A 126,138-nucleotide genomic window follows, 5' to 3' on the forward strand; every position below is an offset into this window, starting at 1 on the left:
CCCCTTTTTCCTTTCCTTTCCTTTATTTTCTTCCCCTTTTTCCTTTCCTTTCCTTTCTCCTTTCCTTTTCCCTTTCCTTTCTTTTCCTTTTCCCTTTCCTTTGCTTTTCCCTTTCTTTTCTCCTTTCATTTCTCCTTTCCTTTTCCCTTTTCTTTCTTTTCCTTCCCTTTTTCCTTTCCTTTCTTTTCCTTCCCCCTTTCTTTTTCCCTTTGCTTTCTCCTTTCCTTTTTCCTTCCCTTTTTCCTTTCCTTTCCCATTTCTTTTTTCCTTCCCTTTTTCCTTTCCCCTTTCCTTTCTTTTCCTTTCCCCTTTCCTTTTCCCTTTCCTTTCTTTTCCTTTCCTTTTCTCTTTCCTTTCTCCTTTCCTTTTTCCTTTCATGGCAAAAGTGCATCCAAACCCCCTTTTTATCAGCTAAAGTGCCAAATGTGTGGAGAGGAAAAAAACGTTCCTGGCGCAGGCTTACCCTGGACAGTCTGCACGAACTCCTCATGGCTTTCTCTGCCCTCTTACCCGCGTTCAGACAAGCGAGCAGACCCCGAGAACGTGGAGCTGCACAGACTGGTTGTGGTGGCAAACCATGCTCAGTGTATTTTTTCATTCAAGAACAAATTCAGAGCGTGTCCAGGGGGCTCATTCACCTCACTCAATCTACGCTTCCTTGCCATGAAGGGTTTGTTTCGTTGTAAGCAGGAGGTAAAAGGAACTAACAGAGTCCCTGTTTTCCTGCTACCTGGCCCCATACCTTTCCTAGGTGGCTGAGCAGGTGATAGGAGTGCAGCCTTTCCTTAAGCGAAAGTTATTGGGAGCTGTCACCAACACAAGAAAGGCTGCATATAGCAGGGGATGAACACACTGCAGCCATCGGAGCAGCACTTTGGAGAAGGCAGTTAGTCCCCAGGTGATTTCAGAAGAGGGACCAGGGATAGAGCAGAGCAAAGCAAGCAGGTTCCACGGTAGCAAAACGCTTTTGCTGCCATCAGGGCAGAGTGCAGGACTGTTTGGCACAGACGATGCTGCAGAGCATCTTGCGGACGAGCCTTGAAGCAGTGAGGATGCGGTGCAGCAGCATCGATACCTCGGATCGGCAAGCGTGCTGGGGGTGCTGTGGAGTGGCGTGGGTACGCTGGAGGCGCCTGGGACACTCTCACTCCCGCGGTGGGCATCGTCCAAGGGCAGGCCACGCCTGGCGTGACTGGGTCTGGAGGGGGATGGCCGCGGGAAGACGAACGAGGACGCCCGAGCAGTAGAGTAATCGCTCCCACGAGCGACAGGGGCGACCCCCCGCAGCAGGGTTCCGCCGGCGGGCAGCACGGCCCGGCGCGGATGCTGCCGCGACCCCGCCGTGAGGGGCTGGCCGCGGGCCACGCCGCCGCGGGGCTGAGGCGGCGGCAGGGGGACAGCGCGGCAAGGAGCATGCGTGCGCGGGGGGCGGGAGGAGGAGGAGGGGGAGGAGGGATGGCGCGGGGAGGCGGCCGCTGTTTATGTGCAGCCGGGCGGGCTGCGCCTCAGCAGAGCGCCAGGGGCCGGCGGCCGTCCTGCTGCCCGCCCCGCACCATGCGGGCGCCGCCGCCTCCCCGCGCCGCCGCGGCGGAGGAGCCGGGGCAGCCGGCGCGGCGCCCCGCGCCATGGTGACGGGCTCTGCGCTGGGCTCCCGCAGCCGGGACCGAGCCGCGCCGCCCCCCCACCAGTCGGCGGGCGGGCGGCGCGGCGGGGCGGCGGTGGCGTTGCTGGCGGTGCTGTGCGCCCTCTGCTATGGCAACTCCCTGTGGGGCGAGTTCGTGCACGACGACGTCTGGGCCATCGTAAACAACCCCGACGTGCGGGCGGCCACCCCAGTGGCCGCCGCCTTCGCTAACGACTTCTGGGGCAAGCGGATGGCCGAGAACACCAGCCACAAGTCCTACCGGCCCCTCTGCGTCCTCACCTTCAAGTAAGTGCCGCCGCGGGCCGTGTGGCGCCGCTCCCCGTGCGCTGCGCGCCGTTCCCCCGGCGCCGTTGCTCGGGCCGGCCGGGCTGAGGGAGGCGGCCGGGCTGAGGGAGGCGGCCGGGCTGAGGGAGGCGGCCGGGCTGAGGGAGGCGGCCGGCGCCGAGTCGGGGGTCAGGGGCAGTCCCCCCGGCACGACGCCTGCGGTCCCGCGTTTTCGTGATTCAGCGGTTCTGCCCGCGGCTGTGTGGGACAAGGTGTGCCTGTTGCCGCCGGGGTGGCTTCGCGGCTCAGTGGAGATGGAGACGAGGGATAAGAAGCCGCTGCGGGGGTGCATGCCGCTCTCCCGGCAAGTACCTGCTCCTTCCGCGGTGTGGGAACAGGTGGCGTCGCTTCTTCGGGCTGGCGGGGGGATAGAAGGAAGCGTTTCGGGAAGCTCTTTTGACTGAGAAGGGTGCTCAGACTGAGTTCTCTTTGGGTGCCTCCTTTTTGCCGCCAGTGGTTTTTCTCTGCGATTGAGGGATCATGCCAGCAACTTCCTCGGTGCTGTTTCGAAGCAGCCCCGTAACCATCCCTGCCGTTCTTTTTGCCGCTAAGCAAAAGGGTCTCCGTCAAGGGTACCGCACCGCTGCTTGCAGCCAGCCTGGCAGCTGCAAGCCTCTGATGTCAGTCACGGAGTTCCCTGTCGCTTTCGCCGCGCTTTAGATGTTCCCTGTGTAGCGGAGAGAGTTGGCGAGGAGGAGTTGCGGCTTTGCAGGGATCAAGAGAAGTTGAGCGGTAGCGAAGTAACTGACAGTTAACCATCGCTGCGTTCTAGACGGAAAACCCAGACACCTCTCTGATGCTTCGAGGAGAATAAGGTGTAGCAGACCGTCTGAGTTACAAGTGGTACAGCTTGCCGTGCGTTCCCTTAGCTCGTTCTCGTTTTCGTTCCGTCTGGTGAAACGTAATTTAGTGCTCACAAATGATACGGCTGTTTGCAGGGAGCTCCGGCGAAGGGCTTGTGGAGCTGGGCGATGTTCAGTGCTGGTTTCCCAGTTCAGTTTGTAGGGGATCAGTAGATGCTTATTGCAAAGTTATGACAGGCATAAGGAGCAAACTATATATAGACCGTGGTAAGTATGCCAGGAGGAGGTGTTGCTGGAGCCTGGTTGACTCTGCTGGCTAATTATTTGTTAAAACACCTGATTTATGAATAACACTTAACAAAGTCTGTGACTGTTACATGTTTCTGTGAGGCCAGAGCAGTTTGGGGGGAGTGCAGCAGCACTTTGGCACTGTCGTGGAGCACTTGGCTAGCCTTAGGTTGTAAGGGTGGGCTATGAGCCAAAAGCAGTCGGGATCAGCTAGCTGGAGAAGTAGGGCTGGATGAGCACAGGGTGGCGTGTCCCTGGTAAAGCAAAACCAAACAGCACAAAACCCTGGTCAAGTGAACCATTTTGGGCAGCAGCCTCCCTCCCCTTGAAGGGTCTCTTGGCAGGTTTCTGTAGAGCGAAGGGGGATATAGGCAGCCATGGGTTGAGCTGGGTTTGTGTGCTCAGAGTGCTTTCTCTGTCAGATGTCCAGCCAAACTCTTGCAGTTTGGGGAGCCATCTGAGGAGTTCATTCCTCCAGCAGTACATCTGAGGGCAATTTGAGAGGTAAGCAGACCTGCCTGTGTCACCCCTGACCGCTCTGCCTGTGGTTCTGGACATGACCTCCTAGATCAAGTTGTAGGTCTGAGGTTGCATTGTGCTAATGAGCAAAAGAAGGTTAAACTTTAATGATGGAAAGGAAACCAGATGTGTTTATTTGTCTTGACTCTGAGCTGCTTTTGCCTTTGTTTAAAGGATGTGTGTGTTTAAAATAGATAAATAAATGAAGCCTTAATCTAGGTTTTTCTGGAAATCATAGAATCAAGCAGGTTGGAAGAGACCTCCAAGCTCAGCCAGTCCAACCTAGCACCCAGCCCTGTGTAATCAACTAGACCATGGCACTAAGTGCCTCATCCAGGCTTTGCTTCAACACCTCCAGTGAGTATCATTTCATTCTGGAGTGCTTGTAATAACCATACAGCTAAATCATAGGGTCAGGGTTCACTGCTTGGCATTACACTTTTAACAGGGAAGGAGTCATTTATCTTCCCTGTTTTAAGATGAGGATTATTTTCCACCACATTCCAGATGCCTCCAGTTTCCACATTCTCCCCATTTTGTTCCTGCCAGGAGGGTGTCAGAGGAAGACATTAAGATCTGGGAGGAATGGATCCTTCAGTCTCTGCACTTCCTAAGAGGCTGTGGGGAGCTTCTGCCAGGTGACACTGAGCCTATGGTTGAGCCATGCTCTGCCTGCCTGAGCCCTCTGCCCATACCTTGCTCAGAGGGGATGGTTGTGCTCTGTCCTCCTGCAGAAGGATAAAGGTTTTACCCTGATGCTTAGAAAATGTTCTTCAGAAAGGCACTTTTAAGAGAATGGAAATTAATGTTGTTTGTTAATATTTCCATTAGAATTTATTCTGTCAAACTAGGATGTGTTTTAAAACTGGATGTGCCTTGCAGGATGTTGCTGAGGAAGGGAGGACCAAAGTATTCTGGTACCTTTAACTTTTTAAAGTTGCTTATTGTATTACTTGTTGTGTAAATCAGATCAAATCTTGAGGTTAAATATCCAAGAGATCTCCAAAGTCCATGAACAGCACAGATGTGGGCTGAAATTTATGTCTACAGAACCATCAATCTACAGAAACTTTCTCTCAAGCCTCTTTTCTGTCCTTCATGGCTGTGAAAGTGAGAGGAAGGACTCCTGATCCCACAGCTGAACATATCCTTCATATATGCTACCTATTCTTGACATTATCTCAGTTTAAAAAAGCCATGATCCATCTCAGAAAAATCTTCAGCAGGCAGTGCTGGAATTTTGTAACAGTAGTTCAGTGTCCTTGACAAGTTGGAAATCCTAACTTACAGTCCTTGTTCCTCTAGACTAATCATGGAATCAGGCAGGGTTGAAAGGTACCACAAGGATCAGCCAGTTCCAACCCCCCTGCCATGGGCACAAACATCCTACCCTAGATCAGCCTGGCCTTGAACACCTCCAGCCATGGGGCCTCAACCACCTCCCTGGGCAACCCAGTCCAGCCTCTCACCACTCTCATGCTCAACAACTTCCTCCTCACAGCCACTCTGACTCTCCCCACCTCCAGCTTCGCTCCATTTCCTCCCACTCCTGTCACTATCTGATATCCTGAAAAGTCCTCCCCAGCTTTTTTGTAGCCCCCTTCAGATACTGAAAGGCCACAAGAAGGTCACCTGGGAGCCTCCTCTGCTCCAACCTGCACAACCCCAACTCTCTCAGTCTGCTCACAGCAGAGCTGCTGCAGCCTCTGAGCATCCTCCTGGCCCTGCTCTGGACACTCTCCAGCATCTCCACATCCTTCTTGTAATAGGGGCTCCAGAACTGGACACAGTACTCCAGGTAGGGTCTCAGCAGAGTAGAGAGGGAAATGCTCTGGAGCCAAACAGTGAAAAGAGGTCAAGAATTTGGCATTATTCACACTGGGTCTATCAGTATGAATGATCAGAGGAAAATAGGAGCTGCCTGTGTTACTGGAACCGTGAAGCAAACCTGAAACCAAAGAACTGCTGCATTGTTTTGTCAGTCAACACCAGAAGGAGGAAAAGAAAAGCCTGTGCATGGATTTACTTTTCAGTCAGAGTGTTAAAACTAGTTGGTTCAGAGGCATTCCTTTTACATGTGGGTAACTGTTAGATGGCAGATGTAGCACAACTTCTTGTCTGCCCAGGAGCTGAGATGGTAGGCAGTGACTTGAGACTGGGTCCCCTTCTTCTGTTGCTGCTTGCCTAGGAGAAGAGCCCAACCCCACCCTGGCTACAGCTTCCCTTATGGCAGTTGTAGCCAGCAATGAGCTCTGCCCTGAGCCTCCTCTTCTGCAGGCTGCACACCCTCAGCTCCCTCAGCCTCTCCTCACAGGGCTGTGCTCCAGGCCCCTCACCAGCTTCGTTGCCCTTCTCTGGACACCTTCCAGTACCTCAACATCTCTCTTGAATTGAGGAGCCCAGAACTGGACACAGCACTCAAGGTGTGGCCTGAGCAGTGCTGAGCACAGGGGCAGAAGAACCTCCCTTGTCCTGCTGCCCACACTGCTCCTGAGCCAGCCCAGGATGCCGTTGGCTCTGCTGCCCACCTGGGCACTGCTGCCTCATCTTCAGCTACTCTCTACCAGCTCCCTCTCTGCCTGGCTGCTCTCAGCCACTCTGTCCCCAGCCTGTAGTGCTGCTTGGGGTTGTTGTGGCCAAAGTGCAGAACCCTGCACTTGGCCTTGTTCAGTCTCATCCCATTGGCCTCTGCCCACCCATCCAGCCTGTTCAGGTCCCTCTGCAGGGCTCTCCTACCCTCCAACAGCTCCGCAGCTGCTCCTAGCTTGGTGTCATCTGCAAATTTAGTGATGCTAGACTCAATCCCCTGGTCCATATCATACACATACACATACACAGAATCATAAGATGTTGCACATACATATATGTATTTCTTGGCATCTTCCTTGTTAAATGTTAGGATGTAGGTCACTGGGAATTTCATGTTTAAACTGGCAGCTCTCTGTGTTACACCTTGCCTCCACTAACATGTTCAGTGAACCATCCCCTCAGTAGCACTTTGTCATTCCTTGGTTCCAGTGGTTTTGCAAAAAATACATCTTAGCTGTTGAAGCAGAAGGTGCAATCTTCAGTGTTGCCTCCCTCTCCCTTTCTCCTGTTATCTGCCACATTCTTATCTGGTTAATGTTTTTTTTCCACCCTGGAAGCAAATAGGTGATGGAGATTTGTGCAGACATAGCCTGAAGGTGTTCAGTGGTAGGAAATGGGGAGAGTGAAGCCCTTTAAAAAGCCCTGCTGCCTAAATCCAGAGACTGTTAGTTAGGAATCAGGCTGCTGGTTTTGTGGGTGCTCATAGAACTGGGAGCCCTGTCTGCTCAGTTGCTCTGGTAATGGGGTGCAGGGCACTGCCAAAGCAGATGCTTGTGAGGGACATGTCTCAAGTGACAGCTCCCCAGAAACAAAAGACTGGGTGAAACTGTGACATGTTTGGGCCATGTAGCCCGGAGAGAGACTCAGGAGCATGGTGCTGGACAGAGAAGCACAGGAGATACTTGGTCTTCCTTAAAGGAGGTGGAAGTGACTGTTCACTGGGAATGTGCTTGGCTCTGTGGATAGGGTCTAAGAGAGTCCACTCCAGCTGCTCCTGGGTGGCAAATGTGGCCCAGGAGGAGAGGAGCTGAGGCAGGCAAGCTGTAACAGGGAGCACAGTTCTCCCATGGAAGGAGATCTAAAGACTTTGTGTGCTGAACCATCCTGCTGGTGAGCTGGCTGGGAAGAGAGAGACAGAGATAGGTTTAACAGCCCAGTCCTTCGCTGCGTTCTGCACCGCAGATGACCCTCCAGGTCTGCTGGCTGAGGCTTCTAACCAGTGATGCTTGCTGCAGATGTGGCTAGGAAGTAAATAGGACCCTTCAGCAGTGGTTAAGTATTCTGTGTGAGCACTGAGAGCCTAATGTAAGACTAGTACTGGGGACGGAATGCCTGAGAGCAGCCAGGCAGAAAGGGACTTGGGGGTGCTGGTAGAGAGGAGCTGAACTTGAGCCAGTAGTGTGCCACAGGAGGGTGACAGAGCTGGTGAGGGGCCTGGAGCACAGCCCTGTGAGGAGAGGCTGAGGGAGCTGGGGGTGTGCAGCCTGCAGAATAGGAGGCTCAGGGCAGAGCTCATTGCTGTCTGCAGCTCCCTGCAGGGAGGCTGTAGCCAGGTGGGGTTGGGCTCTTCTGCCAGGCAAGCAGCAACAGATCAAGGGGACACAGTCTCAAGCTGTGGCAGAGGAGGTCTAGGGTGGATGTTCTGAGGAAGTTGTTGACAGAGAGAGTGATTGGCATTGGAATGGGCTGCCCAGGGAGGTGGTGGAGTCCCCATCCCTGTAAGTGTTGAAGCCAAGCCTGGCTGGGGCACTTAGTGCCATGGTCTGGTTGCTTGGCCAGGGCTGGGTGGTAGGTTGGACTGGCTGAGCTTGGAGGTCTCTTCCAACTTGATTGATTCTATTCTACTTATGACTTCAGATTAAAGCCTTAAGCGACTGTGGGCTTGGGTTACCTACTCTGAGTGAATTAATTCACTAGTGCATTGCCAGCTTTCTGATCTCTCTAGTTGCTCAAAGCTGATCTTTCTGTTTTTTCAGCTGTAGCTGTGGCATGAATTTCAGGGAGCTTAAAACCAAAACAACCTTGGGAAGAAAACCAGCCCATAGATTTTCTTTGTTCTTGATTTAACACTGTATTATGATTTGACATCCCAAGGTAATAAAGTGGGGCTATAATGTGTCAAGTTAAACATGCAGTGCACAAGTATTTTCTTCACTCTGTGCATCTGTGCTGGGGCAATGTCACAGTGGTTTTGATGGTGTTTGTATTTCTCTTGTACAATGAAGTCTGTTTTACCCTGGCTGTAGCAGTCAGTCTCCAAATGGTATTGTGATACTTGCCATAAAATTGATGTTGTTTTGGTGTAGCCATATTGAGCAAGTGGAGCTTGTGAAGAGAAGCAGTTGCTTTTACTAGACCAGTCAGAGTATATGGATGTGTTGCTTACAGGAGCAGAGTGCCCTGCTGCCCGCTCAGCTCTAGGAGAATCATAGAGTCAGCCAGGTTGGAAGAGAGCTCCAAGCTCAGCCAGTCCAACCTAGCACCCAGCCCAGTCAACCAGACCATTGCACTAAGTGCCCCAGCCAGGATTTGACTGAACACCTCCCTGGGCAGCCCATTCCAATGCCAATCACTCTCTCTGACAACAACTTCCCCCTAACATCCAGCCTAGACCTGCCCTGGCACAACCTGGGACTGTGTCCCCTTCTTCTCTTGCTGCTTGCCTGGCAGAAGAGACCAACTCCCACCTGGCTACAACCTCCTTTCAAGTAGTTCAGGAGGTACATGTGTCTCCAAAGCTTATTCCAGGTGTGCAGGAGTCCTCTCCCCTCCTTGTCTGGAACATGGTTTATTAGCAAGTATCTGATGGTTCTGGCTGTAGGTTTCAGCTGTGGTTCTCTAGGGAGACTGTCAGGGTTGCTTGCAGTCCCTGGAAGGAGGACAGGACTCCTAGGGAGGGTTAAAGAAAGCTTCTTGCCTGGAGGAGGAGGGCACAGACCTGGCTGGGGTCAGTGCTGACACACAGCCAAGCCCAGTGGTGAGGATCTTGCCCTGGTGGAGAGGTGTGTACAAAACATGTAGGACTTCTGGCTAATCACAGCAGTTTCTTTGAACTCAATAAAATTGGTATCTTGAATTAAAAGCCTTTTGTTATGAGCTGTCTGAAGCTTGTAGGCAGAGTGCCCTTAAAGATTTCCCTGAGATAAATCCAGCTGCACCTTGCTGTGGTTGTGTTTGGTCTCTTTTTAACACCTACCGATTCCAATGGATTTTCTCTCATCCTGTCTCCTATTCCTCTTGTACCAGTGTCAGCCTTAATTTTCTTTAGTCATATTTTACCTAAAAGGCACAGCTTCCAACCAGCCTTCTTCCCCACAGGAGCATCTCTGGCCATGAAAATAAAATGCTCTGGCTGCTGCTGGTTTGCCAAAGGCATTTCTCTGCACTTACTTGCTCTCTTTCTGACTGCTTTGCTGGGCTTTCCCATTTGTTGTCTCTCAGACTTAAAGACAGACAGAGGGTAGGGGGAAATAAAAAAGCTGTTCTCTTTAAGAATAGAAGAGAATCACTTTTAGAAGATAAGAGAATCATCCAGGTTGGAAGAGACCTCCAAGCTCAGCCAGTCCAACCTAGCACCCAGCCCTGGCCAATCAACCAGACCATGGCACTAAGTGCCCCAGCCAGGCTTGGCTTCAACACCTCCAGGCACAGCAACTCCACCACCTCCCTGGGCAGCGCATTCCAATGCCAATCACTCTCTCTGCCAACAACTTCCTCCTAACATTCAGCCTAGACCTGGGCTTCTCAATTCAAGAGAGAAGTTGCAGTACTGGAAGGTGTCCACAGGAGGGCGACAAAGCTGTTGAGGGGCCTGGAGCACAGCCCTGTGAGGAGAGGCTGAGGGAGCTGGGGGTGTGCAGCCTGCAGAAGAGGAGGCTCAGGGCAGAGCTCATTGCTGCCTGCAGCTACCTGAAGGGAGGCTGTAGCCAGGTGGGGTTGGTCTCTGCTGCCAGGCAAGCAGCAACAGAACAAGGGGACCCAGTGTGAAGTTGTGGCAGGGGAGGTCTAGGCTGGATGTTCTGAGGAAGTTGTTAGCAGAGAGAGTGGCATTGGAATGGGCTGCCCAGGGAGGTGGTGGAGTCACCATCCCTGTAAGTGTTGAAGCCAAGCCTGGCTGGGGCACTTAGTTCCATGGTCTGGTTGCTTGGCCAGGGCTGGGTGGTAGGTTGGACTGGCTGAGCTTGGAGGTCTCTTCCAACCTGCTTGATTCTACGATTGTTACTGAAAGAGACAAAGTAATGCTCCGTCTGCTGTGGAGCTGTTCTTCAGACCAAGAGCACTGAAACAGTAAGCATGTAGACTTCTCCTTTCAGTCCACAAGGGGTACTTGTCAGGAGGCAGCAACTGCCATGCACTGAGTTTGACATGTTGTATCACAGTATTATCAGGGTTGGAAGAGACCTCACAGATCATCAAGTCCAACCCTTTACCACAGAGCTCAAGGCCAGACCATGGCACCAAGTGCCACGTCCAGTCCTGCCTTGAACAGCTCCAGGGACGGCGACTCCACCACCTCCCCGGGCAGCCCATTCCAGTGCCCAATGACTCTCTCAGTGAAGAACTTTCTCCTCACCTCCAGCCTAAATCTCCCCTGGCGCAGCCTGAGGCTGTGTCCTCTTGTTCTGGTGCTGGCCACCTGAGAGAAGAGAGCAACCTCCTCCTGGCCACAACCACCCCTCAGGTAGTTGTAGACAGCAATAAGGTCTGCCCTGAGCCTCCTCTTCTCCAGGCTAACCAATCCCAGCTCCCTCAGCCTCTCCTTGTAGGGCTTGTGCTCAAAGTCTCTCACCAGCCTCGTCGCCCTTGTCTATTGATGGAAATCCTGACCAGCTGTAAGGAAAGTAACCAGCCAACCAGGTTGATTCTGTGACTCTGTGATCCCTGTTACAGCAGGAGTAACAAGCCCCTTAAGCCTTGTTGTCCCTTGAATCCGGAGGCATTGTGCTGTGCTGTGAAAAGATTTATCAGTGCAAACCAGCACCAAGTGCTGATGCACTGCGGTAGAAACTCTGCCTGCTTCTGCTGGCCGTTGCATGAGCACTGCTGCAAAAGGGACTCTCTTTTGGGGTACTGCTACAGCTTTTTCATGAATCTTTGAGCTGTTTCCACACAGCTTTAACCATCATTGCTGCTGGTGAAGCTGCACTGCTTTAGCAGTGCAGATGCTCCTTTTCTTGGCACGCTGTAGGTGCATCTGTGGAGCTCATAAGGAGATTTCACTGAGCACTGAAATCAGGCACTAGTTTGCATGAAGTGTGCTCTCTCTATATATAGCACAATTCCAAAGGGAAGGGAAGATCACAGGGAACTGAACCCATCCTTGTGTGGTAGATGAAGTTCTCTAAGTCTGCAGGTGAGCCTTGTTGTATAAGAACCGTGGGGGGCTTATGAGATGTGGGATGCTCTGAGACTTGCCATTAAGTGTTGCCTGTTCTAACAAATTGCCATGATTGTCCTCTGTGTTTTTCTGTTTCATCACACATCTGGGGGGGGGGTTTGTTAGTCTTTTGGAAATAATAAACCAGATTAAACTAAACACGAGCAGCCCAGGGATAATAACCCGAGTCTATAAAAAGAGAAACTCCAATTAGGATTTACAATATTATTAAATCATAAAGAGGCTTGGGGAGGAAGAAAAAATGAAGCTTGAATGAGTCTTTGTGCATACAAGTGGTAAAAGGCCTGGGGGTGTTAGTGATTATGTGCTGTAACTGGAGATGTGTGGGATTTGTCTGGGAGCTCACACTTCAGTGGTGTACACCTTCATCCTCTGGGCCTGCGGGGATGAAGTCACCAAATACCACTTGATGTCTGGACCCTCTGATGGGGAATTTCTTACCCAGGGAGATGTGTTCTGCATGATTGCTTATCTAGAGGAGGAGTTAAGTGCCTGTGGCTTCAGGATAGCACAGTGCACAGGCACTGGAATGAGCTGCCCAGGGAGGTGGTGGAGTCACCCACCCTGGATGTGTTTAAGGGTCCTTTGGCTGTGGTGCTTGGGGATGTGGTTTAAGGTGAATCTTGTAGAGTAGGGTTCTAGGTTGGACTTGGTGATCCTGGGGGGCTTTGTCAGCCTGGATGTTTCTGTGATTCTCTGATGACTGCTTGTGGGCAGTTACCAGCTGATTTTGCAGTGCATATCAGTAGGCTGTAAGAGGAAAGGGTTGGTATGTGCTTGAGCAGAAATAGACAACAAGCCAATAGCTGCCAGATTACCAGAGATAACAACAGGGTCTGGGAGCTTTCTGGTTCTGTGAAATGCCATTCTTCAAACCAGGTGGCTGATCTTCCCAGAGAGAGTGGTTGGCATTGGAATGGGCTGCCCAGGGAGGTGGTGGGGTCACCATCCCTAGAAGTGTTCCAGCAAAGCCTGGCTGAGGCACTTAGAGCCGTGGTCTGGTTGATGGGACAGGGCTGGGTGTTAGGTTGGACTGAATAACCTTGGAGGTCTCTTCCACCCTGCTTGATTTTATATGATCTAAGTGATCAGCTGAGGGCACTGACAAGTGTTGCTTATTCTTTTAAGAGTAGAAGTGATTCATTTTCTTCTGGAGAGCTCTTGTACAAGCTCTGCTCAATGAATCTTCAGCAGCTGGTGCCTGTAAAAGGTTTTTTTTTCCCAAAGAGAGTAGCTATGTAATTGCTTTCCCTGGAATGGACAGTTGGAAATGGAAATGCTGCTGTAGGTGGCAAGGAAAACTACACTGCTGTGCCTGGAAAACATCCAACTGCCTTAACAGAATCTAGGAATTTCTGTGTGGGGCATATGCTTCTGATTTTGGTGTCTCCTGCTGGGGCCTGTAGTTCTGGCAGTGCTCTGCCTTGTGTGTGCCAGGCTGAACCGAATGCATGCTGCAGGGTTTGCTCTTGGCTCAAGAGGCTGGAGATGTTTCACTGCAACCTTCTCTGCCCTAATGAGGCAAATGATCAATGGCCAGGCTGGATGAGGCACTAGACACAGCCTCATCTAGTGTGAGGTGTCCCTGCCTGTGGCACAGGGTTGGAACTAGCTGATCCTTGTTGTCCCTTCCAACCCTGACTGATGCTATGATTTCCAGCAGAGGTGTTGAAGTAAGGCAAAACTCTTCTCTCCAGTCTTTTGCAGAGGATTCCCCTGAGGAAAGACCTTGTCTGAGATGGAGTCTCCTCTTTCAAGTGCCTCCATTCCTAGGACTGTTGTCACTTCCTTTATCCAGCATTGTAGGAAAGTATTTGCAAGCTTCTCTGCAGCCCAGGCACTGGTTGGCTTTCTGGGTGCATGAGGAGAAGTGTGACCAGCAGGGCCAGGGAGGTGATTCTCCCCCTCTGCTCTGCTCTGCTGAGACCCCACCTGGAGTACTGCATCCAGCTCTGGAGTCCCTATGACAAGAGGGCTGTGGAGATGCTGGAGAGTGTCCAGAGCAGGGCCAGGAGGATGCTCAGAGGCTGCAGCAGCTCTGCTGTGAGCACAGCCTGAAAGAGTTGGGGCTGTGCAGGTTGGAGCAGAGGAGGCTCCCAGGTGACCTTCTTGTGGCCTTCCAGCATCTGAAGGGAGCTACAAAAAAGCTGGGGAGGGACTTTTGAGGCTGTGAGGGAGTGCCAGGAGTGGGGGGAATGGAGCAAAGCTGGAGGTGGGGAGAGTCAGAGTGGAGGTGAGGAGGAAGTTGTTGAGCATGAGAGTGGTGAGAGGCTGGCATGGGTTGCCCAGGGAGGTGGTTGAGGCCCCATGGCTGGAGGTGTTTGAGGCCAGGCTGGCTGAGGCTGTGTGCAGCCTGCTCTAGGGTAGGGTGTCCCTGGGCATGGCAGGGGGATTGGCACTGGCTGCTCCTTGTGGTCCCTTCCAACCTGACTGATTCTGTGATTCTATGATCCTGTCATTACAAGAACTTGTCACTAGTCCCTCCCCAGCCTTCCTGTAGCCCCTTTCAGATGCTGAAAGGTCACTCCAAGATGTCTTCAAAGTGATTTTTTTTTATTACACATCCCTTGCTGCTTTCTTGCTGAGGAGTTGCTCTGCAGTAGAGTGTATTTGGCTCTTCCTGGCAGGATGAATTACTTCTTTCCCCCCACGGGTGTGTGAGGGTGGTGGGGAGCATTGCAAAGGTCTTGTGACTTGGATTAGAGCTCTTTGGAGCCCCAGAATGGCTCACCTGTGTGATGTGCAATAAATGAAGCCCCTGCTAGGGTTTCAAAATCATTCTGTTGGGATTGTTTTCAGGACAAATTAATGTTTCCTTCATTGCCCTGTGGCCTCATTTCTTATCATAAAGAGCTTTAGCAGCAAGAAACACTGGTGCAAGTGTAGCACCTGCACACGTTCACATGGAGTTTTCATGGGCCACCAAAGATGGTATTTAAAGCACACAGTGAGGGCTGCCTGCTGCCAGATTTTGCTATTCAATGCAAAGCTTGGTTGGGTTTTTCCTAGCTCTGTGGGATTTGGCTGGTTTGGAGATTTGTTTGGTGTTGTTTGTGTTTGGTTTTGTTTTTCTTGTCACAGAATGGCAGAATGCCAGGGGCTAGAAGGGACCTCAAAGGCTCAGCCAGTGCAATCTGCCCTGCCAGAGCAGGAGCACCTAAGGTAGATCACACAGGAAGGCATCCAGGCAGGTTTTGAATATCTCCAGAGAGGGAGACTCCACAACCCCCTGGGCAGCCTGTGCCAGGGCTCTGTCACTTCAGTGAGATTTCACAGGGTGATAGCCAAGCTGTGAGGCTGATGGTTGTGCATAGCTCTGATGCTCAAGTCCTGGAATCAAGCAGCTTGGAAGAGACCTCCAAGCTCATCCAGTCCAACCTAGCACCCAGCCCTGGCCAGTCAACCAGACCATGGCACTAAGTGCCCCAGCCAGGCTTGGCTTCAACACCTCCAGGCACGGTGACTCCACCACCTCCCTGGGCAGCCCATTCCAATGCCAATCACTCTCTCTGCCAACAACTTCCTCCTAACATCCAGCCTAGACCTGCCCTGGCACAGCTTTGAGGCTGTCCCCCCTTGTTCTGTTGCTGCTTGCCTGGCAGAAGAGACCAATCCTACCTGGCTGCAGCCTCCCTTCAGGGAGTTGTAGACAGCAATGAGGTCTATCCTGAGCCTCCTCCTCTCCAGGCTGCACACCCCCAGCTCCCTCAGCCTCTCCTCACAGGGCTGTGCTCCAGGCCCCTCACCAGCTTTGCTGCCCTTCTCTGGACACATTCCAGTCCCTCATCTTTCTAGAATTGAGGAGCCCAGAACTGGACACACTTTGAATCAGCCAGGTTTGGAAGGGACCACAAGGATCATCTAGTGCCATGGGCAGGGACACCTCACACTACATCAGGCTGTCCAGAGCCTCATCCAACCTGTCCTTAAACACCTCCAGGGATGGGACTTCAGCCAGCTCCCTGGGCAACCCGTCCTAGAGCCTCACCACCCTCATGGTGAAGAACTTTTTCCTAGCACCCAGTCTGAATCTACCTCCAGTCTAGTAACTGTTCCATGTGTTTCCTTGCAGGTTAAACATATTGCTGGCTGGTATGAACCCCTTCTACTTCCATGCAGTGAATGTGACTTTGCACTGGCTGGTGACTCTTGTGCTGATGTACACTTGTGACAGAGCTGTCTTCAAGGACTGTCGCCTCGCTTTTGTCACGGCCCTCTTCTTTGCTGTGCATCCCATTCACACTGAGGCTGTAAGTATGTCACACCAAAGGGGGCAATGTTAAAAAGGGGGTGACAGAAAAGCTAAACATAAATGCAGCCTTAAAAATATTCCTTTAGTATTAGGAGAAGAAGAAATCTGAGTCTTGCAGAGGGCAATGAGCATGGTTAGGGGACTGGAGCACTGCCTGAGGAGGAGAGGCTGAGGGACCTGGGGCTGTTTAGGCTGGAGAAAAGAAGGCTGAGAGGGGATTTAAGCAGTGTTTATAAACATCTGAGGGCTGGGGGTCAGGAGGGGGAGGAGAGGCTCTGCTCACTGCTCCCTGGGATGAAACAAGGAGCAATGCATGGAAGCTGCAGCACAAGATGGGGAAATTCTTTCACTTCATTTCAACACAACGGGGAACTTCTTGACTGTAAGGGTCCCAGAGCACTGGAACAGGCTGCCTAGAGAGGTTGTGGAGCCTTTCCAGGCCTGTCTGGATGTGTCCCTGTGTGACCTGAGTGAGATTGTATGGTCCTGCTGTGGCAGGAGGGTTGGACTCTATAATCTCCTTGGGTCTCTTCCAACCCCTGACATCCTGTGATGCCTGTGATCCTGTGATGCAGAATATAGCACTTGTGGTCTTTGCTGTGGAGGAGCAAAAATGGGAATGTACTGTGTTTCAAATGATGTGCAGGAGTCATTAAGGACAAAATGAATTCAGTGCTTGCCATCCTTCTGCTCTGACGTTAAACTTTAATTGGTGGTGCTAATCGGTGATGCTGGAACAAGAAGGCAGCCTGATGGAAATGTTGAGTCTTCTGAAGCCAAAGAGCTCAGTGAAGCTCTCTCTCATGCTGGGACATTGTTGCATATCTTCAGTCACCTTCTGTAGTCATGAATTTAAGGGGGAGAAAGCGAAGGGAGTGTTCCCATTCTGGAGGAGAGCACTTAGAGGTGATGTGACCTGTGGATGAATTTAATGTTGATTTCAATCAAAAGGTAAGAGGATCGTCTTCAGGGAAAAAAACATTGTTGGCTTAATAAATCATAGAATCAAGCAGGTTGGAAGAGACCTCCAAGCTCAGCCAGTCCAACCTAGCACCCAGCCCTGGCCAATCAATCAGACCATGGCACTAAGTGCCCCAGCCAGGCTTGGCTTCAACACCTTCAGGGACGGCGACTCCACCACCTCCCTGGGCAGCCCATTCCAATGCCAATCACTCTCTCTGACAACAACTTCCTCAGAACATCCAGCCTAGACCACCCCTGGCACAACTTGAGACTGTGTCCCCTTGTTCTGTTGCTGCTTGCCTGGGAGAAGAGCCTATCTGAGGGATGTTCAGACCTAATGTTTCAGACCAGCTCCTGGGAGAAACATGTTCCTGCTGTAACGTTTGAATCTTTGTCTTCCAATCACTTCCCACAGTCTGGATCCCTTTTCTGACAATAATAGAGATCCAGCAAAGGGACACTGGAAGAGAAGCCTCATTGGCTTTTCTTTGGCCACCTCACTGCCAAATGGAATCATGGAATCAACCAAGTTGGAAGAGACCTCCAAGCTCATCCAGTCCAACCTGGCACCCAGCCCTGGCCAATCAATCAGACCATGGCACTAATTGCCTCATCCAGCACCCAGGACTGCAGGTGGGGTCTGAGGAGAGCAGAGCCAAGGGGCAGAATCTCCTCCCTTGCCCTGCTGCCCACACTGCACTTGCTGCAGCCCAGCACAGGGTTGCTGTCTGGGCTGCACTCACACTGCAGGCTCATGTTAAGCTTTTCATTCACCCCAGACCACCAGGTCCTTTTCCTCAGGGCTGCTCTCAGCCATTTGCCACCCAGCCTGGAGTTGTGCTTGGGCTATGAAATGCTGAAGTGCTGGATACAGCTTAATTATGAAATCTCTCCTCTTTGGAGATTACAGAAGTCCTTTTATTTGCTTTTTGGACGTATTTCAGGTCTTTATGAAGAAATGATTTGTAACAAAGAGTGTTTGTGCATTCTTTGCCATAAAAAGATTTGATTAATGAATATGTAGGAAAAAATCCTCCCTTAAACTGAGATTATTCAGGAAGAATAATTTCCATACTGCTCTACCCCTTTTTGGTAATCAAGTAGTAATTATTAACTCATCCATATATGATACATCTGCTCCAAAGGATCTCTTTGGCTAAGAAATGTGTTCTGGGGAGTTGGACACAGTGTTGCTTTGAGCCTTATTACATGGAATTAAAACAGGTCCCCCAAACTGGCATTTCCCTATGCAAAGTTACTTAATAGGAAAGCAAAGAATGACTTCACTGTTGGCTTCCTCCTTTGTTTTGGCAAGTAAGAAAGCTGAGACTAAACAGAGCATATCTGTCTACAGATATGGAGAGTTGCTCTCTACAGCTACCTGAAGGGAGGCTGTAGCCAGGTGGGGTTGGGCTCTTCTGCCAGGCAAGCAGCAGCAGAACAAGGGGACAGTCTCAAGTTGTGGCAGGGGAGGTCTAGGCTGGATGATCTTCAAGGTCTCGTCCAACCTGGTTGATTCTATGGATGTTAGGAGGAAGTTGTTGGCAGAGAGAGTGACTGGCATTGGAATGGGCTGCCCAGGGAGGTGGTGGAGTTGCCATCCCTTGAAGTGTTTAAAGCCTGGCTGGGGCACTTAGTGCCATGGTCTGGTTGATTGGCCAGGGCTGGGTGCTAGGTTGGACTGGATGAGCTTGGAGGGCTCTTCCAACATGCTTGGTTCTATGATTCTGTGCTTCCAGAGTAGAGAAGTTCTGCCTGTTTTAGTAGTGCTTCCTCTTGATATCCTATACCCACCCAGTATCACTTCACTGTGTTGAGGGAGGATAACACTGCCAGGTAAAAAGCTTAAAATAGCAGCACTTAGCATGGGTTGTTGGGACAGTCACTGAACAAGCATGCCTTATATGTGCTTTTACACCTCCTTGTCTCTTTTTCCTTTCAGGTAACAGGTATAGTAGGCAGAGCAGATGTCCTTGCCTGTCTACTCTTTCTGTTGGCTTTTCTCTCCTATAATAGGTATGGATCTTTGCTTTACTGCTTGTGTCATGAAATGCTCAGTCTGGGGAGGAGACAAAGGGGAAACCTGTCAGTTTTTGCATGAGTACTTCCCCAGCACTGCTGTGTGGAAGTGCATTGACCTCAGCCACAGTGCCAAATAAGAGCAAGTAACCAGAAGAGGAGCCAGCATTTAAGATGCCCTCTGTTGCTGCTACAGGTGACCATACACCAGAACAGGTCCTGCAGAGCTGAAAATGACAAAGAAATGTTTAAAGCTCAAGTCAGATTGTCTGTACATAGAGTGGAGAATGGACAGATGTGCTGCCTCTCTGGGACTCTGAAATGCCTACCCTGGGGCAGTTAAGGACTGTGTCTAGACCATTAAGTAGTCTTTGGCCTATGAAAACTTGGCCATATCTGCTGATCTGTGCCCTAAAAATGGAACTAAGCAAATACAGATAAAGAAGTAGCTTTACTCAGAGGGGCTTCTGCCCCTGTTTCTTTTAGGAGTGGCATCATGTTGGCATGGTCACAAGGAAGAGCTGCACAAGGGCAAACTGCTTCCATCCCTCCTGGGCCCTTTGGCAGAAATCTGTGCTGAAGGACCAACAATCCTTTGTCAGAAGGATGACAAGGCATGAAACTGACAGCGACCCTGCAGGAATCCCCTGGTTCCTGCTTGCCTCCTTCCCTCTCAGGGGGGCTTGCTGCTCAGTCTGTTAGTCATTAGGACACGTTTTTGACTCAGGGTGGGGATGCATGGAGGAGTTTTTGCTTGCCTTGTGTCACAGCAGGAGAATTCAGCACACGTCTGCAGAGGAGGGAAAGCAGCTGCTGCTTTGCTGCTCTTGCTGTGTTTTTCTTGTCATGTTTTTGGTCCACTTTATGCATCTACTTGTCTTATTTTTTCCCCCCTCCTTATCTCAAATCTTTGGTGAACTCCTAAGTGTTTGTGTTTTCCCTTCCTGGCCTGTGTCTAGATCTGTCCTCATTAATCAGTGAACAGTGCAGATTGTTCATGTCACTCAATACCAGCATCTTAAGACAGCATCTCAGTGCTTGTGTGAATGTGTTAAAGGTGCAAATAACAGAGCAGCTGAAATATGTCTATCAACTCTAATTTTCAGGAGTGTGGATCAGCTTTATGTTGGGGAACATTTCCCTCCCACTGCCTCCCCATTCTTCTTGCTGCTGAGTTTATTCCTTGGGACATGTGCAATGCTGGTCAAAGAGACTGGAGTCACCGTGTTCGGTGTTTGCTTGCTTTATGACTTCTTTTCCCTCTCCTGCAGTGGAATCAAACTGTGAGTACTTTGCTGTGCTTTCCAGTTGGTGCAGCCTGTATTACATAGAGCACTTGGGGAGCTGGCCTTGACCTGTACACCTCTGGTGAATTTGGAGGACACCAAGGTGTTCTCCTGGGTTGTTTGTGTGTGTTTGAGTGTTGGGTTAACTTATTTTCTTCTTTATCTGTTCAAGTTGGGTGGGTTTTTTTTGTTGCTTTTTCACTCTGCTGCCTCATTGATGACTTTTGCTTAGTAGCTGGTCCAGATGTGAAGAACTGATCTCTAAACTGCTCAGTTGACTCTGGCAAGACCAACATTGATTTTATTTTCATGGAATCATAGAATCAAGCAGGTTGGAAGACACCTCCAAGCTCATCCAGTCCAACCTGGCACCCAGCCCTATATTTCTAGCAACAAAACCCTAGCAACAGAATGAGGGGACACAGGCTCAAGTTGTGCCAGGGCAGGTCCAGGCTGGATGTTCTGAGGAAGTTGTTGGCAGAGAGAGTGATTGGCATTGGAATGGGCTGCCCAGGGAGGTGGTGGAGTTGCTGTGCCTTGAGGTGTTGAAGCCAAGCCTGGCTGGGGCACTTAGTGCCATGGTCTGGTTGCTTGGCCAGGGCTGTGTGCTAGGTTGGACTGGCTGAGCTTGGAGGTCTCTTCTGACCAGGTTGATTCTGTGGTTCATTATTTCTGTGGCTGGGATGTCAGATGAAGTACAGTGTTGTGAGTTCCATACCAGGTTGTGCTGTTTTCACAGCCTTCGACCTTTTAACAATTAAATGTGATAATGAAAATTCCCTTTCTTTCTCTTTTTCCCTGTGCTTTCCCCCTCTTACCTCTCTGTCTGTAAGCAGGAGAAATGGAGGCACCCACCAGACAGCTGCCTGGCAGCCTGTGGCTCCCTCCTCTGGCTCGCTGCAGGTCTCTCTGGCTGGCCGGGAGAACGGGAAGCATCGCTTTGCCCACCGGGGCGCCTGGAGCTCCTGCCACCCTCCACCACCCGAGGAGCAGCAGACTGCTGGCCTTTCTGTGCCTGGCAAAGCCATGTGGGCCATTTGGAGGTACTTCCACTCCCCTGGGGTTTAATTTGTAGCTGATCTTACCTTACAGTGTGAAGCCATTGGCTTTGGTGTAGCCATTTTTATCCTGAAATGTGCTCTTATTTTTTATGGTGCTGCTAGAGAGGGAAGGGAGAAGGAGGGAGGAAAATTGAGGGAAGAAAGAAAAGGGAAACAAAAAGTTCACTTCTCCAACTGCAAGACTGTATCTGAATTATAGAGCCAGGTGCAGGACCTTACCCTTGGACTTGTTGCCTGTCATGAGGTTAGCCTGAGCACACCTCTGCAGCCTGTCCAGGTCCCTCTGGATGGATCCCTGCCTTCTAGCAAGTCGACTGTGCCAATTTCTCTGTACAGACAACCAAATGCTGCTATTGCCCTGTACTTTGTTTCTTCAGTCCATAATCTGTAGAGTACTTCTGGCAGAGTTTCTGGCTGTGTAATTTCCTTGCTTTTTCAGAACAGTAAAGTGAATAGCCAGAAATCCTGCACTGGAGAGCCACATGGGTGTAAACAGTTGGATAGAAACCACCTCATCAACATCTGCTGCTTAAGCAAGCAGGTTAGCTGGTGGCAGCAGTAGATTGTGCTCTGTAGGAGTCACCATTAAGAGACAGAGGACTTTTCCTGTCACATACTTGCTGACAGAGACACAAAGACGTGATGTTCCCTTCCAGACTTGGAGGGGAATGAAGTTTGGCATGAACAGCTGCTTCAGGCAGCCCTTTCCTTCCCTTCCCCCTCTCTAGTTTGTTGTCTGCTCCAGCCTGCTCTCCTCCCTTCCCTTGCTTGCTTCTCCTTAGTAACTTAATTGCTTCCAAACCTTGCTCCTCAGACTTTGTCACTGACTCACAGGATGTCAGGGGTTGGAAAGGACCCAAGGAGATTATAGAGTCCAGCCCCCCTCTCAGAGCAGAACCATCCAATCTAGCTCAGGTCACACAGGAACACATCCAGACAGGCCTGGAAAAGTTCCAGAGAAGGAGACTCCACAACTTCTCTGGGCAGCCTGGGACCCTTAGTCAAGAAGTTCACTTTGTGCTGAGCTGGAACCTCCTGTGCTGCAGCTTCCATCCATTGCTCCTTGTCCTATCCCAGGGAGGAGTGACCAGAGCCTGTCCCCCCTCTGTGACCCCCAGCCCTCAGATATTTATAAACATTGATTAAATCCCCTTTCAGTCTTCTCTTTTCTAGACTAAATAGCCCCAGGTCCTGTGGATCTTGCTGCTGTCCTCAAAAGCTACTCCGTTAAACTCTCTCTCTCAGGGTCCCTGCTATACTTGCAGCTACAAAACCCTGGCACAGACAAGTCCAAGGGCCCTGACCCATGTCTGTGTACTGGTTACTGCATGCTCCATGTGCTCCCCACTCCTGCTGCTCAGGTTCCATTTCCTGCTGTGGGAGCTTTGCCCAGCTGGGTAGCAAAGTTTTCCAGCTAGCAGCAGATGCTGCATCCTCTCCTCCTCTCTGCATGACTTTATGCTCTGTGGGCTGTGGAGCCCAGTTGCTTTTTGACCTCTTTCCTCCAGTTTTGAGGGTTCAAAACCCTGCCTTGTACCTGAGTTAAGGAAAACAGCCTGGTGTGATCTTTGATCACATTGGGTGCTTCTGTGCTCCCCAGCCTCCCTGGGCAACCTGGGCCAGTGTCTCACCACCCTCACTGCAAAGAACCCTTTCCTAACATCCAATTTCAATCCGCCCTCTGCCAGTTCAAACCCATTCCTCCTCCTCCTGTCATTACAAGACCTTTTCAGTAGTCCCTCCCCAGCCTTCCTATAGATGACCAGATCCTTCCCTAACAAGATACTTTAATCTTCAACTTAATCTTCAGAAGAACAGCACTAAATCCCCTTTCTAATTCACCTACCCCCATATTCCTTTCCAAGCAGTGCACTGGAAACCTTAATCCTCTGCTCATCTTGGCACTACTGGAGTGCATTTTTCTCTTCAGATCTTTGAAATGCAGACTTTTCTTTTCATTGCTGTTGTTCACAATCTCCAGAATGTGACTATTCAGGGCAGCAGGGACTTGTCAGTGCATTCCACATTCCCAAATATCCATGCTGAGACTGGCCAAAGTGAGCCCTGCAAAAACAAGGTCTGTTTGCTCTCCGAGCCTTGGTAGGTCTCGCAGCATCTGGCGACGCTTTGCTTTGCCTGATGAGTTCTCATTACCTGCCACAAAACTGCTCAAGGAGAGGCTTAAGTTAACAACCACAAAACATTCCAGTGGAGTATTTTGTTATTTGTTGATTTTTAAACCTCTTAGAGTTAGATTTGTCTGAATTACCATTCTTGTGCTGCGTGGATAATGCAGTGTCCCTCTGTGTAAAGCTTTGGTTGGCAGAGTGTTTGCTGTAGATCCTCTGTTCAGGCCAGGGGCTAAAAATCTGCTCAAATCTCTCCTTTTGTGAGCTCTGAATTCCTTGTTTTTCCAAGTCAGCTGTGGAGTAAGCAACTACTAAGCATAAAATACTTGGAAGCTAATTGTGGTTGTAGTAGTAGGGAAAAAAAACCCAAAAAGAATAGAATTTAGTTCCCTTTAATCTCAAAATATGTCAACAAATCTGAGATCATTCTGATATGGGTCAAGAACTGCCCAGAGAGTGGTGGTGAATGGTGCCACATCCAGTTGGCAGCTGTCACTGAGGGTGTGCCCCAAGAATCAGTGCTGCGCCCAGTCCTGGTCAATGCCTTTGTTGATGATCTGGATCAGGAGATTGAGTCCAGCATCAGTAAGCTTGCAGAGGACACCAAGCTAGGAGCAGCTGTGAATTTGTTGGAGGGTAGGAGAGCCCTGCAGAGGGACCTTGCCAGGCTGGATGGGTGGGCAGAGGCCAATGGGATGAGACTGAACAAGGCCAAGTGCAGGATTCTGCGCTTTGGCCACGACAACCGCAAGCAGCACTACAGGCTGGGGCCAGAGTGGCTGAGAGCAGCCAGGCAGAGAGGGAGCTGGGGGTGCTGGTAGAGAGTAGCTGAAGATGAGGCAGCAGTGCCCAGGTGGGCAGCAGTGCCCAGGTGGGCAGCAGAGCCAATGGCATCCTGGGCTGGCTCAGGAGCAGTGTGGGCAGCAGGACAAGGGAGGTTCTTGTGCCCCTGTGCTCAGCACTGCTCAGGCCACACCTTGAGTGCTGTGTCCAGTTCTGGGCCCCTCAATTCAAGAGAGATATTGAGGTACTGAAACATGTCCAGGAGAGACCTCCAAGCTCGTCCAGTCCAACCTAGCACCCAGCCCTGGCCAATCAACCAGACCGTGGCACTGCCTGTGGTGGGGGGCTGGAACTGGCTGAACTTTGTGGTCCCTTCCAACCTAAACCACTTTGTGATTCTATGAATTAATTCTTTGAGTTGCCTTTAAAAGAGAAGTGCTCTTAGGTGACACTGGTGAAGGAGAGAGATGTTTTTCCTCTCTGCACTATGATTTATTGTAGACCAAAAGCTTTCTTTGCCCTCTGCATTTTGAGGGTCTGGCGTTTTGATGGGCTGAAAATGCTCTCTCCTGAGACTTTGGAAATGCCAGAGCTCAGGACCCCTTCAGTGGCACCACAGCCCAAATGAGCAGCTTTCTAATAATGAAGATTAACACTGCAGACTCCTGGCTCTGCAGAGCACTCAGTTAATTATGAGGTGTGAATAAGGAATGTGTTTCACAGTGCCTTGGCAGTTTTCTGAGTTCACTGATCCACAAACAAGATTATTCTCTAATAGTCCTTCATCTCTGCCATGGTTACATGAGGATGTTCAACTTGAAATTAAATCTAAAATTATAATCTTTCAAGTTGCTTGAGCCACAGCTAAGCTTTTGAGAGTGTTTTCAGGATTAAATATTTCAAAACTTCTTGGGAAGAGAAAATTTATTTTGTCATTCCTCTGGTGCCATTTTTGTAAAGCCTGCACTGTGACAATCCTCTGCTGGAAAGTGTGAATTAGTTCTGGTTTTTGCAATCTTAGAATCAAGCAGGTTGGAAGAGACTTCCAAGCTCAGCCAGTCCAACCTAGCACTCAGCCCTGGCCAAGCAACCAGACCATGGCACTAAGTGCCCCAGCCAGGCTTGGCTTCAACACCTCCAGGGATGGCGACTCCACCACCTCCCTGGGCAGCCCATTCCAATGCCAATCACTGTCTCTGACAACAACTTCCTCCTAACATCCAGCCTAGACCTCCCTTGGCACAACTTCACACTGTGTGCCCTTGTTCACAGTGTATCACAGTATTGTTCTATTGCTGCTTGCCTGGCAGAAGAGACCAACCCCACCTGGCTACAGCCTCCCTTCAGGGAGCTGTAGACAGCAATGAGGTCGGCCCTGAGCCTCCTCTTCTGCAGGCTGCACACCCCCAGCTCCCTCAGCCTCTCCTCACAGGGCTGTGCTCCAGGACCCTCACCAGCCTTGCTGCCCTTCTCTCGACACCTTCCAGCACCTCAGCATCTCTCTTGAATTGAGGACCCCAGAACTGGACACAGCACTCAAGGTGTGGCCTGAGCAGTGCTGAGCACAAGGGAAAAAAAGAAGAACCTCCCTTGTCCTGCTGCCCACACTGCTCCTGAGCCAGCCCAGGATGCCATTGGCTCTGCTGCCTACCTGGGCACACTGCTGCCTCAGCTTCAGCTCCTCTCTACCAGCACCCCCAGCTCCCTCTCTGCCTGGCTGCTCTCAGCCACTCTGGCCCCAGCCTGTAGTGCTGCTTGGGGTTGTTGTGGCCAAAAGGTAGAACCCTGCACTTGGCCTTGTTCAATCTCATCCCATTGGCCTCTGTCCACCCATCCAGCCTGTCCATTTCCCTCTGCAGGGCTCTCCTACCCTCCAGCAGATCCTCTCCTGCTCCTAGCTTGGTGTCCTCTGCAAACTTACTGATGCTGGACTCAATCCCCTCATCCAGATCATCAACAAAGGCATTGAACAGGACTGGGCGCAGCACTGATCTATGGAGCACACCACTAGTGCCAGCTGGATGTGGCACCATTCACCACCACTCTGAGCCCAGCTCTCCAGGCTGTTCTTGACCCCTATCAGGGTGAATCTGTCTAAGCCAGGAGCTGCCAGCTTTGCCAGGAGCTTGTTGTGGCAGATGGTGTCAAAGGCTTTGCTGAGGTCCTGGTAGACTACACCCACAGCCTGCCCCACATTCACCAGGCAGGACCCTAACCATAAAAGGAGTTCAGGTTGGTCAGGCAGGACTATGGCACTGGGTCCCCCATCCTGCCTGTGCTAGAACACCTCCAGAGATGGTGTCTCCACCACCTCCCTGGGCAGCCCATTCCAGTGCCAGTCACTCTCTCTTTCTTTCTTTTTGAAGTCCCTGATATTGTCAGGCAGCCTATAGGGAAGCTGTTTTGGGGGGAAGCTGTTTCTTCAAGGTACATGCATGGCAGTTTTCCGCAGTTCATTCAGCTGCTGCCAGCCTGGGAGTGAGGAACTGAACTGGGGTCCCAAATGCCAGCTGTCCAGCCCTGCTGCATCCCTGGCCCTCAGGCAGTTTGTATGGGATGGAGAAGACAGGGGCTGCTGGCTGGAAACTGTCATACAGTTTGTGATCTCTTGGGAGGTGCAGAGCTATGACTCCTTGAAGACATTTTTACCATTAGTAGGGGTGTCACTGTAGGTGTTTGTGATCTGAGCTGGAGCAGGGTGCCAGAGGAAGAGCTTTGTCTAAGAATTACAGCGTGGAGCCTGCGTTCCTCCAGGCTGTGTGGTACATCTGTCAGCAGCTCTGACTTCAAAGCCTTGCTGTGATGCAGTAGGTGAAATATCCTTAGGTGGATGGTAGCTGTGGCATGCTATTCTTGCTGGTAGAAATGTGAGCCTAGTCTGATTTATCTCAGCTCCCAAGCACTGCATTTTATGATGTCTTTTTCCATTAGATTAAACGGGGCTCTCCTAGGTGAAAGTGCAGTAGTCTGTGGTGAGTTCAGGCTCACAGGATGTCAGGGGTTGGAAGGGACCCAAAGAGATCATTGAGTCCAACCCCTCTGCTAGAGCAGGACCATACAAACTAGCTTAGGTCACCCAGGAACACATCCAGGTGGGCTTTGAAAGCCTCTCAATTGGTTCTGGCAGTGAATGAGGCAGGAATTATAAATTATGTAGTTATTTTATGTCCAAAAAGCCCTGCCCACAAACTGTATGCTAATTAGCTAACTTTGGGCTCTAATTGGGTCAGGAAAATCTTCACAAGGGTGCTTAGGGGCAATTCAGTGATTTAGGAAAGTTCAGAAATTTGGGAAATTCAGGAAATTGGAAAGATTTAGCCACAAAATGGCTCTGCCCCACCTGTAAATAGGCAGCCTGGAGCCCCAGGGAAGGTCTGTTCTACTCATGGGGGTGGACTACAACTCAGTGATAGTCCCTGGCTCCTTTGTGGCAGTGCTGGAACTGCTCAGTGTCTTGGTTGCTGTTGAGAGGCTTCTAGGTCTTCCCAGGCTCTAACAGGGTGCTGGGAAAGAGGCAGACAATCTCTGGCCTGATCCTGGTTCCTCTTGGCAGGGAGGTTTGCAGAGGTGCAGGCAGCATCTCCTGCAGATGTGCAGAGAGCACCATGGTGGTGCCACTTCTCACCACAGCATGAGGCCTTCTCCTGGGAATCTTGAGGCAGTTGAATTTCCAGGTTCTTCAGCCCCAAAACATCAGGGCTAGGCTGGTCTGAAGCATGAGGCAGAGCAGAACATGTTGTGCAAGCTGAGAGTCCCAGGTCCCTCAGCCTCTCCTCCTCAGGCAGTGCTCCAGTCCCCTGATCATCCTTGTAGCCCTCCACTGGACTCTCTCAAGCAGATCCCTGTCCCTCTGGGGAGCCCAGAACTGAAGGCAGTACTCAGGATGGGGTCTCAGCAGTTGTTTTATCATTCTTCCAGACAGAGGGAAAGGCTGACCTTCCAAGGCTCAGGAAACTGGGATTGTTTAGCCTGGAGGAGAGGAGGCTCAAGGCAGAGCTCATTGCTGTCTACAACTATCTGAAGGGAGGCTGTAGCCAGGTGGGGTTGGGCTCTTGTCCCACATAGCAAGGGACAGAGCAAGAGGACACAGCCTCAAGCTGTGCTAGGGCAGTTCTAGGCTGGATGTTCTGAGGAAGTTGTTGGCAGAGAGAGTGATCTGCATTGGAATGGGCTGCCCAGGGAGGTGGTGGAGTTGCCATCCCTGGAGGTGTTGAAGCCAAGCCTGGCTGGGGCACTTAGTGCCATGGTCTGGTTGCTTGGCCAGGGCTGGATGCTAGGTTGGACTGGCTGAGCTTGGAGGTCTCTTCCAACCTGCTTGATTCTATGATTCAGAGGGCCAGCAGCACACCAACCCAAACGTCACCGCTGCACACAGAGGCACTGTTGACTTCACCTTCTCCCATGACTAATTTCCCAATTAAGCCTGAAACTCTGTTGTGCCAGAAACACAACAAACATGGGGGAAGATCTTCTTCTTGCTCTATGGGGATTTATTAGCAAAGATACACTCATTTCACTCTCATCTCCTTGTTTTGACTCGGCGAAGTCCTGACATTTACAGCATGCAAATTTTCTGCTGCAAGAAAAATGAACTGCCTCTTGCTGCCTTGAAACAGTTTGTAGCATGGCCTCTACAGGAAAAAAAAGCACTCAACAACAGAAGGCAGGCAAACACTTTGCAAGCTTCTTTCACCTACTTGGATCTCCATGCTGTTGCAAACATACTCGTGGCAGGACCCAAGATAGTTAACCTGAGACTTGTTCAGATCTGCCTACATCAACTACATGCAACAGGGACTGCTGGGTAGGTAGGCACCAAGGAAGTTCAACCTTTCCCTCTGTCTAGAAGAATGGTAGAACAACTGGTGAGAGCCCATCTTGAGTACTGCCTTCAGTTTTGGGCTCCCCAGAGAATCATAGAGTCAAGCAGGCTGAAAGAGACCTCCAAGCTCATCCAGCCCAACCTAGCACCCAGCCCTGTCCAATCAACCAGACTATGGCACTAAGTGCCCCAGCCAGCCTTGGCTTCAACACCTCCTACTGGGCAGCACCAGTGTACTGTGGGATGTATGTGTAAGTATTTGGTAACCTTTTTGAGAGGAGATCATAGAACCAACTAGGCCTCTGAGGAGAAATCCAGCAGCACAGCTTGTGCTTGGTTTAGCAGTGATTGTGGGGAGATGGTTGGTGAGATGCAGTGGCTGTGGGGCAGCCAAGTACTCCATTCACAACCTGGAGCTGTGTGGCCCCAGAAAGCCTGTCCAAGTTCTGTGTCTCAGGAGCTGTTTGGTGTCTTCCCTCTCAGCTTAGAGCTGTGAGGTCCCAAAGAAGCTGTCCAAGTCCTGCAGGTCAGAAACTGGTCTCTGGGTCCCGGCTGAAGCCAGTGACTGAGGCATGATTGCCCTGACACAAGCAATCTGCAAGCCATAAAGCAAATATCCCTACCTTATTTTTCCAGAGCTGCCTCTGCCAAAGTGCTGTAAGACTGGTTGGCACCCATGGCTCTGGATAAGCTCTCCTCTCGTTGATTTCAGACATGTGTTACCATATCAATGTCATTTGTAGTCTTCTTTGCCTCCTGTCAAGAGGCAGCCTGTCTGTGTACAGCTATTGTGAGATGACAGAAACTTTTCCACTTACAAATCTATCTCTGACTGACAAAGCAGCAGAGGAGAAGCCAGCCTCATGCTTTTTCAAGCTCAGCAATGAGTCATTCTATCAAAGCTGGCATCAGTTGCTTGCAATTCAAAGGCAAAGTTGCCAGCAGGGTGAAAGTATCCTGCACTCTTTTGCTCAAGAAATGCCAGCCCCAAAAGGGAGTAGGAGCTGCCAAGATCAGCCTCACCCTCTGCCTGCAAGAACCAGTGTGGCCTGCTGAACTTAGGGAGCTCACATCTGTTCCCTCCTTCTTCCAACAGCTACTCTTGACTCCCAGCAGGATGAAAATTGATTAATTGGGTTGATCCTAATGAAAGAACCAACCAACTGGACATCCTAAGAAGCTTTTAAGTTAAAAAGCTTAAACTAAACTGTATTTTTTATTACTAACTGTAACCACCTGGAGAAAGAAAGTAGACCCCAAGTGAAGTACACCCAAAAGGACAGACAAAAGAATTTCTCTTCTGGTTCTATTTTGGATGTTTCCTAAATATGAAGTGTAGAAAAGGAGTCACAGTTGTACTTTTCCTGGGGGTGGGATAGAAAGAGGAGGCTATTAAGGTGCTGCTCCTTGTCCCTACCAGCCTGGAACACTGAAGATTGGTCAGTTCAATGCCATTTACTTTCCCCGTGGAGCTAGCAAAAATGGGGCTGGCGAAGTTGCACATCTGAGTTGAAAGAACTGGAAAGTTTCAGCCTAAACTTTCCTCTCAAATCATGGAATCAACCAGGTTGGAAGAGGCCTCCAAGCTCAGCCAGTCCAATCTAGCACTCAGCCCTGTCCAGTCAACCAGACCATGGCACTAAGTGCCCCAGCCAGGCTTGGCTTCAACACCTCCAGGGATGGTGACTCCACCACCTCCCTGGGCAGCCCTTGCTGAGGATGCCACACTCTGCATTGCTTCCTAGCAGTCAAACCAAGAGTGCTGAATCAGTGCATTTCTTTCTTGCTTGCTTTTCCCAGAATAGCCTTCCTTCAGGGCCCGAGGGCAAGAGTTTAACATAGTTAATTCAGGAATGTTTTTTTCTTCCCATCCATTTCACCACTTAAAACTTTGCAAAGTAAACCAGGAAGCATATAAAAGGAAGTGTTCTGGACTAAGCAAAGCATTACTGTTTCACAAGATCTTTTCCTACTGAGATGTGTTTTGGAAGAAGCCCTTTTCCCTTCTAAATAGCAGAGAGACAAGTAAGCTGTTACAGTGGCTGACCAGCAGCAGCCTCTCGTGACATGTCTGTGAACTGTGTTTTAAAAGCCTTGCCTTTGGTTCAGTTCTGCAGTTCAGGTTTACCTAGGTGCTTTACCTAGAATCATAGAGTCACAGAATCAGTCAGGGTTGGAAGGGACCACAAGGATCAGCCAGTTCCAACCCCCCTGCCATGCCCAGGGACACCCTACCCTAGAGCAGGCTGCCCATAGCCTCATCCAGCCTGGCCTTAAACACCTCCAGCCATGGGGCCTCAACCACCTCCCTGAGCAACCCATTCCAGGCTCTCACCACTGTCACGCTGAACAACTTCCTCCTCACATCCTGCTCAACTGCATTTTAACCCCAGCAGTGTGTGTGATGGGCACTTTTAGCAACTCTTTATTTCGCTGGCATTGTTTGTGCCACAGCTATTCTGATTGCTGCTTCACAGGTGTTACATTAATCAATGGCTCAGATCCAGAAATAATGGCAGTTGTCTGTCTTCAGTCTTCCCTGGAAAGATTAACCATGCTTTGGTACTTTAGCTCTTAATTATTCAGCAAGAGGCTGCTTATTGTGTCTGGTAATAGAATCAAACATAAGCACTTAGTGCCATGGTCTGGTTGATTACACTGGGCTGGGTGCTAGGTTGGACTGGGTGAGTTTGGAGGTCTTTTCCAACCTGGCTGATTCTATGATTCAGTGCAAGCATTAAAGAAGGGCAAATGAAGGGAAAGCAGCACTTAGATTAATGAACCTAGAGTCATAAAATGGTTTAGGTTGAAAGAGACCTGAAAACTCATCCAGTTCCAACCTCCTGCCCAAGGCAGAGACACCTCCTCCTAGAACAGGTTGACATCCTACCCTAGATCAGGCTGGCCAGAGCCTCATCCAGCCTGGCCATGAACACCTCCAGGGAGATTGTGGAGGACAGAATCACCCAATGTGATCTTTGATTTTGTGCTCCACAACCTCCCTGGGCAACCTGTGCCAGTGTCTCACCTCCCTTGCTGTACAGAACCCTTCCCTAACATCCAATTTCAATCTCCCCTCTGGCAGTTCAAACCCTTTCTTTCTCCTCCTGTCATTACAAGACCTTGTCAATAGTCCCTCCACAGCCTTCCTGGAGCCCCCTTCAGACACTGGAAGGCCACTCCAAGGTCTCCTCAAAGCCTTCTCTTCTCCAGGCTGCAGAGCCCCAACTCTCTCAGCCTGTCCTCACAGCAGAGCTGCTGCAGCCCTCTCAGCATCTTGGTGGCCTCCTCTGGACTGGCTCCAACATTTCCATGTCCTTGTGCTGGGGGCTCCAGAACTGCACAGAGTACTGCAGGTGGGGTCTGAGGAGAGCACCCATCCCCAGGACAAAAGCTGCTTTGGTTTTTAGCCAAGTGCAGCATCCTGTAAGCTTTACTGGGAGCAGCTAGGCAGGAACTTTTCATGCTTGCCAAGCTTTTAAATATCAGAATTTAAATTCACTTGTGTGGAGATGGAGACTACAAAACCATGTAGTTATTTGCTGCTGCTTATTTCTGGAAGTTGCCAACACAATTGAAAGCAAAGATCTTAGTGACTTAGACTGCAATATTTGTGGTCCTCTTTTTTTTTTTGCAATAGATGATACTGAATTGTGGTCAAAATAGGATAAAATGTAATTATGTTCTTCTGTCAAGTGTTAGGATTATTCTCTTACTGATGTGCTTTTGGCTTTTGCCATTTGCTCTCTGCTGGGATGAGATCTAAAGAAGAACTTTCCAGAGGAAATCCCTTTAAAGAAAGCCATTAATTTTTACTGGCTAGCTTGGGGTTTTCATTTTTGTTGTTCCCAGATGAGCCCTGTCATAACCAAATCATGATTGCCCTCTGATTACAGGCTCACAGGATGTCAGGGCTTGGAAGGGACCCAAAGAGATCATCCAGTCCAGCCCCCCCATTCCAGAGCAGGACCATACAGTCTAGCTCAGGTCACACAGGAACGCATCCATACAGGGCTGGAAAGGCTCCAGAGAAGGAGGCTCCACAGAAGGAGACTCCACAACCTCTCTGGGCAGCCTGTGCCAGTGCTCTGGGACCTTTACAGTAAAGAAGCTCTCCTTTGTGTTGAGCTGGAACCTCCTGTGCTGCAGCTTCCATCCACTGCTCCTTGTCCTATCCCAGGGAGCAGTGAGCAGAGCCTGTCCCCCCACTCCTGACCCCCAGCCCTCAGATAGTTCCAAACATTGCTTAAATCCCCTCTCAGTCTTCTCTTCTCCAGACTAAACAGCTCCAGGTCTCTCTTCCTCAGGCAGTGCTCCAGTCCCCTCATCATCCTTGTAGCTCTCCACTAGACCCTTTCCAGCAGATCCCTGTCCCTCTTAAACTGGGGAGCCCAAAACTGAAGGCAGTACTCAAGATGAGGTCTTACCAGGCCAGAGCAGAGGGGCAGGAGAACCTCTTTTGATCTGCTGCACACACTCTTCCCAATACACCCCAGGACCCCATTGGCCTTCTTGGCCACAAGGGCACTTTGCTGTGCCATGGATTTTCTCCCCCAGCACTCCCAGGTGCCTCTCCTTGGGGCTGCTCTCCAGCAGTCACCTCCCAGCCTGTACTGCTGCAGTTTACTATTACTCTCCAGGTGCAGGGCTCTGCACTTGTGCTCATTGAAGCTCATTTGGTTCCTTTGTGCCCAGCCCTCCAGTCTGTGCAGGTCTCCCTGATGAATGAGGAGGTCTGGTTTTAATTTGAAGAGTGTAAGGCTTTGTGTGTCGATGGTTGTGTGGCAAAGCAGCAGAGGCTACAGCTGCTGGAAGCATAGCATCTAGTGGGTCATGTCAGCAGTAACTGCACAGGCAGAGTGTGCTTGCAGGGCTGCTGACAAAAGCAGTCATTGGCTGCCAGCTTTGGAATTGTTTTCTGTCAGTTTCTTTCTGTTCTGCTCCGTGACTTTGGCACTGAGTCACATCTGCTTGCAAACATCAAGAAGTTTCTCTGTAAGGATCCCAGCTCTGAAGGATGTGGTTTTGCTTATGCAGGCACCTGTCACTCCTGTTTCATAGGAAAAAACATTGCTGGGGATGTCAAAAATAACAGACAAGGAAACAGTGGAGAAGGGGTTTGCTTTTTGTTCTTTCAGTTGGTTGGTTTGAGTTGGTTGGGGGTTTTGTGTTGGCCTTGAGTTGGTTGGGGGTTTTGTGTTGGCCTTGAGTTGGTTGGGGGTTTTTGTTCTGGGTTTGGTGTGTTGCAGGTTGCCTGGGAGAAGAGCCCAACCCCACCTGGCTTCAGCCTCCCTTCAGTTAGTTGTAGACAGCAATGAGGTCTCCCTGTGTGTGTGTAACGTTTCAGACCCCTTGCAGAGCCCCAACACTCTGTGTGTAACGTTTCAGACCCCTTGCAGAGCCTCAACACTCTGTGTGTAACGTTTCAGACCCCTTGCAGAGCCTCAACACTCTGTGTGTAACGTTTCAGACCCCTTGCAGAGCCTCAACACTCTGTGTGTAACGTTTCAGACCCCTTGCAGAGCCTCAACACTCTGTGTGTAACGTTTCAGACCCCTTGCAGAGCCTCAACACTCTGTGTGTAACGTTTCAGACCCCTTGCAGAGCCTCAACACTCTGTGTGTAACGTTTCAGACCCCTTGCAGAGCCTCAACACTCTGTGTGTAACGTTTCAGACCCCTTGCAGAGCCTCAACACTCTGTGTGTAACGTTTCAGACCCCTTGCAGAGCCCCAACACTCTGTGTGTAACGTTTCAGACCCCTTGCAGAGCCCCAACACTCTGTGTGTAACGTTTCAGACCCCTTGCAGAGCCCCAACACTCTGTGTGTAACGTTTCAGACCCCTTGCAGAGCCCCAACACTGTGTGTAACGTTTCAGACCCCTTGCAGAGCCCCAACACTCTGTGTGTAACGTTTCAGACCCCTTGCAGAGCCCCAACACTCTGTGTGTAACGTTGCAGACCCCTTGCAGAGCCCCAACACTCTGTGTGTAACGTTGCAGACCCCTTGCAGAGCCCCAACACTCTGTGTGTAACGTTGCAGACCCCTTGCAGAGCCCCAACACTCTGTGTGTAACGTTTCAGACCCCTTGCAGAGCCCCAACACTCTGTGTGTAACGTTTCAGACCCCTTGCAGAGCCCTAACACTCTGTGTGTAACGTTTCAGACCCCTTGCAGAGCCCTAACACTCTGTGTGTAACGTTGCAGACCCCTTGCAGAGCCCCAACAGTGTGCCTGTGTGTAGTGGGTCTGCAAGTGGCTCCCCTGTGGATGTTGTGCTGTGTTCTGGGGCAGGCTGTATTTGAGAGCAGCCAGCTCTGGTCTGTGTGAACACACAAGGGCAGCAGTCAGCCTGTAGGAGTCCTGGCTGACTCAGTGTTTTCAAGCCCATCTGCTCACGCTAGATGGGTTCATGGAGAGCACAGCTGCTTTGCTAAGTGGAGCTGCCCTGGGGAAGGCAGGCTCTTTCCTGCCTGTGGTGCTGCAGTCCAGCTCTGGAGTGCTCGCTTGGGGTGGAACTGAAGGGAGCTCCAGAGGTGCCAGATTTCTTGGATACTGCCCCTGGAACTCTGACAGGAGCAGAGATGTAAATGCTTCCATGTATCTCCACCATTCTCTTCCTTTCTCTGCTTCCTGATCTGGAGGATCACATTGTGTGACTCTGTGCTCCACAACCTCCCTGGAGGTGTTCATGGCCAGGCTGGATGAGGCCTTGAGTGACCTGTTCTAGTGGGAAGTGTCCCTGCCTATGGCAGAGGATTGGAACTGAATGGTCCTTGAGGTCCTTTCCAACCTAAACCATTCTGTGATTCTGTCAGGGTCTTGAAAGTGCCAATTCCTACCCCTGGTGGTTGCTGGGAGTTGGATCTGCTTCCTGAGAAGAACATAAATGGAAGCAATGATCTCATGATGGAAGGACCTGATCAAAATTCTTGTAGGCAAACTGGCTACTCAGGGCTTGGCTGAGCACACTGTCTGCTGGATAAAGCACTGCTGGACAGGAGGGCCCAGAGAGTGGTGGCCAATGGAGTTCAATCCAGCTGGCAGCCAAGCATTGGTGGTGTTCCTCTGGGATCTGTGTTGGGACCACTTCTTTTTGACATCTTTGTTGATGACCTTGATTTGGGCATGGAGAGTGTCAGCAGTGAGTTTGCAGCTGACACCAAATTAGGTGGCAGTGTTGATTTGAATGAGGGTAGAGAGGCTCTTCAGAGGGACTTGGATAGGCTTAGATCAATGAGCCAGCATCAATGGGGTGAGTTTCAACAAGGCCAAATGCCAGGTCCTGCACTTGGGTTACAACAACCCCAAGCAATGCTACACACCTGGGGCAGTGTGGCTGGAGAGCTGCTGGCAGAAAGGATCTGGGGATTGTAACAGACAGGAGCTGAACATGAGCCAGCAGTGTGCTCAGGTGGCCAAGAAGGCCAATGGCATCCTGGCTAGGATTAGAAATGCTGTGGCCAGCAGGAGCAGGGAGGTGATTCTGCCCTTGGACATGGTTCTGGAGGGGCCACATCTCGAGTATTGTGTTCAGTTTGGGCACTGCAATACAAGAGAGATGTGGAGGTGCTGGAGCAGGTCCAGAGAAGGGCAACAAAGCTGGGGAAGGGCCTGGAGAATATATCTGCTGAGGAGCAACTAAGGGAGCTGGGGATGGGCAGTGTGAAACAGAGGAGGCTGAGGGCAGACCTCATTGCTGTCTACAACTACTTGAAGGGACATTGTGGAGATGTCCCCAGGCTGCTGGTGGGCTCTGTAGCTGCAGACAGAACAAGGGGGAATGGCCTCAAGCTGAGGCTGGGGAGGTTTAGATTGGACATGAGGAAAAAGTTTTTGATGGAGAGAGTGGGCAGGGACTGGAATGAGCTGCCCAGGGAGGTGGTGGAATCACCCACTCTGGGTGTGTTTAAGGGTGGTTTGGATGTGGTGCTTAGGGCTATGGTTTTAGGCAAATCTTGTGGAGTAGGGTTCTGGGTTGGACTTGATGCTTCTGAGAGGCTTTGCCAACCTGCATGTTTCTGTGACTCTGTAAAACAAGCTCTTGAAATACCAAGGTTTGTTCTGCAGCTCATTTACCTCTGCCTTTTAGATGTCCCTGGTGGTGAGCATCCATCATACATATTAATTGTTTGTTTGCTTCCCTTGAGAAAGCTTCCAAAGAGAACAGAAGAGCAAGTTCATGTTACACACTGAAGCTGAGTCAGCTGCAGCGTGGGATCAGTGCGTGGCTGATCCTGCTCTGCAGTAGCTGGAGCAGTGGTGGCAAGGAACAGCAGCTGAGCAGCTGCCCTGCTCTGCTCTGTGAGCTGGAGATGCCTCCAGTGGTACAGGCAAATGAAAAAAAGCTGCCTGCTTCTTAGGTCTGTTTTGATTAACACAGAGTCCATCTGGTACCAGCAAAGTTTATGTTCCTGCAAAGTGCACAGTGCTGGGTTTTACTGGGCCACCTATGCTGCTGGCTTCAATTATAAACTCTCTGAGGGCCATGATGATGTAACTGATTTCAGGATGAACTGTGCTTTTCAGGAAGCTGGAGCTGCCAAATATCTGTCTTGGCCTCCCTTTGAACTGTGCAAGAGAAGTTCCTGCATTATTAAGCATTTCTTGGGTTTGCTGTTTGTGGGGAATCAGGTTGCTTCAGAAAGTGTTTCTGAAAGGCTTTTGAAAGAGAGCAAGCAGGCAGTTTGTGGGAAAGACAGGACAAAGCAGAGCTGGAACCTCTTTTCAGGCTCCTTTAGCAAACCTGGTGATTTGAATTTCCTCCCCTTCCTTTTGCCATTTCAGAGAATCATAGAATCAGTCAGGTTGGAAGAGAGCTCCAAGCTCATCCAGTCCAACCTAGCACCCAGCCCTGGCCAATCAACCAGACCATGGCACTAATCATAGAATCAAGCAGGTTGGAAGAGACCTCCAAGCTCATCTAGTCCAACCTAGCACCCAGCCCTGTCCAGTCAACCAGACCATGGCACTAAGTGCCTCACCCAGGCTTGGCTTCAACATTTCCAGGGACAGCAACTCCTCCACCTCCCTGGGCAGCCCATTCCAATGCCAATCACTCTCTCTGCCAACAACTTCCTTCTAGCATCCAGCCTAGACCTGCCCTGGCAGAGCTTGAGACTGTGTCCCCTTCTTCTGCTGCTGCTTGCCTGGCAGAAGAGACCAACCCCACCTGCTACAGCCTCCCTTCAGGTAGTGGTAGACAGCAATGTGCAATTTCATGATGAGTGTCTGGGAGACCCACACCGTGCAGTGTTTGCCTGCTCTGGAGGTACCGTTTTGCTGTGCTACCGTTGGCACAGTTTTTCTCCATACATCCCACACCTGCTCTCCTGTGGGAATGAATATGTGTGTGTGTGTGTGTTTTGGCATGAGCAGCCATGTTACTCTGGTCAAGGTGGGGCAGGTGACAGGGTGTGGTTGCCACAAACACTGATGTGTTTGGCAGCCTGGTGTAGTTGGCAAATGCATGGAAATCTGACCTGTGATACACTTTATTCAAGGCAGCTGTTTAAGACACATAGAAAGCAGCTGAGATGTTGTAATAACAGTTTCTTTGGTTGTCCTAGCTTGAAAACAAATGAAGAGCTTTGGGCAATCTTAAGGTTGTCTGAGCAAAGTTCAGTGTAACTTTAGATGCATTTGCAAGCTGCAATTTAACTTGTGAAACACTACTGCATTTTATACTCTGTGTGTCACTGATAGTCAGACAACTTCCTTGCCCAGGTTCCATTTGCAGTACATTTTAATGCATAAACTGTGGGTTGTTTTTCACCTGCACCAGATAGGAGGTCTTTTACTGGTTGCCATCCCTGAAGCAAGCAGCAGCCTAAGTTATACTGAAAACCATGTATGTGGTCCTTGGAAAGCTTTGATGCATGCAGGATGACCCACACAGCTATGCCTCTGCCACAGGTGGATCTGATGGGTAGGGAGCTGGGTTGCCAGTTGAGGAATTGTGTTAGCAGGACAGCAGCTTCCTCAAAATGGAAAGGGGAGTTGCATTTTAATTGGGTCTTTCCATGACAATGTAGGCTGAAGATGAGGCAGCAGTGCCCAGGTGGGCAGCAGAGCCAATGGCATCCTGGGCTGGCTCAGGAGCAGTGTGGGCAGCAGGACAAGGGAGGTTCTTGTGCCCCTGTGCTCAGCACTGCTCAGGCCACACCTTGAGTGCTGTGTCCAGTTCTGGGCTCCTCCATTGCAGAGAGATGTTGAGGTGCTGGAAGGTGTCGAGAGAAGGGCATCAAGGCTGGGGAGGGGCCTGGAGCACAGCCCTGTGAGGAGAGGCTGAGGGAGCTGGGAGTGTGCATCCTGCAGAAGAGGAGGCTCAGGGCAGAGCTCATTGCTGCCTGCAGCTACCTAAAGGGAGACTGCAGCCAGGTGGGGTTGGTCTCTTCTCCTAGGCAAGCAGCAACAGAAGAAGGGGACACAGTGTGAAGTTGTGCCAGGGGAAGTCTAGGCTGGATGTTCTGAGGAAGTTGTTGTCAGAGAGAGTGATTGGCATTGGAATGGGCTGCCCAGGGAGGTGGTGGAGTCTCTGTGCCTGGAGGTGTTGAAGCCAAGCCTGGCTGGGGCACTTAGTGCCATGGTCTGGTTGATTGAACAGGGCTGGGTGCTAGATTGGCCTGGCTGAGCTTGGAGATCTCTTCCAACCTGCTTGATTCTATGATTCTGTGAAGCTGCAAAGTAGCAGAAGCATTTGAGGGAAGGATTGGCATGCTGAGGCTCTCTGAACTCTTGGCTTCACCATTTCCAGTTACTCCTTGCCTTCATTGCAGTTTGCTGCCCATATGCTCTCTAGCACAGAGAGGTGGTTTGCAGTCATTGTGGGTCTGGTTGGTTTGGGGGGCTTGTGTTTGCTTTGGTTTGGTTGTTTCCTTGTTGTAGTTTCTGTTTGGTTGTGGGGTTGGTTTCTTTGGGGTGGTGTGAGGGTGTGTTTGTTTTCCTGGAGATAATTCTCAGGAATTAGGTTGGATGTTAGGAAGAAGTTCTTCAGAGAAAGAAGAGTGATTGGCATTGGAATGAGCTGCCATTAGAGGTGATGGAGTCCCCATCCCTGGAGGTGTTTAAAAGGTGGCTGGATGAGGCACTTGGTTTAGTTAATTGGAAGGTGTTAGGTGTTAGCTTGGACTCGATGATCTTGAAGGTCTTTTTCAACCTGGTTAATTCTGATCCTGAAATGCTTTTGTAAGGCCGACCCTGCAGTGGCCACAGCTAACCTGCAGTTCAGTGCAGCACTCCCAATTAGCTTTGACTTGCAGATAAGCTTTAGAACAGAGTAGCTCTCGTGTGGTGTTAGGCTTGCTGCAAGGAAGGTGCAAGATGTGGGCAGCATTTTAATGACTCATAGGCAAACAAAAAGAAGTCGAACTCAAGATGTTTAAAGAGTAATTGTTCCTGCCCTGTATCACCTGGGAGGAAGGAGCAACTGCTGCCTTCCATTTACATTCATTTTCTGGCTTTTCTCCTCAGGCCAGGCCTGAGAAACCAGAGGGGTGGTAATAATGAGGGTGCTTCTACATGCTCTGATGGTGTTCAGACTAAGATCAGTGTTTGCAAGGCCCCAAAACACAGGTGATGTTTTCTGACTCCAGGCAGCCTTCTTGCTGAAGGGCGGCCTTTACAAACAGCACATTAGCCCTAGCAGCTGTTCCAGATGGAGCAACTTTCAACTCTTTTGGTTCAGAGGCAGATTCCTGCTGAGCCTGGCAAAACAGTGGGGACTGCCTGTCCTCACCTCCCCACAGGCACTGCCTCCTCATCTCGTAGCTTGCCTGACTGTGGGTGACAGTTCTGGAGGGTAGCAAACAAGACAGTATGGAGATGACAGGAAGGGTTAGGTGATAGGTTGGACTGGAACATCCTGGTCTCTTCTCTCAATAGAACAAGGGGACTCAGTCTCAAGTTGTGCCAAGGGAGGTCTAGGCTGGATGTGAGGAGGAAGTTGTTGCCAGAGAGAATGATTGGCATTGGAATGGGCTGCCCAGGGAGGTGGTGGAGTTGCTGTCCCTGGAGGTGTTGAAGCCAAGCCTGGCTGGGGCACTTAGTGCCATGGTCTGGTTGATTGGCCAGGGCTGGGTGCTAGGTTGGCCTGGATGATCTTGGAGGTCTCTTCCAACCTGCTTGATTCTGTGATCCAGTCCAACCTTCAAAGTATTTCAACAAATATTTCTTTGCTTTGCTTTTGTTTTCAGCTGCCTGAGCACAAATAACAACCAGAATTTCTTATATATTGCAAGGCCTTTTTTGAAGAGAGCTGCTTTGGTGATCAGCTACGTAAGTACCAATGGGCTTGGTCCTGTATGTCTGTGTGCATGATGAGAATGAGCACCAAAAGACTTGAAAGGCTTAGGTGGAAGATCTTAATGCAAAATAGTCTTGGGAAGTAGTCTAGGACACTTAGGCTGAGCAGAGATAAGAACAATGCTGTGTTTTCACTTCCAACTTTGGTTTAGAGCAGTTGCCCATACGACCATGTAATTTCCTGCCCTAAACACAAGGGGATTGGCAGGTGCTGGGCTGACTTTTCAGTGGCATGCTGTTAGTTTCACTGCAGGGCTTAGCAAGAGTCATTAAAAGAAAGCTCTGTGTGCAAATGCTTCCTGCTTGGTGTGCTTCAGGTGGGACTGGGCACGTTGCAGGGGGGGGGACAAGCATGTCCGCAGAGGTGTGCTGCGTCTGCAGCCTGCTATACGGCTCTAGGAGCCAGATCTTCTTGCTTGTTCCTTGAGAAATGGTCCCCACAAGGGTGGAGGAGTGCCAGCCTGCACAAGTCCTTCCAGGGATTAAGGTTACACAGCATGAGAAGCAGTGATGGAGCTTGTCCTGGCACCTGTGCCAGCATGAGTGAGCAATAACAGCTTTTGAGTTAGCAGCCGTGCTCTTTGCCCTCTGGGTTTAGGTAGGTGCCAGCAGCAAAGCGTGGCAGTCTGAGCCGCCGCAGGATGATGGACTTGGCCTTCAAACTGCTGCCTGTGTTGTGCCTAGCCAAGGAGTGCCAGGCGCTGTCACTAATGCCCATATGAATGGGGAGGGCACACCATTGGTCACCCTGTGTAGGGTGGCAAAACCCACTGAGCCAGCTCGCTTCTAGGCACAGAGCGGAGCGTGGAGAGCTGCCACAGTGAGAGCACTTGCTGGAGGCCTTACTGCTGCTTAGTGGTGCCCTGCTAACTGAGCTGCTCTCCTTTGAAGGTGACTCTTGTGCTGTATTTCCGCCTCTGGATAATGGGAGGATCCATGCCGATGTTTTCAGAGCAGGACAACCCAGCCTCGTTCTCACCCTACTTCCTGACGAGGTACAGTGCTGCCAATACACCCAACCCTGACATCAGTGTTGCTTTCCATGCCACTTTTTCTTTCACCCTGCATTGAAATCTTTCACAGATGGCAAATGGGAAGACTTGGTGGAGTGTCTTAACTTGCTGCTTCTCCGTATCGCTCTGCCTAGAATAAGAAGCTGTCAGCATTGCCTGAGCCCCAAAGCATCCTCTGAGTTCTGTTACAGATGCTTCTTAGTGAAAAATGTGGCCTGGGTTCTGCAAAGCTTAACTGCCTGAGCACAGGACTGGAAAGCACAGGGACTGCAGCCTAATCCTGACCCTTCAGACTGGCTGCTCTGAAGGTGTGGGATGTAAGCATTCATAGAATCGAGCAGGTTGGAAGAGACCTTCAAGCTCAGCCAGTCCAATCTATTACCCAGCCCTAGCCAGTCAACCAGGTCATGACACTGAGTGCCCCATCCAGGCTTTGCTTCAACACCTCCAGGGACAGCAGCTCCACCACCTCCCTGGGCAGCCCATTCCAATGCCAATCACTCTCTCTGACAACAACTTCCTCCTAACATCCAGCCTAGACCTGCCCTGGCACAACTTAAGGCTGTGTCCCCTTCTTCTGTTGCTGGGTGCCTGGCAGAAGAGCCCAACCCCACCTGGCTACAACCTCCCTTCAGGTAGTGGTAGCCAGCAATGAGGTCAGGTTGGCATCTTTGTTGGCAGAGGCCTATGCTACTGATTCTGTGTGCAGATTTTGTTCCTTCCTCTCCCCATGCAGCATGTGCTGATTGCCAAAGGGCTGTGTTGGCAATCACTCCATGGGTTATGTTGCCTGTGTTCTTCTTGCAGGTTTCTAACTTACTCCTACCTTCTGGCCTTCAACGCCTGGCTTCTGCTGGCACCGATCACTCTCTGCTATGACTGGCAGGTTGGCAGCATCCCTTTGATCGAGTCCATCTGGGATGTGAGGAACTTAGCCACAGTGTCCCTCGTGCTGGTGATGGCTTTACTCAGCCTGCACTGCCTAGCTGCATTCAAGGTAACAGCAAAAGACATGCAAGGTGTTTCCAGTCTTTGGTTTCCTCATCTTGAGATGCAGTGGTCAGGAAGCAGAAGGTCTCAAGTGCACTGCACTGAGCTGAAAACCACCATGCCACACTTAACTGATACAGGCAAGATCAGGTTGGAAGAGACCTTTGAGATCATTGAGTCCAACCTATTACCCAACACTACCTAATCAACTAAACTACAGCACAAGTGTCACATCCAATCTCTTTTTAAACACCTCCAGGAATCGTGACTCCACCACCTCCCTGGGCAGCCCATTCCAATGCCAATCACTCTCTCTGACAACAACTTCCTCCTAACATCCAGCCTAGACCTGCCCTGCCACAACTTAAGGCTGTGTCCCCTTCTTCTGTTGCTGCTTGCCTGGCAGAAGAGCCCAACCCCACCTGGCTACAGCCTCCCTTCAGGGAGCTGTAGACAGCAATGAGCTCTGCCCTGAGCCTCCTCTTCTGCAGGCTGCACACCCCCAGCTCCCTCAGCCTCTCCTCACAGGGCTGTGCTCCAGGCCCCTCACCAGCTTTGTCACCCTTCTCTGTCCACCTTCCAGCACCTCAGCATCTCTTTTGAATTGAGGAGCCCAGAACTGGACACAGCACTCCAGGTGAGAGGTTGTGGAGTCTCCTTCTCTGGAGGCTTTCGTGGCCTGTCTGGATGTGTTCCTGTGTGCCCTGAGCTAGATTATATGGTCCTGCTCTGACAGAGGGGCTAGACTGGATGATCTCTTTGGGTCCCTTCCAACCCCTGACATTCTGTGACCCTGTGAAGAATGTCTTCCTACAGCAAGCAGAGGGAAGTTCAGGACATGTGAACTGCAGGCAGAGTATTAGGCTCATAAAGTTTCTTTCCAGATGCAGCAGCGTGGCCTTTGATGTGACATTGCTGCCTCCAACAAGGACCTGCTTTCAGTCAAGCCCCAGACAGGTTGCTTGTGGCTTGCAGACAGCATGAGCTGATTTCTCACATCCAATGAAGTGTAAGATGTTCTGCTTTGCAGTAGACACAAAACTGTCCTAGCAGCCATTTCTCTCTCCTATTACATTGCAGAGTCTAAGCAGGAAGCAGTAGCTTGCAGCTGCCGAAGGAATGACTTCAGTGATGAAGCCTGCAGGTTTATGTGCCTCCTCTTTGAGCAGAGAGGTGTGCATGCTTAGGAGAGGACAAAACCTGGCACTGAGCCTTCTCCCTGCCACAGAAACACTAGAAATTGTTTGGAGAGAAGTGAAGACATTTGTGCACTGAACACTGAAATGATGTTCAGTGGCAAGAGGTGAGGTGTGTGTGCCTCCACAGAACAAGCTCACAAGAGGCTCACAGAGCATTACAGAATATCACAGATCTATGTCTTGCAGCCCAGGGAGCCAACCAGAGCCTGGGCTGCAGCAAGAGGAGTGTGGGCAGCAGGGCAAGGAAAGACATCCTCCCCCTCTACTCTGTACTGGTGAGACCCCACCTGGAGTACTGCATCCAGTTCTGGAGCCCCTATTACAAAAGGGCTATGATGTGCTGGAAGGTTGCATGTCATGAAGAATACCTCAAAATCATCACAATTTCCTGTACCATCAGCAGGGCAAAACTGGTAAAATGGTCACCAGCTTCTCTGTGGATGATCAGAGGGCTGGAGCAGCTTTGCTGTGAGGTGAGACTGAGGAATTTGGGGCTGTCCAGTCTGGAGAGGAGAAGGCTCCAAGGTGACCTTAATGTGGCCTTCCAGTATCTGAAGGGGGCCTACAGGACAGCTGGGAAGGGACTTTTCAGGCTGTCAGGTAGTGATAGGACTGGGGGGAATGGAACAAAGCTGGAAATGGGTAGATTCAGACTGAATGTTAGGAAGAAGTTCTTCAGCGTGAGGGTGTTGAGACCCTGGCACAGGTTACCCAGGGAGGTGGTGGAAGCCTCATGCCTGGAAGTGTTTAAGGCCAGGCTGGATGAGGCTCTGGGCAGCCTGATGTAGTGTGAGGTGTCCCTGCCCGTGGCAGGGGGTTTGGGACTATGTGATCCTTGCAGTCTCTTCCAACTCTGACTGATTCTGCTTCTATGATTCTGTAATACATGGCAGGGACTCTAATTAGAGAATGCATGACTTGGGTTTCTGCCTTTGTTGTCACTGAATTGTAAGAAAGGCTAATTTGTTGTTGACATTTGTGATTAGGGTAATCACCCTCTTGGCATGTATGTGCAGTGCTGATAAAGAACATCTAAGACACGAAGCGTTCTTGTTCCATTTCATTTTGTGAACAGTATTGTCTCAGAAGGAAAAGAGTCTGTGCTTTGCTTGGAGCATCTCTTTAATTAGATGGGGTGTTGTATGCCGAGGGCTACAGAAACAGAGAAGGCATCCAGTCCAACCTAGCACCCAGCCCTGGCCAGTCAACCTGACCATGGCACTAAGTGCCCCAGCCAGGCTTGGCTTCAACACCTCCAAGCACGGTGACTCCACCACCTCCCTGGGCAGCCCATTCCAATGCCAATCACTCTCTCTGACAACAACTTCCTCACAACATCCAGCCTAGACTTCCCCTGGCACAACTTCACACTGTGTGCCCTTCTTCTGTTGCTGCTTGCCTGGAAGAGGAGATCAACCCCACCTGGCTACAACCTCCCTTCAGGTAGCTGTAGCCAGCAATGAGGTCTGCCCTGAGCCTCCTCTTCTGCAGGCTGCACACCCCCAGCTCCCTCAGCCTCTCCTCACAGGGCTGTGCTCCAGGCCCCTCACCAGCTTCGTTGCCCTTCTCTGGACACCTTCCAGCACCTCAACATCTCTCTTGAATTGAAGAGTCCAGACCTGGACACAGCACTCAAGGTGTGGCCTGAGCAGTGCTGAGTCCAGGGGCAGAAGAACCTCCCTTGTCCTGCTGGCCACACTGTTCCTGAGCCAGGCCAGGATGCCATTGGCTCTCCTGGCTACCTGGGCACACATGCCAGTGACAAGGCCAGAGAAATAATCTGTGTGATGCTTCAGATGTCAAATACCCTACCCAAGAAGTGCCTGTAGTGCTGCCTTCTTGTGCTGGAAGAGGCACCTGCTGAATTAGAGAGAGAGGACAGCAATTCTTGGCATGTCATCAGGATGACAGTTATTTCTTTGACATACCATAATAATTCAGTGAGCATGAAAGGAAAACCCTTTGGATGTTTGAAGTGCCTCTCTGCCTGGCGTTTTTAGGTCGCTGCTTAATTAGCAGCCTGATTAAAATGCAGCTTGTGCTGTACCTGCAAACCTATGTACAGAGCACACAGCTCTTTCTCTGTGCAACCTGATACAAGGAGGACTGATAGTGGGAAAACTCCTCTGTGTGTGATGTGCCCATTCAGACCAAGCTGGTTGTGCTGGTTAGAGGCTAATTGGAGTATTTTAACGAGTTCTGGGCCCTTCAGTTCAAGACAGATGTTGAGACACTGGAACATGCCCAGAGAAGGGTGACAAAACTGGTGAGGGGCCTGGAGCACAGCCCTGTGAGGAGAGGCTGAGGGAGCTGGGGGTGTGCAGCCTGCAGAAGAGGAGGCTCAGGGCAGAGCTCATTGCTGTCTACAGCTCCCTGAAGGGAGGTTGTAGCCAGGTGGGGTTGGTCTCTTCTCCCAGGCAAGCAGCAACAGAACAAGGGGACACAATCTCAAGTTGTGCCAGGGGAGGTCTAGGCTGGATGTTGTGAGGAAGTTGTTGTCAGAGAGAGTGATTGGCATTGGAATGGGCTGCCCAGGGAAGTGGTGGAGCATAGAAGCACCCAATGTGGTCTTTATCCCAGTCTTTGATCACATTGGGTGTTTCTGTGCTCCACAGCCTCCCTGGAAGTGTTCAAATCCAGGTTGGATGAGGCCTTGAGCAACCTGTTCTAGTGGGAGGTGTCCCTGCCTATGTCAGGGAGTTGGAACTGGCTGATCTTTGAGGTCCCTTCCAGCCTAACTCCTTCAGTGAAAATGAGTTTGTCTTTAGGGAATTTTAGAAACTTGGTTAAGAGCATAAACACACAGCTGGATGGATGGATGAGTAACTGAGGTTACTGCAGGGAAAAAGGAAGTAGTAGGTATCAAACTCTTACTTTAGGATACTAAAATAGAAAGTGAAATACCAGTGGAGTATACTTCTGAGCCCTGCTGTGTGTTACAGGATTGGGAACAGGCTGCTTTCTCTTCTGTTCCATGACTGGAAGCCAGAGACCCTGAGCTGTTGCTATGAGCACAGACTGAATGAGTTGGGGCTGTTCAGTCTGCAGAAGAGGAGGCTCCCAGGTGACCTTCCTGTGGCCTTTCAGGATCTGAAGGGGGCTACAAAAAAGATGGGGAGGGACTTTTCAGGCTCTCAGGGAGTGAGATGACTGGGGGGGAATGGAGCAAAGCTGGAGGTGGGGAGAGTCAGGCTGGCTGTGAGGAGGAAGTTGTTGAGCATGAGAGTGGTGAGAGCCTTGAATGAGTTGACCAGAGAGATGGTTGAGGCCCCATGGCTGGAGGTATCTAAGACCAGACTGGGTGAGGCTCTGACCAGTCTGCTCTAGGGTAGGGTGTTTGTGCCCATGGCAGAGGGGTTGGAAATGGCTGATCCTTGTGGTCCCTTCCAAGCCTGACTGATTCTATGATTTGTTGATGTCAATAAAGTCTGGAGGCACTTAATAGCATTTCTGATAAGCAATCTGCTTTGCCTGGCTCCTTGCTTGGACGTGGCAAGTGAATGCTCTCATCAGCATGCTCAGAGATACGTGCCAAGGATGTCTCTTCAGATAATCCAGGGTTAGGAAGCCACTGATACTTTGAAGGGGGTTGGTTCAGTTCCTGACTTGTGTCTGTTTGGCTGTACACCAGCTCCTGAGTAGGTGCTGCTGCTGGTGAACTGGAAAGTAGTTTCTGCTGCTATCAAATGCTGGCAATTGGTACAACGTGTCAAGTAGTTAAGAAGCAGTCAGAAGTGACAGTCAAAATAGTGTTGGAAGTCTTCATAGCTTTGGACTATCTGTGAAGTATAAAATCTGCTTCATTCCAGTCAGGGACTGTGGGTAATTTTATCAGGACTAGCTGATCACCAGGGAGAAGAGAGACAGGGAGTTGCTAAGGCTGACATTCAAGCAGCTGGTGCTATTGAAGGAGCTGGGCTCTTAGTTGGGCTGTGTTTGCTTTGGGTTTTGGGGGCTTTATGAGGTGAAAGGATAAAACTCTTGATAAATTGTAGTGGTTATGGAATTTGTGGCTCTTTTGGTAGGAGCAAGATGATTAAGTTGGGTGTTTGAGTCAGATTTGAAGCTAGGCTGATACCTTTCTGTACCAAGTGTTTGAGTTTGTCAGACCTTCTGTTGACACCTGACTTCTGGCACTGTTTGCTCAAAGGTGGTGGTGCAGGCAGCAGAGCTCCACAGTGCTGTCCTGTTTGGCCACAGGTGGCAAAGATGCACATAGAACCATGGAATCAACTAGCTTGGAAGAGACCTCCAAGCTCATCCAGCCCAACCTAGCACCCAGCCCTAGACAATTAACCAGACCATGGCACTGAGTGCCCCAGACAGGCTTGGCTTCAACACCTCCAGGCACAGCGACTCCACCACCTCCCTGGGCAGCCCATTCCAATGCCAATCACTCTCTCTGCCAACAACTTCCTCCTAACATCCAGCCTAGACCTGCCCTGGCACAACTTCACACTGTGTCCCCTTCTGCTGCTGCTGCTGCTTGCCTGGCAGAAGAGTCCAACCCTACCTGGCTACAGCCTCCACAGTACTCTCCTGTTTGGCCACAGAGGACAAAGATGTGCATGTCCCATCCTGGTTTCTGATGATGTAGAGCAGACTGTGCTGAATGTACATGGAGCATGGTACAGCTCTGCCACGACATGGCTGCTTGCTCCAGTGAGACTGGAACTTGGAGCACTCAGTGCTTGCTTGCTTCTGAGAGAGTGATTGGCTTTGGAATGGGCTGCCCAGGGAGATGGTGGAGTCTCTGTGCCTGGAGGTGTTGAAGCCAAGCCTGGCTGGGGCACTTAGTGCCATGGTCTGGTTGATTGTCTGGGGCTGGGTGCTAGGTTGGACTATGTGAGCTTGGGGGTCGCTTCCAAGCTGGTTGCTTCTCTGATTCAACAGGGATGAAATGACTGCACCCATGTGCCATTTGGGGCCAGTTTTCTTTACACAAAGTGTGACTGAACAGCTTTCCCTCACTTCTAAACCTTTCAGACTGAAGAGAGCAGAGAAGCATTTGCTTGTTGACATGCAGGCAGTCTGTGGCAGACATGCTCATGTCTAAGTTCACTCTGCTACCGGTAACACCATTTGAGCACTACCTGTACCACCTCAAGAGAGCTGTGTGCAGTAGAGCTGAGCTTGGAAGCAGTAATACACACTGGGGCTCATGTTTGTATCTCAGTAGCACAAACTGTGTAAATAGTGAAGAACAGGGCCTTAGAATCATTTCTTTTAGTTGCATGGCTTATCAAACATCAGTTAAGCTGCTGCTTTTGTGAATGGGAGTCTTGAAAGGGGCAAGTTAGTAGTGTCTGAAGTTGGATTTTTTTTCTTAGTTGATATTTTTTTCCATCTTGTGTTATTGCAGAAACTGGAACACAAAGAAGTTTTGGTTGGCTTGTTGTTCCTGGTTTTCCCATTCATCCCAGCCAGCAACCTCTTCTTCAGGGTGGGATTTGTGGTGGCAGAGCGAGTCCTTTACATGCCGAGGTAACTATCACAGTTCCAAACCCCTGCAATTGAATTCCTTTCTGATGAGACCACCACCCCCTTGTCTACAAGCAAGCATGATTGTGTCTTCCCTTTTACAATGCTTCAAACATTGTTTTGCTGGGCAGTGCCTTGGAGTTTTGGTGTGATAGCATGAGACCTTGTATAGTTGGTTGAGAACAGATGGCTTGGAAGAAGCAAAGCTGAGAGTTGGAGCTAGATGATCCTTGTGGTCCCTTCCAATCCTGACTGATTCTGTGGTTCTACCTAAAATCCTGGGTTTTTACACAGCATTGTTTTTTTTGTGTGTGCTTGAAACAGCTGAATTCAGAGATCACAGAATCAGTCAGGTTTGGAAGAGACCACAGAGACCATCGAGTTCCAAACACCCTGCCATGGGCAGGGACACCCTAGATCAGACTAGACAGAACCTCATCCAGCCTGGCCTTAAACACCTCCAGGGATGAAGCCTCAACCACCTCCCTGGGCAACCCATTCCAGCCTCTCACCACTCTCATGCTGAAGAACCTCCTCCTCACATCCAGTCTGAATGTCCCCACCTCCAGCTTTGCTCCATCATCCAGAGATGAGCTGTTATTTCTTGAGCAGTGTTCTCAAAGACTCTCTTTCTTAGTAGCATTGTCAGCTTAAATTCTCTTATGTCTTTATCTTAAGGACAGCAGATGAGGAGTTAACCTGCTGTATTCCTGTTGTGGTACTGCTCAGCTTTGCTTCCACATTAGGTGGTCAGTAAAAGCAGAGGTGACTGCTGCTGTCTTTAAAAGCTGCTGGATTCAGTTGTGAAATAAGTGCATGTCCTGTAAGCTGCCTGCCTGCATGCACACCCAAGAGGAGAGGATTTGACTTTGACACTGTCCCACACCACATCCTGGTCTCCAAGCTGCTGACACATGGCTTTGATGGGTGGGCCACTGGATGGATAAAGAACTGGCTTGATGGCTGCACCCAAAGGGTGGCTGTCAGTGGCTCCATGGCCAAGTGGAGGCCAGGGACAAGCAGAGTCCCTCAGGGATCAGTCCTGGCACCAGTCTTGTTCAACATCTTTGTGGGTGCCATGGACAGAGGCATTGAGTGCAGCTTCAGCAAGTTAGCTGCCCACACCAAGCTGTGTGGTGCAGCAGCCAGGCTGGAGGGCAGGGATCCATTCAGAGGGACCTGGACAGGCTGCAGAGGTGGGCACAAGCCAAGCTCAGGAGGTTCAACAAGACCAAGTGCAAGGTCCTGCAGCTGGGTCGGGGCAATGCCAAGCACAAATGCAGGCTGGGCAGTGAGTGGCTGGAGAGCAGCCCTGAGGAGAGGAGTTCAACATGAGTCAGCAGTGTGCACTTGCAGCCCAGAAAGCCAAGCAGAGCCTGGGCTGCATCAAGAGAAGTGTGGCCAGCAGGGCCAGGGAGGGGATTCTCCCCCTGTGCTCTGCTGAGACCCCACCTGGAGTACTGCATCCAGTTCTGGAGCCCCTGGGACAAGAGGGCTGTGGAGATGCTGGAGAGTGTCCAGAGCAGGGCCAGGAGCATGCTGAGAGGGCTGCAGCAGCTCTGCTGTGAGCACAGACTGAAAGAGTTGGGGATGTGCAGTCTGCAGGAGTCTTGAACTAGATGAACTTGGAGGTCTCTTCCAACCTGCTTGATTCTGTGATTCTCATGTCTGGAGCTCCATGCCTGAGAGTGCATTTTGGGGGTAGAAAGAGCCAGTCTGGCTGTGCTTGTTTTTTCCAGTGCCCTGTTCAGTATCTGACTGCTGTGTAGCGAGGCAGGAGCAGCCTACACGGCCTGCCAAGAATGCTTTTTGCGATCAATTACTCCCCATTAGAGAAGTGTGTGTGCAGCCAATGAGTGTGTGGAGTGCCTTTTGTCCCCTGCAGCAACAGCCCTGCCTGCAAGCTGCATTTCAGCTGACTTTGACTTTTCCTCTTAGTGTGTTTGCTCAGCACAGGCTGCAGAGCTGCAGTGGCTTGGTCAGGAAACACCCACGGGCTTATCATGCTCTGGGTAACAGATGCAGGCAATTGGAGCTAGCAAGGTAGTGGGGAACTAAAACTGAGAGAATCAAATGTCTGTTCAGCATTAGGATCTGCCTAAAGCTCATCTCCTCACAGCCTCAAAGGCAGAAGCAGAGTATGCACTTAAAGTCGTGCAGGCATGGGTTAAACTTGCTTGGGAGCAGCCTGAAAGTGAGGGTTAGATTTTACAGAGGGAAAGGGAGTCATCTGAAATAAGTGCTGGAAGCCAAGGAGGTTTGCAGCCCAGAAAAAGGCTCTGGGGTGAAATGTCAAAGCCAAGCACGTTTTCTGGTCTCAGTATAGGTTTGAGGTAATCTCTTCTGTTGCATTAGCAGCCCTTGAACAGGGCACTATTTCATCCATACTTAGTAGGCTGCTCATGGGCAACTCTGTTCCTAACTGACATGTAAATGTTTATGCATCTGGATTCTTGTCCTGGCTGAGATCTGCAGTTACTGCTATGATGAAGTCTGTGGAAGTCAGGAGAAGGGTGATGGTGAGGGGCCTGGAGCACAGCCCTGTGAGGAGAGGCTGAGGGAGCTGGGGGTGTGCAGCCTGCAGCAGAGGAGGCTCAGGGCAGACCTCTTTGCTGTCTGCAGCTCCCTGAAGGGAGGCTGTAGCCAGGTGGGGTTGGTCTCTTCTGCCAGGCAAGCAGCAAGAGAACAATGGGACACAGTGTGAAGTTGTGCCAGGGGAGGTCTAGGCTGGATGTTCTGAGGAAGTTGTTGTCAGAGAGAGTGATTGGCATTGGAATGGGCTGCCCAGGGAGTTGGTGGAGTTGCCATGCCTGGAGGTGTTGAAGCCAAGCCTGTCTGGGGCACTCAGTGCCATGGTCTGGTTGATTGGCCAGGGCTGGGTGCTAGGTTGAACTGTTGAGCTTGGAGCTCTCTTCCAACCTGCTTGATTCTTTGATTCTAACAGCAGCCACCACTGAGGCTGTTCAGAGATTTCCCTCTTTACCATGGTTTTCACACCCAGGCTGCTGCAGTCAGGCTCAGTATTACTGTTATTATGTAGTGCTTTCTTAGCTTGCTGTGCAGCAAAGCAGCTGCCTTCTGCAGGCTGGTGTAAGCTACCATTATGCTGGGTGGTATTGTGTACACTGCTGTACTGCTGGCATCTGGCTCTGTCATTTAGATTAATTTGTAAATTATGGAGTGACTTGAGGAAAACTGCTGTGGAATTGGTGTTTGCTAGCCTGGAAAATACAATTAATCCCCCCCAAAACCCCTGTAATTGTGCAGTAGATGAAATACTGAATGGCCTTGTATGTAAACCAGAGTGCTGCAGTGTAACTTTTGGTGCCTTTTCTTTTCTGTGTGTCTTTGTTTTTCCTCCAGTATGGGATACTGCATTCTTTTTGTCCACGGTCTCAGAAAGCTGTCTACGTGGTTAAATAAGTGGAGGATTCCTGTTCTCACCCTCTTTGCTTTGCTGCTGCTGCTCTTTTCATGGAAGACTGTGAAGCAGAATGAAATCTGGCTGTCACGAGAGTCCCTGTTCAGGTATGAGCCACCACAGGAGAATCTTTGCATGTTTGTGCCCTGTGGCAGGGTTCCATGACGTAGTTTCCTTCAGCAGAAGGCTTTCCACTGCTGCCCTGCTGTGATTTCACATTCTGACTCTTACAAAGGATCACCTACTTTCTGCTTCCTGGCAAGAGTGCCAAAGCTGCTGTCAGCACTTTATCTGCTTTTGTGTGAACTTTGGTTCAGGCAGTTGTGTTTTTAAGACATGCTGGGTTTAAATAACCTCTCTTCTGTGCATCTCCCAATGCTGCAACCCTGCCCTTCTGCAAGGCACAGCAAACCTTCTTCTGCAACCCTCCAGAACACCATAGCAGTGCTGATGAGTAGATTAAAATCAGAATCAACCAGGTTGGAAGAGACCTCCAAGCTCATCCAGTCCAACCTAGCACCCAGCCCTGGCCAAGCAACCAGACCATGGCACTAAGTGCCCCAGCCAGGCTTGGCTTCAACACCTCCAGGGATGGTGACTCCACTACCTCCCTGGGCAGCCCATTCCAATGCCAATCACTCTCTCTGACAACAACTTCCTCAGAACATCCAGCCTAGACCACCCCTGGCACAACTGAGACTCTCTCCCCTTGTTCTGGGAGAAGTTGCCAACCCTACCTGGCTACAACCTCCCTTCAGGTAGTTGTAGCCAGCAATGAGCTCTGCCCTTGGCCTCCTCTTCTGCAGGCTGCACACCCCCAGCTCCCTCAGCCTCTCCTCACAGGGCTGTGCTCCAGGCCCCTCCTCAGCTTCGTTGCCCTTCTCTGGACACCTTCCAGCACCTCAGCATCTCTCTTGAATTGAGGAGCCCAGAACTGGACACAGCACTCAAGCTGTGGCCTGAGCAGTGCTGAGCACAGGGGCAGAATAACCTCCCTTGTCCTGCTGCCCACACTGCTCCTGAGCCAGCCCAGGATGCCATTGGCTCTCCTGCCCACCTGGGCACACTACTGCCTCATCTTCAGCTACTCTCTACCAGCACCCTGAGCTCCCTTTCTTCATGGCTCAGCCACTCTGTTCCCAGTCTGTGGGGCTGCTTGGGGTTGTTGTGGCCAAAGTATATTGAATTTTCTTTGCCCATGTCCTTAATGACAGAACCAAAATGCCATGAAGTGCCAGGCTTTAATGCCCCATATTTCATTGGGTTTGATTACTCTTAGCCAAATGGCTCTCTTTACAAACTCATTTATATATATGTTTTTTTTTGCACTGAAGCAAATTGTTTCATTTTGTGTCTTGCCATCAAACCTACTGCATTTGCCTCCAGCTGCTTTCAGCAGTTGTCTAATTGTGCAGTAATTGCAGGAAAGCAGGTGATGGGCACAAGGGTTGCTTAGTTTTGTTTTCTAACTTATTGGCCAGAGCAAACTTTAATTTACACAGCACTAAAGAGAATGAAAACCTCTCTGTGTGCTTTTTTCTTTCCCAGCTTGCAGTAACCTGCAGATGAAAGATTCCTGAGCCAGAAGTCACTTATTTGGGTGGTGTTTTGCTTTTAATAGCCACTGATGGACCTTTCTTCCATTAATGTCTCTAACTGCTTTTTCAAGTGTATTTATAGTTTTGGCTTCTGCAGCATCCTGTGCACTGGGCTCTGCTGTTAAATCACACAGCAGAAAGGCTAAGACTTCCCTTCTGTGTGCTGTGAGCCTTCTGCCTGATCATCTTTTCTGGTGTCCCCTAATTCTGATGTGCTGAATAAATAGTGAGTAACCACCAGCTCCTCACACACCCTCTGCCTTCCATGCCTTTGCTCTGTGCCCTCACCCAAGGTAGTAGTTTTTGTGCTGGAGTCTGCTAGGTTTGAACTCTTCTCATATGGAAGCTGCTCTGCATTTCTGGTCCTGCTTGTCATTTTTTGCTTGATGCTTTCAAAGTCTAATCAGTGACTTTGAGGAGACCAGAACCACCTGTCAAGACCTACAGCAAAGTAAGACTGGTTTCTGGGTTTTGTCCTCTCCTACTAACTCTGTTCTGGGCCCCTCAATTCAAGAGAGATGTTGAGGTGCTGGAACATGTCCAGAGAAGGGCAACAAAGCTGGTGAAAGGCCTGGAACACAAACCCTATGAGGAGAGGCTGAGGGAGCTGGGGGTGTGCAGCCTGCAGAAGAGGAGCCTCAGGGCAGAGCTCATTGCTGTCTGCAGCTACCTGAAGGGACATTGTAGCCAGGTGGGGTTGGGCAATAGAACAAGGGGACAGAGTCTCAAGTTGTGCCAGGGCAGGTCTAGGCTGGATGTTAGGAGGAAGTTGTTGTCAGAGAGATTGGCATTGGAATGGGCTGCCCAGGGAGGTGGTGGAGGCACTGTCCCTTGAGGTCTTCAAGAAAAGACTGGATGAGGCACTTAGTGCCATGGTGTGGTTGGTTGCATAGGGCTGGGTGCTAGGTTGGACTGGCTGAGCTTGGAGGTCTCTTCCAACCTGGTTGATTCTATGATTCTAATTCCTGATCTTCCAGTTGCCTTTTGTGACCTCTGATGAGCACTGGGTGATATTTTCACAGCACTGTCCACGCAAACTCCAAGACAGATTCAGAGAGTTCTATGAGTTGGTAAAGACCTGTAAGTCCAGCTATTAACCTAGCGCTGCCAAACCCACTGCTAAACCATGGCACAAAGCACCACAGCTGCAGTGCTTTTAAGTACCTCCAGGAATGATTACCCAAGCATGTCTCTGGACAGCCTGTTCCAATGCTTTGCAACCCTTCTGCTTAAGGATTTTTTTCCTAATGTCCAATTTAAACCTCACCTGGCTCAACTTGAGGCCATTTCTCTTCATCTTTGTTGCTTGTGACATGGGAGAAGAGCAGTAACACCCACCTCTCTCCAGCCTCCTTTCAGGGAGCTGCAGGCAGTGCCATCCACCTCTCTCCAGCCTCCTTTCAGGGAGCTGCAGGCAGTGCCATCCACCTCTCCCCAGCCTCCTTTCAGGGAGTTGCAGGCAGTGCCATCCACCTCTCTTCAGCCTCCTGTCAGGGAGTTGCAGGCAGTGCCATCCACCTCTCCCCAGCCTCCTTTCAGGGAGCTGCAGGCAGTGCCATCCACCTCTCTCCAGCCTTCTTTCAGTTACTTCTCATAGACCCTTTATCAGCTTCACTGCCCTTCTTTGGACACACTCCAGCACCTCCCTGTGTGTTTTTTGTAGTGAAGAGCTCAAAACTGAACAACAATTTTGAAGGTGCAGCCTCGTCAGTGCCAAGTACAGGAAGGTAATCACTTCCCTAGTCCTGCTGGCCACTCTATTTCTAATACAAGCCATATCCTATTGGCCTTCTTGGCCAGCTGTTGTGAGTGGAAATGTCCAATTTATAGACCTCAGTCTGGCTGCAGATTTATGCAGAGTTAGAGTGTGTGTACAGACTCTCTGATCCTCATGCCTGTACCAGAACTGCACTTCATCTGCTCTCTTCTTGCCCAACCTTCGGTAAGGTGAGATCCTTCTGCAGTTGTTTGCACTTAGCTTTGATGCCTGCAGCGTGAGTCACGTTGGTGTCCTCAGCAAATGCATTGCCTCCCTGTTTGTTTGCTCCCTTCTCAATACCCTTTGTGAACACATGAAGCAGCTCAAATACCAGTGCAGGTCTCAGGGGAGCTCTGCTTGCAGACTTCTCTGATTGCAAAAGCTGCCCACATAATCACGCTCTTTGCTCGCTGTCTTTCAGCTGAGTATTGATTCAGGACAAGACCTTCCTGCTTGCTTCACTTAAGAAACTGGAAGTCTTCAGTGAAGGGTTTTGTCAAAAGGCTTTTGAACGTTGAAGTGCAGAGCAGTGGTGTGTGTGATTCTGACCTCCCTTCTCTGTAGTGGCAGCCTCATTTGAATGAAGGGGTACAGACTGCAGCTGCCAGCAGCGTTGGGTTTGATTTTCTTTGGATGACTACCACCAGCTGCAGTGGATTGTTGCTGTTCTTGGTCTTGATTTATTTTAGAGCCTCATTTACTGCCACTTCACTTCTTAAGGCAGTGCTTTTGACTTGCCCCCTGTAAGGAAAGGCTCCTATGTGGCAGCCTCCTCTGTTCTCCTGTATCATAGAAACAACCAGGTTGGAAGGAATTGAGGGGTCCAGAACTGGACACAGCACTCAAGGTGTGGCCTGAACAGTGCTGAGCACAGGGGCAGAATAATCTCCCTTGTCCTGCTGCCCACACTGCTCCTGAGCCAGCCCAGGATGCCATTAGCTCTGCTGCCCACCTGGGCACTGCTGCCTCAGTATCATCAGGGTTGGAAGAGACCTCACAGATCATCAAGTCCTCATCTTCAGCTCCTTTCTACCAGCACCCCCAGGTCCCTCTGTGCCTGGCTGCTCTCAGCCACTCTGTCCTCAGTCTGTGGGGCTGCTTGGGGTTGTTGTGGCCAAAGTACAGAACCCTGCACTTGACCACAACATTCAGTCCAACCTCTTCCAGAGCAGGAGCACCTAGAGCAGATCACACAGGAACACATCCAGGTGGGTTTTGTGGAGTCTCCCTCTCCAGAGAAGGAGACTGAGACTCCACAACCCCCCTGGGCAGCCTGTTCCAGTGCTCTGCCACCCTCACAGGGAAAAATAATGTGGGATTTGAGTAATGCTAGGATTTGAGGTTAGAAAATACCCCTGCTGTTTCATTTATCAGGTTTCTGGCTCCTGGGCCTTCTGTCATGACACAGAGAGGAATTGTTATGCCTGCTGCTTATTTTCCATTTCTATTGCTTATTGATGTCGTGGAAGGCACAAAGGAAGGAACTCCTTTGGAGAAGTGACGTCCACTCAGGGTGGGCTTGTTTCTGATTACAGCCAGGTCAGTGCCATGGCTTTGCAGAAGGGCAGGCATGCTGGGCTGGGAAAGAGGGAAACAGGAGAGTTTGGAAGAGCACAGTGGAAATTTAGATTGAAATTGTGAGAGGCTGGAGGCTTGCAGAGAGCAGGGACGGAAAAACCTTGTGCTCTACTTTGTTATTTAACCTCCACCCTTTCCTGCTTGGCTTTCCTTATGGAAATTGTTTCCTCTGTCAATGAGCAGAGTGTTCTTGGCTGGTCAAGAATCAATTAGCAGGAATGTTTGCCCAAAGTCTCCTAAAAAAATCCCCAGCCCAGCCATAGCTGTGTTTGCTGCTACCTCCTACGGCACAGACTCCAAGAAGCCTGAGTCATTGCTGTGTGCATTTGCAAAGTGAAACAGCCCCCACTCCTCCAAGGAAAATAAATAGGTCAGGGAGCCTGAGCAGTGTGATGCAGAAGAGAGCAGCCTAAGAACTCCAACTGATTCCTGCCTTCCCTATGGCATCCCACCTCCAGCACAAGCACACAGATGAAAGAGGCTTTATTAGTATGGTCTTAATAAATGGAACAGCAGGAGTAGTGATAAATTCTCTTTGAAGGGAAAGAGTCCAGAATTAAAATACTTAAGCATAAGCAGCTCTCCTTTCAAACTGTATCCCCTGGGAGCTGGGTACATGTGTGTGTGTCATGTGCTCCTGAGAGCTGGCTACATGTGTGTGTGTGTGTGATGTGCTCCTGTGAGCTGGTTATGTGTGTGTGTGTGTGATGTGCCCCTGAGACCTTGTTATGTGTGTGTGATGTGCTCCTGAGAGCTGGTTATGTGTGTGTGGGGGGCGGATGTGCTCCTGGGAGCTGGCTATGTGTGTGTGTGTGTGTGATGTGCTCCTGAGAGCTGGCTACATGTGTGTGTGTGTGTGATGTGCTCCTGTGAGCTGGTTATGTGTGTGTGTGTGTGATGTGCTCCTGAGAGCTGGTTATGTGTGTGTGTGTGTGTGTGTGTGATGTGCTCCTGAGAGCTGGCTATGTGTGTGTGTGATGTGCTCCTGAGAGCTGGCTATGTGTGTGTGTGTGATGTGGTCCTGAGAGCTGGCTATGTGTGTGTGTGTGTGATGTGCTCCTGAGAGCTGGCTATGTGTGTGTGTGTGTGATGTGCTCCTGAGAGCTGGTTATGTGTGTGTGTGTGTGATGTGCTCCTGAGAGCTGGTTATGTGTGTGTGTGTGTGTGTGATGTGCTCCTGAGAGCTGGTTATGTGTGTGTGTGTGTGTGATGTGCTCCTGAGAGCTGGCTATGTGTGTGTGTGTGTGATGTGCTCCTGAGAGCTGGCTATGTGTGTGTGTGTGATGTGCTCCTGAGAGCTGGTTATGTGTGTGTGTGTGTGTGTGATGTGCTCCTGAGAGCTGGTTATGTGTGTGTGTGTGTGTGTGATGTGCTCCTGAGAGCTGGCTGTGTGTGTGTGTGTGTGTGATGTGCTCCTGAGAGCTGGCTATGTGTGTGTGTGTGTGTGTGTGCTCCTGAGAGCTGGCTATGTGTGTGTGTGTGTGATGTGCTCCTGAGAGCTGGCTATGTGTGTGTGTGATGTGCTCCTGAGAGCTGGTTATGTGTGTGTGTGTGTGTGATGTGCTCCTGAGAGCTGGCTCTGTGTGTGTGTGATGTGCTCCTGAGAGCTGGCTCTGTGTGTGTGTGTGTGTGTGATGTGCTCGTGAGAGCTGGTTATGTGTGTGTGTGATGTGCTCCTGAGAGCTGGCTCTGTGTGTGTGTGTGTGTGTGATGTGCTCCTGAGAGCTGGCTCTGTGTGTGTGTGTGTGTGTGATGTGCTCCTGAGAGCTGGCTATGTGTGTGTGTGTGTGATGTGCTCCTGAGAGCTGGCTATGTGTGTGTGTGATGTGCTCCTGAGAGCTGGCTCTGTGTGTGTGTGTGTGTGATGTGCTCCTGAGAGCTGGCTCTGTGTGTGTGTGATGTGCTCCTGAGAGCTGGCTATGTGTGTGTGTGTGTGTGTGTGATGTGCTCCTGAGAGCTGGCTATGTGTGTGTGTGTGTGTGATGTGCTCCTGAGAGCTGGCTATGTGTGTGTGTGTGTGATGTGCTCCTGAGAGCTGGTTATGTGTGTGTGTGTGTGTGTGTGATGTGCTCCTGAGAGCTGGCTATGTGTGTGTGTGTGTGATGTGCTCCTGAGAGCTGGTTGTGTGTGTGTGTGTGTGTGTGATGTGCTCCTGAGAGCTGGCTATGTGTGTGTGTGTGTGTGTGATGTGCTCCTGAGAGCTGGCTGTGTGTGTGTGTGTGTGATGTGCTCCTGAGAGCTGGCTATGTGTGTGTGTGTGTGATGTGCTCCTGAGAGCTGGCTATGTGTGTGTGTGTGTGTGATGTGCTCCTGAGAGCTGGTTATGTGTGTGTGTGTGTGTGATGTGCTCCTGAGAGCTGGTTATGTGTGTGTGTGTGTGTGATGTGCTCCTGAGAGCTGGTTATGTGTGTGTGTGTGTGTGTGATGTGCTCCTGAGAGCTGGTTATGTGTGTGTGTGTGTGTGTGATGTGCTCCTGAGAGCTGGTTATGTGTGTGTGTGTGATGTGCTCCTGAGAGCTGGCTATGTGTGTGTGTGTGTGATGTGCTCCTGAGAGCTGGTTATATGTGTGTGTGTGTGTGTGATGTGCTCCTGAGAGCTGGCTATGTGTGTGTGTGTGTGATGTGCTCCTGAGAGCTGGCTATGTGTGTGTGTGTGTGTGATGTGCTCCTGAGAGCTGGCTATGTGTGTGTGTGTGTGATGTGCTCCTGAGAGCTGGCTATGTGTGTGTGTGATGTGCTCCTGAGAGCTGGTTATGTGTGTGTGGGGGGCGGATGTGCTCCTGGGAGCTGGCTATGTGTGTGTGTGTGTGTGATGTGCTCCTGAGAGCTGGCTACATGTGTGTGTGTGTGTGATGTGCTCCTGTGAGCTGGTTATGTGTGTGTGTGTGTGATGTGCTCCTGAGAGCTGGTTATGTGTGTGTGTGTGTGTGTGTGTGATGTGCTCCTGAGAGCTGGCTATGTGTGTGTGTGATGTGCTCCTGAGAGCTGGCTATGTGTGTGTGTGTGATGTGGTCCTGAGAGCTGGCTATGTGTGTGTGTGTGTGATGTGCTCCTGAGAGCTGGCTATGTGTGTGTGTGTGTGATGTGCTCCTGAGAGCTGGTTATGTGTGTGTGTGTGTGATGTGCTCCTGAGAGCTGGTTATGTGTGTGTGTGTGTGTGTGATGTGCTCCTGAGAGCTGGTTATGTGTGTGTGTGTGTGTGATGTGCTCCTGAGAGCTGGCTATGTGTGTGTGTGTGTGATGTGCTCCTGAGAGCTGGCTATGTGTGTGTGTGTGATGTGCTCCTGAGAGCTGGTTATGTGTGTGTGTGTGTGTGTGATGTGCTCCTGAGAGCTGGTTATGTGTGTGTGTGTGTGTGTGATGTGCTCCTGAGAGCTGGCTGTGTGTGTGTGTGTGTGTGATGTGCTCCTGAGAGCTGGCTATGTGTGTGTGTGTGTGTGTGTGCTCCTGAGAGCTGGCTATGTGTGTGTGTGTGTGATGTGCTCCTGAGAGCTGGCTATGTGTGTGTGTGATGTGCTCCTGAGAGCTGGTTATGTGTGTGTGTGTGTGTGATGTGCTCCTGAGAGCTGGCTATGTGTGTGTGTGATGTGCTCCTGAGAGCTGGTTATGTGTGTGTGTGTGTGTGATGTGCTCCTGAGAGCTGGCTGTGTGTGTGTGTGTGTGTGATGTGCTCCTGAGAGCTGGCTATGTGTGTGTGTGTGTGTGATGTGCTCCTGAGAGCTGGTTATGTGTGTGTGTGTGTGTGATGTGCTCCTGAGAGCTGGCTCTGTGTGTGTGTGATGTGCTCCTGAGAGCTGGCTCTGTGTGTGTGTGTGTGTGTGATGTGCTCGTGAGAGCTGGTTATGTGTGTGTGTGATGTGCTCCTGAGAGCTGGCTCTGTGTGTGTGTGTGTGTGTGATGTGCTCCTGAGAGCTGGCTCTGTGTGTGTGTGTGTGTGATGTGCTCCTGAGAGCTGGCTATGTGTGTGTGTGTGTGATGTGCTCCTGAGAGCTGGCTATGTGTGTGTGTGATGTGCTCCTGAGAGCTGGCTCTGTGTGTGTGTGTGTGTGATGTGCTCCTGAGAGCTGGCTCTGTGTGTGTGTGATGTGCTCCTGAGAGCTGGCTATGTGTGTGTGTGTGTGTGTGTGATGTGCTCCTGAGAGCTGGCTATGTGTGTGTGTGTGTGTGATGTGCTCCTGAGAGCTGGCTATGTGTGTGTGTGTGTGATGTGCTCCTGAGAGCTGGTTATGTGTGTGTGTGTGTGTGTGTGATGTGCTCCTGAGAGCTGGCTATGTGTGTGTGTGTGTGATGTGCTCCTGAGAGCTGGTTGTGTGTGTGTGTGTGTGTGTGTGTGATGTGCTCCTGAGAGCTGGCTATGTGTGTGTGTGTGTGTGTGATGTGCTCCTGAGAGCTGGCTGTGTGTGTGTGTGTGTGATGTGCTCCTGAGAGCTGGCTATGTGTGTGTGTGTGTGATGTGCTCCTGAGAGCTGGCTATGTGTGTGTGTGTGTGTGATGTGCTCCTGAGAGCTGGTTATGTGTGTGTGTGTGTGTGATGTGCTCCTGAGAGCTGGTTATGTGTGTGTGTGTGTGTGATGTGCTCCTGAGAGCTGGTTATGTGTGTGTGTGTGTGTGTGATGTGCTCCTGAGAGCTGGTTATGTGTGTGTGTGTGTGTGTGATGTGCTCCTGAGAGCTGGTTATGTGTGTGTGTGTGATGTGCTCCTGAGAGCTGGCTATGTGTGTGTGTGTGTGATGTGCTCCTGAGAGCTGGTTATATGTGTGTGTGTGTGTGTGATGTGCTCCTGAGAGCTGGCTATGTGTGTGTGTGTGTGATGTGCTCCTGAGAGCTGGCTATGTGTGTGTGTGTGTGTGATGTGCTCCTGAGAGCTGGCTATGTGTGTGTGTGTGTGATGTGCTCCTGAGAGCTGGCTGTGTGTGTGTGTGTGTGATGTGCTCCTGAGAGCTGGCTATGTGTGTGTGTGTGTGATGTGCTCCTGAGAGCTGGCTATGTGTGTGTGTGTGTGATGTGCTCCTGAGAGCTGGTTATATGTGTGTGTGTGTGTGTGTGAGATGTGCTCCTGAGAGCTGGCTATGTGTGTGATGTGCTCCTGAGAGCTGGCTATGTGTGTGTGTGTGTGATGTGCTCCTGAGAGCTGGCTATGTGTGTGTGTGTGTGTGATGTGCTCCTGAGAGCTGGCTATGTGTGTGTGTGTGATGTGCTCCTGAGAGCTGGTTATGTGTGTGTGTGTGTGATGTGCTCCTGAGAGCTGGCTATGTGTGTGTGTGTGATGTGCTCCTGAGAGCTGGCTATGTGTGTGTGTGTGTGTGATGTGCTCCTGAGAGCTGGCTATGTGTGTGTGTGTGTGTGATGTGCTCCTGAGAGCTGGCTGTGTGTGTGTGTGTGTGATGTGCTCCTGAGAGCTGGCTATGTGTGTGTGTGTGTGATGTGCTCCTGAGAGCTGGCTATGTGTGTGTGTGTGTGTGATGTGCTCCTGAGAGCTGGCTATGTGTGTGTGTGTGATGTGCTCCTGAGAGCTGGTTATGTGTGTGTGTGTGTGATGTGCTCCTGAGAGCTGGCTATGTGTGTGTGTGTGTGTGATGTGCTCCTGAGAGCTGGCTATGTGTGTGTGTGTGTGTGATGTGCTCCTGAGAGCTGGCTATGTGTGTGTGTGTGTGTGATGTGCTCCTGAGAGCTGGCTGTGTGTGTGTGTGTGTGATGTGCTCCTGAGAGCTGGCTATGTGTGTGTGTGTGATGTGCTCCTGAGAGCTGGCTATGTGTGTGTGTGTGTGATGTGCTCCTGAGAGCTGGTTATATGTGTGTGTGTGTGTGTGTGAGATGTGCTCCTGAGAGCTGGCTATGTCTGTGATGTGCTCCTGAGAGCTGGCTACGTGTGTGTGTGATGTGCTCCTGAGAGCTGGTTATGTGTGTGTGTGTGTGATGTGCTCCTGAGGGCTGGCTACGTGTGTGATGTGCTCCTCATCCTTAGCTGCACTTGCTGTGTTAGGGTGGGGGCTGTAGCAGAGCCAGCAACTCTCTGCTCATAGCTCCAAGAGAGCAGCAGTTTTGAGTGCCTGTCCTTGTCTCTGCCTGCAGCTCTGGCACCGAAGCAGTGAATGCTTCTATGTGTAAGAATTACTATTCCAGTAATGCCCAGAGGTTGTGTGCAGCTAATAGCTCCCAAGGCCAGTGGCTACGATCAGAGGCGCAGCAGCCACACGTTAGTTGCTTCTGCTGCAGTCTATCTTTGTGGAAACTGTTCCAGAAAATGGTTCTCTTAAGAATAGCATCAATTAACTGATTGAGTGCAGCAATTAGTCACAAAATGTCTTATTCCTGTTGTGCTCCCAGTAAGCAGTGTGGGCATTCCTGCTGAGGAGGAAGCCAGCTGTGAGATGGAGTTTTCATTTCGGTGGGCAGATCGTGGTGCAGAACTCTGCAAGCAGCTGTGGGCAAAGCTTTCACAGGTAGTCATTAGCAATGCTTGGTGCCACTGGCTGCAGATCCCAGAAAGGTGTCCTGTTCACCTCTACACTTCTTCAGCAATGCTCTGCCATTCTCAGCAAAGGGCTTTTGCAGCTGTGAGTGCATTTCTCCTACGGGGAGAGGCAGTGCACACTACCCTAGAGGCTGTGTTAAACAGGAGAGACAGACAAAGCAAAGCAAAAAGATTTGGGAATTTCCTTATCTTTTGTAATCTGTGCCCACAGCAACCTCCAGCAGCCCTACAGGCTGGGGGAGGAGTGGCTGGAGAGCTGCCTGGTGGAAAAGCACCTGGGGGTGTTGGTGGCCAGCTGGCTGAATGTGAGCCACCAGTGTGCCCAGGTGGCCAAGAAGGCCGAGAGCATCCTGGCCAGGATCAGCAATGGTGTGACCAGCAGGAGGAGGGAGGTGATCATGTCCCTGTACTCAGCACTTGTGAGACCACACCTCGAGTACTGTGTCCAGTTTTGGTCACCACAGTACAGGAGGGACACTGAGGTGCTGGAGCGGTGCAGAGAAGGGCAACGAGGCTGGGGAGAGGTCTGGAGAACAAGGCCTGTGAGGAGTGGCTGAGGGAGCTGGGGGTGTTTAGTCTGGAGAAGAGGAGGCTGAGAGGGGACCTTATTGCCCTCTACAACTACCTAAAAGGAGGTTGTAGTGAGGCTGGAGCTGGTCTCTTCTCCCCAGTTACTAATGATAGGACAAGAGGAAATGGCCTCAAGTTGTGTCAGGGAGGTTTAGGTTGGATGTTGGGGAAGAAGTTCTTTACTGAGCAGGTGGTCAGGCACTGGCACAGGCTGCCCAGGGAGGTGGTGGAGTTGCCATCCCTGGAGGAGTTTAAAAGGAGAGTGGATTTGATGCTTGAGGCTATAGTCTGGTGATGAAGGCTGCTGGGATGAAGGTTGGACTGGCCTATCCTAGTGGTCCTTTCCAGTCACAGTGATTCGTAGTGATTTGAGGGATTTGGTTTAGTCAGGGACTTGTCAGTGTGAAACTAAATTGATTGGACTCAATGATCTTGAAGGTCTTTTCCAATCTAAGAAATTCTGTGATTCACTTTTCCTACCTGAGACAGGAGAGTCAGAGATGATGGGCAGAGAAAAGATAGCAGCTGACAGGAATCTACTTGTGAGCAAGAAACAGTCCTTTGTCTGCTTTTACATAACCAGATTCCTCTATCCTTATTTCCCATTGCCTCAGAGAGCTCCTGTGTATGTGCTGGAAAGGATTCTCACATTAAACACAGTGCTGACTGCACCCTGTTCTTGCAGGGGAAATGTTTCCATGGTGTACCTGCTCCTGTTGTCTTTTCTCCCCTCTCTTTAACCTTGAGCCATGCAGGCGTACTGGGTCAGGACTGGGAGCATGCTCTGCATCCCCCCTGGTGGCTGCTGCCTGTGGGATCCATACCTTCTGGCTGGTACCTGTAGCTGACAGATTTAGATCAAGGTCTTCATAAGGTGCTTTGTGAAGCTGAGCTTGCAGCAGCAGGGAGCCTGCTCTGGCTGTGCTGTAGCAAGCGCTGGGTGCTTCCCGTCTCAATATTCACCTTTCTGAGGTCTCCCAGTGGGAGAATTCACATTTCTAAGTGCAGTGACACTGGGCCACAGGCATTGTTTATGCTAGGGGTACGTGCAGTGACAGCAACCAGGCCAAGTTGAATTGCTGCCTCTTACTTCTGTCTGCTTGGAGCATATGGTGTACCAGTGCATGGGGCGAGCTTGGGGTTGCAATAGAAGTTGTGTTGGACAAGGGCTCAGGAGGTGGCAAAGTGCTCAAAATCCAAGCAGAATTCTCAGACAAAGGGACCACGAGAAGAAGGAGGACCTTAGGGCAGGGGGAGGAACCTGGCCACTAACACCATCCTGCTTCTGTTCCTCTTCACAGCTCAGGAGTGAAGACTCTGCCCCACAACGCCAAGGTGCACTACAACTACGCCAACTTTCTGAAGGACCAGGGCCGTAATGCTGAGGCAATCTACCACTACAAAACTGCTCTCAAGTAAGTCCCCTGGGGGCCTGGGGGGGCTCCACCTGCATGGTGCAGCCTGCCACTGGCCCAGTGGCATGGGACAAACTACCTACTCCTCATCCGTGGCTTCCAAGGGCAGGGAGTAGGCAGCTTTGCTTTTAAGGGCTGGGAGAAGCTTGCTGGCCTGATGTTTCTGTGGCTTTAAAGGAGATCACCTCATTTCCCTCCAGATCCACGTGTTTGTGGGGTGTGTGTGCACACTTTGGTGTATGAAATAGAAGTGTTACCATAGCTACACAGAGAGCAATGCTGCTGAGCAGGAGGTAGTTGTCATCAAGGCAGTTTCTGGTTCCTAGGCCGTTTATCTTAGTAAACTGTTAATGGTGCATGGCTGGAAAGTGGCAGTGCTGTAGCCATCTGAAGTGCAGCAGTTAACAGCAGTGCTCACTACTTGCATTGAGGCTTCTGTCCACAGAGCCTTGCATGAACACTGAACTAACTGATTCTGAACATGCTCTTGTGCAGTAACAGGGTAAATGTCAGTACTGCACTTCTAGACAGGGGGAAGCTGAAGCAAGAGCGTGAATTACCTGGTCCGTAGATGTGTGGCTAATCTGGGCTCAAGGTTGGTCTGTAATAGGGCACATCCCCTGTGGGACCTCTGGAGGACCTTTCTGACCATGTGTTCTGTGTGAATGGGGTCACTCCCTGCGAGCAGCACCCTTGCTTGCTGCTGCTGCCAGGGGTGTTAGCATAGCTGCTGCTTCCCCTGCCCAGTCAGTGCTCAGTGCAGCCAGCAGCTCACCCAAACCTCTCTCTCCCGGTCCTGGAGGACTGGGAGAAGTGACAAGAGTCTCAGGGGGGTGATTGCAGGAAAAGGGATGAGAGGGAGTGGCAAGGAAAAGCAGACATTGATGGTTCAGCTAATATCTTTGGGAATAAAAGTATGCGTGGGAGGGTCAGACAAAGCGAGGAGTGGCTCTGCTGGAGAGAAAAGGCAGAGCTGAGTTCCACAGAGCACTTCAGGAGGTGCCAGGAATGTTGTTTCCTGGCATGTGGTGTGGCAGGAAGCTCCAGAAATTACAGCTGTGTTTTGTCTTCTGGCCAGCTGAGAGGGCTGTAACAGGCTGTCTGAGGGCTCCTTACTACCCAAGTTAAGCTGGGGAGACAGAAGCTCATTGTCAGTGAAGCTGGGTAAAGGTGATGGTTAGCTTTGGTGAGCTGATCCCATTCTGTGTTACTGTGCTGGACATTAAGGAAGTCATCTAGAAAAACCTGGATCCTGTTCTTTTAGTGTTTCCAGGAATGGAAAAGCCAGCACAAGCCTCAGTAAATCATAGTGGGAGTTAATTGCCTTGGCTATTGAAAAGGTCCTCTCTTATTTTTAGTCTGATTTGTTTAACATCAGCTTCCACTTACTGGATTTGTTTACACCTTCAGATGTTGCACTGAAGGCCCCATTGTCAAAAATCTGTTTTCCAAAAGGTGAATCAACTTCTCCTTTAACCTACTTCTTGACATGACTCCTTCAAGTAGCTGCTGGGGTTTGATTGTGTTAGGAGATTTCCTGCAGTCCTCCAGGTGTTCCTGCAGTTAGTCTCTGAACTTTCTCCAACTTACCAGAGAAGCCTATTCTAAGTTAAAAAAGAAGAGGGACTGACAGAAATGGGAAGAGATTGAACAGGGCCAAGGGCAGGGTTCTACACTTGGACCACAACAACCCCAAGCAGCATTACAGGTTGGGGACAGAGTGGCTGAGAGCAGGCAGGCAGAGAGGGAACTGGGGGTGCTGGGAGAGAGTAGGCTGAAGATGAGGCAGCAGTGCCCAGGTGGGCAGCAGAGCCAATGGCATCCTGGGCTGGCTCAGGAGCAGTGTGGGCAGCAGGACAAGGGAGGTTCTTCTGCCCCTGTGCTAAACTCTGCTTAGGCCACACCTGGAGTGCTGTGTCCAGTTCTGGGCTCCTCCATTCAAGAGAGAAGTTGCAGTACTGGAAGGTGTCCACAGGAGGGCGACAAAGCTGTGAGGGGCCTGGAGCAGAGCCCTGTGAGGAGAGGCTGAGGGAGCTGGGGGTGTGCAGCCTGCAGCAGAGGAGGCTCAGGGCAGAGCTCATTGCTGTCTGCAGCTGCCTGAAGGGAGGCTGTAGCCAGGTGGGGTTGGGCTCTGCTGCCAGGCAAGCAGCAACAGAAGAAGGGGACAGAGTCTCAAGCTGTGCCAGGGCAGGTCTAGGCTGGATGTTAGGAGGAAGTTGTTGGCAGAGAGAGTGATTGGCATTGGAATGGACTGCCCAGGGAGGTGGTGGAGTCACCATCCCTGGAGGTGTCTAAGCCAAGCCTGGCTGGGGCACTTAGTGCCATGGTCTGGTTGATTGGCCAGGGCTGGGTGCTAGGTTGGGCTGGCTGAGCTTGGAGGTCTCTCCCAAGCTGGTTGATTCTTTGGTTCTATGAAATTACCCACGTGCTAATACCCAGAGAAGCATAACTACTCCTACTGACACTGCCTTTGCTCTCTGCTTGCATAAATGGGATTTGCTGAGGAAAGATTTTGCCCTTCTAACTCAGCAGCACCCATTTATTGCTGTTGCAATCCTGCCTTCTGCTCTGCACTCTTTAAATTATGAAAGGCTCTGTTCTGAGAAATGGCTGCAAATGTTTCCTCTGCTTTATTAGCTAGCATGGTTTGTGCTGCTGCTGCTGTTTGTAGAGCATCCAAAGCCTCATAGAGGCTTGGAACCACACAGACCCAGCTGTGCTTGGTGTTTTGGTGGCGCTGGTGCTGGCACTCCACTTGCTTCAGTGATTGCAGCATTAGTTGGCACTGCTGAAAAGCCTCTGTGCAAGCATCTTGCACGTTTGCAATCTGAGCTGGCAGCACAGGCCAGGAGCTGGGAGTTTCCTGTTGGATCTGTTGCTGTACTGCTTGATCCAACCCCCTTGTCTCTGCAGTTCTGCTTTCCTTACTTTTCACCCTTTCTTCCCACCTCTGTCACAGGAACATGGTTCAGGGCCTGTGCACTAAGCCAGCATGAGAAGTGCAGTGTGTGCTCCTGTTGAGAGTTACACCCCAGGTTTATCCACAGGTGTACCTCTTCTGCAGTGCCTGGGCTTGTGTGCAGGCCTTGCAGCCTCCACTAGGTGCAGCCTTTGTTGGAATGGAGCAGGTGATGGACGTGGGACAGGCAGTGTGTGGTGATCAATATAGTGGAAGACCCTAGACAGGTACTGCAGATGAGAATAGATTTCATGTCCATCCTCACAGACTCCAACTGTGCAGTCTCTGCTCTGGTTGTAAACCAATTACTCTACATTTAGAGAGAAGGAAGCTGTGGTACCCTGACCAGATTTTGGCAGTCCAGAGTATTTTTGGACACTGGCTTGACCTGAAAATGGAAGAACAGCTGGGGAGCTGAAGCACCCATAGCATCAAGCAGGCTGGAAGAGAGCTCCAAGCTCCTCCAGTCCAAACTAGCACCCAGCCCTGTCCACTCAACCAGACCATGGCACTAAATGCCTCATCCAGGCTTTGCTTCAACACCTCCAGGCACAGCGACTCCACCACCTCCCTGGGTAGCCCATTCCAATGCCAATAACTCTCTCTGACAACAACTTCCTCCTAACATCCAGCCTAGACCTCCCCTGGCACAACTTGAGACTCTGTCCCCCTGTTCTGAGAGAAGTGGCCAACCTCACCTGGCTACAGCCTCCCTTCAGGTAGCTGCAGACAGCAATGAGCTCTGCCCTGAGCCTCCTCTTCTGCAGGCTGCACCCCCCCAGCTCCCTCAGCCTCTCCTCCCAGGGCTGTGCTCCAGGCCCCTCCCCAGCCTTGCTGCCCTTCTCTGGACACATTCCAGTACCTCAGCAGCTCTCTTCATCTCCATATCAGGTAGTAGGCATAGCAGCACTTCAGATGCTGATACAAGGAGCTTGCCTGATCTCCCCCAGGTACCCCTCACTGGGTATCTGCTCTCCAGGTGAGTCTAGGTGGATCCACACTCTCCAGATTACAGAAGACACAACTCAAGAGGCAGTGCTGTCAGAAGTACAGGAGATCAAAATATTGTCTCTGCCTAGTGCAGAGTGAGCAGATCAATAAGGGATTTAATAAGGAAATGGAATCAATAAGGATGTGGACTGCTGCCACCCAGGAAAGAGTTGCTGGGAGATAGTAAAGGGAGAGCATCATCGTGCTGGGCCAGCTTCATCTGTGGCACGTGGCTGATGGCCCATCCATCACTCCAAGTGGCTTCTAAAGCTTTGCCAAATTACAGTTTCAGCCTGCTTAGTCTCTGCTGAGTGAGCCCAGCTGTTTGCTGAGCAGAAGTGCTTCTGCCAGGCCACACTTGGCTGCTTGGGCTGCTGGCAGTTACCCCTCCACCAACATAACGATGCCTTCCTGTGTGCTGCTGTTCTGCCAGAAGGGTGGATTGCTGTGTGGCTGTTGAGTGCTCCTGTGAGGTAGGCAGGTGATGCTGCAGCCATAGCTGTGGGAAAGGATGCTGTTTTATCACTCCTCAGTGAGTGTGAGGTGCCAGACAGAGACAGGACACCAGCAGAGCCTTTATTTGTTAATAAATGGGGGGGAGAGGGGCAGAGAAGTCACCTTTCCCTGCTGCTATTGCACTGGTTCAGAATGTTAGTTCTCAAAGTGGCTTTGTCTTACTCCCTGTCATAGAATGGTTTAGGTTGGAAGGGACCTCAAGGATCATCCAGTTCCAACCCCATGCCATAGCCAGGGACACCTCCCACTAGAACAGGGCACTCAAGGCCTCATCCAACCTGGCCTTGAACCAGGGAGGTTGTGGAGCACAGAAGCACCCAATGTGATCTTTGATTTCCAGAGCTGGCTGAGTCTAGTCTGGGTGATTTACATAGTGGGGAGGGGTGGGGAACACCCCAACCACTACAACACCCTACCCTAGATCAGGCTGGCCAGAGCCTCATCCAGCCTGACCTTAAACACCTGCAGGGATGGGGCCTCAACCACCTCCCTGGGCAACCCAGTCCAGGCTCTCACCACTCTCATGCTGAAGAACTTAGAATCATAGAATCAATCAGGTTGGAAGAGACCTCCAAGCTCAGCCAGTCCAACCTAGCACCCAGCCCTGGCCAATCAACCCGACCATGGCACTAAGTACCTCCAGCTTTGCTCCATTCCCCCTAGACCTGTCACTACCTGATAGCCTAAAAAGTCCCTCCCCAGCATTTTTGTCTGCCCCCTTCAGATACTGGAAGGTCACCTGGGAGCCTCCTCTTGTCCATGAGGCCATGCTTGGTATTCAAGTGCAGGCTAGACAGAGGAGGCTAGCTTCAAACCAGCACAGGTGTCCCTGGGCATGGCAGGGGGGTTGACCCTAAATGATCCTTGTGGTCCCTTCCAACCCTGGCTGATTCTAGGATGCTTCTTGATGTCCATGTCCCTCACTGAGAGAACGGAATGGGTTCCTAACATCCCTGCAACAGCTAGAAAAGGAGGAAGCAAGGCTGCTCTTTCTCCTCAATCCACTTGAGACACAAAGCCTTCATGCTCTAAGGCAGGCTCAGGTTTCTTGCTGAGCTTTCCCACACACCTTCCTGCTGATTTTTTTACCTACCTTAAATCAGCAGTATCTGAGGTTGGTTAAATTCAGTTAAATTGCCCTCTCCATGCAGTTAAAGAAAACCAGTTGTGTTCATCCAGCCCCTTTATATGTCTGTGTGCCTTGAAAATGCCTCTCAGCACTGACTGCAGGTGGCCCTTAAATACCATCTGTGATTTATTTCTGGAAAGAATTAAAATACCAGCACCATTTGTTAGCCTGCTTTTTACAGGGAGCCAGAAACATGCACAACACTGCTCTGCTGTGACTGCCAGGGCTGCCTTTGCTCCTGAAACCAGCAGTGTCCTTCTGGCACTTTAATGTTGCTTAGGTCAGGCCCTGGGAGCAAGCCTTCTGGTTAAGCATTTGAGGAAGCAGCTTCATGGAGGCTTTGTAGGATGCCTTCTGTTAGTGGATGCTGCAGGCATTTGTCATAGAATGGGTTAGGTTGGAAGGGACCTCAAAGACCATCCAGTTCCAAACCTCCTGCCATAGGCTGGGACACCTCCCACTAAAACAGGTCATTCAGCCTGGCCTGGGAGGGGGGCTGGGAGGGAATGGTCAAGTACAGCTAACAGAAAAAAGCAGATCCAGTTGTCATAGAATCATAGAATGGTTTAGGTTGGAAGGGACCTCAAGGATCATCCAGTTCCAACCCCCTGCCATAGCCAGGGACATCTCCCACTAGAGCAGGTCACTCAAGGCCTCATCCATCCTGGTCCTGAACACCTCCAGGGAGGTTGTGGAGCCCAGAAGCACCCAATGTGATCAAAGCACCTAACACAAGGAGTATACCCTGAAGGTGTGCAGGGTCTGTAGGAGAAGATCTGGTTTGCACTCTCCTTGGGAATGGAAGAGGATCATCAGGATCCCATCACAACCTGCAGCAAGCAAAGGGAAACCAACACAAGGACATGCAACTGTTGGAGCCAGTCCAGAGGAGGGGCACAAAGCTGCTCAGAGGGCTCCAGCAGCTCTGCAGCCTGGAGAAGAGAAGACTTTGAGGACACCTTGGAGTGGCCTTCCAGTATCTGAAAGGAGCTTACAGGAAGGCTGGGGAGGGACTATTGACAAAGTCTTGTAATGACAGGACAAGGAGGAATGGGTTTGAACTGGCAGAGGGGAGATTGAAAGTGGATGTTAGGAAAGGGTTGTTTGCAGTGAGGGTGGTGAGACACTGGCACAGGTTGCCCAGGGAGGTTGTGGATCACAGAATCTTTGATCACATTGGGTGCTTCTGTCTTCCACAGTCTCCCTGGAGGTGGTCAAGGCCAGGCTGGATGAGGCCTTGAGTGACCTGTTCTAGTCAGAGGTGTCCCTCCCTATGGCAGGAGGTTGGAACTGGATGATCTTTGAGGTCCCTTCCAACCCAAACCATTCTATTCTATGATTCCTGTGTGCTCTGTGGAGGTGCCTGCACCATTCACACTGTCTGCAGGCTGGATGTGTTGTGAATTTTAAGTCCTGTGCTGGGCATGAGTAGTTTCCAGGATTTTCAGGACTTGGGTGGATCCTGCATAAATTCTTGATGTGAGGGCATAAGCAAGCAGCCCAGTTTGGTAAGCTGCTGTTGCCTTGGCACTGCAGGGAACGTGTGAGTTAGGCAGGGAAGGGGTTTTTTAACTCATATTTAGTTCTGACATTGTTTTGACTTAAAATCTCCTTTTTTTTTTCCTCCCCCCTCCTGCCCTAGTTTGAGAATTGGATGAAAAAACTTAAGTGGTGGTATTGATTGATCTGCCACAGGTTTGTGTTTTCAGTGACCTCCCTCTTCATAAGCTGTGCTTTTTGGTTTGTGTTTCTTCTTCATGGATGCTGTACTCAAAGGACTCCTGAAGCTTTTGTCAGTTAAAACTATTCAGCTTCTCTTCTTTTCCTGTTTGTGTCCTGGAGAGGTTTCCCTTGATATTAGGGTACAGCATGGCTGCTGTCCCTTGTGTTTGCCCATCTGCCTTGGATGCTCAGGTTAGTGAAAGGGTTTACTGGAGGCAGGGTGCCTGTGGGCTGCTGTTCCTGCTGGCTGGGCTGCTGTGCCATGGGGGAGGTTATATGGCCAGCTCCTCTCTTTATAGAATCAACCAGGGACACCTCATCCAACCTGGCCTTGAACACCTCCAGGGAATCACAGAATCATAGAATCAAGCAGGTTGGAAGAGACCTCCAAGCTCATCAACTCCAACCTAGCACCCAGCCCTGTCCAATGATAGAATCGAGCAGGTTGGAAGAGACCTCCAAGCTCATCAACTCCAACCTAGCACCCAGCCCTGTCCAATCATAGAATCGAGCAGGTTGGAAGAGACCTCCAAGCTCATCAACTCCAACCTAGCACCCAGCCCTGTCCAATCATAGAATCGAGCAGGTTGGAAGAGACCTCCAAGCTCAACCACTCCAACCTAGCACCCAGCCCTGTCCAATCATAGAATCAAGCAGGTTGGAAGAGACCTCCAAGCTCATCCACTCCAACCTAGCACCCAGCCCTATCCAGTCAACTCAACCATGGCACTAAGTGCCTGATCCATTCTTTCCTTGACCATGGCTCTGCACTTCTTTTGATAGCCTCTTGTGCCCTTTGGTGGCTGTGGGAGCTGCTGGTGGTGCAGCCTTTTCCCCTACTGTGGCAGTTTCCATGGATAACTGCACATTAGCCTGGCCCCATCCCTGTTGCTCTCTGCTCTCAGGCAGCCATGCAAGAGCAAGGTGAGGGGTGGGAGTTGTCAGGCAAAGCCTTTTGCCCCTGAACTACTTCTGGCAGCAGACCAAAGGCTGTTTAAAGGCAGGACTGCAAGCAGAGCTTGCCTGTTGTTTGAGAAGTCTCTCTTAAACTGCATTAAAAGAATCACAGTTCTTGGTGGTGGTGTAGCCATGACAACAAATTTCTCTCCCTGTCTCTCCCTTTTTTTTTGTCTCCTGGAATTGTCTTGTAGTTCAGATGTGTTGCCAAACCTGCATGAAATTAAGAGCCAAAGAAATGCTCCCCAGCTTCTTGATGGCTCTCTGTGGTTTACCCCTGGTTATCTCCTTGTGCCAATCTCTTAACTCTACAAGTTAGTGAGGCTTTTTGTTGGGTGGTATCGGGGGGGACTTTTGCTAGCCTGAAATAAGTGAGAATAATTACTTGGAGGAGTCCTTGTGCAGGGTGTACCTGGAATAGCAAAGGGGAAAGCTGCTTGAATTTGTTCTGACATTTGCAGCCACAGCACTGGAGGAATCATTTGAATTATTCATTCTGCAGCAGGGAAACATCCCACTTGTCTTCTCCTTAGAAATAAATTCCCAGTCTGGTTGGAAAGATGCTTTTAAGAGTTGCTTTCCTTGGGTGTTTTAAAAGGACTTTTTTCCCCATTTACAGAGTTATCATAGAATCAAGCTCATCCAGTCCAACCTAGCACCCAGCCCTGGCCAAGCAACCAGACCATGGCACTAAGTGCCCCAGCCAGGCTTGGCTTCAACACCTCCAGGCACAGCAACTCCCCCACCTCCTTGGGCAGCCCATTCCAATGCCAATCACTCTCTCTGCCAACAACTTCCTCCTAACATCCAGCCTAGACCTCCCCTGGCACAACTTCACACTGTGTCCCTTTGTTCTGTTGCTGCTTGCCTGGCAGAAGAACCCAACCCCATCTGGCTACAACCTCCCTTCAGGGAGCTGCAGACAGCAATGAGCTCTGCCCTGAGCCTCCTCTGCTGCAGGCTGCAGCCTCTCCTCATAGGGTTTGTGTTCCAGGCCCCTCACCAGCCTTGCTGCCCTTCTCTGGACACTTTCCAGCACCTCAACATCTCTCTTGAATGGAGGACCCCAGAACTGGACACAGCACTCAAGGTGTGGCCTGAGCAGTGCTGAGTCCAGGGGCAGAAGATCCTCCCTTGTCCTGCTGCCCACACTGCTCCTGAGCCAGCCCAGGATGCCATTGGCTTTCTTGGCCACCTGGGCACAGCTCTCAGTGCAGGATTTTGAAGGCAACCATTCTGGTTTCTAGAAGAAAGGACAAACTGCTTTGGGGGGTTGTTTTTTTGCACATGGACTGCTTCTTGTAGGAGAAATGTAATGAAATTCAGCTTTCTTTCATAAATAATGCAGCCCTTGCATGTGATTAGGTGAAGCCTAGAGGAGTTTTTGCCTCCTCAGATGCACAGCAAGAAGGATATTGCCTGCAGACTGTTACCATTATCAGTGGTGGTGGCAAGGAAAATGCAGCTCTGTGTGTGTCAGGCAGAAAGCTTTGTCACTGAAGAGAAGCTGCAGGACCAAAGTATTTGTGTTCCAACAGCTGATTCCTTGCCTCTTGGTGTCCTGGCTGCTTGTAAGACAAGATCTGATTTCTGAGTGTTACCATGAAGAGACTTCAAGGTAACTGGAGGCCTCCTCATCCTGGTGATGGTCTTCTGACACTTCCAGTAAATAATGAGATGTGAGGGTGAGGCAACCTCTGCATCAAGCAGTGCTACAGGCTGGGGACAACATGGCTGGAGAGCAGCCAGGCAGAAAGCCCTGCCTGGCTACCAGTACCTGGGGGTGCTGGGAGATGTTTTAATGACAGCCCTGCTAACAAGTTGTTGGAGGAGCAGTGAAGTCTGCTTTCTCCAGAGTTCTCTGCCTTGCAGTTAGGCTCCCTGACGTTCCAGGAGCTTTTGCCATGGGATGAGGGATTTGTCAGCATGGGTTATCTGGTGTCTGGTGAGAGTGCTGAGCTCACGTGGCAGTCTCTCCCTTAATGGAGGCTGTAATGGTTTGGGTGTGACCTGACTCCCCCACACTTAAGAAGATCACCCAGACTAGACTCAGCTGAACTGGGAATTAGAATGGAGCTTTATATTCACAGCTTAGCTCAGTATCCAAGCAGGTGGTTACAATATCTACAGCTATAGACAGAAATGGACAAGTTAAAGGTAATACAGAAACACAGCAGCCCTGCCAGAAACCTGAGTCCCCAGGAGGGCTCCCAACCACCCTTCCACCTTCTCCCCACCCCTCTAACTTATCCCAGACTTTGCCTGACCTTCAGGGTGAGTTTGGAGAATGGGCAAGGGGGGTTAGAAGCAGAGGGATTAGTCACACAGAGAGCAGGTTAGGGAGAGAAGGGAGGCAGCCAGAGCCAGAGAGCAACTCTGTTATCTATATTTGTGTTCTTGTTCTTATCCATCTCAGCAAGGCTCTGAGTGCAGCAGCCATCACCATTGTTTCCTTTTCACAGCCTAGCATCTCATTCCTCTCACTAAAATATCCCAGCTAGGCTCAAACTAGCACAACCCACCCCTGCCTATTTCACTCAGAGTTACACTGAGAATTACCTGTCTAATCTGGCAGCATCTCCCAGCATCACTCAGGCAGTGGTTTTCTGACAGTTGGAGGAACATAGTGTGTGCTGTCAGGTTGGCTGGTGGTGGCCAAGAGGCTCCAAAGGTGTTCTGGGGGTAGAGAGGCAGGCTGCCTCTCCATCTCTCACATGTGTGCACGCACGCCAGGCACCACCACGTAAGCTTTGCTCCTTATGAAACAAGGCTGAAAGCAGGCAGTGCTGAGTTCTGGAAGTGATTTACCCTTGGAATGGGCTGCCCAGGGAGGTGGTGGAGTCGCTGTCCTTGGAGGTGTTGAAGCAAAAGCTGGATGAGGCACTTAGTGCCATGGTCTAGTTGATTGGTAGGGCTGAGTGCTAGGTTGGGCTGGCTGAGCTTGGAGGTCTCTTCCAACTTGGTTAATTCTATGATGTCAGAGGCTAGGGATGGTTTTATGTGTGAGCACTGCCAGGAATAGTGCACAGCTTTTATCCCAGCCAACTGGAAAGAAAGCCTCAACAATTTCACTCCCAGTCTGTTTTTTTGGTCCAAAGCAGTATGAATATCCCAGAGAAGAAATGGGGGTCGAGACTGGGTGCTCAGTCACTTGCCCTGAGTTAGACAGGACAGTTTTCACTCCAGTTGCTGCTCAAGGTATCACACAGTGCTGTGTGCCAGCTGCTGACAAGCAGGCAAGCAAGCTTGGTCTTTTCCCTTGGTGCATCTTCCCTTAATACTGCTGTGGAAAGCATTTCTTCCAGCCTGCTTCATCTAGGACAGCTCAGCCTTGATACCAACTGGATTTTAGAGCCAAGGTCAAGACTAAGCAGCAGCCACTGTCTCATCTTTTGCTGATGCAAAACACAGGCAGCCTCTCACATCCCAAAGTGCTGCAGCCTCGCTGGGTAGCTTCACTGATGGAAAGTGATACCGTTTCTATGCCAACTGCAGCCTCACCATGAGTTTCCTACTCTTTGCTACTCTGCAAAAAGATCCATTAGGGACCTCTTCAGAACTCCTTTGAGCAGTGAATGCAGTGGTGTGGGTGGATGGAGATGCTGAGCAGTGCTCCTGAGGGCTTGCAGCAGCAGGAGTGGGTACCTCTGACAAACAGGATGCTTATGTCTATGGGAGGGATGTTGACAGAGGCTGCAGTCCTTAGTTACTAAGAGTGGTGGCTGCATGCTTGAATGATCTGCCTCTGTCTATATGGCTTTTGCAGTCCCTGTCTGCTAGGCTTGATGTTGAGTGGAAAGAAGACTTCTGGATCTTCTTTTGCTTAGCTGTATGAGGCATTGTAGATCAGTTACTGGCATGTGCCTGTTTCTCCTGGAGTTTGGCAGAGCAGCTCTGGCTTGTTTGCAGAGCACTTTGAATGAAGACATTCAAGCTGCCTAGGTTGCTTTGCCTCTTGCTTGGAGGGTGAAATAGGTTTTGAAAGATATTCAGTGTTCCCTTTTGACCTGAAGGTGTACAGGGTCTGTAGGAGAAGATCTGGTTTGCACTCTGCTTGGGAAGTTAAAAGGATCCTCAGGATCCCATCAGAACCTGCAGCAAACAAAGGGAAACCAGCACAAGGACATGCAACTGTTGGAGCCAGTCCTGAGGAGGGGCACAAAGCTGCTCAGAGGGCTGCAGCAGCTCTGCTCTGAGGACAGGCTACAAGAGTTGGGGCTCTGCAGCCTGGAGAAGAGAAGGTTTTGAGGACACCTTGGAGTGGCCTTCCAGTATCTGAAGGGGGCTCCAGGAAGGCTGGGGAGGGACTATTGACAAGGTCTTGTCATGACAGGACAAGGGGGAATGGGTTTGAACTGGCAGAGGGGAGATGGAAAGTGGATGTTAGGAAGGAGTTCTTTGCAGTGAGGCACAGGTTGCCCAGGGAGGTTGTGGAGGACAGAAGCACCCAATCAAAGATCACATTGGGTGCTTCTGTGCTCCACAACCTGCCCTGGAGGTGTTCAAAGCCAGGTTGGATGAGCAACCTGTTCTAGTGGGAGGTGTCCCTGCCTATGTCAGGAGATTGGAACTGGATGATCCTTGAGCTCCCTTCCAACCTAAACCATTCTGTGATTTCCTAGCTGACAGCAGTGGTGGCAGCACTGGTGCCCTCAGCTTGATTTGTCAATGAATGAGTGTCTATAGCTTGATATTTCATCTTTCCTAGGCTGTACCCTCGTCATGCAAGTGCTCTCAACAACCTGGGGACACTGACCAAAGAAGTGGTGGAGGCACAGGACTACTACAGACGAGCCCTCCAGTTAAACCCTCAGCACAACCGTGCTCTCTTCAACCTCGGCAACCTGCTCAAGTAAGTGGAGTGTGGAACTGGCACCAGGGGAATCCCTCTGCTCTGCACACACATCAAGGAATTAGACTCTCTTAAGCCAACTGATGAATCACAGAACTTCAAAGGTTGGAAGGGACCTCCAGGGATAAAGTCCAACCTCCCTGTCAAGGTAGCATCACCCAGGGTAGTCTGCACAGGAACTCATCCAGGCAGGTTTTGAAAGCCTCCAGAGAAGGAGACTCCACAACCTCTCTGGGCAGCCTGCCCCAGGGCTCTGTCACCCTCACTGCAAATAAGTTTCTCCTCACGCTGAGCTGAAGCCTTCTATGCTCCAGTTTGCATCCATTGCTCCTTGGCTTATTGCTGCTGACCAGCAAAAAGAGCTTGGCCTCCTCCACTTGACCCCCACCCCTCAGATGTTTGTATACATGGATCAGATCTCCTCTCGGTCTCTTCTCCAGACTAAACACCCCCAGGGCTCTCAGCCTCAATTCATAGGGCAGATGATCAAGTTCCCCACTCATCCCCCTGGCTCTCTGCTGGACTGTTTCCAGCAGGCCCCTGTCTCTTGAACTGGAGAACCCAAAACTGGACACAGTATTCCATGTGTGGTCTCACCAGGACAGATTAGAGGGGGAAAAGAACCTCCTTAGACCTGCTGGCCACACTTTTCCTTATGCAGCCCAGGGAGGAATGCCATTATTCCTTATAGATGGCCAGGTCTCTGGCACAGAGGTGAGGCTTACTTTGGGTAGCCTTATGCTATCAGACCCTGTTTACAGCTGTGTTTCAGCTGAAGGGAATTAGCTTGGTTCAACCTGAAGGGAGGCTGTAGCCAGATGGGGTTGGTCTCTGCTGCCAGGCAAGCAGCAATAGAACAAGGGGACACAGACTCAAGTTGTGGCAGGGGAGGTCTAGGCTGGATGTTCTGATGAAGTTGTTGGCAGAGAGAGTGATTGGCATTGGAATGGCCTGCCCAGGGAGGTGGTGGAGTGGCCGTGCCTGGAGGGGTTGAAGCAAAGCCTGGCTGGGGCACTTAGTGCCATGGTCTGGTTGGTTGGCCAGGGCTGGGTGCTAGGTTGGACTGGATGATCTTGGAGGTCTCTTCCAACCTACTTGATTCTATGTTGGTTGGACAGGCCAGGGTGATAGGTAGGTTGGACTGGGTGAGCTTGGAGGTCTCTTCCAACCTGCTTGATTCTATGCTTCTATGAAATCAGGCATCAAAACATGCAGTGCCCAAACCAAACTAGTCACCTAAGACTCCCATCTGAGTGGAGAGGTTTCCAGCAGAGCAAGCCACGTTCAAAGACAGGCCTCTGATGCAGATCTAATGAATAACACAGACCCAACAGATCTCTCTCTGCAAATTCCCACTTCACCTCATTAGCTGTCTGGAAGGCTGACACACAGTTCAGGAGTAAGCACCTGACTCTGAGATGCTCAGAGCAATAAAAGCTTCATCCCATTAGAGGTTGGGTCTGGATTTGAGAGAGAAGCTGGCTTGCATCCCCATACAGCTGTTCTGCTGAGCAAGAAAATGGATTCATCAGCTCATAATTTCCCTTATTATTCAGAGTGCCAGCCTTCAGTGAGGAGAACAGCAGACAGTCATAGCCATGCAAATGAATTTGGCTAACCCTAGCTCAAGACTGAACTTAAACCTATGCAAGAGGCTTTGCCAGTGTGGTAAGATCTGCTAGGAGTACAGTTAAAGACAAATGAATCTCTTTTGCAGCAGCAAAACCTCTTGTTTTGGTGTTTGCAGACAGCTGTGTGAGCTGCAGCAGCAAAACCACATTTTTACTGATACAAACTATGCCTGCTCTGCTGGTAATAGGTCTCTTTTAGGTCAGTCTTTTAGAGCGAAGCAGGCATTAGTGTCAGGATGGTTTCCAGGTGGCACTGTCCAATCTGAACCTGCTTTATCTCTCAGGGCCTGAAATGTTTTCAGTCTGAGTTTCTGTGGCAGATACCAAGTGGATTACTGAAGCTTTGCTGAGCACATTCAGTGTTGGGTAATATCAGGGTAGGGTGTCCCTGCCCATGGCAGGGGGGTTAGAACTGGCTGATCCTTGCAGTCCCTTCCAACCCTGACTGATTCTGTGATCCACTGCTTGAGATTTAAGCTTGAGTAAAAATCTGTTTTGAGGACCAGAGGGTGGAATTTCTAATGTCCTTCTCCTGAGGAAGCCCTAGATGAAAAAGGATGTTTTCATTTGCTCTTTACACCTCATGAAGACAGCTCCGTGCCAGAAGATGAATGTTCTCAGGAAACATTGCAGGGCAATGGCTGAATAAGCCTCTGGTTTTGTTTGCACATCCTAAAATACAGCTACATGTCAACATTTTCCTCCCTAATGTAAATATTGGAGAGTAGATAATTAGGGCCATGCCAACAGATTTCTTGTTTAAAACAGACCCAAAAGATGGCCTGCCTCAGAGTGAGAGATCTTGGCTCTGCTGATGTGCTCTGTGAGCAGTGCCACAGAGCAGCCCTGGTGCTGCTTTGTTGTGCAGCTTCCCTTTCTAGAAATACTTAACTCCTCTGTACAGATTCATCCAGAAGCACAGAGGTCAGTAAAGTCCAGAATACCTCACAGGTGTATAGATCATAGAATCTTAGGTGAGGTTGGGGGGTAGGCAAGGGAGGTTGGAAACAGAAGGATTAATTACACAGAGGAAGCCCAGGGGGAAAAGCACAGACACTGACTCCAGTGGAGACACACATCCTCACTGTCCTGGCTGTGTTTGTGTCACAGAATCATAGTATCAAGCAGGTTGGAAGAGACCTCCAAGATCATCCAGTCCAGCCTAGCACCCAGCCCTGTCCACTCAACCAGACCATGGCACTAAGTGCCCCAGCCAGGCTTTGCTCCAGGGACAGCAACTCCACCACCTCCCTGGGCAGCCCATTCCAATGCCAATCACTCTCTGCCAACAACTTCCTCCTAACATCCAGCCTAGACCTGCCCTGGCACAACTTGAGACTGTGTCCCCTTCTTCTCTTACTGCTTGCCTGGCAGAAGAGCCCAACCCCACCTGGCTACAGCCTCCCTTCAGGTAGTTGTAGCCATCAATGAGGTCTGCCCTGAGCCTCCTCTTCTGCAGGCTGCACACCCCCAGCTCCCTCAGCCTCTCCTCACAAGACTGTGCTCCAGGCCCCTCCCCAGCCTTGCTGCCCTTCTCTGGACACCTTCCAGTACTTCAACTTCTCTCTTGAATTGAGGAGCCCAGAACTGGGCACAGCACTCAAGGTGTGGCCTGACAGGGGTTGAGTACAGTCCTTGTTTTTATCCATCTCAGCAAGCCTAGGAGTGCAGCAGCCATCACCACTGTTTCTTTTTCACAGCCTAGCACCTAATTTTCCTCCTGAAAACTCTCCAGTTATCCTCAAACCAGCCCACACAGCAAAGGTGTACATTTCCTGGCCTTTTCTGCCCCAGATCCCCAGTTGACAGCACATTGGTGTATCAGGGCTGTCCCTCCAATGCTCTGTGCTCTCCCAGATTGCATGGCATTTATAGAAGCAACATCCTCCATGCTGCAAAGCCTTGGCCTTGAGCCAGGCAACCACTTCAGCCACTAATTAATTTGCATACATAAAAGTTAAGTATGCCTCTAAGTGCTTGGCTAGAGCACTGGGTGTCCTGCAGGCCTGAGCTCTCTGCCAAACCACTGGATCTGCTTTTGTGACCATAATTGTGTCTGTCACATGAAAAGATGCCATGATCTTTGCCTCTCTACCCTCACTTACAGGAGGCAGCCATTGTGTTTGGGTCGTTGTATTCTTTTTGAAGTCCACTTTGGAAATCACCAGTAATTAAGAGGGCTGCCCCATGCTCAGAGAGCATGCTTGTGATTAATGGCAACCTGTGCTGCTGCTGAGTGGATCACTTCATCCTTTTATTTCTATAGCTGCCATTTCCCACTCTTTTTTGGGGCTTTTTGTGGTGGTTGTTTTGTTGGTTTTGTTGTTGTACCTGTAGAAAATCACAGAATCAAGCAGGTTGGAAGAGAGCTCCAAGCTCATCCAGTCCAGCCTAGCACCCAGCCCTGGCCAAGCAACCAGACCATGGCACTAAGTGCCCCAGCCAGGCTTGGCTTCAACACCTCCAGGGATGGCAACTCCACAACCTCCCTGGGCAGCCCATTCCAATGCCAATCACTCTCTCTGCCAACAACTTCCTCGGAACATCCAGCCTTGACCTCCCCTGGCACAGCTTGAGACTGTCCCCTTGTTCTGTTGCTGCTTGCCTGGCGGAAGAGCCCAACCCCACCTGGCTGCAGCCTCCCTTCAGGTAGCTGCAGACAGCAATGAGCTCTGCCCTGAGCCTCCTCTTCTGCAGGCTGCACACCCCCAGCTCCCTCAGCCTCTCCTCACAGGGCTGTGCTCCAGGCCCCTCCCCAGCTTTGTCCCCCTTCCTCGGTTACTAACTTCACTGGGGCCAGACCTCCCAGAGCTGTCTGCAGACCTGGTGTTACCCTGCCAGCATCCCAGCCTGGAGGGCATGCAGCTTCCCAAGGGAGGGTCTTGTGCCCTACTTCATGCCTGGAGGCATTTCTGCTGTCTTTGTCTTCACATATCTTTAACTCTTGATGATACTGGTGAGGCAGAATGTGATGAATGTGACCTAAGGAGAAATACTGAGGGATGGACAGTAGGACTGGAGAACTTCATGAAGTTCCTAGTGGTTGTGACTCAGCAGGCAGAGCCTGTGGCCTGCACTGCTTGCCCAACAGCCTAAATAAAGTCCTTTTTGCTCCTCACAGTGTGGAGTCGAAGGATGCACTGTGTTGGATGTGCTTTTGTCTCCATGGGGATCCCTGTGTAGTGCTCAGTGTGACAGTCACCATAGCAGACCAGACAGCAGACTCTTCACAGCCTGTGTCCTCCCTCCCAGCTCCTGAGGACAAGGAGTGGAAACAGCAATGGTCCAAAGAGGTGCTGTGGAGAGGGGAGGCATGAGGGCATCCTTCCGTCCTCAGGAGAGTCAAGCCAGGGACTCTCAGATCTCTTTAAAGTAGTTAATCAGTAGGATGACCTAAATCTGTGCTTACAGGAACATTTCTTTCTTTTTTTCCCTTCCTCCTTTGTCCTGCAGGTCCCAAGGGAAGAAGGAGGAGGCTGTAACCTTGCTGCGGGACTCCATTAAGTATGGCCCAGAGTTCGCAGATGCTTACTCAAGCCTGGCCTCGCTGCTGGCCGAACAGGTAAGGGGCATGGCAGGAGCTCTCATCCTTCCACACACAGTTTATGCCCTGCTGCTGCTGCAGCCAGGCAGCAAGGCCCCAGGGAGGCATTTCCACCTCCAGCATCCCAATGGAGCACCTTGCATGTGCATCCCAATGGAGCACCCTCGCCTTGCACGTGTGCGATGGCAGGTGCAGGTCCACGGCTGTCTGCAGAGAGCTCTCAAGCTGCTTCAGAGATGACTTTTTCAGGGTTGGAGACAACTCATTGGCAGTGAGTAATTACCCTGAGCTAAGTCATTGCTGGAGCTGTGAGTAAGTGCCCTCTCTGCAGCTCCCTGCATCCACTGCAGTGGCATAATCCATCACACCTTGAAGGCTGTGGCAGTGGAACAAGCAGGCACTGCCCCCTCAGGCACACACACCTGCCTACATAGCCTTGAGGCTGCAGAATGAATCACCTCACAGCCAGGCAGTGGCAGAACCCAGGCACCCTCTGCAGCCTAAATCCTGCCCCATCAGAATATGGCCCCTCATTACCCTGGCAGATGATGGTGTACCGGAGGTGGGAAGGCTCCTTGGCTTTATGCTGCTTCTAATGAGCAGCTGTTCCATACTTTATTTAGCCTCATTGCTCACAGTGTGCCCCCAGGCCTTATTTACTGCACATGGCCCAGACTCTGCTCTGGAGGCAGCATTACTCATTTCCTCACAGGCTTGTTCCCCATGCTCATTACTCAGGCCTCTCCTTCTCTCTCTGGTTACATCTACAAGGTCCCTGCGAGGTGATACATTGTCCCAAAAGAGGAAAAGGGAAATTGAGGAACAAAATGCTTGAATTCAGAAGAAGCCATGAAGTGTAGATGCCCATATCAAGACCACCAAGCCCTGCTTTTCTCCACACCAGATGAGGGATGCTGCTGGCATCAACTGCAGTCACAATCAGTGGCCTCAGCCTGGAGTTACAGGGGTGGATGACAAAGTCACAGCTCCAGCACAGCTCCATAAACCTTTTGAAAGCTGATCTTTATTTGCTCCCCTAAGTTTCAGCTCTAACTGTTCCATAGCATGGGGGCTAAAGCTTTCTTGAAAGGTTGCCAAATGCAAATACAAGGCAAAAGAGAATCACCTTCCACTGTCCTCCATGCATCTGGTTAGTGAAAGCTCTCTGTAAGGGAAGTGGATACACTTGGCAAAGCTAAAAGGACAGGTCTTTTTCTGCTTTAGTCTCTTTAATGACATAGGCACTCTGCAAAACTCACCTCTAGTGTATCACAGAATCACAGCAGGCGCTGGAAGAGGCCTCCAAAGCTCATCCAGTCCAACCCCCCTGCCAGAGCAGGGTCACCTAGAGCAGATCACACAGGGACACATCCAGGCAGGTTTGGAATATCTCCAGGGAGGGAGACTCCACAACCCCTCTGGACAGCCTGTTCCAGGGCTCGATGTCACCCTCACAGGGGCAAAAATCCTCCTCCTGTTTCCATGAAACTTCCTATGCTTCAGCTTCCACCCAGTGCCCCTTGTCCTGACATCAGGCACCAGAAAGATCTGCTGTTTTATTTTCCCTCTTAAGTGACTTGCAAGTATATTAATACTACCAGTATCAGCTGCATGGCTCTAGGAATCCAGAGCAGGGATTGGAAGCTGCCATTTGTTGAATAGGAGCTGTGTTTGGAATAAGCCTCTCAGTGAAGAGTCCCCTGCAAGTATAGGGAGTGAGTTCTCTGCAGTAATACCTGCTTTGTAATGTTGTCTGAGATTCTTGATTAAAGCCAGTGGTGGTAAGGTCAGCAGAGCTGTGCAACACTTACAGGTACTGAGGCCTTCTGCCCGTAGAAGACATCATTAGTAAGCCCAGTGATAATTCATCTGCTCTTATGCTTAGACTGTTCACCCTCTTGTGACTTGAATCATAGAATCAGCCAGGTTGGAAGAGACCTCCAAGCTCATCCAGTCCAACCTAGCACCCAGCCCTGGCCAATTAACCAGACCATGGCACTAAGTGCCCCAGCCAGGCTTGGCTTCAACACCTCCAGGAACGGTGACTCCACCACCTCCCTGGGCAGCCCATTCCAATGCCAATCACTCTCTCTGACAACAACTTCCTCAGAACATCCAGCCTAGACCTACCCTGACACCACTTGAGACTGTGTCCCCTTCTGCTGCTGCTGCTTGCCTGGCAGAAGAGCCCAACCCCACCTGGCTACAGCCTCCCTTCAGGTAGCTGCAGCCAGCAATGAGGTCTGCCCTGAGCCTCCTCTTCTGCAGGCTGCACACCCCCAGCTCCCTCAGCCTCTCCTCACAGGGCTGTGCTCCAGGCCCCTCACCAGGCTTGGTGCCCTTCTCTGGACAGCTTCCAGCACCTCAACATCTATCTGGAGAAGAGAAGGCTCAGGGCAGAGCTCATTGCTGTCTACAACTACCTGAAGGGAGGCTGTAGCCAGGTGGGGTTGGGCTCTTCTGCCAGGCACCCAGTGACAGGACAAGAGGACATAGCCTCAAGTTGTTCCAGGGCAGGTTTAGGCTGAACATTAGGAAGAAATTCTTCATGGAATGAATGATTGTCATTGGAATGGACTGCTCAGGGAGGTGGTGGAGTCACCATCCCTAGAGCTGTTTAAAAGGAGGCTGGGTGAGGCACTGAGTGCCATGGGTTAGCTAACTAGAAGGTGCTCGGTGATAGGCTGGACTTGATGATCCTAGAGGTCTTTTCCAGCCTGGTTAATTCTGTGATCCTGTTGTGCCCCTCCATGGAAGAGACAGATCTGAAAAAGGCCTTTTTCATGCTGCAGGCTTGCCTGACCCCCCCTCTGCACTACACTTGTTGGTGCAGAGGCCTCCTTCCATAAATACACCCAAGAGCAAAGCTCTGAAGTTAGGGAGTGAGTAAAGCTGTGCTGGCTGTTGCTGGTGAGCCTGCAGGCAGTGGTGGTGCACTGGCTGAGCAGAGGGAAATGGAGTCCTTGCTAAGTTGCCATTCCATTTGGATGAGACACCTTAAGCTTGTTTCAGGACCAGGCTGCCCACAGCTCAGGCTAAACAGAGCCAGCATTTTCTAGGGATGCTCCTGCCAACAAACCTTGGCATGTGGGCAGAATGCAAGGAGGACTCAGTGGCATGCTGCCCTGCTTCTTCTTTGGCCCCCATCCTCCTCCAACTTCCCTCACTGCCTGCATAAGCTCCCCATCCCCCAGCCATCACACACACCAAGCTTTCCTTCCTTGTGCTTCTTCCCACTGCTTAGGGAACAAATAGCAGAGCTGCAGAGGGGAAATGTTGGCTGGTGAGATGCTCATTACAGCAATCACTGCGAGTACATGAGCTCCCAGGTGGCAGCTCTCTCTCAACAGAACCAGCTCCACCCCAGTCACTGCCTGTTTCCCAGCTGGGTCTGTGCCCAGCTGTGGCTTGTTGATGTTGCACAGGAGCTGCCTGCTCCAGGTGTTATCTTGTTTCACAGGTAGCTTTGGTTGCAGATGTATAGGGGAAAGCTGTCGGACTTCCTCTGGATACCAGACAGCAGCTGTATGGCATCCATGCCATGGGGCATAATTTTGGTCTCCTTGGGAGCAGGGTGGGCTGGCTCCCTGAGCTCCCCATGCAGCCAGGGTGCAGTCACACAGCACAGGTGTGCAGCAAGGGGTGCAGACGCCCCTTCTGCCATGGCTAAGGAATCTCTATCCCTTTTAAGGAACAGCTGAAGGAAGCAGAGGAGGTCTACAAGGCTGGCATAGAGAACTGTCCAGAGAGCTCCGATCTGCACAACAACTATGGGGTTTTCTTGGTTGATACAGGTGAGTGAGAAGACACAGGGGACTTTCCCTCCCTGCCTTATTTGCCTGGCTTTGTTTTATTCAGCACAATGCACCTCAAAGGGTGTCAAAAGCTGCCAGAGCAGTAGATGTGCCTCCGCTGCAGCTTGGCAGCAAAGCCGCCTGAGCTGCTGAGCTGGCAGAGCACAGAGCTGTGCGATCAATGTGGGCACTGTGTGCTGGTGGCACTCAGCCCAGAGGCTTACTTCAGTGTTTCTCCTCATCTTTGCACAGGCAGTTGTCCTCTTCCATTTGAGCTGGGCAGCATCCTGACAATACTGCCAGTTCTCCAGGGAAGTATGGGCCACATCAAACCAAATGCCAGGCACAGAAGTGGATGGTGATGGTCTTTGGAGGGCTGGCAGCTCTGCTCTGTGACAAAGCAGCTCTTTGACTACAGAGGTCGAGTGCCAGTGCTGTAAAAACAAATGTGGCTTTTAAACTACAGTCACCTTGGGAAGCAAATCCTAAGATACTGTGATGTGAATTGGTTTTTCAGGAGCTCTTTAAGGGCATCCAGCAGCTTTCTTTTCTGGGCTCCTAGTTTCCATATAACTTCCCTGGACTCGAGGCACTTCTTGGCATCCACATAACAACTACAACAAGAATGCCTCTGTAACTGCTGCCTCTTACTGACAGCTTTATAACCAAGGCGAAGCTGGACAAATGAGAAGTGGAAATGAAAGTTCTGTCTCACTCCAGTCCCTCCAGAACACGACCGAGACTCAGTGATTAAAATATAGCCTTAAAGTGTGTAGGTGTTACCCATCCTGTCCCGTTCACACTGTGCCCAGCTCTGCTGGTGCTTTGGAAGTGAGGATGATGATGATGCATTTGTCTGCAGCTGACTGTCCAGCCTCTGAGCTGATGCTCAGATGTCACTCTTGCATGGAATCATAGAATCAACCAGAGTGGAAGAGACCTCCAAGCTCATTCAGTTCAACCTAGTACCCAGCCCTGTCCACTCAACCAGACCATGGCCTCATGCAGGCTTTGCTTCAACACTTCCAGGCACGGCGACTCCAGCACCTCCCTGGGCAGCCCATTCCAATGCCAATCACTCTCTCTGACAACAACTTCCTCCTAACATCCAGCCTAGACCTCCCCTGGCACAACTTCACACTGGGTCCCCTTGTTCTGTTGCTGCTTGCCTGGCAGAAGAGCCCAACCCCACCTGGCTACAGCCTCCCTTCAGGTAGTTGTAGACAGCAATGAGGTCTGCCCTGAGCCTCCTCTGCTGCAGGCTGCACACCCCCAGCTCCCTCAGCCTCTCCTCACAGGGCTGTGCTCCAGGCCCCTCACCAGCTTTGTCGCCCTCCTGTGGACACCTTCCAGTACTTCAGCTTCTTTCTTGAATTGAGGATCCCAGAACTGCACACTCAAGGTGGCTGCTCTCAGCCACTCTGTCCTCAGCCTGTAGCCTGGCTGGGGCACTCAGTGCCATGGTCTCGTTGTTTGGGCAGGGCTGGGTGCTAGGTTGGACTTGATGAGCTTGGAGATCTCTTCCAACCTGCTTGATTCTATGAGTCCTGTATTCAGGAGGTAGTCAGCAGGTCTTGCCCGAGGGAAACACTGCAAGGTCCTTCTTGAGGAGAACTACTATGGAAACAGGTGGTCAGAAATAGAGCTTCATGCTTCGGGGGCTGTGGTCTGGCTTCTTGCTTTTGCCTGCCGTTGGGTTTTGCGGTGCTGATGTACGCCAGGCGCTGCAGGCGCTGGTGCTGGCACTGGCACAGTGGAGCAGTGCCACCTCATGGCTTCTCTGTGGCACAGATACAGTGCCTGAGCACTCCAAACTAGGCACTAGGGCACCTCTGCTCTGGGGTTTGTTGGCCCAAGGTAGGAATTGGTTGGTCTCTAGCTTCTCTTCCCCATGCTGTCGAACAATGCAGTGAGCAGGGCCAGCACAGCAGAGGCGAAGGAGCAGTCTCTGCTTGCACAGAGCTGAAACAGTTTGCAGATATTTTGGGGTTGTGGGCTGAGGGGCTTGTTCTTTGTGTCTTCATTGCCCATCTGTCCAGTGTGCCAAGGTGGAAGGATGGATATCCTGCCAGGAGATGGGACATGTGCCCCAGCCCCTTTTCTAATGTCGGCTTTGTCCTGAAGCACAAGGGCTGCATCCCCCTGTCAGCTCAATAAGAGAGTGCTTTCAGTCATAGAATCAGTCAGGGTTGGAAGGGACCACAAGGATCAGCCAGTTCCAACCCCACTGCCATGGGCAAGGACACCCTACCCTAGAGCAGGCTGCCCACAGCCTCAGCCAGCCTGGCCTTAAACACCTCCAGGGATGGGACCTCAACCATCTCCCTGGGCAACCCATTCCAGCCTCTCACCACTCTCATGCTCAACAACTTCCTCCTCATGTCCGGCCTGAACCTCCCCACCTCCAGCTTTGCTCCATTTCCCCCAGTCCTGTCACTCCCTGATATCCTGAAAAGTCCCTCCACAGCTTTTTTGTAGCCCACTTTAGATCTTGGAAGGCCACAAGAAGGTCACCTGGGAGCCTCCTCTTCTGCAGACTCAACAGCCCCAACTCTTTCAGTCTGTGCTCACAGCAGAGCTGCTGCAGCCTCTGAGCATCCTCCTGGTCCTGCTCTGGACATGCTTCAGCATCTCCACAGCCCTAATAGGTGCTCCAGAGCTGGATGCAGTACTCTAGGTGGGGTCTCAGCAGAGCAGAGGGGGAGAATCACCTCCCTCACCCTGCTGGCCACACTTCTCTTGATGCAGCCCAGGCTCTGCTTGGCTTTCTGGGATGCAAGTGCACACTGCTGGCTCCTGTTGAGCTTCTGGTGTAGCAGCACCCCCAAGTCCCTCTCCTCAGGGCTGCTCTCCAGCCACTCACTGCCCAGCCTGCATTTGTGTTTGGCATTGCCCCAACCCAGATGCAGGACCTTGCACTTGGTCTTGTTGAACCTCCTGAGGTTGACTTGTGCCCACCTCTGCAGCCTGTCCAGGTCCCTCTGAATGGATCCCTGCCCTCCAGCCTGGCTGCTGCAGCACACAGCTTGGTGTGGGCATCAAACTTGCTGAGAGTGCACTCAGTGTCACTGTCCATGGCAATGACAAAGATGTTGAACAAGACTGGTGCCAGGACTGATCCCTGAGGGACTCCACTTGTCCCTGGCCTCCACTTGGCCATGGAGCCACTGACAGCCACCCTTTGGATGCAGCCATCAAGCCAGTTCTTTATTCATCTCATGGCCCACCCATCAAAGCCATGTGTCTGCAGCTTGGAGACCAGGATGTGGTGTGGGACAGTGTCAGAGACCTTGCTCAGGTCCAGGTAAATGCCATCAGTTGCTCACCCCTCATCTATGAATGTTGTGACCTGTTCATAGAAGGCCACCAGGTTTGTCAGGCAGGATTTGCCCTTGGTGAAGTCAGCATTCTCCTCCTGGTGACCCTACCCCTGACTTGCAAACACCTACCCCTAGGAAAGTCTCCTCTTGTGAACCCTCTCCAGATACTGGAGCAGAAAGCTCCATTTGGACAGCCATTTTTAATCCTTTGTCAGTTCCTCTATCAAAGTGGCTCCCACACACAGAGGAGTAGTCAAAAGAAATGCAGAGCATTGCTGTGGGCTGAGTTCATGGCAGGGCTCTTCTGAGGCACCAGTTCAACAGTTGCTCTCCTCTCCAGGGGCTCCTGAGCAAGCCATGTCTCACTACAAGCAGGCCATCCGCCTGAGCCCCGCTCACCACGTGGCCATGGTGAACTTGGGCAGGCTTCACCGCTCCCTGGGGCAGAACAAGGAGGCTGAAGCATGGTATAAGAGGTAAGAATTTAGCATGGAAGATAGAAATTTCCATCCTCCCCCCTGTACTCAGATAAGGAGCCTCCTATACATCAATCTGTCAGTGCATGTTTGGGGTTTTCTCTCTTTATTCTTCAACCATTCAAAACCAGATTTGCCTTTGGTTGTTTGGGGCAGTGCTTGGAGAGGCAGCACAGACTCAGTCTTGGCTTCCTCTCAGCACTTTCAAACCCCCAGGACGGACACACTGCCAGCAAGTCCTGGCACCCTCTGGAACGCTGGTCCTGGCCAGCAGGTGCCAGTAGGCAACATCTGATAGCAGTATGCAGCAAGGTGGGCTGGGTGGGGTTTTTCCTTCCTTTTTGACATCCAGATTTGTGGTCACATACTCCAAGTTCTTTACCATCAGCCATCCCAGCCCTGCTGCGTGCTCCTGTGCACTTTGGAGACAGTCCTCTGCTTAGGCAGCCAGAGGGATTGCTGCTGTGGGCATGCTCCCTCCTCACTGGGACCTTAAATTAGCACTCTCCAAGGTGGAAGGAGCAGAGTGCAGAACTTCCATCCTAGCACAAGGCACAGCTTGCTCTTTGCTTTCATAGCCACACTGGCTGGAAACATCGATGTTCCTAACTTGCAGGGCACTGAAGGTCTCCCGGAAGGCCGAGATCCTGTCGCCGCTGGGGGCTCTGTATTACAACACTGCGCGCTATGAGGAAGCCCTGCAGGTTTACAGAGAGGCAGCAGCCCTGCAGCCTTCCAACAGGGAGATCCGACTGGCTCTGGTGAGTGTGGGCAGGGCCAGCAGAGAGGAGCAGCAGCCCCTGGGTGCAGCACCGTGGCTGGGGAGGGCTGAGCTCTCCCAGGTGCTAACCCTGGGTAACGTGGCTCCGCAGGCGCAGGTGTTAGCAGTGATGGGGCGGACCAAGGAGGCTGAGAAGCTGACCAGCCATATACTCAGCGAGGATCTGGAGTGTCTGGAGTGCTACCGCCTCCTGTCAGCCATCTACAGCAAGGAGGAGCACTATGCCAAGGTACTGTGCTCATGGGGTACCCTTGTCCTGAGTGCTCATGCTGAACTGTGCATCTGTCTGGAGACCTGTCGCAGGGGACACAGTCTCAAGTTGTGCCAGGGTAGGTATAGGCTGGATATTAGGAAGAAGTTCTTCACAGAGAGAGTGATTTCCCATTGGAATGGGCTGCCCAGGGAGGTGGTGGAGGCACCGTCCCTGAGGGTCTTCAAGAAAAGCCTGGATGAGGCACTTAGTGCCATGGTCTGGTTGATTGGTTAGGGCTGGGTGCTAGGTTGGACTGGATGATCTTGGAGCTCTCTTCCAACTTGGTTGATTCTATGATTCTATGACTCAGCACACAGCCAGGAGACTTTTTTGTTTCACTCTAACACTTATGTTTGTCTGAGTACTGGGACTGAACCTAAGCAGCTCCACTGCCCATTTAGATGCTGTCAAGGTCTGGAGAACAGGGATTAACAATATCTCTGCCCAGAGGAGCAAGATCTGCTCCTATGGATTTCTCTGTTGTGAAATTAAGGTGCAAGCGAGACCAGAGGGCACCACAGAACTATTAGAGGATAAAGCTGAACCAAACAGAGGGAGAGAGAGAAGGGGAGAGAGAGAGGGAACAACAGAGAGAAGAAGGAGGGAAGGAAAAGAGCAGGGATTAGAGTACCATGAGCTGCAGATGGCATAGGGGAGAGAGATGTGTGCGCGGCACAGGGATGTTCTTCTGTGGAGTTTGTCAGGAGTTCTTCAGGTGGAGGTGCATGGGTGGAGGTGCTCCTCTGGAGGTGCACGAGTGGAAGTGCTTTTCTGGAGGTCTGTGGGTGGAGTTTCTCCTCTGGAGGTGCAGGGGTGGAAGTGTTTCTCTGGAGGTGTGTGGGTAGAGGTGCTCCTCTAGAGGTGCTCGGGTGGAAGTGCATCTCTGGAGGTGCGTGGGTGGAGGTGCTACTCTAGAGGTGCACGGGTGAAGGTGCTCCTCTGGAGGTGCAGGGGTGGAGGTGCCCTGGTGGAGGTGTTCTGCTGGAGCTTCTGGTGCTGTGATTTGCATCCCTGAGCATTCGGCCAGGAACCTGGGCTGAGTCCTGGAAGATCACAAAGGCAATCTTTATCGTTTGTTGATGACCAAGGGAGAGATGATTTAGGCTCTCACAGATGCTCACAGGTACCTAAAGAAGTCATTTCCCTGTGTGTGAGCAATGAGGGCAAAGAAGGGGAGAAGGAAGATGACTTTTGCTGTGGGAGGCCCTGGTGCTGAGGCGAACATGAGGAGTGGAGAGGTACAGAGTGCAGTAACACAGTGTTCTCTTGCTTTTTCACAGGCACTTGAAGCTATAGAGAAAGCTCTTCAGCTGAAACCAAAGGATCCCAAAGTCATATCAGAGCTCTTTTTCACTAAAGGAAACCAGCTAAGAGAGCAGAATCTCCTTGACAAGGCTTTTGAGGTAGGATTTCTCAAAGCCCTGTGGATAGTTTTGTAGCTTAGAAGATAGAGTTGACTGATTGCATCCTGTACTCTCTGGTGTATGCACTCCAGCTGTTGACCTTGGGACCTGAGTAGTTCACCAGTGGCACAGTTAAAGTTATGGGGCAGCTAACTTGGCCTGACTTAGTTGCAGCTTTCTTCCTCATTTCTGTGTGGAACTAAAGATGCTTGATCTGAAAGGTTAAGTACAGAGCTGGGCTGAGATTGTGGAGGAGCCTAGGCTTTTTGTCACTGACCAGGCCAATGTTCCCTCCAGCCACAGTCCCTCTTGCTGGTGATGGCCAACTCCAGGTGGCTCAGCAGGAGGTTTGGGGACCTGTGAGAGCCCAATGTGTTGTTGTATCTCACCACATTACCTAATAGCTGAGAGTCTGGCTTGTCTTGTGGAGCAGGAGGCTTCGTGGCTCAGAAATGTTGTTGTTATAAAATAGTAGCAGAGAATATTACTGGGACAGTTCTGCATGTTCTTACATACCTAGAGATGATTTGGATCCTTTCCTTTTGTGACACCATAAAATCTGTGCTGTTCAGTGGTGTTCAGAAGGTCCTTGCTGCTTCTTTACTGATAATCTGGATGAGGGGCTTGAGTCCATCATCAGTAAGTTTGCAGGTGACACCAAGCTAGGAGCAGGTGTGGAGCTGTTGAAGGAGCCCTGCAGAGGGACCTTGACAGGCTGGATAGGTGGGCAGATGCCAGTGGGATAAGATTTAACAAGGTCAAGTGCAGGGTTCTGCACTTTGGCCACAACAACCCCAAGCAGCACTACAGGCTGGGGCCAGAGTGGCTGAGAGCAGCCAGGCAGAGAGGGAGCTGGGGGTGCTGGTAGAGAGGAGCTGAAGCTGAAGCAGCAGTGTGCCCAGGTGGGCAGCAGAGCCAATGGTATCCTGGGCTGACTCAGGAGCAGTGTGGGCAGCAGGACAAGGGAGGTTCTTCTGCCCATGTGCTCAGCACTGCTGAGGCCACACCTTGAGTGCTGTGTCCAGTTCTGGGCTTCTCAATTCAAGCGAGAAGTTGCAGTACTGGAAGGTGTCCACAGGAGGGCGCCAAAGCTGGTGAGGGGCCTGGAGCACAGCCCTGTGAGGAGAGGCTGAGGGAGCTGGGGGTGTGCAGCCTGCAGAAGAGGAGGCTCAGGGCAGAGCTCACTGCTGCCTGCAGCTACCTGAAGGGAGGCTGTAGCCAGGTGGGGTTGGGCTCTTCTGCCAGGCAAGTAGCAGCAGAACAGTGGGACAGAGTCTCAAGTTGTGGCAGGGGAGGTCTAGGCTGGATGTTCTGAGGCAGTTGTTGTCAGAGAGAGTGATTGGCATTGGAATGGGCTGCCCAGGGAGGTGGTGGAGTGGCTGTCCCTGGAGGTGCTGAAGCAAAGCCTGGCTGGGGCACTTAGTGCCATGGTCTGGTTGACTGGACAGGGCTGGGTGCTAGGTTGGACTGGCTGAGCTTGGAGGTCTCTTCCTACCTGGTTGATTCTATGGTGCTGTGATTCTTCTGCCGTGCAGAAGCCGTGGGGAGGACAGCAGTGCCCTCAGGTCCCTGTGAAATCCCCGTGCAAGTGGCTGTACTGTAGTGTGCTGCCACTTCCAAAGCAAAGCCTGGCAGGTGAGGAGCATTACAGCCCACATGTGGCTTCTGGTAGGCAGGCACTTAACCAGGGACACTACCCTGATGTGCAAGGGTCTTCGGTGGTGCAAGGTAGCAGGAAGAGGGTTGCAGGATTGGTGCAGCTTAGGAGGAACCTGTAAGATGCACTCAGCTATGGAGCAGTTGATTATGTTGCCTTTGCTGTAAAGAAACTGAAATTCATCTTGTGTGCTGCATATGAAAATAGCTTGAAATTGTCTTTTTTATGCATTCAGAAGGAAACTTTATTTCTCTTTCCCTTCCAGCACTGTTTTTGCTGAAGTGTCAGACACTTAACCTAGAAACATTTCCTGTCTCTGCAGAGCTATAAGCGAGCTGTGGAACTCAACCCAGAGCAAGCACAGGCTTGGATGAATATGGGAGGCATTGAGCACATCAAGGTAGGACAGTTTGCTTCTCCTTAAGCTCTCAAGTACAGAGCCTACTGCTCAGCACAAAGAGCTAAATTTGGTTCAGGCTGCTAAGAGCAGCATGTTTGTGAGTATTGAGTGTCCTCAACATATTGTATTCAGAAAGGAGGAAAATCTGTTCCCCCACACATCCCTGTCACTGTGAGGGTGACAGAGCCCTGGAACAGGCTGCCCAGGGGAGTTGTGGAGTCTCCCTCTCTGGAGATATTCAAAACCTCTCTGGATATGTTCCTGTGTGATCTGCTCTGGGTGACCCTGCTCTGGCAGGAGGCTTGGACTGGATGAGCTTTGGAGGTCATTTCCAACCCCTGACATTCTCTTTGGTCACAGCAACCCCAAGCAGTGCAACAGGCTGGGGACAGAGTGGCTGAAGAGCAGCCAGGCAGAGCGGGACACCTCCCACTAGAACAGGTTGCTCAAGGCCTCATCAGGCTTGGCTTTGGACACCTCCAGGGAGGTTGTGGAGCACAGAAGCACCCAATGTGATCAAAGATCAAAGATCACATTGGGTGCTTCTGTGCACCACAACCTCCCTGGGCAACTTGTGCCAGTGTCTCACCACCCTCACTGCAAAGAACCCTTTCCTAACATCCAGTTTCAATCTCCCCTCTGCCACTTCAAACCCATTCCTCTTCATCCTATCATTACAAGACCTTGTCAGTAGTCTCTCCCCAGCTTTCCTGTAGCCCCCTTCAGATACTGGAAGGCTACTCCAAGGTCTCCAGGCTGCAGAGCTCCAACTCTCTCAGCCTGTTCTCATAGCAGAGCTGCTGCAACCCTCTGAGCATCTTCGTGGCCTCCTCTGGACTTGCTCCAACACTTCCTCGTGCTTCTTGCTGGGGGCTCCAGAACTGCACACAGTATAGAATCAGAGACTCAACCACTACTTGCTTTGTGTGTTGGCCCTCATGTATCCCAGAGAATGAAGTTCCCATGGCAAGGAATGTGCCTGAGGCCTGTCACTGGTTTTCTTTCTAGGGGAGCTATGTCACTGCCCGTGGCTACTACGAGAAAGCTTTGCAGCTGGTCCCACACAGCAAGCTGCTGAAGGAGAATCTGGCCAAGCTGGATCGCTTGGAGAAACGATTTCAGGAAGTCCAGGAGAAAGACCAAACGTAGCATTCAGTCACCAGTGGGGAGGAACCCATGTCTCTTGGAGAAGAGGATGGTGGAAGCATCACTTGCTCCGAGTGCTGCTGCAGGAGCTTTGATAGGACGCGGTGGCAGAAGGCGGATGTCAAATGCATGCTTATGTTTGAGTGAAATGACAGGAGATACTCAGTGCCTGCAGGACGTGCTGGAGAATGAACAAAGGCTTCTCTGTGTTTAGGCTGAACCCTTTTTAATCACATCAGGAGCATGGGTGGGACATGTACCTTCAACATCTTGGTTATCACTGGGAAAACCATGGAGACAAAGCACTCATCCATTGCGGCAGGGCTGAAGTAGTACCTTCTGTTGGTCAGCACAAGCTCCCCTCATCCACATTAAGTACCACTGATGGGCTTCGTTTGCAAGTGCTGACAGGGCCATCTGGGCCAGGAAATGGTCACATAAAAAGGTGTCAGGGGGTTAACACCGAGGAAGTGGTGGCCACCTTTACAGCTCTAAATGTGGCTTGGGAATGATTCTAAAGAAAGGGAAAATGGTGTCTGAATGTCACCCTTGAAAGAGAAGGTTCTGCAAGTAGAACAAATGATCCTTTGAAGGAAAACCTCACCTGTTTTCCTCACAAGGTAGTCAGTCTGTAGGAATTCAGGTTGGTGGTGTCACTGTTGTCATGTATCACATGGCTTTACCCTTTGCCCTTTTCCTGCAGGCCAAATGTTCACTACTCTGAAGGAAAAAAGGCCTCCTAAGGCAATGGGATTGTCTCTCCTGTCCAGTCCCCCATAAGCAACCAACCAACAGGAGGTAAAGTAGAGCCACAGGGAAGATTCCTAGCCTGGAAAGGTACTAAGGAGGCATTTTTCTGGGTGTGCAGGGTCAAAGCCCATTTATCATGGTGATGACACTGACAAAACACTTTGTCAAAGTGTTCTTATGCCCTCCCCCAAGAGATACAGAAAATGAACTATAGCTGAGCAGTCATAAATCTCTATTTTTAAATACTGAAGTGGGAAAACTCTTCAGAATTGGAGCTTTTATTTTTGAGCTTTATTTATTTAACTTATAATAATCAAATAATTAATATATTTTCTCTTTTATACAAATTGGGTGGTAGCCTTCCCAGCTGGCTGCGTGGCTGGGCTTTGTGACTTGTGTTATCTGAAGTACCACCGAGGTGTGCTGGAAAGACTCCCCCTAATGATGTTTCTAAAGCAAATGGCTTCAGTGCAGGCTGGAGCCTGCTGGCCACTGCTAAAACAGTGCTGCTGCTGCTGCTTTCACCAGGGTTTGCCCAGGTCACAGGCAGTGTCAGTGCCATCATGCTGGGTGCCACTGTGTTGACATTCAGACATCAGTGTAGGTCATCAGTTTGTTCCTCTTGGCAGTGGGAAGCCACTGTGAGTGCTGTCGTGTTTGAGCTTCATTGTGGACAGTCCCTGCCAAAGAGTGGCACAGGGTTTGCCATCACGAGTAAAGGAACAGTTCAGATGAGGTAATGTGATGCCAGGGACCCACCTGGCACTTGGATTTAGTTGGTGCTGGCCATGGCACCTCCATGGGTGTGCTGGGACAGCCATGCGCCACTGCCGCAGTCTGCAAAGCTGGTGTCTGGCTGCTGCTGAGGGTCAAGTCACTGACCAGTTACTGACATGACTTAAGTTGCATTTCGAGCTCAGAGGCAGTCCAGACCGATGCAGATGTCAGCACTGCCAGGGCTTGTGGACCTGCTAGAGCTGTGGCTGTGCATCCAGCAAGAAGAGAACAGACTTGGGAGATACTGCTTCCCGCTGGCCAGCGCCTACGCCTGTGCAGAGGCTGCAGGGAAAGATCATTGTGAGGAGAAGGGGGTGACACAGTTCTGAGCTCTCTCCCTTCAAACTGGCTTCCTAGGAGAGCATCTAGGACCCAAAGAAGCAAGCCTTTTGCTGGTGAGTTTTCCATTCTCCTCCCAGCCCAAGCAGCCTGCTGTGCTGTCCAGGGCTGAGACCCTGGGGCGGGGTCAGTAACCCTTTTCACATGTCTGTTGTGCCCATGGACTTGCCCGTGATGTTTGTGCAGGTGTTGTGCTGAATGCTCTGCACAAAGCAGTTTTACACAGGCTGGGCACTGCCAGGACAGCTGGGAAAGGATGGATCATGCCAGCAGAGTCCCATGGGATGGGGGTAACAAATGGCCTCTGAGAGCAGTCAGTTTCCCACCGTGGGCTGCGCAGTTGTAAGTGGCTCCTTACCAGGGCATTCAGAAGGCCCTGCCAGCCGAGGTGAGCCTGCCTTTGGGGCAGCTTCACCAAAACCTCCTGTACCCAGGCTGGCAGGCTGCCTGCAGCACCACTGTGTGCTGGGCAAATTTAGTGGCTGGCAGAGCAGCCTTTGGTGTGGCCCCTGACAGCGGTGCCATGCGAAGGGCCCTGCAGAGGAGGCAGCTGCAGAGTGTGGCTGAAGCATGGGGGTGGGGAAAAAACATCTCATTTAAAAATATATCTCAGCTGTAAACTTTGCTTCATAAAGATATGTTCAATAAATGCTATATATTCTCCAAGCCCCACAGCTTGAAATTGTGGCTAACAAAGCCTATTTTTTGCAGATGCAGAAGTTGTATTTTTTATAGCAGTGTTTTGTGAGGGGGGAAGGCTTAGGCTTGTGGTTGTAGCTTTGGCTACTTAGTTTGTCCTTCCTGAGAGACCTGGTAGAAATGGTTGCCTCATTGTCATCCTACAACCTGATCAAAGCCATCCTGACCCCCTAAAATCAGTGCATGTGTTAAAAGTATAATAGAGCTTTGGTTTCCTCCCCCTCCTCTTCCAGGTCCTGGAGAAGGATTAATGTTTTGCAACATTCTTACCTGCAGATGCCATCCAGAGGGACCTGGACAGGCTGCAGAGGTGAGCACAAGCCAACCTCAAGGTCCTGCAGCTGGGTTGAGGCAATGCCAAGCACAAACCCAGGCTGGGCAGTGAGTGGCTGGAGAGCAGCCCTGAGGAGAGGGATGTGGAGGTGCTGCTGGACCAGAAGCTCAACAGGAGCCAGCAGTGTGCACTTGCAGCCCAGAAAGCCAAGCAGAGCCTGGGCTGCAGCAGCAGAAGTGTGGCCAGCAGGGCAGGGGAGGTGATTCTGCCCCTGTGCTCAGCACTGCTCAAGCCACAGCTTGAGTGCTGTGTCCAGTTCTGGGCTCCTCAATTCAAGAGAGATGTTGAGGTACTGGAAGGTGTCCAGAGAAGGGCAGCAAGGCTGGGGAGGGGCCTGGAGCACAGCCCTGTGAGGAGAGGCTGAGGGAGCTGGGGATGTGCAGCCTGCAGAAGAGGAGGCTCAGGGCAGAGCTCTTTGCTGTCTGCAACTACCTGAAGGGAGGCTGTAGCCAGGTGGGGTTGGGCTCTGCTGCCAGGCAAGCAGCAACAGAACAAGGGGACACAGTGTGAAGCTGTGCCAGGGGAGATCTAAGCTGGAAGCTAGGAGGAAGTTGTTGTCAGAGAGAGTGATTGACATTGGAATGGGCTGCCCAGGGAGGTGGTGGAGTTGATGACCCTGGAGGTGTTGAAGCCAAGCCTGGCTGGGGCACTTAGTGCCATGGTCTGGTTGATTGGCCAGGGCTGGGTGCTAGGTTGGACTGGCTAGGTTAGGAACTGGCTGGAGGGCCGGACCCAGAGAGTGGTGGTGAATGGTGCCACATCCAGCTGGCAGCTGTCACTAGTGGTGTCCCTCAGGGATCAGTGCTGGGCCCCATCCTCTTTAACGTCTTCATAGATGATCTGGATGAGGGCATGGAGTCAGTCATCAGCAAGTTTGCAGATGACACCAAGCTGGGGGCAGATGTGGCTGGGTTGGAGGGCAGAGGGGCTCTGCAGCGGGACCTTGACTGCCTGCACAGATGGGCAGAGGCCAATGGGATGGGGTTCAATAGCTCCAAGTGCTGAGTGCTGCACTTTGGCCACAACGACCCCATGCAGAGATACAGGCTGGGGTCGGAGTGGCTGGAGAGCAGCCAGACAGAGAGGGATCTGGGGGTACTGATTGATACCCACCTGAACATGAGCCAGCAGTGTGCCCAGGTGGCCAAGAGAGCCAGTGACATCCTGACCTGCATCAGGAATGGTGTGGTCAGCAGGAGCAGGGAGGTCATTCTGCCCCTCTACTCTGCACTGGTTAGACCACACCTTGAGTGCTGTGTTCAGTTCTGGGCCCCCCAGTTTAGGAGGGACATTGAGATGCTTGAGCGTGTCCAGAGAAGGGCGACGAGGCTGGGGAGAGGCCTTGAGCACAGCCCTACGAGGAGAGGCTGAGGGAGCTGGGATTGGTTAGCCTGGAGAAGAGGAGGCTCAGGGGTGACCTTATTGCTGTCTGCAACTACCTGAGGGGTGGTTGTGGCCAGGAGGAGGTTGCTCTCTTCTCTCAGGTGGCCAGCACCAGAACAAGAGGACACAGCCTCAGGCTGTGCCAGGGGAAATTTAGGCTGGAGGTGAGGAGAAAGTTCTTCACTGAGAGAGTCATTGGACACTGGAATGGGCTGCCCGGGGAGGTGGTGGAGTCGCCGTCCCTGGAGCTGTTCAAGGCAGGATTGGACGTGGCACTTGGTGCCATGGTCTGGCCTTGAGCTCTGTGCTAAAGGGTTGGACTTGATCTGTGAAGTCTCTTCCAACCCTGATAATACTGTGATACTGTGGAGGTCTCTTCCAACCTGCTTGATTCTATCATTCTAAACCATTGGCCCTTCAGGACCTTTTTGCCTCAGCCTGCAGCCTCCTGCAGCAGTTTCACCGTTGTGCTGTTGTGTGCATGTGAACAAAAGACAACAGAACCTGGGTGGGGGTGGGGAAAAGTGCTCGTTGTTCACTGGTGTTTCCATGTGGCAAAGCTGCTTCAGGTAACCCCCATGACTTTGTGGAAGAGTTCATTGCCATCTTTGTACTGACTTGCTGAGAATGCTTGCTTCTGGAAAATGCCCCAGTGGTATCCTCTGCAAAAGTTGCAGCTTCTACAACTGCACCCCTGCAGAAATCCCTGCCTGAAGCAGGGCTGCCTGCTCCTCTCCTGCAGGAGGTGCTTTGCATTGCCTTTTTGTTCGTATGGTTCTCACTTCTGTGTTTCATTTGGGTTTAATATCTTTTAAATAACCAGCAACAACAAAACAAAACTGAGAAGAAGTAAACAGCCCAGGGGTTCAAAACCCTTCAGCAGTCGATTCACACCTGGCAGCAGCTGAATGTATGCCAGGGGTAGGTCTGTGCTGTTTTACACTGGGAGGGTTGTGGCTGGATGTCACTTAAAGGAGTGATGCTCCAAGTCTTTGCAAGAGAAAATGTATGTCTATTTTATATAAAGGCTGAGAAAAGTGCTGTGTCTGGGTCTGTTCTCTTGGCTATGGGCTCAGGCTCTTCCTTAGCACCAACCATGAGCAAGTCCTTCTGCAGGTGTGGCATGACCTATGAGATGTCCTGGCTTGCCCCAGCCTTCTGATGATGGGGGAAGCAAGGGTGGGAGGACAACTGGATGAGGCACTTAGTGCCATGGTCTAGTTGACTGGACAGGACTGGGTGCTAGGTTGGACTGGCTGAGCTTGGAGGTCTCTTCCAATCTGTTTGATTCTATGATTGGACTGGGCTGGGTGCTAGGTTGGACTGGCTGAGCTTGGAGGTCTCTTCCAATCTGTTTGATTCTATGATTGCCGTCTGTCCTGCTCTGCTCCAGTATGATGCTGCTCCTTGTGCTGTTGCTAATGTTGTTTCTCTCCCCACCTTAGGGATTGGTGCTTCCTCCATCATTTGCCTCCCTGATGAAGTCTGTTTATTCTCTCCTTCCCTGGCAGACTTGCTGCTATAGCAGTAATCACCAGAGTCTCTCCTTGGAAAAGCTACTCGGCCACAAGGGCTGTGCAGAGCTTAGTCCAGGTCAGTGGCTTAGAAAATTGTGTCTGATTTTGTGACTGAGCTGCCTGCAGTAGTCAAATGCTCTGAGGCTGGAGAGTGCTCTGGGAATAAGGTAAAATGCTGTTAAAGGGAGAGAAAAGGAGAGAGGCTGGGCAGGGTGGAACAGCTCAGTTAACCCCTCCACAGCCAGGGGTGCTGCAGGAGTGGTGCACAGCTGGAGGTGGTAACGTTTTGAATCCAGACTGAGCCTCCTGGTGTCTCTAGTGAGTTATTCCAGGTTCTTGCCAGGGCAAACACAGTGCAAGAACCTCCTAAATCATGAGCATTACATTGCCTGGCTGGTAGCTGAACTCTTACCCCAGCCTTGGCTTGGCAGAAGCACTCTTGCCCAATGTGGTACCAGAAACACATTGTAGAGGAGTGACTGTCAGAATGATTTTTGGCTTGTACAGGCACAGCCCCAGGTGAAGGGAGTGGAGGAGGTACTACTGGCCTCAGCAGAGGAGCCAGGAGCTTGCTGCTGCTGCTCTCCCACAGCTGCCTTCCCTGGAGAAGCAGATCACTGGTATGAGAATCACAGAATCATGGAAACATCCACTTTGGAAAACCCCCTCAGGATCACCAAGTCCAACCTATAACCCTACTCTACAAGATCCACCTTAAACCATATTCCTAAGCACCTTAAACACATCCAGGGTGGGTGACTCCACCACCTCCCTGGGCAGCTCGTGCCAGTCCCCATTAGAAAATGAGCCTTAATGGCAAAGACCTCACTGCTGTTGTACCCTGTGCTGTGAGAGCTGGTAAAGGAGAAACACTGACAGGCCAACTGTGTGGCTCCCCTGGGTTTCTCTCACAGTGCCCGGTACCAGGCAGATAAATGAACCCAGTTCATGCCTCCCAGTGAGCACAAAACTCTGCCACCCTGCACCCCTGAGCACTTGCTGCACTCTGAATGTTGCTGTTTATTTTTACATCCCCAGTGGTTTGGGACCCATCTGCAGTAAAGGAGGCAGGAGGTTTGCCTGCCTCTCACTCCCCACAGAGCCTTCCAGGACAGAGCCTGCTGTCCTGCAGCCAGGGCTGCTTTTCTCTGCTAGCAGCTCACTGCATCTTTGTCCTGGCCCCTGAGTGTCTCCAGCCCTGTGGTATGGTGCTTGGGAGAAGAAAGCAGTGGTACAAGCTGGGGACAGAGTGGCTGGGGAGCAGCCAGGCAGAAGGGGACGTGGGGGTGCTGGTAGATAGGAGGATGAACATGAGCCAGCAGTGATCTTCTCATCCAGCCCAGCTCTGGATGCATATGGGAGGAGGGCAGTGTGTTAAATGCCATAGTTTAAGTGGCTCATTAGAAGTGCTTGTTATAACCAGACACAGCTCTGCTGGCTCCCTGATGGCCAGTTGTATTCTTCTGTGCAGGTGACTGCTGGGCTGATAGAAGTCACTACAGAGATGAGTTTATTTCTGTCACAGCCTTCAAAGCCAAGGTGTTAGTATTAACTAATGCCCAACCTACCATGGCTTTGCTAGGATCCCTTAATGATTGTACTTTCAAAGGGGAGAAGCTTGTACAGCTAAGAAGGTGCTTTTTAACTGGGAGCAGTAACTCCACGTGGCTGCAGGGTGGATGCATTATCCTTTGCCAAAGGGAGCTATCAGGATTCACAGAGAGCAAATGCCCATAGAAGATGAAGGGAAAGCCAACATGAAAGTGATGCCTCATTAAAAATGAGCCTGGAGCAGCCAAGCTGAGTGACTGCTGGCCCAGAGCATTGGTGGGACAGCTCCTGAAAGCTTAGAGATCTGTAACATGGCTGTAGCAAAGACTTGTGGGCATCCCACTCTTTGGAGAGAGTGGCTGCTTTTGTCACCCCTGAGGTCTAGAGGATCATTACCCTGACAACGGATAACTGTAGTGTGGCTGTAGAAGCCCAAATACTGAACCTGGAATGGGTTGCCAAGGGAGGTGGATGTGGTCCCATGCCTGGAGGTGTTTAAGGCCAGGCTGGCTGAGGCTGTGGGCAGCCTGCTCTAGGGTGGGGTGTCCCTGCCCATGGCAGGGAGGTTGGAACTGGCTGCTCCTTGTGGTTCCTTCCAACCCTGACTGATCCTATGATTTTCCTCAGGGCACCCACTGAAGTGTTTGCCAGGGCTTGGAAGCCCTGACCACCACTGGCCTGGGCACCACTCTCAGCAGTACCCAGATGGCACTGGCTGTGTGTTGCCTGCACAGCTGCACTTGCTGGACTGAATAACACTGCAGGGGAAGGCAGAAGACACAAATCTGTAACACAGATTCTGTACAAGGCAGGCTCCCACAGTGGCTGTGGCTGGCTAGAGATCTGTTGCCCCCCTTTATCCTTTGGTCTGACCTCATTTATGTTTATAAGTATGTAAGGGGTTGTGATGGTTTGGGTGTTACTTGTCCCTCTCCCCTTCCCACTCTTATAAAATCACCCAGACTAGACTCAGCCAAGCTGGAAGTTAAAGAAGCTATATTTAGACATTAGCACAATATACAAGTAGATAGTTAGAAGCAATATATAATATTTATATACAAAATGTAATGTAATAGATAACATTATATAACTATATGATATATAATACCATAGAATTTGTAAATACATATATAATGTAATATATTTATATAGTACGTAGTATAATTACAAGCAATATACAAGCAGATATTACCCTGGTGAGGGGCCTGGAGCTCAGCCCTGTGAGGAGAGGCTGAGGGAGCTGAGGGTGTGCAGCCTGCAGAAGAGGAGGCTCAGGGCAGAGCTCATTGCTGTCTGCAGCTCCCTGAAGAGAGGCTGTAGCCAGGTGGGGTTGGTCTCTTCTGCCAGGCAAGCAGCAACAGAACAAGGGGACACAGTCTCAAGACCTTTCAGTATCTGAAGGGGGACTACAAAAAAAATCTGGGGAGGGGCTTTCTAGGCTCTCAAGGAGTGACAGGAGTGGGGGGAACGAAGAGAAGCTGGAGATGGGTAGGTTCAGGCTGGACATGAGGAGGAAGTTATTGAGCATGAGAGTGGTGAGAGCCTGGACTGGGTTGCCCAGGGAGGTGGTTGAGGCCCCATCCCTGGTGGTGTTTGAGGCCAGGCTGGATGAGGCTGTGGGCAGCCTGCTCTCGGGTAGGGTGTTTGTGCCCATGGCAAGGGTTTGGAACTGGCTGATCCTTCTGGTCCCTTCCAACCTGACTGATTCTATGATTCTGTGATTCCAAGTTGTGCCAGGGGAGGTCTAGGCTGGATGTTAGGAGGAAGTTCTTCACTGGAAGAGTGATTAAGTGCCTCACAACGTGGTGAGAAGTGCCACTGACACTGTGCTCTCTGCACATCTGCAAGAGATCCTGATAAACTGCCTCTTGCCAGCCTTAGCTGTGGGAGTGCCACAACGTTAGTAGCAGAGGGGAAGACTCATGCTGTAATCACCCCGGCTTGTGCCCCAGGAACACCAAAGTGCCACTGGCTCACTGAAGCCTGTAAAGGTAATAAAAGGAGAAACTGCACTGAAACTTCTGCACTAAGAACTGCTTAGGGAACAATGCAATAAAATCCTGCCAGGAACATCTGTGACATGCAAGGGAGTAAACTGTAGTGTTTCCAGGTCAGTGGTTCTTTGCAGGGCATGTGTTTCCAGACACCAACCCCCAGCTCCTGGGCAGAGGGCCTGTGACTGCTGAACGTGCTTGAGGTCTGCCGGCACCGATCTCGGTTCAGAGCAGCACAGGTCTGAGGGCAAAGGGAAGGTGAGGAGCCTGCTGTGAGCAGGCCTAAACTCCTGCTCCTCCCAGTCTGAAGTATTTGCTTCTCACCGTGCACAGGCTGCCTGCTAACAGCTTCCACTCACTATACGTGCAGCTCTCTTTATCGCTGCTGCCTCTTGCTGTTTGTGTGCAGCAAGACTGCTGCCGAGCTCATCGCAGCCCGTGGCCACTCAGCTGGCCACTTAACGTTGTTCAGAGCAGCTGTAGCTCCCCTGCTGCCTTGGCTATGGTGGGCGAAACTGGGGTCAACCCTAGGGCTGCTGGAGGGTGTGCAGAGCTGTCACTGGGGATGCTGCAGAGCTGTCACTGTAGGTGCTGCAGAGCTGTCACCGGGGCTGCTGCAAGGCTGTCACTGTAGGTGCTGCAGAGCTGTCACTGTAGGTGCTGCAGAGCTGTCACCGGGGCTGCTGCAAGGCTGTCACCGGGGCTGCTGCAGAGCTGTCACCGGGGCTGCTGCAAGGCTGTCACCGGGGCTGCTGCAAGGCTGTCACCGGGGCTGCTGCAAGGCTGTCACCGGGGCTGCTGCAAGGCTGTCACTGTAGGTGCTGCAAGGCTGTCACTGTAGGTGCTGCAGAGCTGTCACTGAGGTTGCTGCAGAGCTGTCACTGAGGATGCTGCAGAGCTGTCACCGGGGCTGCTGCAAGGCTGTCACTGTAGGTGCTGCAGAGCTGTCACTGAGGATGCTGCAGAGCTGTCACTGGGGCTACTGCAAGGCTGTCACTGTAGGTGCTGCAGGGCAGGGCTAGGGGCAGGGAAAGAGGAAGAAGAGGAGGCAGATGTGAAGTAGTGGGACAGTGTGATCTAAATAAAGGCAGTGTAGAAGCCCAGGAGGCTGTGTAAACACAGGGGTCTCACCGTGTCTTGTTAGCAGCACCCACAAGGCAAACACCGCTGAGCTTCCAAGAGTGCCTGAGCATGGGCACTGCCCGTGGAAAGCTTTTGTGCTCAAGGATGGAAGCCCTGGGGCAAACTGGCCTGGGGAAAGTGTTGTGCCTCAGCTGCACGGATCTGTGCCTCTTTGGAAGCTCTTCCCTCTCATCTTCTTAGAAACAGGCTTCAAAAGCTGCCTGGGCTGACTGCTGTGGCCTCAGACAGAGGTCTGAGGAGAGAGCCAGATCTGACTCATTAAAGCAGCACTCTCAGGCACCCAGAGAGTACAGCAGGGCAACATGCACATGATTAAAGCTGTGTCTCATCTGTTTTGCAGGTGTATTATGGGATGTCTAGGGGAAGGGGAAAGGAAGCAGTGAATTAGGAGGCCAGCAAAGCAAGGAGCTGACAGAAGAAAGGGCAGGGCAGCTGCACCTGGTGTCAGTGGGAATTTGCTGTACAGCACAGGCAGGTCTGTGGCAACAAACTGCTTACCAGGAAGGGAGGAGAAAGAGAGCACTGCTTCAAGGTGCTTAACCATGGGAAACAGGGATAAGTACAGGTTACTCTGGCACCAAAGAGCAGCTATGACCTCTGAAGAGCAGTGCCAGCTCAGTCGGGGTGCTGTGCCAAGAGATACTCCCCCTGCTCCGTCAATTCTGTCTGCAGCATGTGAAAGAGTTTGTTAGATAGCAGCCCAAGCTGCTGCTTCTGTGGGAAAGCCAAAGCCAGAGTGAAGGTTAAGTGAAAGGGAATGAACTGGATGGAAATGAAGCCACCTTTGTGGTGTCTCAGTGCCTGAGGCCACTGGCCCATGCCATCCTTTCTGCTCAGCACAGTGGGCAAATACCTCCCGGTGACGACGTCTCCTTGGGAGAGCTTGTTGGCTGTGGAGGAGAAACTGCTCACCTCATCATCGAATTGAAGGCAGCTGTAGCACCTCCTCACTCAAAATGACCACCAACCTGCTGCCTGAATGCAGCTGGCACAGCTCTTGTCTGAGTCCCACCTAAGCAGCCCTTGGCCAAAGCCTAGCACAGATAGGGGCAAGGAAGCTCCCTATGAGCTGGCTGGAGGTTAAGCTGAGAAAGCTGATGGAGTGGTGATGGACTTGTAGATGGTGTCAGAGATTTGAAGGTGCTTATGTGTGCCCTGCAAGAGGCTGTCATCACTGGTGCTGTGCTTTTAGGGGCTTACCCTAGCCCTTCTAGTTTTTTAGTGACCCCTGCAAGAGACAGAGGAGAGGTAGGGGCACAATAGAGCTCAATATATCATGCATGCTTCCCACAGTCCATGCTGCCCTGTTACTGCTCCTAGCTGCAGGGCTTGCTCCCACTTGCCAGCTGCACACTTCCCAGCTTCAGAGGGCCCCACTCCAAGCTGCATCGACCACCAAAGCCAAAGAGGCTGGTATGATGAAGCACAGAGCTGGAGCACAGACGTTGCCCTTTGTCCTGTCATTGGGTGTCACCCAGCAGAGGTGATGCTCAGAGCTCCATCCTCGGGGCACTCAGTCTTTCCATATTAATACACATTACTCAACTCTCAGTGTCCTCTTCTCCCAGCAGCACAGCCCCAGCTCCCTCAGGCTCTCCTCCTAACAGATGTTCCATTGCCTTCAGCATCTTTGTGGCTCTGTGCTGGACTCTCTCAAGAACTTCTACGTCCCTCTTGAACTGGGGGGGGCCCAGAACTAGGCACAGTACTCCAGATGTGGCCTTACCAGGGTAATCCAGGTACAATAGTTTGATGAAAGTTACACACCTGACTTACCAGATGCTAGACTGTGTTGCTTAAAAGAAACCTTTCTCTCTACTCTGCCCATCCCATGCTGCTTTTGGAAAGAGAAGCTCACACTCTTGCACAGTGCAGAAAACATCAGACAATCAGAGGTAATAGTTCCCTCAACTAGTAGGGCTGGAAATTGCAGTCATCTGCCAGGCTGCTGCTGCTGACTGAGTTGTCACATTATAACTAACTTCAAAAAACTGCCCTGCTATCATAACAGCAAATATGTTGTGGGGCTTGGCTCAAGGATGTGATTTCTTCAGCTGTGCAAATAGAGAATTTAGGGGGTTGTAATTTACTGCTGGATGGCAGACCTGGGAGACTTCCTGCTGTGAAAATGTGGGAGGCATTAGGTGAATGACACACTCCCTGCAACCTTCAAAGCTGGGTTACTATGCCTGCTCTTGGTGACATGGAGCTAGAGAGGAGGAGGAATAAGATGGTGAAACAGTCCAAGGCCAGAGTGCTGCCTTCTGTTCTCTAATGAATCCCAGTTTGGTTTTGAACAGGGAAAACATAGAATCCTAGAATTAACCAGGTAGGAAGAGACCTCCAAGCTCAGCCAGGCCAACCTAGCACCCAGCCCTGGCCAAGCAACCAGACCATGGCACTAAGTGCCCCAGCCAGGCTTGGCTTCAACACCTCCAGCCACAGCCACTCCACCACCTCCCTGGGCAGCCCATTGCAATGCCAATCACTCTCTCTGGCAACAACTTCCTCAGAACATCCAGCCTAGACCTCCCCTGGCACAGCTTGAGACTGTGTCCCCTTGTTCTGTTGCTGCTTGCCTGGCAGAAGAGACCAACCCCACCTGGCTGCAGCCTCCCTTCAGGTAGTTGTAGACAGCAATGAGCTCTGCCCTGAGCCTCCTCTGCTGCAGGCTGCACACCTCCTTTTCTTTTTAAAGAGAGACGACAGAAATCGTTTCAAATTTTATTTAACCTTTCCCAGCACTTCTCCCTCCACCTTCTCAACAGACAACTGGGAAGGAGGAGGATCTGGTGGTGGACGAGGAACAGGTGGCAGAATTGGGAAGCAAACAGGATCAGTGCCGTTCACAGGACCCACTGCCGGACCAGGAGCGTCCATCCTCAGCGCTGCCTCACCGGCCAGAGGAGCCGCTACCGTCAGGGCACCCCTGCGGCTCGCCCTGCCGCTTGGGCTCCGCTCCAGGGCTGCCGCTGCCGCTTCTGCCTCCGCTGCAAACCCAGCGGGGACACAGTGCCCTTTGCCGCTAGTCCTGGCTGCTACCCTGCGCAGAACCGGCGGCAGTGTGCGGGAAGCGGAGCGAACCCCTGCCATGCTCGGCACCGCCAGTGCCGCCACTCTACAGTTAGGGCTGACCCGCAGCGGGGGAAGGGGATCCCCATCGCCGCTCTCCGCATATTCCCCAGCGGGACACGCTCCAAATGCAGACTGGTCCTTCACAGCCGCAGCTTACCCGTACACGCTGCCTGTGCTGGGACAAGAGGAGTACCGAGGCAGGGCCGTTCCCTCTAGAGCCGCCACCTCATCCCCTGAATTGGGAGTGCCTGCGCCCAGCAAGAGGACGGCTCAAACTGCACTCGGCCCGCCGAGGCACCGAGCCTGCTAAGGCACTCGGCCCGCCACGGCCATCAGCCCGCCAAGGCACCCGGCCCGCCACGGCCATCGGCCCGCCAAAGCACTCGGCCCGCCAAGGCACTCAGCCCGCCAAGGCACTCAGCCCGCAAACTGCACTCAGCCCGCAAGCTGCACTCGGCCCGCCACGGCGTGCGGCGCCGCTTCCGCCTGGCGCCATCTTCGGAACGCCGCCTGGATCTACGGGTCCAGGGGAGGCTACCGGCACGGCCGGAGCCGCCTGCGTTTCCACCGCCCGCGGATTCCCATCATGAGGGGCAAACACGCAGGGGTTTAACACGCAGGGGTTTGCCTGCTCCGCTGTACCCCAGCCCTGCAGCTCGCCCCGCGCAGTGCCGCTGGGCACCGTGCCGTGGGTCAGGGCGAGCCGTGGCCGCTTCAGGGGCGAGGGTCCCATATCGCCTTCAGCCATCTCAGACCTTCCAACTCGCTTCTTGCTGCTTCCTTCTCCCCTCTCCGCCAGCCAAGAGGGGAGCGGCTCTCTTCTCCAGGCCTCCCAGCTCTCCACGGCAGCCTCACCAAGAGGCAGGGTTTTTCCAAGCTCTAATTCCGTGTTTTTCTCCAATTCAGTCGATGCAAACCGGCAGCCATCTCGTTCCCCGCAGGGGCCACCAATTGTCCTGTCCTGGTTTCTTTTTAAAGAGAGACGACAGAGATTAAACTCTTAAACCAAATGGGAGAGAAAATACAGAGATAAACATTAGAAAGCAATTTCCCCATCCATGACAAAGCCCCTTGAGTTCTTCCCCATCCCAAAAAAACCTAAATCTATGCTCCCCAGTGCTCCAATGCTCCCCCCCTAACGCCTCCACCATCCAAAGAGGCCAACTGCTTGCATGTTCTTCCCGTTAGATTGGCTCCTGCCACACACACAGGGCAGCAGGAGGAGGAAAGGGGCAAGAACTGTTGTGAGTCTCTAAAGAGATAGCAGAGTTATGGGATTGAATAACAATTTTTAACCCTATAGCCTCAACCTCGGACAGTTCAGCTCCTCTCTACCAGCCCCCCCAGCTCCCTCTCTGCCTGGCTGCTCTCAGCCACTCTGTCCCCAGCCTGTAGTGCTGCTTGGGGTTGCTGTGGCCAAAGTGCAGAACCCTGCACTTGGCCTTGTTCAGTCTCATCCCATTGGCCTCTGCCCACCCATCCAGCCTGGCAAGGTCCCTCTGCAGGGCTCTAACACATCAACACCTGCTCCTAGCTTGATGCTACTTTGAGCTCCACTGAGTAGAGGTCAACCTGCCATGGGCATCCCTGCTTGTCGCTAGGTGTCGCTGTTTGCATGCTGACTGCTGCTGAAGTTGAGGAAAAGGACTTACGGAATCCAATATAGATTGTAAAATGTAAGCCGTTTAATACAAAAATCAGAACGCTTTTATACTATATCAGAAGGCTGTTATAGGATTACATCAGAATTACATGTTAATTTCTAATTGGTCCATACTACACATTGCTACATATTTTGTGGTTAAGGCATATTCGTTAATGAGTACAAAGGCATATTGAATATTGAATAAACAAAGGCATATTGAATAAACAAAGGCAGCACTCAGTATGACTAGCTAGGGAGGCATCGTCCTTGTAGGCCAGGATACAGCTAATTCTAAAATATATCTATGACTATTTTATTACTATGTTTCTTCTACACAGCTGCACAACAAGGACACAACATCTTTACCCGCTTTGTTCAAGTCGCTTACATATCGATTGCAAAGCAACAGCTCCTACAAAGTTTCCCACACCTGCTTTAGAAGGGGTAGTTGGACTAGGTGATCCTCAGAGATCCTTTCCAACACTGACCAATCTGTGTGAGGTGAACTATCTTTGCTCTCTTCCCTCTCACAAAGTAAGAATCTGAAGGAGTCTACAAGGCTGCAGTGTTTGATATGGGACAGGAGATAGTCCAAGGATTTATTGCAGAACAGGGATTATGTAAATCAAACTATTAACTTCCTAGAACTGTCAAGTGGTCTGAATGGATGTGACCTGTACAATGTCACAGAGCAGTTTGAGTGAGGTTGAAATCAAAAATGTTGTTTTACTGAAGCTGCAAAGGCATTTGAATTACTGTGTCTTTTCCAAACACTTTGGTTTCAAAGCCCAGAGAAGTTGAATCAGGCCCTGGTAGGTCTGAATACAACCTCAGCAAAGGCCTGGTGCAGGTAAAATAGAATAGTTTCATGTGTAGGAATCCAAAAGGAGTTTCTGGTAGCTGTGTAAATGAATCTGTTTCTATGCAAACTAAACAGCAGAAGTGGAATGGGAAGGGGCAAGTAACTTGCATAGGAGAAACCAGAAAGGGAAAGAGGATCCATAGAAGAAAGTTAAGTCACGGTTCAAATGTCTCAGCAGTGAGAGAGCTGTCTCAGCTGAATGAGAAGGAATAGCTTTTAGGCTCAGGAGGTTATTAGAAGCAGGAATACAGAAGGAAAGTGTTTTTCAGCTCAGTGCTGTTCATGGCCTCAAACAGATACCACCTGAAGGGACTTTTTGCCAGAAGAGGTGAAATGAGCAGGTGAGGATGTGCAGTCTGTGGTCACAGTCTAGAAGCACAGCTGCGGCTCTGCTGTCCCACCTGGGTTCCCTACAGACACCAGCTGCTGTCCATTGTCACATACCAAGAGTGGCTGAGGAAGAGTGCTGCTGTGCTGCCTGCCCATGGCCTCACAGAGATGGTTGGGGGTCACAGCCATTTCTTCTGTGCCACACACAGGCACACCAGGAGCAGCCCAGTCAGAAACAGTGCTGTAGAACCACCACATCAATCACACTGCAGTCAAAACAGCAGTCCTAGAAGAAGACATCTGCATTGCCACAGAGCAGCAGCTCAGACCTTTGCTCGTTAACCTCTTTGGCCAAATGCACATTTTCTGACCCAGACAAAGGTTTGAAATTCTTCCAGGCAGCTGAGACAGTTGTGTGAGCCCCAATCTGGAGACATCTTTAGATGCTCCTGTGGCTCAGAAAGGCTGCCAGCACCACTGTGGGCATAAGGCCTGAGACAGCTTGCTCTGACCTCATAGAGAAACCAACAGTCCTGCAGAGCAAGGAATTCACCATGAGAAGGGCTCAGCTGCAGAGAGGCATCTGTGCAGTTCTCCAAAATACTCTGAACACAGAGTTTAGTTTTGGGCAGCCCTGCAAGGAGCAGGGACTCGATGACCCTTATGGGTCCCTTCCAACTGGATGTATTCTATGATTGGTTCCCTTTGGAACCTTCTTTTTTTGTCTCTAGAGATGGAAGGTCACACCAAAGGTGACCCTGGGTCAACACTGCCCTGCACAAAACCTTTGCTGAGCCTGTAAAGGCTGTTTCTAGAGCGTGTGGGGCACAGCCAGCACTGTGGAAAGCTGAATCCCATTCCTGGCCCTCTTGCTGGATGATGCTGTGACTTCAGATGAGCCCTGTGCTTGCTACTCCCATACCTGCTCTTGATAGTGGGGAAGCAGCTTCTATTCCAAGCTCCTGGGAGCTGACATTCCCAGTCTTGTCCCATACAGCCTGTGGCATACCTGGCTTCTGAGCCTCTTCACCTTCCCATGTGTCCACCTGTAAATGGGATCACATTGCAATTACCCTGCAGAAGGCACTGATGATGTTCAGAGCTTGTGATGTACTGGGACACAGCTATTGAGAGAGACTATTAGGGCTCATTAAATGATTAATTACTTCTTAAATTGGGCAAGAAGGCAGTAAAAAGAAAAACCACTTTTGAAATGTGAAACTTGGAAGGTGAGGTTCTGGGACACACCTGGCTCCTTCTTCTAGCCCAGCTGGGCACAACCACAGTGGCACCATACAGATGCTGCATGCCCCTCTGGTGGGACGTGGGACCCAGAGAGCTGCAGCCATAGGGGTGCTCCTCCCAGCAGCTCCTTAAGTGCCCGGGAGCTGCAGAAAGAGAGGAGAAGCAGCCTCAGCGCCTCTGCTGCCCAGCCTGCGGGCAGAGCTCTGCACCCACACAGCCCTGCCCTGTGGGCACAGCCACGGGGGCAGCTCAGAGATGCTGCCCGTCCCCCCGGTGGGACGTGGCAGCCAGACTCACCAGAAGGTGACCACGCAGCGGCCACAGGGCCAGATGAGGATGAAGCTTCCCTTCCTCCTCTATGCCATCCTCAGCTGCTCCCTTGCCACTGATAAGCAGCGGGGGATGGCACAGCACCAGGCGGAGCTTGGGGCACAGGGCACCGCCACGTCTGCAGAGAGGAGCGGCAAGGAGTTACCTGGAGCCCTCCCCTCTGGCAGCTGCCCACCAGCGGCAGGGCCAGGGCTGCACCCAGCAGCAGGGCGCCAGGGGGCTGGGACAAATTCTTGGGTGCCCTGCCCTGGTGCCAGTACCAGGGCCCGGGAATAAAGCCAGCTGGGATCTGGGATCTTGGCCTTGGCAATGAGAAGAGGGCAAGGAAAGGGAAGGGAACGAGGAACGTGGAGGGAAGGCTTCATGGAGGGGAAAGAGAAGGGAAAGGCAGGGGGAAGATGACAGGAAGGGGAAGGGGAAGCAGGATTAGGAAGCAGCACTTTTCAGATGTGAGAGCTGGAAATCAGGCTCTGGGACACACCTGGCCTCCTCCTTCTCTCCCTGCCTGGCTCCTCTCAGGTGCCCCTTCCCGAGAGGTCCCTCTCCAGCCGCTGGCATTTGCTGCAGGGCTGGAAGTCAGCCTCCGTCAGCAGCATCTTCCTCTTCTTGCAGAGCTGCTTCCTGGGCTGCACAGAGCCTGGCAGGCTTTGCAAGCGAGAGCATTCTTGTCAGGCAGGCAAAGCCATGCTGAGCAGCAATGCATCCCCTTCAACCAAAGCTAGCTGGGCTCACCTTCCCTCCCCAGGGCAGCTCTCCAGGGCTCTGACTGCCAGGGTGACAGGAGGCACCTGCAATGGCAATGGGCAGATGAAGAGGGGGCAAGGACCTACCTGCCCAATTGCTCTGTAGCTGCAAAAGGCAGACCCCCCGGGGGGCTTTGCTCAGCTCAGCTAAGCCAGTGCTGCTGGCATCAGCACACAACGTGGGATGCCCACCCTGCAGCAGCCTTGCTTCTCCTGTGGCAGCAGTGCCACCTTCTGAGGGCAAAGCCTTTAGTCTGCAGGCTCTCTCAGCACCGCACATACCTCTGCACTTGAGAGAGTGGCTGACTCCTCAGCCACCGCAGCAGCCACCTCCTCCTCCTCCCCAAAGACCTCCAGGTGCAGCTCCATCAGGAGTTCCACCAGCTGGGTCACCTGCACGCAGCAAACCATTGCTTTCCAGGCTGCTGGCTGAGGAGGGCTCCACGAGTCTTGCCCACGACTGAGCCTGGCCTCAGCCCAGAGAGCTGCGGCCGTGGGGATGCTCCTCCCAGCAGCTCCCACACCAGTGTCTGCTGCGGGCAGGAGGCAGCCGGGTGCCTGCCGACAGCACAGCTCAGGTGTGCCTAGGAAGCTGTCAGTGGGTGGAGAGCAGAGCTTACCTTGCCCGTCACCTCCAGCAGCATCTGCGGGGGAAGGCTCTGCTCCTCGGGTGGGCTGAGCAGGTTGGGCCCCACGCATATGGCCAGGTTCTTGAGGGACATCCTGCTGGTGGCCTCGTTCTGGCTGATCTTAGCCAGCAATGCCAGCAAGCTCTTCAGCAGCAGGAGGTTTGGCCTCGGCAACTTGCCGGCCACCCTGCGGGAGCAGGAGCACAAAGCAGGTCCAGCAGACAATCCCAGTGCTCATCTGCCAGGCTGATGTCAGCCCAGGACAGCCCAGGGAGAGCTCCTTGGCCACCCTGGCCCTACAGAGCCTGCTGCGGCTCTGCTCCCTGCCGAGCAGGCAGGCTGCCGGCTGCACTCACTCCTTCAGCCCCTCCATCCTCTCCTGCCTGCTGGGCATCTGCAGGGTGCTCATCCACTGGTGGTAAAGCTCCACGCTGAGGAGCTTGCAGGGGATCTTGCGCAGGAAGTCCTGCAACGATGCCAAGGGCTGGGCGTGAGGCTCTGGGCGCTGCTGCCGGGAGCGCAGGCAGCATCCCTGGCACTCGGCTCCTCAGCAGGTGCCCAGCTGGCAGCCGCCGGGCTCCAGGGCAGCTGGCTCACCTTCAGGAGAGCGGCCAGCAGATGTGGGGGCTGGCTCTCCAGAGGCACCTCCTGCCCACTGTCCAGGGCCTCCCGCAGCTGCCTGGACGCGCGCTCACTGGCCGCTAGACGGAAGATCCCCTCCGTGGATGGCCCCACCTCGCTCAGCAGAGCCAGCAGGTCCTGCGGGGCACACAGGAGCACAGGGGGCTACAGACAGGCCCTAGGGCAGAGGCCCCTTCCGCAGGACAGAAGCATGTGGGGATGGCTCCACAGCTCTCCCCCAGGCAGGACGGACAGAGAGCTGCCCTGGAGGTGGGGGATGCTGGGAGCAGCTGGCCCGGAGCCCAGGTCCCTGTGCTGGAGACAGCAGCACGGAGGAGGAGCCAGCAGGATGGGGAAGCCCTGGCCAAGCCTGCTCACCTGGATGGGCTGGGGCAGGGTGCCCTCCTCGCTGCAGACAGCTGCGAGGGGCTGCCCAAAAAGAGCTCGACTGCTGGCAGAGGCCACGGGCCCAGGCACCTCTGCCGTGGCCGACATCCCCCTCTGGCCAAGGAGCCACGGTAAGCCCCTCAAGATGCTGCAGGGCACAGCACCTGTCAAAGAGTCAGGAGCAAAGAGCCGTGGAGGAGAAGTGCCAGGGGAGGTGCAGCACAGCTGTGCTGAGCTGTGCCCCTGCCAACTAGCACAGGGGACAGAGGGGCAGAGGAGGGCATCCTGCCCCTATGTCCCCCCACACTCACCAGCCGCGGGGACACCGCTGCCTCGGCTGCTGGGACGAACCGGAGGTGGCTGCTGCTCTGCCCCAGCCTGCAAGAAAAGCTCTCACTGAGCAGGCCTGCAGCAGAGAGGGACCTGGCCAGGCTCAGCTGGCACCCCGAGCCCTCTTCACCTTTGCCTGCTCCCCTGCCAGCTTCTCCAGGCTGCTGGAATGGAGCGTCCTGGCCTGGGAAGGCAGAAAGAGCAGGAGGTGAGAAGTGATGCAGCTGCTGCAGCTGGGCAGCAGCAGCCTTTGGGGCCCGAGCAGGACCAGGAGGGACACTCACAGTGTGGCAGCCACTCAGCCGCCTCAGGAGCGGCTCGATGGAGGCCAGCTGGGTGACTCGTGCTCCCTCCACTCCTGCTGCCGGCCTGTGGGTGACACAGGGGCAGAGCAGGAGCTGAGTGGAGCCCCAGCTGCCCATTCCCTCTCCTGCCTGCCCGGTGACACTGCCAAGGTGCCCCGAGGATGCCAGGCCCCCACAGGCACTACAGTGGAGCTGTAGCTGTGCTGAGGACAGGCCCGGACAGGGGATGGTTGGACACAATTGGGTGATGCTGCTTCAGCAGCTCAGCCCCCTCCAGAGCTGCCCACAGCCTTCCTTGGTTGGGGCTCCCTACAGCCAACTGGGCAGAGCTGTCTCTACATCTTGGGGCTCAGAGATGCTGCCCGTCCCCCCGGTGGGACGTGGCAGCCAGACTCACCAGAAGGTGACCACGCAGCGGCCACAGGGCCAGATGAGGATGAAGCTTCCCTTCCTCCTCCTCTGTGCCATCCTCAGCTGCTCCCTTGCCACTGCTAAGCAGCGGGGGATGGCACAGCACCAGGCGGAGCTTGGGGCACAGGGCACCGCCGCGTCTGCAGAGAGGAGCGGCAAGGAGTTACCTGGAGCCCTCCCCTCTGGCAGCTGCCCACCAGCGGCAGGGCCAGGGCTGCACCCAGCAGCAGGGTGCCAGGGGACTGGGACAAATTCTTGGGTGCCCTGCCCTGGTGCCAGTACCAGGGCCCGGGAATAAAGCCAGCTGGGATCTGGGATCTTGGCCTTGGCAATGAGAAGAGGGCAAGGAAAGGGAAGGGAACGAGGAACGTGGAGGGAAGGCTTCATGGAGGGGAAAGAGAAGGGAAAGGCAGGGGGAAGATGACAGGAAGGGGAAGGGGAAGCAGGATTAGGAAGCAGCACTTTTCAGATGTGAGAGCTGGAAATCAGGCTCTGGGACACACCTGGCCTCCTCCTTCTCTCCCTGCCTGGCTCCTCTCAGGTGCCCCTTCCCGAGAGGTCCCTCTCCAGCCGCTGGCATTTGCTGCAGGGCTGGAAGTCAGCCTCCGTCAGCAGCATCTTCCTCTTCTTGCAGAGCTGCTTCCTGGGCTGCACAGAGCCTGGCAGGCTTTGCAAGCGAGAGCATTCTTGTCAGGCAGGCAAAGCCATGCTGAGCAGCAATGCATCCCCTTCAACCAAAGCTAGCTGGGCTCACCTTCCCTCCCCAGGGCAGCTCTCCAGGGCTCTGACTGCTGGGGTGACAGGAGGCACCTGCAATGGCAATGGGCAGATGAAGAGGGGGCAAGGACTTACCTGCCCAATTGCTCTGTAGCTGCAAAAGGCAGACCCCCCGGGGGGCTTTGCTCAGCTCAGCTAAGCCAGTGCCGCTGGCATCAGCACACAACGTGGGATGCCCACCCTGCAGCAGCCTTGCTCTGTGCTTCTGCAGGCCTTGCTTCTCCTGTGGCAGCAGTGCCACCTTCTGAGGGCAAAGCCTTTAGTCTGCAGGCTCTCTCAGCACCGCACATACCTCTGCACTTGAGAGAGTGGCTGACTCCTCAGCCACCGCAGCAGCTACCTCCTCCTCCTCCCCAAAGACCTCCAGGTGCAGCTCCATCAGGAGTTCCACCAGCTGGGTCACCTGCACGCAGCAAACCATTGCTTTCCAGGCTGCTGGCTGAGGAGGGCTCCACGAGTCTTGCCCACGACTGAGCCTGGCCTCAGCCCAGAGAGCTGCGGCCGTGGGGATGCTCCTCCCAGCAGCTCCCACACCAGTGTCTGCTGAGGGCAGGAGGCAGCCGGGTGCCTGCCGACAGCACAGCTCAGGTGTGCCTAGGAAGCTGTCAGTGGGTGGAGAGCAGAGCTTACCTTGCCCGTCACCTCCAGCAGCATCTGCGGGGGAAGGCTCTGCTCCTCGGGTGGGCTGAGCAGGTTGGGCCCCACGCATATGGCCAGGTTCTTGAGGGACATCCTGCTGGTGGCCTCGTTCTGGCTGATCTTAGCCAGCAATGCCAGCAAGCTCTTCAGCAGCAGGAGGTTTGGCCTCGGCAACTTGCCGGCCACCCTGCGGGAGCAGGAGCACAAAGCAGGTCCAGCAGACAATCCCAGTGCTCATCTGCCAGGCTGATGTCAGCCCAGGACAGCCCAGGGAGAGCTCCTTGGCCACCCTGGCCCTACAGAGCCTGCTGCGGCTCTGCTCCCTGCCGAGCAGGCAGGCTGCCGGCTGCACTCACTCCTTCAGCCCCTCCATCCTCTCCTGCCTGCTGGGCATCTGCAGGGTGCTCATCCACTGGTGGTAAAGCTCCACGCTGAGGAGCTTGCAGGGGATCTTGCGCAGGAAGTCCTGCAACGATGCCAAGGGCTGGGCGTGAGGCTCTGGGCGCTGCTGCCGGGAGCGCAGGCAGCATCCCTGGCACTCGGCTCCTCAGCAGGTGCCCAGCTGGCAGCCGCCGGGCTCCAGGGCAGCTGGCTCACCTTCAGGAGAGCGGCCAGCAGATGTGGGGGCTGGCTCTCCAGAGGCACCTCCTGCCCACTGTCCAGGGCCTCCCGCAGCTGCCTGGACGCGCGCTCACTGGCCGCTAGACGGAAGATCCCCTCCGTGGATGGCCCCACCTCGCTCAGCAGAGCCAGCAGGTCCTGCGGGGCACACAGGAGCACAGGGGGCTACAGACAGGCCCTAGGGCAGAGGCCCCTTCCGCAGGACAGAAGCATGTGGGGATGGCTCCACAGCTCTCCCCCAGGCAGGACGGACAGAGAGCTGCCCTGGAGGTGGGGGATGCTGGGAGCAGCTGGCCCGGAGCCCAGGTCCCTGTGCTGGAGACAGCAGCACGGAGGAGGAGCCAGCAGGATGGGGAAGCCCTGGCCAAGCCTGCTCACCTGGATGGGCTGGGGCAGGGTGCCCTCCTCGCTGCAGACAGCTGCGAGGGGCTGCCCAAAAAGAGCTCGACTGCTGGCAGAGGCCACGGGCCCAGGCACCTCTGCCGTGGCCGACATCCCCCTCTGGCCAAGGAGCCACGGTAAGCCCCTCAAGATGCTGCAGGGCACAGCACCTGTCAAAGAGTCAGGAGCAAAGAGCCGTGGAGGAGAAGTGCCAGGGGAGGTGCAGCACAGCTGTGCTGAGCTGTGCCCCTGCCAACTAGCACAGGGGACAGAGGGGCAGAGGAGGGCATCCTGCCCCTATGTCCCCCCACACTCACCAGCCGCGGGGACACCGCTGCCTCGGCTGCTGGGACGAACCGGAGGTGGCTGCTGCTCTGCCCCAGCCTGCAAGAAAAGCTCTCACTGAGCAGGCCTGCAGCAGAGAGGGACCTGGCCAGGCTCAGCTGGCACCCCGAGCCCTCTTCACCTTTGCCTGCTCCCCTGCCAGCTTCTCCAGGCTGCTGGAATGGAGCGTCCTGGCCTGGGAAGGCAGAAAGAGCAGGAGGTGAGAAGTGATGCAGCTGCTGCAGCTGGGCAGCAGCAGCCTTTGGGGCCCGAGCAGGACCAGGAGGGACACTCACAGTGTGGCAGCCACTCAGCCGCCTCAGGAGCGGCTCGATGGAGGCCAGCTGGGTGACTCGTGCTCCCTCCACTCCTGCTGCCGGCCTGTGGGTGACACAGGGGCAGAGCAGGAGCTGAGTGGAGCCCCAGCTGCCCATTCCCTCTCCTGCCTGCCCGGTGACACTGCCAAGGTGCCCCGAGGATGCCAGGCCCCCACAGGCACTACAGTGGAGCTGTAGCTGTGCTGAGGACAGGCCCGGACAGGGGATGGTTGGACACAGTTGGGTGATGCTGCTCCAGCAGCTCAGCCCCCTCCAGAGCTGCCCACAGCCTTCCTTGGCTGGGGTTCCCTACAGCCAACTGGGCAGAGCTGTCTCCACACCCTGGGGCTATGGCTGGCACATCCTCCCGAGCTGTGAGCAGGGCTTGCCCAGACTACAGTGCCAGGCAGGGCTTACCCACGCAGCACGCCGAGCCACAGCTCCTTAAGTGCCCGGGAGCTGCAGAAAGAGAGGAGAAGCAGCCTCAGCGCCTCTGCTGCCCAGCCTGCGGGCAGAGCTCTGCACCCACACAGCCCTGCCCTGTGGGCACAGCCACGGGGGCAGCTCAGAGATGCTGCCCGGCCCCCGGGTGGGACGTGGCAGCCAGACTCACCAGAAGGTGACCACGCAGCGGCCACAGGGCCAGATGAGGATGAGGGATCGAGTGGCCTTCCCTTCCTCCTCTTCTGTGCCATCCGCAGCTGCCCCTTTGCCACCGCTTAGCACCTGGAGCTGGCCCAGGACCAGGCGGAGCTTGGGGCGCAGGGCACCGCCGCGTCTGCAGAGAGGAGCGGCAAGGAGTGAGCTGGAGCCCTCCCCTCTGGCAGCTGCCCGCCAGCGGCAGGGCCAGGGCTGCACCCAGCAGCAGGGTGCCAGGGGCAGTTTCTAGGGCGCAGGACTCGGGCTTTGATCTAAGGTAGCTGGGGTCTGGGAGTCTTACTGGGCCTTGGCGATGACCAAGCAGTCGGCGAAGAGGAGCAGCTCCCTCTCCCTGCTCCGCCGGCCCTGCCTTACCCGCGCTCCCTGCCGGAGTAGGGGCTCCGGCGGTGCCGGGACAGGCTCCTGCTGCTGCCTGGTCTCAGCGGTGACCCTGCAGAGCAGACAGGGCGGAGCATGAGCACAGTCGCTTCGGCGGAGTCGCCTCTGCCCGGCTGTCGCCAAGCCTCGGGGGGAACTCACCCGGAGCGGCAGCAATTGAGCTGGCCCATCCCGCCCAGTCCGCAAGAGTGGCACCGGACTCGCTGATGGTGGTCAGGAGGAGACCACTTGACTCCTCCAAGCCTTCCAAGTGGCTCCTGCTCCCGGGAAGCACTTGCCAACGCTATCGGCAAAACGCCTTCCTCACCTGCTGGCAGAGCGTCCTGCCACAGCACCGACCCAGTGGGTACTGTGCCCGTTTCCAGGGCAGCAGCAGGTAAACTCCAGCCAGCCGTTGGGACCCCAACGGTCACCCAGGGGAGCGCGGCGGGGGTGGGGCGCTGGGGGCTCTCCGCAGTGTGTCTCTCTTGTACTGGGGAGCCCAGGGCTGCTCCGCACTTCATGCATGGCCTCACCATGAGCAGAAGGGAAGGGTCACCCTCCAATAGCAGCTGGCAAGGCTTTTCCCAGTACAACCCAGGCTACCTCTGGCTGGCTTTGGGCATGGGCTGCTTGGTAGCTCTTGATCAGCCTGGTGATCCTTGGGAGCCTAGGATCTTTCCTGCCATGCTGTCTGTGTGCACCTGTACCAAACTGCCTCTAGTAACCATTAAGTGTGGCTGTGGGCCAGGATGGTTCATGTCCCCAGTGGTGTCTTCTGCAGCCAGCTTCTCTTGCTAGAGAGAGAAGTCTGTATGGGTTTTATTCAGAACAGAGCTGCTTAGACTCTTTAGACCAACAGTGGGAGGAGTCTTCTTTAAGCATCTTTTTCACCCTCCTTTCTTCCCAGCCTCCTCTAAGTTATTTTGCCTATGGCAGAAGAGCTGCTTGACAGCTGTTCTGCTGAGGGACTCAGCAGTACCTTGTGCACTGCAGTAAGAGGCATTTCTTACAGGGCTCCTTCAGATCCTCTCTCCAGCAGGGGCACCTCACTGCTGCAAACAGTTCTGAGCATTGTAAGGAAAATTGGTCTGTTGCTGGAGATTAATGCTCACAATGAAGACAGAGGAGTCCTGTTGAGCTTCATTCCAATAAAGGGAGACTCAAAGGGATAATAATTCCTATGGAATCATAGAATCAGCTAGGTTGGAAGAGACCTCCAAGCTTATCTAGTCCAACCTATCACCCAACCCTGTCCAGTCAGCTAGACCATGGCACCAAGTGCCTCATCCAGGCTTTTCTTCAACATCTCCAGGGACAGTGACTCCATGTCTGCAATTTCTGGAAGGCACAGCTTCCCTTTTATCCTAGATTCCTGGACACAAGTTTCCCCTTCCCTTCCCCATTGGCTGAGGTACTTGGAATTTACAGCCTTCCCAATCCGCCTCCTGCATGTGCCCCTTTACATGCAACCCCTCCTGCCTCACACATCTTATGGCTATTTGAATCAGGTCCTTCCCTTCTCTGGGCAGAGAACTTCATATTCAGCTGTCTGCTAAGCCTGATACCTCCTAGAGGTTCAGCAGTTCATACCAGTCACTCTCTCTGGCAAGAACTCCCTCCTAACATTCAGCCTATACCTCCCCTGGCACAACCTGAGACTGTGTCTCGTTCTGTTGCTGCTTGCCTGGGAGAAGAGACTGAGCAAATCTCTCTGAAATTAACTTTTTTTTGGCTCAAGTTGATTACAGTTGGATGGAAATCTTCAGTATTTGTTTGCCCATTAGGCACAGCCTTTCAGAGCAAATGGATGCTCTTGGAGGTCTCTTCCAACCTGGTTGATTGACTCAGTGTTAGTCTGCTTTGAAAAACTCAAACTAGTTGTTTTCAGAATACTGGCAAAGAAAGAAAGTTGAGTTGGGCTCACTGAACTGGGAATCGTTGATTTTGGTTTCATGTTTGAGGTTTCAGAGTTATTTATTCTTTTCTAATGTGGGTTTGGCTTTTTCACCTCTTTATTAATGACTAAGATATTTTTAAGGACTCGAGTCCTTAACTAAAGAAATATGCTTTCAAGATGTACATGACCACCAAAGATCACAACCATTAAGGAAACCAGAAAGAAGTGACTGTATCTAGGGTGCCTGACTGTATCTAGAAGTGCCTGATCTAGGGTAGGGTGTCCCTGCCCATGGCAGGGGGGTTGGAACTAGATGATCCTTGTGGTCCCTTCCAACCCTGACTGAGATTTAAAAGAAGATGAGGGTGAGGACTTGTATGGGTAGATGTGAGGAGGCTGATCCAGACATTTTTGGTACCATCACAGAGAAGCAGAACGAAGGTTTCTCATCCATTCAAGTTTCCTTTACATTTAAATGTGTAATGTTTCCCTCTTCTCCCCCGCTGCTATATACTGTCATACAGTTGCAGTTGCTTTTAACCTTCTGGCAT

The 126,138-nt window shown here is 52.0% G+C and overlaps 2 protein-coding genes across 3 annotated transcripts; both read left to right on the forward strand.

Moving 5' to 3' along the window:
- The first annotated feature begins 1,680 nt into the window (after positions 1 to 1,680).
- Positions 1,681 to 100,759, forward strand: TMTC1 (transmembrane O-mannosyltransferase targeting cadherins 1). Of its 2 annotated transcripts, none has more exons than XM_064155638.1 (20): positions 1,681 to 1,930; positions 15,639 to 15,816; positions 18,724 to 18,797; positions 19,907 to 20,083; positions 20,923 to 21,129; positions 41,075 to 41,156; positions 42,075 to 42,178; positions 43,004 to 43,193; positions 49,748 to 49,869; positions 53,230 to 53,394; positions 66,568 to 66,681; positions 79,663 to 79,806; positions 84,891 to 84,999; positions 88,673 to 88,775; positions 92,436 to 92,571; positions 93,188 to 93,332; positions 93,444 to 93,581; positions 94,886 to 95,008; positions 96,988 to 97,065; positions 98,074 to 100,759. In XM_064155638.1, the coding sequence occupies exons 1-20, from the start codon at positions 1,875 to 1,877 to the stop codon at positions 98,212 to 98,214; spliced, it is 2,586 nt and encodes an 861-aa protein (XP_064011708.1). In that variant the 5' UTR covers positions 1,681 to 1,874; the 3' UTR covers positions 98,215 to 100,759. The 2 variants fall into 2 exon arrangements, with proteins under 2 accessions (XP_064011708.1, XP_064011709.1); XM_064155639.1 differs by having other exon boundaries at positions 1,784 to 1,930; positions 20,920 to 21,129.
- On the forward strand, positions 99,897 to 112,105 carry LOC135182142 (uncharacterized). Its single transcript, XM_064156007.1, has 4 exons — positions 99,897 to 100,038; positions 101,053 to 101,086; positions 104,536 to 104,630; positions 111,467 to 112,105. Exons 1-4 carry the CDS (start codon positions 99,897 to 99,899, stop codon positions 112,081 to 112,083), a joined length of 888 nt encoding a protein of 295 aa, XP_064012077.1. The 3' UTR covers positions 112,084 to 112,105.
- Positions 112,106 to 126,138: the final 14,033 nt, after the last annotated feature.

Source organism: Pogoniulus pusillus, chromosome 15, assembly GCF_015220805.1.
Source record: "Pogoniulus pusillus isolate bPogPus1 chromosome 15, bPogPus1.pri, whole genome shotgun sequence".
Lineage (NCBI taxonomy): Eukaryota > Metazoa > Chordata > Aves > Piciformes > Lybiidae > Pogoniulus > Pogoniulus pusillus.

Bases quoted from the DNA above. Each gene is read 5' to 3' on its own strand.
- TMTC1 (XM_064155639.1), top strand. From the start codon at position 1,875: ATGGCCGAGAACACCAGCCACAAGTCCTACCGGCCCCTCTGCGTCCTC. The intron at 21,130-41,074 runs GTACTTCCACTC...TTTTGTTTTCAG, and splicing joins GCCATGTGGGCCATTTGGAG to CTGCCTGAGCACAAATAACA. The intron at 66,682-79,662 runs GTAAGTCCCCTG...CATCTTTCCTAG, and splicing joins CACTACAAAACTGCTCTCAA to GCTGTACCCTCGTCATGCAA.
- LOC135182142 (XM_064156007.1), top strand. From the start codon at position 99,897: ATGCAGATGTCAGCACTGCCAGGGCTTGTGGACCTGCTAGAGCTGTGG. The intron at 100,039-101,052 runs GTGAGGAGAAGG...TCTTACCTGCAG, and splicing joins GGCTGCAGGGAAAGATCATT to ATGCCATCCAGAGGGACCTG. The intron at 104,631-111,466 runs GTATGAGAATCA...CCTTCTCAACAG, and splicing joins CCTGGAGAAGCAGATCACTG to ACAACTGGGAAGGAGGAGGA.